At 38.8% G+C, this 144179-nt stretch overlaps 1 protein-coding gene across 2 annotated transcripts; it reads right to left on the minus strand.

The window, feature by feature from the left end:
* Positions 1-3385: 3385 nt before the first annotated feature.
* On the minus strand, positions 3386-119565 carry ADCY8 (adenylate cyclase 8). 2 transcript variants are annotated; one of them, XM_054632042.2, is made up of 18 exons: positions 118573-119565; positions 89357-89506; positions 71319-71449; positions 68745-68856; positions 57896-58023; positions 49197-49355; positions 45003-45273; positions 39095-39292; positions 32893-32993; positions 28717-28918; positions 26216-26305; positions 24701-24873; positions 21790-21871; positions 17178-17336; positions 13349-13495; positions 7718-7810; positions 5443-5557; positions 3386-3959 (listed from the first exon to the last, which is right to left on the minus strand). In XM_054632042.2, the coding sequence occupies exons 1-18, from the start codon at positions 119491-119493 to the stop codon at positions 3472-3474; spliced, it is 3720 nt and encodes a 1239-aa protein (XP_054488017.1). In that variant the 5' UTR covers positions 119494-119565; the 3' UTR covers positions 3386-3471. The 2 variants fall into 2 exon arrangements, with proteins under 2 accessions (XP_054488017.1, XP_077045158.1); XM_077189043.1 differs by lacking the exon at positions 39095-39292.
* Between the last annotated feature and the right edge of the window lie 24614 nt (positions 119566-144179).

The following is a 144179-nucleotide window of genomic DNA, read 5'->3' on the forward strand; positions in this document are numbered from 1 at the left end:
TATTGCTGTGCTTTTCCAAATGTGAAAACAACTGTGAAATAATCAGGAATGTACTAAAGCTGAGGACAGTGAGTGATGATTTTCCCCCCCCTGTGTTTAAAAGCTATTTTTTGAATTGTTTTTTTTTTGTTAGCACACAGTTCTAAATGACACCACACCTATCACATTGTTCTCAGTAGAGTTAAACTCATTGAATCTTAATGTGAGCCAAGAGTAGATACCTTGACTGGTATTGGTACCTAACTGTGAGTTTCTAAATATACATTATAAAAATTGGTCAATGGCATAAATTAATTAACACAAAAACTCCTTCACTGCCCTTCAAACAAACACTCTAGCTACAGGTATAACTTTTTTCTAGAATATAGGCGTGATGGTTACAAAAATACCCTTGGAGCACTACAAAGTAATGATTTTGGTACAGAACTGTTGTCCAGATTGTCAATATTCCATCTGCTTTAATGATTGAGGACTTCAAAGCATAAGCTGCCCTTGATGCAGTTGATTGGATGTTGCTTTTCAGAGAAGAAAGCTGTGGTTTTCAGCCTGTTTAGAAATCATTTAAGAGCTCCTGACATGGAGCTTGTGAGAGGAACTGAGGTACAAATTTCTGAGGAAGCAGCCTGCTACTGTTTGTTTCTGTGTAGACCACATTTGTACAAAGGAATAAGGTGGCATCAAAGAGTATAGGCAAATTTTGCCAAGGTTTTCTTCTCCTAATGGGGAAAATCTATGAAAGCCCTCAATATTTATAAGCCTCTTTGGCTGAAGTGTTATGATCTCAAGGCAATTTGCTTTTATTAAAAGGTATCCCTGTTTCAAGGGATAATTACTAGGTGTTTGGTTTATAGGTCCTTGTATGAGCAATTCTATCCTGAAGATGGTGAGGGAAAGCTGAATAACAGTTCCATAAAGTCCTGGAGTACAACAAGCAGGCTGAGACCATAAATAATAGCTGTGCTCCACAGAAAACAGATGCTAAAATGAGAAATAACATTGCTGCACCTATAAGGTCACCACATTTGAAAAGGAACAAACAGTGCAATTGCTGGGGTGACAAATAGCCAGCAAGTGTAGAAAAATAGTCTCATGCAGAGATCTACCTGCTACAATAACAAGTGAAATTCCTCACTAAATAATTGCTCATGGCAATCAGCTGATTTAACAGCAATGAGCTGATTTAGCAAACTTTTTCATCTGGCCAAGATGGACTCAGGCTTCACTAGCCAGTGATTTTTCTTGGGAACACAGTTATGCTAATGGGGATTTTGAGAGGGATAACAGAGAAATCTGTATCTCTGATAAGAAGCAGAAAATTTGGGGCTGTGCTAAGGAGCAGTGAAGTTGCCCTCAGAACTCCAGTCTAAAACCCTGTTATCCAGTTAGCACCTTCCACTCACTGTGAATTGTCATTGCAGAGGTGGTGAGAATTAGAAATGAGTTCAGCTGGGCTATTAACGAGAATTAAATATGTAGAGGACCAGGAGAAGTGAACCCATCCAGCACAGCAAAAAAAAGCTGTTAAGGAGAGGACAGCTGTAAATGAACTGTTTAAAACACCCAAAACTTCCTTATTTAGTGCCTGAAATACCACTGGAAATATGAAATTAATTTAAATGCTTCAGATGTCATCAATTCCATGTCTTCATGTCCTGCAGTATCAGCACGTGCCTAGGTGAGCTGAAGGGTTTGAAATTCCATGCATGGCATAAAAGTGATATTTGTGGGGACTAAAAGGAGTAATACATCTGGAATGAGAGCTCAGTTACTGGTAGAAACATCACTGGGTGTAAAATTTCAGATCACTCATTGCTTCAGACCCACTATTCAGTGATACAACTTTCTGTGGAATTTACTTGTCTTTCTTATTTTCTATTTCAGAATATGCCACTTTACTGATGCAACATTGCCCTAAAACCCATTCATTGGGTCACTTTACAATGAAACACATTGTTTTTTGTCTCATTACAATGAAATGCTCTCATGTTTTTGTACTTTTTTGTTATTAAACAGTTGTGTCTTCTAAAATGTATCAGTCAAGATGTTCTAGCCAAAATGGCCATCTTCTAAAACTGAGTTTAATCCACCAGCAGTGGTCCTAAGAATCCCCAGTTTTTATTAAGGGCCATGTAACAGCAGCTTGCACAAAGAATCTGTATGTTGCCCTGCACTGTTTGTGGTTCATCTGGGGATTGCTGTGTGATTACAGGTTCTGCTCTTCCATCTGAGATTTACTTTAAGGATAATATTTACTGAAACAAACCCAGCTCCTTTGAAAACAGACTTGATGAGAGGTTTTATGCACTTTACAGCCTGGTGTGAATCATGGCATGAGTGCATAAACCTGGGCTATATATTTACTCTGTCTAAGGTGAAATTGGTTAGCCAGTCCCTGAAAAATTAACCTCCTTTTGATGCAGGGCTTGTAGCATTGAGGTGTGCCCTTGTAGGACTGTCTGTGCTGGCACACAAATAATTTAGGGTATTCTCAGTCTTGGTTTCCCCTCATCTTGGAGCAGCTGAGTGAGAGCTTAGCAGTGAATTTTGTCTCCTACTGTACTTCAACATGAATTCATTTTACAGCCTCAGAAAACCCTTGTTTTGGTGACAGTTCAGACTAGCAACAGGGTTAAGAGCTAAGCTCTGGAAAACAACACCAGAGAATCTGATTTGTTTCTTGGCTGTACAACTGATTCAGCAGAATGATCAGACATGTCACTCAAGGTGTAACTCTGTTGTCTGTTTGTCTGGTGTGCCACATTAAAGTGTGTTTGAGCCCTCCAAACAGGACTGATGGATGTGACAGTGCCCACAGAGAGCCTTGGGTGCCAGAGGTCAGAGATAAGAGTTTATCTACAGTGCAGTCACCCAACTGTGAGGAGGATGCCTTAGTCCATTTTAAGAGTGAAATCAGTGGAATCACTGAGTTTAGGAAAAGATTCATCCCTTCTGTCTTCCAGACCCTTATACCTGGGAGGATGACACACCTTGAAACCCTTTGGCTGTATTGTCAATACTTTTCCTGTAGTTATGGGGACAAGGCAATGACCTTAGATTGTATAAATCTACTTGAAGGCTATTAAAGGTGAGAAGAGCCTACTCACTTTTGTTTTACTTTCATCTGAAAAATGTAGACAGTTTCCTCCTTTTGCCATTGTTAACTCCCTGCACAATTCATGTTTTATATCTCTCCAGTCAGGGGTTTATTTTTTGCCCCTTTCTGAAGGTAGATCATACAGCTGAGTGGTAGCCTACACCTACTGTGTCTGGATGTTCAGAGATTAACCACAGCTGGTTGGGGAGAGATGCTGGCACCATTTGTTAAAATATAGGAATTTGAATCTCATCAAAATATCACACCAGTAAAAAAAAAAAATCACACTCCTTCTAAAAAAAATTAAACCCTTTTTATTTGTATATTTATTTTTATATATAAAAGAAATACAAAAACAACCCCACAAACAATGCTGATTATGGCAATTCAGTTTTGTCAGCCCCCTCTGCTTGGGCTGCTGCCTCAGATCCACCGGGAGTGAGCAAAGTCCTCCGGTTGTAATGTCCTTTTATGATTCCAGAGTTATTGTTCTCATTAAGAATTTGTTTCTGTTTTTGCCTGTTAAGAGACTGTACAAGTCCTAATACAACAGCTGCTAATGAATACTGTCCAGTCAGTTTTCTTGGTTGTAAGATTAGAGGATTTGGTTGAACTCTTCCTAGAAGAAAATATGTTTTGATTTTTCCTTCCTGTTCACTGATACCTTTTACATAAATTTCTCCGCGGTAGTCGAAGGCAAATCCCCGGTCCTTCAGGATCAGATACGTTTCTTCAGGCACTTGAATTCTGTCACTAACACCGGTGCTGTCCATTCGACTTGCCAAATTCACTGTCTTGCCCCAGATATCGTACTGGGGCTTCTTAGCACCGATAACTCCTGCTACAACAGAGCCATGGCTAATCCCTAATTAAAAAAAAAACAACAAAAAAAGAAAGAAAAAAAAAAAAGAGAAGATAAACTGTATACAATAATGACTAAAACTCATATTTGCACTTATGAACCAGGTAAAGCCTGGTTCAGATACGCTTATCTCCTCTCTTAAGAAAGAGGGGCATATTTAAAGAAATTAAACAAAAAAAAATCTGGAAAAGCTATAAAACTTGAAAAGTGATATCAACAGGTTTATTTTATGGAACATCCTTGTCAGTGGAATAACACTTTTGTGTCATCTGTGTTCTGCCCATTGTTGCCAAAGCTCCTGAAAACTTATTCTCAGACAATAGGAAAAACTTCTGGAACTACACTTGTTGAGGGTGACCTTGTTGGGTTATACAGTCAAGAAATTGCATTCTTATGTTCCATGAAGTGAAAATATTAAAGCATTCTCTGAAGCTATTGAAAGACTGTGTTTTGTAAGATTGTTGCATAAAAAGACAAGCAATATCTGTTGTTTTTTTTTTTTTTTCTAAAAGAGTGATTTAAGAATAATTTTAGTAGAGTGCAAGATATCTTTTGGAAAAGAATTTTAGTTTCTTAGGGTTTTTTTAAAGTTTTTTTTTAATGGTGATAGAAATATTATCAAATGCTCTTCCATTCAGGCTCTATGAAATCTATACATGTGATCTACACTTACTAAATGTGGAGGCCTATTCCTTGAGAAATCTTTGGAACTATGATTTTTCCATTCAAAACTGTTAGGAAGTGCGGATCAGATAGTGATGCTCTGACCCTCTATGCAGTGACTGATGAATACACTTCAGTTTTTTAAGGTTGGGTTATATATAAAAGACCTGTCCCTTCCAGGTGATTTTTTTTTTGTTTTGGCCAGTGATCAGATCAGCGTGAGAAGTCATCAAATTTACTCCTGCTATGTGCCATATATTCAGGCCTCTTTTTTATGTCCCATCCCACTACCCATGTAGGATATTCCATCAAGAACAATTGCTTACTCATCCTAGCAATTTAGAGCTGCTGCCATTGGTCAAGTCAGAGATGGTATTCAGTTTTTGTGCAAAACAGAAGTACTACTCCCAGGGTCTGGGAGAAACTAGTCTTTTTAATGAAGAACAATATTATGTGGGGAGATTAATTAGAGACTGTGTGAGTACCAGTCTTGGGGCTAGATCTAGGTTGCCCTGTTCACTTTCTGTGTTATATCTATGGGTTCTTAGTACCAGACTTACTAAAGACAGTAAATTAATTATGTTCCCCATTCATAATTCACTGAGATGTTGGACTCCTGCAATCTCCAAACCAGGGCTTATATTCTGCAAGTGGAGTATTTCATATTTCTGACTTTGCCTGGGATGAAATCAATTTGAAAACAGAGGATACAGTATTTGAAAACAGAGGATACAGGATACAGACTCTTCTAAATTGTCCTCAATGGAGTCACAGCCTTGCAGACAAAAGCTCATTTTAACTCTGGCGTTTGAACCATGCTTACCAATCCGGAGTTCAAAGTTGTTGAAGGAATGCTTGTTGATCTCCTGTATGCTTTCATTCAGAGCTATGGAGAAGTCAGCCAGAGCACACAAATGTCCCCATTTGTCTTCACATTGCTGAGGAAAAAGTTATACATCAAAATATTAGTAAAGTTTTTCATTTGCCCAGCTGCTACCCACTCCTACAAGTACCAAGGGCTTGCACTTGGAATCTAGCCTCAACATTGTAGATGAAAGAGAGACACACTGCTGTTAATGGTAATGCTTCCCATTATGTTATACTTGTATAACTGGATAGAGAACAGCTTAAAGGGCCAGAGAAAGTAACTTTCTGTCAACAATCAGGCAATGATGAGAATTAACAAAGCATGTGAAACATGTCTAAGGTGAGAAAGAAAGTATAGAGAGGACTGAGATTGCTCAGACTAAAGGGTCAAAATCTAGTGAGAACAAGGGATGACCCACATAAGGATGAAGTAGGGTGAAAGAAGTGAGGGATGTGTAATTCTCCATTGCTGACACTGTCACCCAGGAAAAGCATAAACTCAAGGGCTCTCAGAGATGTAATGATGACAGGAACAACAGGGCAAACCAGGCAATCTGGGATTGCTTAAGGGAGAGGGAAAAGGCTCTTCTGTAGCTCATTAATTGCATTAGGGCAGGCAAGTCACTCCCCGCTCCTTCCCTTCCATTCCTACAAAGCAGTCAATATACAGATGGAGACCAGCAGTAGGTTTTAGTCTTCCCAGAACACCAACAGAACAGATGACTGTGGGTTTGGCCCAATGTTTGTATGATGTCTTCTCATCTGTTCTGAAGCAAGGCAATTCCTTCTTCAAATTTCCAGTTCATAGTACAAAGGATTGTAAGTCTCTCCCTGGGTGATGCAGTCCAGCCCTTTGCAGTCTGCATCATCCTGTGTGTTTAATACTGAACATGAACCTCTCCTTGGCATCACCCTGCTCTGTTCACACCATGCTTGGTCCTCATCCTGAACTGGCTCTGTTCTCAGCATGCCAACCTCCCTCAGCAGCCTGCACCTCTTAGGTGCTGACAAGGTGGCAGACATGTACGTATGACAAGTATATTTAAAACACCCATTAAAATTCCATTAAGCTATTATAGTTCAAGAAAAGAGATGAGTTAATCAGTCTTGGAAAGGCAATAAAGCTTTTCTCCCTTTGAATTTTTATCCCCATCCAGAGTTAAAGGAAGTGATTAGGAGCTGTGTAGCTAAAACCAACTATCTCCCTGGTGCTCTATCCTTCTTTGCTCATGTCTACACAGAAGCATTTTGACAATCAAAAATCCCATGCATATCTAGTTTTATGGATTTCTAGCTGTCAGCATCACTTGTTACTCTGTAGGTGGGAGATGCTCAGCTAGTTACACTCCACGAATTTTATAATGTATTCTTAACAAACAGTGGAAATTTTCTGGTTTATGAAGCTCATGATAATCTGGCTCCTGCTTTTCAGAAGTTGTGATCAATGTGGGCAAATCTGATTCCCAGTCTGTGACCAACTAGGGGCATCACACCGCTTTTGTGCTGCTCTTCCTGGGGACTGGCACCAGTTGCCAAAAAAACAGATTTCAGCAACAGATGACTTCTCACTGGATGTATTTTAGAGCCTTATCTAATTTGTTTCCAGGCAAATTTCTGGGTTGAATTATGAATGGATTTCTCTCATCTGACTTATGTGAGGTTTATGGCTGTGACTGTGCATGTGTCTTCTGTGACTGTTTATCCCCTCAGCTTGGTTTGCTTCTTCTTCAATTGAACCAATGACCTGCTTTCTTTTTGATGTGTTGTTATCATACTGACTGTAGACATGTTGTATCAAAAATAAAGTATAAATGCAGCATGAGTATGTTTACCCTTGCATAAGTATGCTGTCAGTTAATAGATCCTCTCTCTTCATCAGTTATTGGAGGTTGTCAGTCAGGTTCCTGTCTGAGTTACTGAGGTGGCTTTAGAGTATGTTTGAAGATATAGATAGACCTGATCTAGATTCACATTGGTGTGACTGAAAGAAATGTTTTTTTCTCCTATAAACCTAAATTTGAAGAAAGAATCCATATGGTTCTTGTTCCAAGCACAAGATGGCATTTCAATTCATCAAGAAGTGCAACTTCTGTCTGCCAGAAGCCCCAAATGTCTATTTTATTTTAGCAAAACAAGTTTTATGAACAACATAGAGATAACACTTATATTTTTGAATATGAATGGTCAGAATAATCACAAGCTTTGCTTCTTAAAGAAAATTATCCTCTTACCTGTTTTTCAGGTGACAATCCTGACACGGCCATGTATGTGCTGCCAATTGTTTTAATTTTTTCAATATCTTGAAATCTCTCTTCACCTAGTAACTAATACATATGTAAAAAGAAAAATACTGTTACTTCTGTAATTCCTAGCACAAAATACATCTAAAGATGTGAGAATGTATCTTTACACTTTCCAGTCTGTCATGGCACACAATTTATTCTGGGTCCTGGGGAACATGACCTGGAACTCTGGAACATCATCTACTCACTGGGTGCGTGCAAGCTAAATTGTGCTGTTTGGTAAGTTCCACAATGGATAATATAAGACATGCATACTCCAGCCTAAGAGAAATGCATCCAAGTCCTGCATTTCCTGATGTATGATCTCTGAATCCTAGTGAAGACAAACTCTCTGTCTATGTATGTGTGAATAGAAGACTTGATGACCTAAAATTGTTCCTAAAACTCTACTAGAGGAACTGTTTGCAAAGTAAGTGCTGCTACAGAAACAATTATGGTGATGAGACCAATATTCAAGACCCGGCTGGTTGGGGCTCTGAGCAACCTGGCTCAGTGGAAGGTGTCCCTGACCATAGCAGGGGGTTTGGAATGAGATGATCTTCCAAGACAGACCATTCTATACGTAATCAGTGGATGGAGGTAGATGCCTCCAAAGAAATCCTGTAAGACATCAAGTCCTCTTATAACCCCTGCTTCCCCCTACTTAGGGTCAGACTGGACACCAGTGTGTCCATTGGATCATTCAATCTATACATTTATGCATTTTCCCCTTCTAACAAAAATTCCAAGAACCAATGGGAACTGGTAAATCCCTGTATGTATTTGGGATTTGCTATAGCTATGAGTGTTAAAAAGAACTTGTCAGATTGAGAAACTGGAAGAGAAAGAAAAAATTTAGCTGAGTGACTAAAGCACTGAATGAAGTGGGAGTGAAAGTTTGGTCCCTATTCCAAGTCCATATTTATGGTTTAACTTAATACTTTCCATGAAATAGAAGCCAGAGGTTTATATTCCTTGAAAGACCTTAGCAGAGTTCAGGATGTGGATTCTATCAGTGACAACAGAGTATGGGATATGGGCATTAATCACCTCATCACAGGAAACTGTTTGTTGCTGGTGTGAATGCCAAATACCCTGTCAAACTTTGTGATAAACTGTGTGGTGTCTAATACATTTAGGGATCAATATGGTTATGAAGTCATGGGAGGAAAAAAAATAACTTCACCAAGAAAAGGAATTTCAAACTTTCAATTCTAAGGGCTCAATTTAGTTAGAGTTTAAATGGAAAAAAAAAGTAGTTTTGTGGCCAGGCAAAATAACAAAAATAACAAAATATTTTTCTCCTCTCTATTTCTACACTCTGCATTCTTTTTTCCTTCTTGAGGGTTGGAATTTCCTGTCCACTAAAGGCATTATTTCATTCAAAGGGAGAAACATACCAACATGAAATATCCCCTGCCACTGAAGTAACCCCAGCTGGAGCTCCGGGGCCTCGGGAGCTTTGCTGTTGGTGTGCAGATATGGCACCATCTGTCTCCAAGGGAGGCTGCACAGCATTCCACGTAGGGAATACAAAGCCATATGCTTAATGGCTCCTGTCCAAGCCAGGAAAGTCCAAAGACTTGACCTGCTTCTCATTTTTCTTCAAACTGCCAGAACAGCCCATTGTGTACCTTTCCCTCTTACAAGGGCAGCTCTTCCAACTGCTCTCTTGAAGAAAAAGATTGTTTCTCTGCCTCTGTGAGCAGTCTGAGAGCACCATGTGTTTGAGCAAGGGGAGAAAATGGTCTTGCTTCAAAACAGTCCATGTTTTCATTTCCAGATGGTTGCTGGAAGCAACAGAAAATAGCACACTAATTTAAAATTTATAATAAATATCTAAAATTACCTTTTTTAGGAAAGAAAATAACATTGGCTGTGATGCAATTTAGAAAAAATTATCCCAAGTTATGGGTTTTTTCCTCATTTGTTATTGTTTCCAAATCTTCTTTCTGCTTCTTTTTTCCCCTGCTTTATATGGTCTGCTCACTAGATTCTTTCCTTCTTCAAATAATGGTCTATTTACTAATTACTTTCTTCATGGTATGACAGGATGATGGATTTTGATATTGGAGAAAGATATTCCAACTCAGTCCTAAATCAGCTGCCATTTGCAAAAACGTTTTAAATAGGCTTCTAATTTAACATGATAGTCCAGGGACACATTTTCAAACACTAGAATGTAGTTTGTATCTAAAAAGAAACTAATTGCTTGATGCTGCAATTCATGTACAGCCAAGATTGTGTGGAGGTCAGACCCTGGGATCACAAAATTGTACAAAAAAAGAATATTGCAGGACATAGCACACAACTGCAAAGTAATCAAAGAATCTGAAAGCAGGATCCAGTGTTCTATTGAAACCTCTGCTTGTGGCAACATAATATATTAATATCTGTTGTGATATACACAATGTAAATTACTGCAGGATAAATAAAATGCAAGAAAATAAAAGAATCTGTGAACAAGAAAGCTCTTCTGAAAACACAAAGCCCAACTGTAACATTAACATACATAAATGACATATTAAATAGCCTAGAAAGAATATTAAAACGTTAAAAAAATTCCTTCAAGACTCATAATATCTGCAGAAATGTTATAATGTTAATTTTTTTGGTCTAACATATCTAAGAAAGGGATTTTAGCCCTGTGAGTGTCTTAGAACTACAGTCATATAAAAAGCAAGTAATTATAAAAGGTAGGTTTTCAATGTTCATATTTGTTTCTTTTTGCCAGTCCAGAAATTAACACCTCCTGTTCTGCCTCAGCTGGCAGGAAGATGGATAATTTGGAAGTCAAAAAATTTGTGAACCATGAGGGAAAAAGAAAACTGAGTGAAGGCCGTATTTTGACAATAGTCAACCACCTATTCTGCAAAACTCTCTTCTGGAGCACATTCTCCCACTCCCTAAGAAAGACCCAGTCACAATCTGACTCCTCAGTGGGTACCTACTCCTGCAGTTGTCAGTGACAGCTTCTGTTCCAACATTCATTATATATTTACTATGTTTTTGTAACTGGCTTTGTCTCCCTGACATAGATCTACTAGGTGGAAAGCAAAGTGACAGATCCAGATTGTAACCTTGCTGTGTTGCATTAACAAGGAAAACCCTCTAAAAAGAAGAAATATCCCAGATTTCTTTCTCACATACCTATCACATTTTCCAAACCAGGTAAATTTGTATTTTTACCATGACTTCCATTCAGAAGATCATTTTGGCCTCTAATATTATTATCTCTGTAAGGAAAAAAGGCAATTCATAGTGTAGAATGTGATCTGACCTTAGGAACTCAACTCAGCTGTCTAAACATATATGTCCAGTGTGATCTTGATTCTTGCCTTGAACACCCCCAGTGACCTGCTCCAGAGCATGAGTTTTCTGGCCATGCAGAGTGGGAGCTGACAATCCCCTGTGAGTGTCCCAAATCACCTAGGATATATCAAATGGCATCAGGTGCCCATGTCTCACACTCCTTGCTAAGATTTATACATCAGGGTGTCTCTGCAGAGGTGTTCACTTGCAGAGTTTCCCCATGGATATCAGAGCTGTTCTGCTCTCAAGCTGCACATCTGCATTTTCCTCCCAGGGCTGGACTGGAACAGCAGGCAATCTTGGCAAGGAGCAAGGGGGGAAAAAAGAAGGAATTGTGACATTGTAGAGTGTCAGTCAGCAGTTACATGGAAACCTTGCTAGCCCTGTAACATTGCACCTGGAATGATTTGTGGTTCCTTTTCCATGGCTAAGGTTACTCCTTTCAGTGGTTCTGTCTGGCATATCACCTTTCAGATTGTTTAGACAGAGTAAACTAATGACACCACCCTGCTGCAAGTAGGTTAGCAGTCAGCAGGGGATCCCATAATTTCATTTGCTACCTGTACCGAAAACATATCTATTCTTCAACTAAACATGTCTGGGACATAATACAGTCTCTAATTAGGTCCTTTATTAATTACAGAGCAGGTGTTAGGGGCCTGAAAGTAATATTGTGTTAGGGGTTTGATTAAAACCTTGTCTTCAGTAATTGCCACAGCAGCAAAGGAATTTTTTTGTGAAGATTACGTGAATGTGCATGACAAAATATCTTAATGTGAAGACTATTGCTATGAATTAATTTGAGTGGTAATCATTTTAATCAGATCTGGAAATAAAAACAAAACTATTAATCAAGAAGCATGCTGACAGCTGTGCTAGATCCTGGAGGTAAGAAGCAGGCATTTATACCCATGGGGAATGCAGTGCAGGAGCTTAGCAGGTGACAGAGTTCTTCTTGTGAGGGAGAGATTTTGTTCTCAGCCAAAATACACAGGGAAGTACTCCTGGTGAATTCTTCTATTTCCCACTCACAGTTTTAGTATCTCACAAATGATATGGATAAACTCTCAATTTCAGTGTCAGTAATCTTAGCTTTGGTACAACCTTTATGAGCAGCCACTCATTCCCCATGCAGGTGCCCAGGATGGAAGTCACAGACCAATGGTACCATATTTTCTCCTTTCCTTTTCTCTCTGGACCATTGCAGTCTGGAGCACAGGTCCTATCTTGTTGCTAGGTAGAGGTGGTTCCAATTCTATTTTTACCACTCAGGGATCTCAGGAGGGCAACACACTCCTGAAAACTGCCTGCAGTATAGAGGTTAAAATTCCCTCTGCTAGGTAATTTTGGCAGAATTTATTCATCCTTCCTGGTTTTGAATATTTTTAAAGCTCTTTGTTGGCCTATTCTTTGTCTCCTTTCTTAATTGCTCTTGGGCTCATTGCAGGACATGATACCACCCGTCTAAACTTCCTTACAAACTACTTTGCAGAGTATACAAATTTATCCTGACTTCCTCCTCAGTTACCAGGTTTTCTTTGCTGTCACCTGGCAATAGCTACACTGGGGATTTGACTTATCTCCTCCTTTTTATCTTGTCCCCTCCTCAGCTCCTTCTCTGAAATTATCTGGACAGAATACCTAAATTTATTATTTTTCCTTTCTGTGTCTTTTCTATTAAAAAAAAAATCCTTTCACCACTGAATTCTTCAGTGAAACAAGCAGCTGAACTTCATTTATCTCTCTATAAAAATCCTAACCAGACAAGTCTTCTCAATTAATATGTCACAACCACCTTCCATTCTCTACCCAATATTTGCTTCTGAGCTCTGTGCTTCACATTTAACTGGACACTGTTTTACCCTTTAATGTTCATCGAGTCCATTCAACCAACAACTTTAAAGCAACACCTTTACCTGTTTGTATTTAGACCACTATTTTTCAGAACAGTTGCAGATATGTTCATACTTCTTTCTTCTACAGAACTGAAGTATTTTCTACTTTCAGATACTTTGGTGCAGATTTGTGCTTTTATGGATATTTATACCTGAGGATTGCTTTCAGTCTCTTTCTCATTAGATCATTCAGAACAAAGTGTGGCAGGATGAAGGGCAAAAAAGCAAACCAGACAATTGTAATATGAGCAAAAAAATCAGAGAACTATTGGAAGCAAAATAATTACCAAATCTGATAATTTAGGATGACATATTTGCCATTTTAAACTCATAGTTTAAACACTATCAGGTTTCCTCTAGTAGCTGGCATTACCTCATCAAAGTCTGCAATGATTTCATTCAGTAAGCGCAGACATTCTACTCCTTGGTTATTCATCTCAGTCTGGGAATAAAAGTCAGCAAATCCAGGTATAGAAGCAAACATCACACCAACAGCATCATAGGACTGAGAGTATAATTCCTGAAAAAACCATGAGGACAAATGAAGTGTTAACATAATGGAGAAAATGTAATTGGCAGCAATTAAAATAGCTTTCTTAATTTTTCCATGCATAACACCTTAACATCTGATGTTGACATGAGTATTTTAAGGGCTAGCCAGGTTCAACAGGAGGAGGCTCACAGCTCTTAATGTTTTTACTGCAGATTATATGCAGAGTTTTCCCTTTCTTTGAATGCCTGCTCTTTCTGCTTCTCAGGTCAAGGAGCTATACCAGCAAAAGTGAAGTAGAAATTTTGCTTTTGATTTACATGAGGAATGACTTGAATACATGAAGGATTCGTTGTCAAGTACAAATACACGTTATCACATTTTCTGGTGGATAATTTGTACTTCACACTACTACAGCTCTTTACAAGTTTGTTTATTCACAAGTTTTCAGAAAAACCTTACTCTGGTAAACTCTGGTTCTCCTAAGATGGCTGTGGAGCTCTTTGGTTGCCTGGCTCTGGGAGATGTTCCTACTCTTAGGGTTCAAAAGGAGAGAGAAACAGAAGTGGAAGTGGTAATAGAGATACTGGGGAGGACAGAAAGCAGCTTATAAGGGATCAGTCACAGAAGGCTATTAGGATAAATTATGCCTTGGAATAAACTTCCACTTACATTATTCATATAATTCACTCTGGTACTGAATGACAGATTTATTTATGAAGGGGCTTGTGTCATTACATATGTGAAAATGTAGACAGTTCTTGTCTGAACTAAAGCTAATTTTTAGGAAAAACCCCAAATTTCAACTTTAAAGATTCCAGGGATTGCTACCACAACTCCTGGTATGCTTTTCTTGCAGCTAATATACCACCATCATATGTATTCTCCTTTGATTTTTTTTCCTGGCTTCAACTTTCGTACTTTTAGGTAATGGTGGACATTTCCATTTCTGTTTATGAACATTTCTTTTGTTGTTATGACCTGAAGTACTTTTTTCTCAAAGTTCTTGTTAGTGGCTTTAAGAAATGCTGATGCTTTGGTTTCATGATAAAAAAGATTTACTGCTGATTGCCATACACTTGATGTGACCAATTCAGGCCCTTCTTTCTTTATCCTGCTTCTCCCTAGAAGCATCCTGAACCTCTGCTCTGCTCTTTGATGTGCTGCTAATGCTTCTGTTTATCCAGGCTCCTTTACAATGTGTCTTAGGGTAAACGTGGGGAAATTCTCGTTTCCAAAGCCATGGCAAAGCCTTGACTGAGAAAACCTGATTGATTCCCTTCCTGCCCTTACCCTTTCTTTCACTGAAGAGCATCTTCAGGGTCGTGGAAGCCATACTCTAAGAACACTCTTATTCCCTTTTGTGGGTATAGAAAGAGGTAATACACACATTAATTCGTGGATGCTTATGAAAGATCTGACAATGTGTGCTAGGAGAAGCATGAATACACTCAGCCATACACTCATGCCTTGGATCATGAAGATAGAAAACTGCCTGAGCCTTCAGTTGCTCCATTTTTCTATTTTTGGTGAGAAGCATAAGGACAGAAATAAAACATCCATAAGAAATCACTACAATACATATTTGGGAATTCATTTTTTTGAGAGCAGAGAAATTAACTTAATGGCCAGACATGAACTGCAGGATTGATTGCACTGAAATCTGGTAGATTTTTCTGTCTGCCAGCTCATGCATAAATCATCCCCAAGTATAGTTACTCTGGAAATTGCCTTACAAAAAGCAGGGGTGGTGGAATTTAATTCAGTGGCAAATTATTGAAGCATCAGCAGTGATCCATGGGGCATCTGCTTGCTTCTGAAGATTATTATGCACGTGACTGTACGTGAATGAAAGTGTAAGATGGGAAACTTATTCCCTGAAAATCCATAATGCAGATATGCCAGAACACACTGCTGGCTGGTATCAAGGTCTGCTCCATTTGCAATAAAACATTTGAACCTGGTTGCTTTCACACTTACTTTTTCTCATGTGCATAGCAGGGTTTCTATGGCACTTTCATACCCACAGAGTTTAAAATTTCTCAAGAGTGATTTCTAAAGTGCTTTTCCTTGTAGCTTCTCACTGTGCCATCCTTCCCTAGGTGATACTTGAAATCAGCACACAATGATTCCTCATTGTGCAGTCTAATTAGGCTGCCTACATCCATTTCCAAAATGTACAACAGAAAATGGTGTCCTTAATTCCTTTTTGCTGCACCATCAGTAGATATGTCAGTGCTGGCAAGGTGAATCTTGCAACATTCCTTCCCATTAAAAAAGAGAATTCCAACATTGAAAAAATCCAATTTCATCATACAGTACCTTAATATGCATGCAATGTTATAACATGCATTTACTTTGTTTCAAATGAGGAGCAACTGACTTACTGCTACTTTCAGAAACAAATTCTGGAATTTCTTTTATCCATCTTCAAACTTCATGTTAGGAATATTCAGAGACTCCATTATCATGCTTTTCTTTGTGTACTGCAAACACTTTTTCAGGACATAGCCACAAACTCTGTTGCTGAAATGGGTGTTTTGTTATCTGCCACAAACAGGCAATTCAGGGGCAATACGAAATGGCAAAAATGTTCTTTTGTGTCTGCAGTTGTGAGAGCCTCAGGTCTGTTGCAGCTTGTTCCTTCCATAGTCACTATCAGGGCTCTAATAATACTTCTGCAACAATACTTCTATCATAAACTTGCACAGACATTCTGTTTAACTCCCCTATCTTTTTTATGAATAGTAGATTTTCATGGACTCAAGTACTAGATTTTCATAGACTCATAGATTGGAACAGACTTCTGAATCTCGTTTAATACAGTTTGCTTTCAAAGCAGGACTAAGATCAAGTCTTTCACAGCCCTTTTGATTTGAGGGCTGAGCCCTGCTCTGCCTTCACAGACTGACAAAACCACAGAATCACAGAATTGCTGGGGCTGGAAGGGACCACTGGAGGTCATCCAGGCCAACCCCCTGCCCAGGCAGGGTCACCTGGAGCAGGTTACACAGGAATGCATCCAGGTGGGGCTGGAATGTCTCCAGAGAGGGTGGCTCTGTGACCTCTGTGAGCAGCCTCTTCCAGGGGCCTGCACCCTCTATGTAAAGCAATTCTTCCTCATGTTGAGGTGGAACATCTTGTGTTTTAATTTATTGCCATTGATCTTGTCCTGTCCCTGGGCACCACTGAAAAGAGCCTGGCACCATCCTCTTGCTACCTGCCTTGGAGACATTTAAATGCATTAATGAGATCCCTTCTCAGTCTTCTCCTCCCAAGTCTCTCCTCATAAGAGAGATGTTCCAGGCCCCTAATAATGTCTTCTTTATAAACACTCATTAGGTACTTAAAGGCAACAATGAGATGCTCTTTCAGTCTTTCCTTCTTAAAGTTGCATGATCTCAGCTGTCTCAGCCTCTCCTCATGTGTTATATCCCCCAAACCCATAACCATCTTGGTGAATTATTGCTAGAATTTCTCTATGTGTGGTCCACATGTTCCTACTGGTAGGTTCAGAACATTGGAACATAACTCCAGGTGTGGTCCTAGAACCTTTACTTCAAAACATGATTATTTTTCAGTGTTGATCAGATATCAAATATTGGCAGTGTTTGTGCAATGAATCCTATAGAGAAATAAGTTTCAGCAATTTCCTACCAGATCTACTTTTCTTTTACTAATTAAACAAAAACACCAGAAAATCGACACGTACTTCATTATCCCGATCCTTCTCCAGGAAATGACGGGCAACGTGACTGGGTAAAATATTCCTTAGCATGTTCTCATTGTGCTCCCTCAGCTCCTTCATTTCATTGATTTCTTCTTTTGCTTGAACACGCCACAGAAAATCCAGCCTTGCTGTGTATTCAAGCTGTAGTTTCAGAAAGAAACAGAGGCAAAAATAAAACCTGACAAGAGAAGAGTAGAGATTGTATTGCTGTCCTGGCAGGCTGCTCCTGCCATGTAACCACCTTCAGTGCTGCTGGAGATCTCTGAAACAATTTGATTTCCTTGCCAGAAAAAGAGATTATTTCTTTTTTTTATGTACAGTGAGACTCTCAGAGTAATGTTGAGCAAAATAATATTTGGCATAATTCTGCTATGGTCAGTGGATTCAAACTGTCACCAAATTATTTTCCCTTTAAGCATATCTTTATTATTTTGATAACGGAGTCTGACAGGAGATAAGGTGTTGGCAGGTATTGATATGGAATAAATATATTCCCCTTTCATGTGTTTTCAATTTAAATGAGAAAATTAGCACAAGGCTAGCTCTAAACTCTTGGCAAGGATTTCCTTCTGAAGAATGAGCATCTTTCAGCAAAATTCTGTATACCAGTCCAAAGTGCTCCCAAAGAGAACGTCTAAATCTGTGGCACAAAAATTATATAGCTATACTGTTGGGACATGCAGTTATTTGCAACTTTAATCTTATAAAAATAACAGAAAATATGCTATTTGCCATTCCCTCCAATACTCTGTGCCTGTATTGTGGGATCAGAGTCTACAATCACAGGTTATCCATGCAAAGTCTCACTGCCTGATACCCACAGCTAAAAACTGAAGTGAAATGATTTCCAGTGCAGTGGGTGTGCAGAACAAAAGCTGTCCACAGCAGAGCTTATGAGCTTATACATGCATGCATATATATGCATTGTTGAGATATATATATATATATATATATAAATTCTTATTCATTTAAGTATGAATGGCAGCTGTCTGCTGGCTGAGGCAGGGAACATGTTGAAGTCTTGTGTCACTTGCCTGAGAGGCACACGTGTGTCAGCACATGGACAAGCCCAACACTGACAGAGATTTTGTGTGCATCACACTGAAGCAGAGTTTTAAGCAGATTTCAAGGCAGCTGATACTGTAGCTTGCACAAGGGGTGACTTATTAAGCTACAGCATTACTGAAAATGATGGAAATATATATATATATAGTTAGTAAACTGAAAGAGAACATTTATTTGTGAGGTCTGAGATGCTCCAACCAGAGACAATAACACTCAGCAAAGAAGACCCATCTATTTGCTGGTATTGTGCCAGCAAATAGATGAATTTTACAATTTTGAAAGACATCAGAAGGTGCTGGGATAGAGGAATTTTTTGAAATATAATTCATATACCAAACTAAAATAAAGGAGCAGCCTGCAGTGGGTGGGAATGACTAAGAGGGGGCTCAGGCATTGTTTGGTGACTCATCTTGGTCACAGTTTTAGTCAGCAGCAGTCATGAATGGCAAACTCTTCAGGAGAAAAAAGCAAAGCACTTTGCAAGGGACCTTATTTGTTGGCTGTACTCTAGGGAGCTTTCCTTCCTAAAAGCTAAAAGTGACTGTGGCTTGATATAAACTTCCAAAGCCTGTATGCAACTTGGCAGTGATTTACTTGCCCTCTGGCTGCTGTAACCAGCTTTATAAACAAACTTTTTTCTAGAGATATGTTGATCTTCTGTCTTGTGACCATTAATCCCCTGAATTAATGGCAACAAAAACAGACTGTCAGGAAAGAGTATTTTAAACATATATTTCAACCTTTTTCAGTTTCCTTTGCCTTTCTTTTATGCTAGAAGACAGAGCCCATACCAGATAACAGACTTTTATCTCTACCAACTAACTGAGAATAAAAAATTATCTGTAAGTTTTCAAGGAGTTCAAAAGGTATTTCAAAGTTTGACTTCAAATAGGAGCTGCTGCTGGATTTTGGGTTCTTTGATGCTTCAAGATATTTAATGCTACTACAATAAGAGCTTGGCAAAAAAGTGTGGTAGTTTTTCAGAGTTGATTTTTTATGCTGCTCTACAGGGAAATGTCACATCTCTAAGCCTAGCTCAGAATAGCAGCAGCTAATCTTTACATTTTAGATAGCATCATTCTGGTTATTTGTGATCACATTTAAACATGATCTTTCATCATCAGTGGACTACCAAGATGGCATTATCAGCTCAGAAAGAAAGGAGTGATATGTATGAGATTTGAAAATAGAAAATATTAAGAACATGTTTTGCTAAGTTCTTATATTTGCTAAAACTAAAAGAATCGTAGGGTTGACTTTAAGGTTAGTGGCTTGATTTTCTGAAGAAATATTCCTGGATTTAAATCCCAAAGTGTCCATGGTTTCCTGCCCTGATATGTACCTTTAAGAAACACCTCTAATTACAATAGCTGGTGAAGAAAAGAGAGATGTATTACACAGAAAGCCTAGCATTTTGTCCTCAGCATGCTGCACAACCCAAGCACTCTGCAGACAATTGTCACATAAAATTAAATTAAATCTAATAAGATGGTACCACACACCTTTTTCTCAAATTTAGTTTTAAATTTTGGGTTCTAAATATGGCATTAATTTTAAATCACAACAGATAAAAAAAATGTTAATTATTCAGAAATTGATCATCGATAAATATTATCTTACAAAAATAATCTTTTTCAGTAAATTCACCTAGAATAAGACAAGTTTTAAGCTATTCTACTTCAGATAACTTTTGCAGCTTGTGGGGTGGGAAGACTTGCTGGAGGACAGCTTTATTGGACTTAATGTGCTCCCCATTTCACACTTCAGAAGAGTTTTGGTTTTTGTTATTTTTTTTAATGTGGTTTGAATGGAACTTTTATATATATATTTATATATTTATTTAATAACTATAAATAAATCTTTATGTTAACTCTATAATAAAAAATTAAACAATTCAATGAAATCTTCCTGGACTCTGCCTTTGGATGCTGTTAAATTGATAGACTGGCCTTATGAACCATTTGGGAGAACATGCAGAACTTAGCACATCTCAGGGACCATTTCCAAGGGCAGTTCTAGTGCAGCCATCCTGTTTTATGGAACCAGAAAGGTTAATAAAATGGAAAATAACTTGTGCTCTGCTTACAGGCCTCTGGGCTGGAAAACACTCTTAAACACCCCAGATCAGGCTTTTGTAGAAGACAGACATTTGCACTAAGGATGGGGATCCTGAAGAGCATTGCCTGGCTTCAGCCTAATTCTTACAGCACCTAAACTTGTCCAGTGTTGTTTTTCTCACTACCCTGGTTAATTCCCAAGCCTGACATTTTTTATCCTGACATATGTTAATAATAATTGGGAATACTATAAGGCTTATCTGAAATTTGAGTGGTTCAGTTCTTATTTGTTCCATATTACTCCTAAGTGGACTTTATGTCATGATAAAGCCATGTCACAGTTCATTGATTTCCATCCAATTTAAATCTGTGCCTTGTGCAAAATGCATTTCATGCCTTGCTTCCCCTACTCACTCATTCCTCATTCCCACAAAAAGAAGATAAACAGTAGGAAAATGAATTGAATATTTAGGTGTTGGCTTCTTTTTGCTCTCATGTGGAAGGAATGGAGGCTCTGACTTCTGGGACAGCTTAGAAAGTTATTGTAATAAAGTCCCTAAGTCTTATTAATCACAGCATCATTTCTGTCTTTCTACCTCATTCCAGGAGGATTGAGAAATGCTGGAGTTTATCAGCCTAATGGTCTTGAGGGGAAAATCTTTAGGCAAGTCAGCAATGTCTAAAGACAACTGTGCTTGGGGCTTTCTTTAGAGCAGTGTGCCCCTTGCTTTTTGTGATTAGAAACTGTCTCAACTCAGCATGTTTGACATCCAGAGCTTGAGAGCCAGAAACACTGTGGAGAAAACATCCTGCTTATGCTGGTTTTTATTCAACCTATTTGTTATTTTAAATCTAAATTTACCATAGTTCTCTCTCCCTGTGCATCGTGTACTGTAATCCTGAAATACCCAGTTTCTCAATTCATCCTCAAGGATGTCAGTCCTAAAGCTCTGAGGCCCCTAAATCCCATTTAAGATCTAGATCCATGTGAAAGGATTCTTGTAAGTGGTCCATGACACAGATGAGTAAGTACTGGTGCTTAAGCCAAATTTTCCTCATTTCCTTGAGTCTGTTGCTTTTTTTTCAGACAGAATAAGCTATTTCACAGTGGTTTCATTATTTATTGGTTTTTATTCCCTTTATTTTGGGTTTATGCCTACTCAAGTGCACTGAAGCTGTCAGGTGCCTCCAGAACTGCACACATGTCTAAAATAATAGTGTCCTGTTTGTTCCTTCAAATAGAAAATGCAATTTGAGTATTGCTGAATAGAATATTGCACATGTTCTTTAAGAATGCTAGACAGTGTCAGATATGGGCTTTCTTTAATCAGATTCTGTATATGGTTTATTAAATTGCAAAAGGTCATATGCTCAAGAGCGTGAAAAGGCAGGTGGTATTTTAAAAGTAATTGTTGTCACATCTTGTAATTGCAAGGGACAAAGGGAAAGGTTGAAGAAAATGTTTGCATTACCTGTTGGCCATGATAAAATACAGCTAAAAGAAACATTGCCATCAGTAGTAAAGAGGCCTCCTTTGTACCCAGGAAGTCTGTGCTGGAGAAAAACAAACAAACAACAAAGTAAAATACAGTTATTTATTTGCCAGTGCTGTAATTGTTCAGAAGTTTCATTTCATAAGTGGCAATTTTTGTTGTTCATTAAAAAGAAATCCACTGTATTTGAAAATTTAATTTAGCAGTAATTAGTTCAAGAGAACAGGAGTGTAATTGGAGAGCTCCCTGTTTGGAGACACAACTTAAGTAACTAAATTGTAGCCTACAGGAGGTACACAGGAGGTGAGGAGCTTTCACTTTCAAATGTGATATGCAAGCTGTGTGTCAGTCAGTCCCCTCCTGGGAGCCTGTGCCAGCCCCTGTGGGGAGCAGGAGGTGACATCAGGGGGGAAAGGTTGAGATGGAGCTGACAAAGGGAAACTTCCAGGCTGTGAAAGTAAAAGCCCAGTGAATAAAGCTAGAGATAAAGGATGATCTCCAAGGCAGGAGCTGAAATTAAACATATTGTGAGAAGGGTTTGGAGATGACAGGGATATAGCATGGATTAAAAGAGGACCAAAAGTATGGCAAACAGTAGCTAGGACTGATTTTACTGAGCTACAAAGACGAGACCAGAGAAGCCTGTGACAAGGGAGGTAAAGGAAACCCTTGCAGACCACAGGGAAGCAGAGAAGATGGGCAAAGCAGGTATTGGCTATATGAAATCTGCTGTGTGAAATCACTGAGGTGCTGTGTATGGAAAAAAAACAATGTTTAAAATAAAATTAAAGGGGTTAAAAGCAGTAACAGGGGGTTTCAAATACTGAGATAAATTACAGTTATGTGGAAAGATGAACAAAAGCTGAAGAAAGTATCTCTGTATGCCAGGTTTTTTTTTTTTAAAGCATGTTTCCCAGGTAACAGACAAAAGAGGTTGGGGAAATGGTAGAGCCAAACTTATAGTAAAGCAAATGGGAGAAAAAATAAATTTGGAGTTAAATTGAACAGAGATACTTTTCAATTATATTGTTAAAGGGAGATGAGAAAAGGAAATTGTTATGTGGTGATAAAACCCTGAACTTTTGAAAAAAATAATAAATGAGTAAATGAGGACCAGAACTTGAAAGAGATTTTGGGACAATCTTTAGTCTGCCTTGAGATCTAAGAACAAAGCAAAGTCCAGATACTGGATCTGTTTTCCATAGTAATTTCTAAAGAAGTATGGGATGCTATTTGTCAGAGGACTCCTATGACAGAGAAATTAGAGAAAGAAAGAGCAGAACTTGAGACTAAACCAAAAGAAAACTTTCTAGTTAGAGATATAACTGAGCTGTCTTTGTGGTCCTAATGAATTTACTGTGCTGGAAATGTGCTGCTGTGGGATGAGTCATCAACACAGAGCAAGAGCAAGCAGGAAGTAACCTTGTCATCTGCAAATATGCTGGAATTCAAATGTTTCCTATTTTGAAAGTTGCCCAAAATACAACCTCCACTCCAAATGAACACATTCCAAAACGACCCCTTGTCTAAAGGCAAGAGTCTTAAAAGTCTTAGTCATAAACCCACCAGCTATTGCACATTGTGGTGTTGCAGCTATACCCACCACAGCTGCATGAGTTTTTTAAGGAGCTGCAAACCCTTTTATTCAAATGATTTATATAGTTAAAAAGCCAAATAATTTTCAGAGCACACACTCTTGAACTTCATTCTCACTAATATCAGAGCTTAAGTTCCTATCCTTGTTGTGAGAGTGGAGCATCTCAACTGATTTCCCCATGTCTTGGGCTATTGGCTACTCAGGGAATACTCTTGCCTCTTTCTCACTCTTCTGTGATAAAAGTCTCTAGAGAGTTTTATTGACAGGAATAGAGGCTACTCTGAATTCTTCAAGTTTTTCTCACAGGAATCTCACAAAAGAGATTCATTGCCATTCCTGGTTAGTGACAATTATCATGATTTCTACTTCTAGTTACTTAGCCAAAGTATTCCTTACTGCCATTTGTCAGATTTTCTGGGGTCTGTTCTGGCTATATGATATGTCTGTACAATGATAACTAGCATTAGAAAAAGGAATTTCAGCCCAAATCTCTGGTACTTTGGTACTGTAGGGAGCAAGCAAGGAAAGCTGTGCATGCAGAGCCTTGCTATGTGTAAGGATGTGGCTGTTGGGAGAATTAATTGTACTGCAAATCCCTGCTTTTCCCTTACTCTGAGAATCTTCACCTGCACTAACAAGCACAAACAACTGCAATACTACCCTGGTCAAGTATCAAAGGCTGAAGAAATGTTTTTCTGAATGATTTAAATTACTGCTGCTCTAGATTCAGTTGTTGCAACACTAATTGCATCTCTGACTCTTCAAATCATTGTGGTTCTTCTTCAGTTTCCCTTCCTGGGAAAGAAACCTGGGAGGAGGAGAAGGAGGAGGAGAATGTCCTTCAAGAACTCTCCTTCAAAACAGGATCATGCCGATGTTCCTTATATCTTTCACAAGTGCACACTATTTGTTTGGATTTTATTATAAAAAATCAATGATTCAATCCTGTTGTCTGAAACAGGGGGATTTTTCACTTGGTATCCCTGGGGCTTTCAAGAATAGAAATGACCAAGGTATGTGCATTGCAATGCATATTTTTAGTCCTCATTGATAGACTAGAGGAGACATAAAAGACAGGTCCTGATCAATATTTAAATGCCCTGATGAAATGAACATTTTAATAAAAAGTGTTGAGAAAAAAACAGGTTATGAATCATTTTGAATTAGTCATTGCCTGTTGCAACCATCACTCCACATTTAACTTTGGTGCTATCCAATACACTCATACTCTGGCAAGACTTGAACCATCACCTTAAGAAAAAGCAGTTCCTGAAGGGGGCTGTGAACACTTACTCTCCATTGTGGTGAAAGTTGTCATATTGCAGAAAAAGGGAAGCATAAATGGTCTCAGTCAGCAGAGAGTAGATGGCAATCATGATGAGAAGCACTGCCAGCTTCAGGACAGAGTTGAGACGAAGAAAGACTGCACAAGTCACCATTGCCAGCACACCAGTGAAGACAAAATACTGCATAGAAAACAGCACTGGTTAATTCTGGTGATCAGAGATAAGCATCTATGTAAACAATTGAGTAACCAGAAGTATGGGAAGATTATTTTGGATTTCAGTGCTCAGCTAAGTCCTTTTAGGGCCCAGGGCACTTTGAAAATAAGTGTTTTGCTAAAATAGAAGTGAAATTACAAATTCTATATTTTTCATGGTACCTCCATGTCAGCAGAGATCGTTTTCTGTGCCTTTAGAGCATTTTCATTGCATTGTAAGTGAAACAGCATCCTCTATAATTAAAAGAGGAAAGGGAGAGATGCTGCATGCAGTAGTTTGCTACTGAAAAGTCTACTGGGAGAAAACAATTTATATTCCTTTGGAGTCTAAATGTCCACAAGACCCACAAAATACTCAGGATGGGAGAATCATATTTCTGCTTTAATTCTTCCCATGCTGCTGGAGAGAGGATAAAGGCACAGATTTGGACTTTTTTTCTTTTTTTTTTTCTTTTTTTTTTTTCTTTTTAATATTGTAGGTCTAGCTTGGTTACATTACTATCTTAAAATGTGATGCCTGGAAGTTTTATTCATATCTTATTTTCTAATCTTTTCATTGTCTCATTTTTCTCAATGATTAGTCATCTGCCAAATGCAATCCATGCAGCTGATACTGGATAGAGAGAGACAATCATGGCGATGAGCTGTTCAGGCTTAAAATAGCAACATCAACACCCACAGTCCAAAAGTAGTTTAAACTAACTCAAAATCACACAGCTTTAGGAGCGATTGTATTCATTTTTCTGGGTACAGCTTTTCTCTAGTACAGTTTCTCTGTAGGAGAGTCTGCATCCCTGCTGCTTAGAGCTTACTGCTGGCAGTATCATGACACTGCCATATGACTTTCTAAGCAACATACTTCTCTTATCTACACATGACCAACACATTGATTTTGTTGCCTGCTTGCTCATCTTAGAGAGGGTTTCTTTTTTTTTTTTTTCCTCCAAAACCAATCTTAAAATAACCATAGCAGTCTAACTACTCTCTTTGTCATGTAAGAAGTTTTGCTCTCCATTACATTCATGTGAATTAGGTAGTGTGTTTTATTGCACTAGGTTCATTAAATCATTGCTGGGTGTGTTCCCAGCATAAAGGTTCTGTATAATGTTCAAAGGTTAAATTTTATTTGTAATGCCCCATTAGATATTAAGGTTAATTCCTTCTGTAACCAGCCTCTGCTTTTTTCTATCAACAAATGGAAATGTTCCCTCCTTCACAGTCTTGAGCCCCTGACCCCACCACAAGGTAGTGGTTGCCATATGACCTTTTTGGATTCACCTCAGATTCAAAAGTACCCTCAGAAATACCTCAGGACAGGAACAGATGTCTGTAAAAGAGGCAGAGGAGTTGAAGGTCTGGTTCTTCAGGGCTATTGGTTTGTCAAAATCACACCAGAGCTGTGAAGAAATAAAACAAAATCAGGGCTATTGTGCACTGGTGACTAATTGCTTGTGTGGCTGTCTGGATTCAGGGCTGGGACTGGGTGGCCTGCTGCCCTCCATGCCAGATCCCACCTGGCACCAAGGGCTGAATAGATGGACAGTAAGAAGACATGGTGTGGAGATGAAATGGAAAAGGGGGAGCCATCTGTGTGCAGATATTCAGCATCTGAATAGCTTCCCTATGCTCTCTTTCCAGAGTGGTAAGATGAGCTCCTCTGGGACTTCCAGAGGACTCATGTGGGACTCTTCAGAATGACCTCTCAAAGTGCTTAGACTTTACTACAAACTATAGAGAAAATTATTTAATTGGGAGCATAAAATCGGATTGAATGTGTACCCTTTCTGCAAACTGTTTTCATCTGCTATGGATTGTGTTATCCTTTTGGATATGGGACACCCAACCTTCACTTTCATGGTATCACACAGACCTGGCTGTACCAAAACATGATGTGGTCCCAGAACAGCAACTGTGATACTTAGAATGGAAAGGAATAAAAATTCACTCATGAAACTGTGGTTATGATAATGTAATATTGCTTTTTGTTGTTATGACCTGCATTGATTTTAATGGTATTTCCAGCCAAGAGCATTAGATACAAAGAAACCAGCATTGTAAAGCTGGAATACATTATGATTTAAAATAAAGGAAAAAATCATTAATTGCTTCATGCTTTGACACTTAAAGCAGATGGAGTCTCCTGTCATGTATATTTATTCACTTTGGATGATTATAATAGGTCATGTCACCAACCTGGTTTGTACAAGCTATTTAGAGGTCTTTTTAACCAATAGTTAAAGAATTCATTTAATGAGGCCCAATTTCTTATCATTAAATTCCAATTAATTTTGAACTTGGCACTCTTTTGTTTGTTCTTTCAGCCATTCAGCCATCTCTGCAGTGCAGGAATATTACCTGCTTGGCTGTGCATTCTTCCATGACACCAGACAATCAATGGTACTTACTGAAAATTTATGAGGTATAGAACACCTCTCTGTAGGGCAGAATGTCACAAGAACAAGTACAGGTGTTTTTTTAAGGGACTTTCAGGATCAGAAACTTAATTTCATAAAAATAAGAATGTACTTAAGACTCACAAGACTCATTTGCCCCCCTGGTGAAACCAAAGCTTGATGGCTCAGAAAGCATCTGGGTCTTAGACCCCTCCAGTTGGCTGCATTTGAACCCAGTGAACACATAAAGCTGCAAGGCTGAGATGCATTACCTGTTCCTAAATGCATGCAGGTCCCTCCTGAACAAACCATTATTATGAAAGAACTTTGACATATGAAATAATGAGAGTATATTAATATTGTCATTTCCTATAGAGATCAGGACTCAGTGACTCAAGTCATTGTCCAGCTAAATATATGACAATACATATGGCTGTTTCCTGCTTTATAGAGAACCACTGGTGTGAGAGTAAAATGTAATTTTATTTTGACAGTCTTTGGATTAACCAACCCAGAAAATTGCAGAGGACAAATCTTAAAAAATAATGCACAAGAAATTAGGGGAAGTAACAAATTGGGCATAGATACTGTGTTAGAGATCTTTTTTTAAAGATCAAGACCAATTGTACCAAAATCTTTCCTGAAAGGTATTTGTTATACATGATTTAAAAACTTCTAAATTCTAAAACACTGCTTAGTGATTTGTATTGTAATGCACCACTGTCCTTTTCTTCAGGAAGTTTTCAGCCCAATTGAACTTCCTGACATTTACTGTATTTACATTTTTTCAGTAATGATAGAAATGCACTTTTCTTTCTCTGACTTACTCTCCTATCAGTGGTACTTTTAATCTATCTGTGAGATATTTACCACGTTCTTGGCTCAGACCTGTCAGGTTGTCTGACATTATAATCTGCCTAAATTATGCAAAGCTCTCTCCTGTTGCTGAATACATCAGGATAATCAGGGCTCTATTGGAATTTTTAAAATTATTATTCCAGCAATTGTTTTATTTTTCTAAATAATGTAAATAATAGTAGAACTGTAAGATGAGCTGAGAATTTATGAGAGGAAGAATTTAATATCCATAAGCATTTTTTGGATTGACAGTCTCTAAGAAAGTATTTCAGCATGTCAGAAAATTACAAATGGTCCTCAGAGTAGATATGTTGGACAGAAACTTGACAAAAGGTTTTAAAAATAGATGACACTCATAAGGCAGAAATAATTAGATATTTCAGAAATACATAGATCAAGCAATGGATTGAATTTCCTGAAGCTGTAATGCTTTGCCTTTTTTATGTTATCTAAATCACAGACAGCTTATAGACATAGTTAGCAAGTCCTGTAGCAAGCTTAATAATTCATAAATCATCTTTTACTGTATAATATTCCTTGGTTCCCTATAAGCTTACAATATTGATGATGGCTCCAAGAAAATTAATCAGAATGGATGCAAAGATAATGACATTCCTTGCCAAGTAGGTCTCATTAATCCAGCAGCAAGTTTTCCGGAGCATTAAGGGTAAACATTTGTAATCCTCTGCCGTAGTGATCAGCACGAGAGCGGAGTGCAGCATAATCAGGATAGAAAACTGAATGACCATTGGGATCACTCTGGGGGGAAAAAAATTAAAAAAAAAAAGAGAATCCAGCATTAAATCTCAGCACAATCAGTCAATAAATCAAGGGAAAAGCTGGACTACATGTCCATGTAAATCTAGTTAAGGGAGTCAGGAGGGCTGACACCTGTGTGGCTTTGGATCCAATTCATCTCACTGCATAGCAGTCTCTTAGGTTTAAGCAGGTAGAAGCCAACTTGAGATTCACATTAACTCATTCTCCAGTGGCTATACTTTGATGTGGGTTATGGACACTGACAGAGGGTCATGCAAGATTAATTCCTTCAGTTTGCCACTGTACAGCAGGGTTCTGCAACAGCTTTCTTACTTTGCAAAGCCAAGCGCCTGCAATCCGATTTGGAACTGATAGTTTCTAACTATACCCCATATATATATAGACAGTCTATATTTACTGGTGTAGCCTACCAGTTCTGCTAGCCTGATGCAGCTCTGAACAAAACCAAATTCAGCCCTTCAGAAAGATTAGGATCAAGCCTCAAGAGGTGCAGCTCGAGGACACTAAACATTAGTACTTATTTGGGACTGCCATACTCTACTTGTAAGACCCATGTTTTTGAATTAATACTATAATAGGAGCATACTATAATGGAATACTTTAAAGGGACCATCTACACACCTAAGTATGGGATATAAACCCAAAATTGCAGAATAACCTGCTTATGTGCCTGAGAAACTTAGACCTTGTGTTTGTTCACAATAAATTTATAAGCAACAAATTTTTTCCACTGTAGCTGTTCAATTGATGTGCTTGTCTCTTGCCTAAGCCTGCTTGATTTAAAAACAAAACTGAAGGTGGCATAGTGTGACCTCTGAGAAGAACAATCCAGTATCTGTGCTGAGATTTTGATGGGAGCACGCTGATAAGATCAAATACAATAAAATACATTGACAAGGTTAGAGGAATCCAAACAAAAAAACTGTAATAATTTTCTGTCCATGAACTTCTCCCAGAACTAGGACACCAGGCTTGGATCGCCCCTTCATTCAAGAAGAGGTTCAAGACCAATAGATTTTCTTTTCAGGGATTCTCTTACTGCCAAGATCAAGTGAAGTTTAAAAAGAGCTTTTGTCTTCCCTCTTCTGATGTACAAATCAACTGATTTGAGCCAAAAGGAAAACTTATGTAAAACAGAAGATGCAAGTTTTTAAATTAATAACAATTTGAAATATGCTTTTTTTTCCTTCACAAGAATAACCCAGTCAAAAATGGACAGAAATAAGAGTATTTCAGCAGTCTACTCTAGTAAGACCTATTGTCCATGTGAGCACATAAGCAGTTCATTGCAGGAAATTGATGAAACTCCCAGGCCTCTTAGAAGGAGAAGATGAATCACTGCAAAGTTGGCAATGTAATATAATGGTTTCATAAAGGGCAATTATGGTAAAAAATATGACATTAATTTATCTCACTTAGATTAATTTCCCCAACTCCATATTTCAAAGAATGAAAACTATTGTAAAGATTTTTAAATTCACATGCATCTGCCCTGTCAGGGAAAAATGCATGAATGGATCAAATATTTATTCTTAGGGAGACAGATATAAACAGAGAAAATTCTGAAACTTCCATACCTATTAAATTTGAGATATGATTCCCTTCTTTAACACACAGACTAAGGTAAACTCTCTGGGAAACTCCCCAGAGAACCTTAGTAATATATGTTCCATGACAATTTAAATAGCATTTTCACCAAATTTTCAGAAACAAAAAAACTCAACTGAAAAAATATTTATCTACTTAAGCAAATACAAAATTTTATCCTTGTTCAACAGAAATCTGAAGCATTCAATGAAAAACTCTTATATGTGTTTTTAGGAAATGGGTAAGTTACCATGAGGACTGAATTATAGTTTGCTAGTGGTTTCATGGAAACTATTTCCATGGTTTTCCACTCTAGTATTTGATTTCTCTGATATTTACCAGAGGCGTAACAAATGAATATGAAGTTATTTCAAGGATTCTCTGCATCCAAATCCTGTCTAACTTTGTGATAGTTTGTTCAATTGCTCATGCCTTGAACTGCTTTTAGAACTGGAACTTAGGAAATTTGAACTTCCAGATTATTTTCTCATCCAATATGTTTAAGCATATTGAAACCTTCTCACTCAAAACCCCTATCCTGTTATTTTAGGCTTGCTCATCTGTTGACAGGCATGCTTTTTAAAAAAATTGAAACACACTTTTTGAATCAGAGTATCAGAACATTAAAAAAACGAGACCAAAATTTGTCTCCTTAAGCCTTGACAGTGATCTCCAGCTCCTGACAGAACATAGGAAGTGCCAATAAATACCCATGTGTCTCCAAAGCTTTTCTCACAAAAGGGGTAGTGGTAAATACCCTTTCCCTAAATATCTTCCCAGGTTCTAGCAATCAGCCTTCCAGGGCATTCTTGAAGACAAACTCACATTTTTTTAAAAAAACCTCTGCTGATCTTTTCTTGTAGGAATTTATTTAACCTTAATTTTGACCCATTTGTATTTGCAGCCTCTTTAACATTCAGTGACAAAAAGGTCCTCAGGGAAAAACACAAGACTACTGGCAAGATGAGAAACTAGGAGGTGAGACAGCTGCAGGCAATGTGTTTGTGTGACTCCTTCCCCCTCACTCCAATGGCACCAGACACCCTCACAGGAGTTAACTGAGATGAATCTGTGCAGATAGAAAAAAATGTCTTTTTTTTTTTTTAATCTGGTATGGCAGTGATTGATATAGCAGCAGAAATCTTTTTGGAAAACAAGTTCTGTTAATAAGATCCATAAATCTTCTTGTACATACTGAGGAAAAAAATAACAAACAGAAAAAACCATCTACCAGAAGTGAAGAACTTTAAATGTGTACTGGGAGAAGAGCTTTTAAAAAGCAAGCCAACTTACTGGGAGCAATATAGCACATAAGGAACAACAGAAGGTCACATGCTACTCCAGGTACTTTGTCAGCTGAGAATTACAAAACATATGAGACAACACTGTACAGAATGTATTTGCCTGCCTGCACCTAACCCCCACTTTGGTGTTCTCAGACATCAACCTGGTAACTCACATCTTCCAGAAATGATCCAAGAAATCTTGCTGCACTGCTGTAACACAATAAATGTCTTATTTGTTGTACAAATAATGTATTTTCAAAGTTACTCTGCTGTCAGCCATAAATTAAGGTTCATCTGAGTGCTAGAAACTACCCAAGAAATGTTTTATTCTGGGAATACTCTTTTAACACTTGCTCTGTCAAAGACCAAATGGGACCAGGGGGTTGTTACAGTGGCAGTCCTGTCCTGGAAAACTGACCTCAGTCCTTGCATATACTCTTGTGATCTCATTATTAAACTGTAGACAAAAATGCCAAATAATATGTTTGAGTCTGTGAAATGTGGACACCAAGGTCTCATCTATGTCAGATTTTCATCACCTTGATAGGAATATATTGCTTGGTCAGCCCCAGAGGAGAGCAAAGTGAAAACAGATCTACCAGATCACCTCCATGCTTATTAATGGCCTGAGACTTCTTTTCCCAGCTGGCCAAATCACACTGTCAGCAGCAAAGCAAGCAGTGTAATTCTCTTACAAAGCATTTATTAAACAAAACCGAGAGAGTCACTGACACCCAGGGTGTTTAGCAAAGAGGCACAGCTATTGTTCTGGATCATGTTTCACCAGGACACACTGGAGCAAATTTTTGGAACTCAAAATTTCCACTTAACTTGGTGGTAGTTCTACTTGAAAACATAACAATATAGCATCAGCACATGCTGCTGTCTCACTTGAAAACATGTAGCTGTAGATATTGTGGTAAAAAAATAGTATTGCAAAAAAAAGTGACCAAATATTTCCAAACACTTTTGGGGAACGAGCAGATTTTATTGGTTCATTGCACATCAATCCTAAAAATGTTGTTCCACTGTGTCCCTAAGAGTGCCTTCAGATATATAGAGATATATTTCTGTATTTACCTGGAAGAAGGGAGCAAGCTTTGGATAGTGGTGATAAATACAAGAACAATAAATGCACACACCAAGTTTGATTTGAATACTTCATCCCGCATTTGAGAATACTAGAATAAAAAAAGAAAACACACAGAGAAAAGTAAATTAGCTGTTAACACATGAAGTAATTTCATTAAGCCTGATATATATAGGAGACATGGGGAAAATTAGCACAATGCACCAATAAATCAATAAACTTGAATTTTGTTTGAAAATAAAACCCATCGAATAAATTATTAATAATCTGGTAAAATATTCTAACCAAAAGAGCAAAAATCTGTAATTTGCAATACAAAATTGTTCTTCTTTGTTCAAAATTATTTGCTTAAAAAACCCTGAGATAGATACCAGGAGCTTGTGCTGCTGTGTAGAATACTAAACATTGAATAAGTTAATAAAATACTTAATAACCAGAGAAACCATGAATTTTCTCACATGAAAACAAGCACTGGAGTCATCTGTGACTCTGCCTGCATGATGGCACAGAGATGTCTCTATGATGGCCAAGTTGAGGCTGCTCTGCTATTTTTCTATTATGCAGTTAGAACATTCTGGGACTATTTGGGATGCTGGGGTGCTGAAACTCTGTATCCTAACAAAGTCAGAGGCTGTGTGGAAACTTGGCAATGTGGGTGTTCTCCAAATGTAAAAGACTATTTGAGGTCCATTATTATAAAGATTTATTGAAAAAATATTTTTCTCCAGCATATCAAACACCTGAGAATGCTGTTAGGTTCCTTTTTTAATGGAAAGTACCAAGAAATGGAGTGACAGACACATTGATAGACCACAGTGGATCAGTTAAAGTGGAAATATTCACCAAGTCCTTGGCTGTTATTTATCATTGTTAATTCAATTAAACTGCAGCTGTTTACAGCAGATGAAGATTAGTCCATAGGAATATGTTTTGTAATTCTCTATACCCTTTATGGATGCCACCAAAGTTTCTTTGTATTATAAGAAATCCTGCAAAGGCTTGCCCCATTCATTTTTCTTTCTCTGAAAAATAACTTCATTTTGTTTAAATCTTTGCTGTTTTAAAGGGGCTGAAAAAAAGGTTGTAAGAGTCAAAGCAATATCAGATACCAGAATCTCTCTTCAGATATTTGGAAATAGAGAAAACTGTTGTTATTAATGCCTAGAAAGCATTATAACATAAAAAAATAAATTAAGAAATGTGTCAAGAACATATACTGAGAGAGTCCAGCTTTGAACTGGATTTCATAGCTAATTTGCTCTTGAAGGGAGATCCTAGTTTAGACTTAGACTTAAACTTTCCCTACATGGATCTTTGGTTGGGACATCATCTCAGCATAAACATCTGATCAAAACAGTCTCAAGCTTCCAGATGGATAAAAGGTTTCACTTCCCTGCTCCCATTTGTCATGAGTAAGAGAGGAGGTTCATGTTTTGGTGTCCCTCATTTTGACTCCTCCTCTCTTGTGATTCCACCTTGTGTCTGCTGTTGGCAGTATCACTTTGGCATGATTTTTGGCCACAGGTAATTCTACTTCATTTTGCTGCTGGAGCCCCAGAGGCACTGACCCTGATTTCATGTGCAAGGAAACAGAACTGCATCAGTCTGCATAAATAATGGACCAGGGTTTTTTTCAAATAGGGAAAAAGAAAGGTACATGCCTTAAAATATAACATGAAATCCCAACTGTTCCATAGGGAAATTAAGGCAAACTAGATGAATGAAGCACAAACATAGAATGGCCTGCTGTGTTGAGCATTATGTCAAAAGGATGGATGCTGTGTTCTAATCAGTAACAACATTGTGATGAGGAATTGTTGGCATCCCTAGGCAGCACTGACATAAATGATAAATGTAGAAGCTCTGTAACAGTCTACCCCTTAATGACTTGGAGAAGTAATTGAAGGATTCACTAAGCCTCAAGGCCCTTCAAAAATCATGGGGAGGCATGTAGCCAACCAGAGCTGTGTAGAGTGGTAGGAAGAGTTGTGATGTGACCTTGTCTGCAGTGAAAACCTTCCCTGCACACCTCACAGAGCCACCTGGTGTGACTTGGTCATGGCCCAGTGAAGGCTCCCATGGGGCTGGGGCCATTTACCTGCACTGCTGGGAGGGAACTGGTTATCCAAGCCTGCTGGCTGAAACTAAGAAAGGCCAGGATTCTCCTGTTGAGAATGCTGCATATTCCTCGCCTCTCTCCTCCAAAGCCTCTTTGAAAGGGGAGCACCAGTAATATGGCAGGCTTCACATGTTCCCCTAAAGAAAATGTTTGTGCACTGGGGAGGAAGGTGTTTGGTTTTATCCTCACTGCTGCTCTTTGACTCAGACAGGACCTTATAGATGAAAAGGGAGACCAGGTTTGTTCTTCATCAGAGAAGCTGGAAAAGTTTCAGGAGAAAAGTTTCAAATACAGGAGAGGAATGGAAGAATATGTTTCAAGAAGTCTAAGACAGGAGAGAAAATGAACTTCTGAGAAGACCAAAGAGTAGACAGAGATCCAGTTGCTGACCAACAATAGAAAAGTTGCTGACAGGCACAGAGTTTGCCCAGTGTCTCTTGCAGACCTCCTTGCAAGTGGAAGTTTCTGAGTTGAAGGAAGGAGGTGATGCTTGTGGTTGCTGAGATATAGCAAGGAGGAGGAGCAAAATAGTTTTTCTACTCATGTAATTTCTATTTATCTTACCAGTCAGAAATTGTGAAGCAGAGAAATTCAGATATTTATGTCTAATATTTGAACTAAGAAAATGTGTACTTTGAAATTCAAAGCTCTTTTGATATTTCCAGCGTGCTCACCTCACAGAAAATACGTAAATGTTTCATGTCTAAGACCAGGCTGTTTTCTAATCCTAGCACAAATATGCAGGAAGACTTTGAATATCTTTATACAAACATTTACATTGGAAACTTTCTTTAATAAATCCCTACCAGCATGTAAAATTCCCTGTCCTGTGCCTCTGCTTTACCCTGTATGAAAGTACATGGTATGGATATTTTAAAATTGCTGATATTTAGGGAAATCATCATGATGATATCTTTTAATTATTGGAATAATCTGAAGTAGGATCAGATTTTCCTATGAGCTATTATATAATTGGAAATTTTAGCATCTTTTCATGCCACCATCAAAAGTACCTTCCTTTAATGATCTGCCTACATGCTATTTGTGAAAAAAACCTCTAGCAAAATTGAGGCCACATTGTCTCTAAATGACATATCAAGCATTAATGAGTGAAATACAGGTTAGTAATGATGAGTCAATTTCAGTAAAGAATCTATAAAATATACCAGGTGGGGTCCTGCACAAATCCTATGAAAAATGAAGTATTGCAGAATTCATATAGAAAATAATGCCTGAGAGAGGTAACTCATTCTCTAATGTAACTGCTACTGCCTGCTGTGGAATAGACACTTATCCTGTTACCACAGAAGGACAAAGAGAGAGGAGTGGCAAGATGTTCCAGTGGCTTAAACTGCAATGACATAGCAGCTATCTAAACCAGTGAAAACCAGGATCTGTGCTAGCTCCATGGTAGTTTTGTGCATGTTGATTCCAGAATTATTCTGGGTTTTTTTTCCTAACCTTTTGAAATCTTAAAGGGAGAAATCTGTACATTTCATGGCTAGTGTAAACCTGATATCTGGAATTGTTTTATAGTGAAAAAAATTCAAACCAACCCAGACTGTTTAAACAGAGGTCCAGTATAGCATTTCAGATCCACTCATGTCACCCCACGATCCCACATCAGGGTAGTCCTTTTACTAATGCTGGAGGAAGAAATGTAGTTTATTGTTCATGTGGTTACTCACTTTTCTGTCATTTGAGGTACAGAACATGAACACAATTCTCACTGAATGAGGTAAAGGTAACACTTGGCCAGGATCTCAGCTATTTAAACCTGAATTTGCTGTTTCCTAAATGGACTGGAAGAAGGGAGAAAGTGGTAGTAACAAGATGGGATGGAGGAAATAGCTGCTTTCTGCAGGAAAATAGTTCAAATATTACTTTTTCCATGGCTTCCTGAAACCCATGGTTAAAGACTAAGGTTACAAGGACAAACCTGTAATTACTGTACAGGCAGGCAGGAGAAAAGGGACATTTCCCATGCTGTCCCATAAGACAATTGCTCCTGTCCACAGCAAGGAGGACACTATGATTCTTCTTCCCTTACTCCACATCATTTCTTTGTATCCTAGTACATTCCCCATCACTATCTGAGCACCCTGAGCCCTGAGCAGATGCAAGGAGGAGCTGACCAGAGGCTGCCCAGCTGATGGTGGTGGATGTGCCAGAACAAATAAAGCAGTGGTGATATTTTTTTAAAACTTTACTCCTTCCTAATATGAGAAACCAGAATAATTTATGGAACAGAGAGTTGACTCAGTCACCTTTGCTGAATGGATTTTTTATTTCTATTGCTTGTGCTACTAGTTGGGACTAACACCTAAGGAAATATTGAATTAAAGCATAATTCTCCAAACACTGCAGCCCAATTCTCCATTGGAAATATCTTATTGGGAAGAAAATGTACCAAATCTGCTAAAAATTTTAACTTTTAAATAGACTTTTTTCATTCAGATGCAATTAAAAACTGTTTTAATATTTTAAATCTGACCTATGTAATGTGATGGATTAGGGCATGGATCTTTTTTGTTTCTTAAATTTCATTTAAATTGAATTCTACACTACCCTTAGAGTTTTTCTTTGTGGCTGATAATTGTGAAATATAAAATAATAAGTGAGTTTATTTTCTGGATGTGGGATCTGATTCTGGGCTGTGCCCTTTTACACCAGCTCATGTTCAGTCCTTGTGTGATAAAATATCACAGTAAGGCGAGGTGAGCCCCTGACAAGTTTGCCCATCCATCAAGTTGTTTGTGATCAGGCTATTTCCTCTTTTAACCAAAAAATTTCAGATTCTTTCACCATATTTTTTTATCCTGTGTGTTTAAAAGATTAAAGATCATTCATGACTTCTGGGACTTGGTGTAGAAATTAATTTGATACCAGAGATCTTGAATTCCGCTTGCTCTGGGTTTGTGTCAGCTTTGCACGATGACTGCACTGAAAGAAGCATCTTCATATCTCCCTTTTCAGAAGATAATTATTTGTGGAAAATTTGATTTTGGGGGTTCTACCTTGTGTCTCAGTGTAAATATCTTCATGAGGAAATGCAATCTTGTATTTCTGTTTTAGCAAACATTTGTTGTTTCTTCTACAAGATTACTAGTGCAATAAGGGCTTAGGTATTCAAGCAGAATTTTTCTTTTCCAGTTGTGATAAAGCTCTCACTAATCAGCCTTCCTGAGGACTAGTCTCTCATAAATCAAGTAAAAATGTCTGTTTTCCAGTGAAAATAAGAGTGTTGATGGAGAAGTAAGCCTCTGTGCTTTCATTTCCCTGCTATTTTTATTTTCTTTCAAGTGCACATAGTATTGTAGACCTGCTGTTGCTGCACTGTCATTGCAAGTGAGATTGTCAAAGAAAGTCAATGAAATTATTTGAGACCTGTGCAACTTCACCCCGTGCCATCAGCTTTCGAGGAGTGCTCTCCCATTACCTTATCTTTTAAAACTTATAACTTACATCTGGATGTAGACTGAAAGAGAAGTTAATGAGATCATATTGCTGTTGAGGAGCAGCAAAGACACAAACCATATCTAGCTCTTAGAAACAGGTTTTTTAAGAAGGATGTTTAAAACAGAGAGTTGAAAAATTACTCTTGACTTGAAATAAATATATTGCAGCTGCATAGAAGACATCAGAGGGATTCTATGACTAAATGGAAGGAACATATCTTTATAAATATAGACATGTATTTTTTTAATAGAAATGTAAGTTTATTAATATGCTCAATCACCATTAGTGCCAAAGTAACCTGTCTGACAGTAAACTGCTTGTACTCAATACGAACTTCAACCCAGCCAGTGGCTGCTGTTTTCAGAAACTGAGTTTGTTCAGTGTACATATTTTCCAACAAGGAAATGCAATAATTTCAGCATTATAGCACCTGCATCATGTCACTGTGTATTTTGAACTCTAGCTCAGCCCCGCCTTATGAAAACTGAAACAAAATTAAAAAGAAAAACAAATCAAGAAAAAACAACACAGGCCAGAACCTACAGCTTTTCTACTTCAGTGAACATTTATTACAATTTGAGTTGTGAATATTGCAGCTACCAAGCCCCAGCTACCTTATGCTCCAGGCTGGAGTCTTTAAACATCAGTGAAAAAGGCTTGATATGCTCTCTTCTCAATTTATCGCCACTCCGTAAGTCGATGGTGTGCTCTATTCGCTTGTTAATTTCCTCAGGCCCAGACTGGACATGCAAAGCTTGTGCAAGATGGTTTGGAAGCAGATTTATTGAATTTCTTGTTAGGGCAGCCAGAGTCTAGGGGAAAGCACATGCAAACAGAATAAACCTGCTGGTCCCCTTGGGTTAAAAATGCAATGTTTTAGTTCATGTTGCATTGCAAACCATTACAGCATTCCATGCAATTCATTCAATGAAATCTATAGAAATGTAAAATAATAACTCTGTTCCACTAGACACATACAGCACATTAAGGTGGGCATTTTAATGCCTTCTTTTTTACAGGCTAGGAGGTTTGTTGCTGCACTGAGCATTAGGACTATATCCCACTTTTCAAATCTGATATTTAATCATTAAAGCATGCATGAGGGGAGTACACACCAAAATCACAGCAGAATATCTGACTCAATGGTGTGTTTTAATAAATAAGAATGGAAGCCATATAAAACAAAATCCACAACAAAGGAGTAATGAAGTTTTTTTAATCTCAAAGTTACTGGATGTGTGTAGTTAAGGAACAGATCACTTAGTCAGGAGTGAAGAAGGTGACATTTCTGATTACTTCAGCATGAGTTTTCAGATAATATGTTCTTCTTCACTACTGGTATATTTCAGCCAATCTAACATTACAGTTAGGCTATATGATTTAATTTAACTGTAATTCATATTAGTATTTAAAATATCATCTCAAATGCATTATTCCTTTGGTATTTCAATGACTAATCAAAGGAAAAAATGAAAATACTTTTGCTTCACAAAGGAATTCTAGCAGATATAGTATGAAGGGTGTTTCAACTTCAGCAAAGAGTTAGAGTTTGCTTTCATAAAAAGAATAACTCATTCCCATTTCATGGTGCCATTACATGACACAAACCACAGTGAAGCAGCTCTTTCCCACTTGAATGGGAAAAGAAACTCTACTACTGTAATATTCCCAAGGGTTAAGAAATGTTAATGAATGGAAAGGATGTGAAACTTCATACATCATAGCATAAGACATTTCAGCATTATTATGGGTGGGAAATAAAATTCTGCCTGAGAAAATTTATTCCACAGGTCCTTCCTGAAAAGACCTTCAGCTCTATCTCCTATTGGGCATTGTTGAAACAGGAGCTTAGGATGTTTTGTTACCAGATGCCCCTGGAAAGCCAGGGGTGATACAAATTTTGTGATAGAAATTCTTTTGCATCACAGGATTACATTGGGCAAATGCTGTAGGGAGGTTTCCCTTGTTGATATTCAAACTATAGAAAACAAACATATTCTAATGAATCTTGGGCAGCACATTAAAACACAGAAGGGTCTCAGGTACCAACTGCCAAAGCCCAGGTGACAACTTTACAATCCTAAAATCAAATCCATGGACTGTGTAGTCACAGATAGTATTTCATATTCCATCTTATTAACAGTAATTCAAGATCTCAAAATACAGGCAGAAAATCTTCTCTCTGTTTCAAAGTGAAAAGCAGTTTTCCTGTTTGTTTAGTAGAAAAAGGGCTTCAGTAGAGAAGGTTTGGGATGACACTCAACTCGAATCCTCCCTTCTTCTGTCTAGCAAATCACTATTATCAACATTAGGAGAAAAAAACAGTATCAAAGAAACTTTTCTCATGCTTAGGTTTTATATATGTCTGAACTCATATCTTGACCTGAGAGGAAACAATCAAGGCAAGTGGATAAATGCTATATTATTACACACTGTGACACTACTTTAGTTTAAGTACTCCTATCTCTTTTAAACTGAGCTAGGAAGAAAAGCTTTTATCAATTTGTGGTGTCTGAAAGGGCATGAGTGTGACTGAAGTCCCTGCTAAAGGATAAGATCACATCAGATGGTGGTGTGTAAATTGATTCCTCAGAATTACAGTTTATTTCTGTTTCTGCGCTGGAAACAAGGGTGGAGAACGTCCCTAATGTTTTTGATGAGCATTTTGTTTTATTTATACAAGGAAAATAATCTCAGTTCATTCTGTTAAGCAACTATATTTTGGTTAAATTCTATTTTAGGCTGTGATTGATATGAAGGCTTGTCTCCTTGCTGAATGTATGAAATGTTTTACATCTCATGGTAGGTGAATATGACATAACATCACCACTATGGCCATGGTGCCTGTAGTATTTTGCAAAAATAGACTCTGAATTTGCATTTATATTCACAATATAACAAGGAAATTCATATTTTTATTTCATCATTTTCTCTCCCTCATATACATGCACATACTTAAAAAAACTGCTTCCCTGTGTTTAGATATAAAAGCAATGAAAAAACATCATGCAAATTATTGTCTCAAGAATAAGTTCTAACCACATTTTGTATATTATCCCCCTCTTTGCTCTGCATCTTTTAAGACTTTATGAAACACAAAGAAATATTGATTCTTCCTATTATCTCTCCTTCACTTTTGTGAGCAGCTCTGTGGAAGACACAGTTGTGAATTCTACAGTGGGCTTTTGGAGTTTTCTGATGCTGACAATAACCATTGATCATACAGGAACAAACACAAAATTCTTTTAAAAAAACCCCAAAACAAGAAACCCTAGCCAAACTTGCATCTGAAACTAAAAGAAGATTAATTAAAACAATCAAATAATAAACTTCCTACTTTAGACAAATTTTATAGAGACTTTAAAAGATTAGATTTTACTTTCTTTCTGGGAAGTTTTCCTGCAAAAAAAAGTCCAAGCACACAGCTCTCAAAACGAATGGAAATTTTTAATCTGTAATCTGTAATTTAGAAAATCTTAGGAAGGTTTCGAATTACTTTTTTCATACTGTGAGCATCATGTTTTGGAAGGAAATAGGAAAATAAAAAGTCACATGCTTAAAAAGACAGATAGGATTTAGCTCAAGAGGAAGACACCTAAATAAGGGTGTGTACAAGTTTGGTGTCTACATGCTCAGTGTCTAAACTTCTATTTCTTTCAATACACACTGCAGATACTTTCAGTTGCCCAATCACATGTAGCTGTGGTCAGCAGAGATGCTCTGGGGACTGGACAATAGTCAGGAGCCAGAAGGTGTGGGACAAGACACAGGGACACCATGGTACCACTGGTCAGTGGTGAGCACAGCTGGGCAGGGCTGGGGCATCTCAGCACAGAAATAAACAATAATAACAATGGGGCAGCTGTAACACACAGGTACCTTGGCTTTGAACTGATTTCCATCCTTTTCTTTAGACTTGTCTGTCATCTTGGCAGTCTTTTAGTATAATTTCTATGTTCACTGTTAAGCTTTACTACAACCACTACTAAGGTACACCTAAAGGAGACAGACATTTTAAAATGTTGTTTTTCCTAATTCACATCCTGACAGGACCATCAGGTGCCTCCACCAGCACATCCAGTGACCATGTTATGCTTTCAGTTACTCCTTTTCTAAGGTACATGGAAGAAATCCAACTTAAACTGCCATTAATTCATTCTAGAGGAGGAAGCCTTTTCTCTCTTGAAATAAAATAACTTCTGTTCAATTTTCTTTGCTTTAAGAAAGAACTCCAGACACTTGTTTCAATAACAGAAACCCCCATTTACATTGGGCACGTCTGAATTTCAGACAAGAACTTGCACCCTTGGCTTAACTCACGATCAGAGCAAGGGCACATAGTGATACTTGGGCTGTAGATGGGTGTAGTTTTTGCTAATATCTGTGACTGCCTACATAAAAAGTGGTTATTTGTTTCTTACTCACATAAACACATCTACAATTCATGATTCAGGCTGCTCATAGAACACAAGTTCAAGGTAATGAGTGTGTGTTGGGATAAATTTGAGTTTGGCTTAAGAACACCCCAGAGATTTCTTTTCACATGCTTCCTAACATAACTGGAGTTAAAAGACACATGTGATCAATTGCTCAAATTTTGTTGTAATTTATATTGGGTAAAGAAATCATTTAAATTCAATTGGCAAATATTCAAACATACAGAGTGATTCACTGCTGGGTTGCTGCTTCTACAATTCTCAAAGCCTGCTGCTGACAGTGACCTTTAAGCTGCTTAATTAGTGTTTTTAAATGCTTATTCTGTCCAAGACTGACACACCTCTGGAAAATGCTACTACATCCTAGTATAATTTAAATCTATCATCTGAATTTTTTAGCTAAAATACATTATTTATGAGCAATACTGCCCATTGTCTCAACTGTAAATTAAAAATTACATAATAATTGAATCATACATAGAACAGCAGATTTTTAAAATCTTGTCTCCACCAAAAGGCTTATTGTTAAACTGTGTTATATAAAATTACAGCTTTTCCCAACACCACTTCAAATTCTTTAAAAAAACCTGTGAGAAACTGTTCTAAATGTAGATTGTTTATTGCCATAAGAAAAAAAAGTTTTAAAGAAGCTGTTAAGCTATGACTATTTCAATTACTTTCAAGTCCTTTTTAATAGTACTAGGAGTTGATCAATAATTGGATAAACCCACTAATCCTTCAATTTTTTTCTTTGTCTTTCTTAGCATCAAGGTCAGGTTTAGCCGAGAAAATGACCAAAAAAAAATGAAAGCCTTCTCTACACAGATTTTTTTGGACTACAGAAATTGGAATATCTTAAAGGGAAAGAAATAGAGACAGATCACAAGATATTGACAGCAGCATGCGCCCATATCTCTACTCCTAATGAAATGACAATATAGAGACAAGTCAACAAAATACAGAGAATACTGTAAGGCAGTGTACATGCAGATGCACAGATGTACAGAACATATATAAAACAGGTGTTTTACATAACAGCAAACTGTGCCATGCTCCAATTCAGTTTGAGGAGATGAAGACACTGCTGTGGTCTGACTGATTGTGAGATTTTATCACTGCTGAGCACATTTGTAAGAAGCAGAAGACAGTTGACAAAAGTAAGACCTCCACACAACAATGCTTAAGGTTCAACAGACAGTTCAGACAAGTAGGAATTAGGGTGTGCAGCAGAAGAGAGGATCTATCATGTCATTACAGATCCCTCAAAGAAAATGAAAGAAAACTTCAGCTGACCTTGTGTCATAAAGACTCATCAATCCTCCAAGTGCAGTGAGAAGAGTGGAGTCTGAGGGTATTTTAACCTTTCCATCTTTAATTCTCTAAACAATAATGATTTTTTTTTTTTTACCGTACAAGAATTGTTGGTTCCCAGGTTGCTGGCAATCAGCCATGCAGTGCTTTTGGAAAATATCTGATCAGGAGAAGTTGCTATTATCTCATATTTCTATTGAGCTACAGATGTCCTTAGAGTCTAAATCATCTGCTAGTGAATTTTAATTGTATCTTAGAGTATGAGTTTTTAATTTTTTTTGTTAAAAAAGTAAGAAATTAAGAACCTGATTTCACTAGGTGGTTTTTTTTCCTTCCCTCATGTATCAATAAACTACTTTATGTGTTTTCCTCTGGGAAAATGCCCTTTCCTTCATCCCTTTAATTTGATGGCCCTACATTGAAGCTATGCAATGAGATAAACACTCTCACTAGAATGTTCCAGTAGTTTAGTAACATTAGATTTATTTTTAATTACTTTGTGGAGTGGTTCAATTAAAACTAAGCCATGCAGCATTTAATTTCAGTTGGGAAAAAGAAAAAAAAAAACAATGAACCCAAAATCTCTGCTTCACTGGCATTTTCCCAGTTTAAATACATGATTTTTCTGCCTTGAAACAATTTGTTCAATCCTCTGCTGTTACAGTACGTGTTAGAATAAAGGTTAAAGATGAAGTTTCCTCCTCTGAGGCCTCCATTGTTGAAGTGCACTCCATCATGCATTCATCTCAGTGACATTAAAGGAAGTTTGACTTACGTTTTGTTTTCCCACTATGTTATCAAATGGAAGTTCAGGGCTCCAGGATCCCTCTGTAAATGTAGCTCCACTGTTTCTCCTGTCAGAGGAGCTGACAGCCTCTTTCACAATATCTTCAGGTAAAGTCAACAGACTCTCCTCAGGTTGTTTAATTAAATAAGTCTCAATGTTATGTTTCCTCAGGAATTCATTGCGCTCTTTGCCATGCCCTTCTTCAACTTTATAATCCCCATTCAGGCAGTCCAGAGTGGCTTTGGAGATGTGAATCCTCCTGCATAAGTGAAATAAGTAGTAGCAAATACTGATTGTGCTCTACTATACATAGGTTAGAAGGAGGTTTTGAACTCTATATTGTTTAACATCATGGATAAATACAAGGTTTTCTATTGCAAACAATGAATATAAGCGCATTTAAAAACATGAGCTTTATTTGTCATCAAATAATCTCAAAATATGTTTACATCAATAAAATGTCATTAATGCACAAAGTCCTGTCACAGGAAAAACATTTTGACATTCACACTTGATATATTTGCTCATAGTTAATAGTTTAATGGGAGGCCTTCCTAAGTAAAATGCTATTCTGAGTGAAAGAAAATTGTACTTCAGGGAAGTATGTTGAGAGAAAAATAAATGGTAGGCATTGGAGCAGTTTATGTGAAGGTCTTTAATTTCCTTCAGTTTCCTGAGGTAGCTTAAACATTTGAAATTATGATCTGACTGCACCTGAAGTGAATTAGGGAAATGTGAGAACTATGCAAAGGCAAACAACATAATTATTTCTATTAAGACCAGGCAATGAATTCAATAAGCTTTGGCCAAAGTGAAGCTGAATTTAAGAGACTACATGCAAAAGAGCTCAAATTTTGCAATGGTATGATAGGAATTTGGATGTGTTCCAGCCAAACTATTTTTAAGGAATCTTCATGTTCCTGCATGTAGGAGAATTGCAGACACCTCTAGAGCCCATCAACATGGTCAGCTATGCTATAATCTACAATGCAGCATCATGAATGAAGTGAGAGTTGTTCATTAGGCATTTATCTGGCCCAAAGAAAATAGTTGTAGTGACTTTGAACCAGCTGATTTTTTAAACTTTGGGTGTATGTCACTTTCTGAAAGACAGACTTGCATACAGATCCTTAATAGTCAGAGTGAGCTGAAATTCTTGATCCTTTCTTGATGACACACTCTACGTTGCTTTTCTCAGGCACCACAATTTGGCTTCCTCCTGTGAATGAAATGGTCCTAGCAAGTCCCTTGGGAACTTTCTTCTATTACTCAAAGGATGCCAATACAGAATTAAACTGCAGAATACTTTGATGCAATAAAAGACTATAAGGTCATATATGATGTGTATACATTGCTAGAAAATAAAGTCCTGGTTGTATTTAAGCAGTGTGAAGTGCCCAGGAGTATCACAACTTGGCACAAACTGTCCATGTGGAGCATTCAATATCAACATCTAATTAAAAGATCAAAAATTTGTATCCCAGTCATTTTTAGGCTGTCTCAAATTCCCTAGTTCTTCCCAGGTTTTGTACAACTTTCTCTTTCTAAAGTCATGCTGTTATTAAAACTCATTATAAAACCAGTAAAAATGTTTCTCAAATATAAGCAACTTTTGGCCTGGACTGAAACAGCAAAGCATGTGACCTCTCAGAAAGATGATGAATTTCCTAGTCCTACGAAATCCAAAAAGGCTAAATTGATTTAAGTAGAGTACTAACCTAAAACTAAAGAAAAAAAGAAAAAAGAAAGAGAAAGTGATACACTAGTTGCCAAGGTGACTGTGTCTCTCTTTAGATTCAACTAATATAATTTAGGAAATAAGGCCTTGAAATTTGGATTTTATGATGGATATGATAACAGCTTTACCAGAGTATGGAGATAGCTATTAATGTGATGTGCTTAAATGGGCCAAATATTAATAAATAGTTGGCAGATTATAAGTATTTGCTGGCTTCACGTTTTGTACTGCTTAAAAAAACTTAAAATGTCGAGAGATATCGTTTAATTTTCTACAAATACAGTACACTGGAAACCTGAGTATTGAAGTAAAAAAATATTGCCTGACCTACTCTTGAAAGCATATCAGGCCTACAGTGTTAGATGACACCTGTCATTGGGACAACATTGAAAATTAATTATTACCTAGGATTTATGCAATTCACTACTGCAGAGTAATAACCACATACACTAAGTAAAAACTATTAGAAAATAGAACCCTGGCAGAAGAATGTCACTGATTACCAGATCACAAGATTTCCTTCTCAGGTGCTGTGGACACATCTTTGACTCTCAGAAAACTGGAAATTACCATTTTTTTCTCAGTGCTCGTGAGTGCCTTCCCCACAGCAGCTGGTCTCTGCTGGTTCATGCTCCTTCTGTCAGGTGCAGTCTCTCCCTGCATCACCCGAGGTGGATGGGGCTCAGGAGGACATGCAAGCATTGAGGGGAAGAGCTGAGCCCCTTCTTTCCTGTTTCCCATCCTCAGCTCCTCTCTCCACTATGCCTCAGGAAAATGCTGCAGTTCATTTTTGCTCTTGTTTCACACCCTGAGAGCAGCACTGCTCATAACCCCAGGGCAGCTTTCCTGGTGAAGCTGCTCTAGGAAAGGGAATGACCTCAGTATTGCAATAAATAGGGGGATTTGGATGCTGGTGGCAGGGAGAAGTAAGGAGAGGCTGAAATGAATTTAACTGATCTATTAAATCTGCTCTGCACACTAGGAAACTCTGATGTAAATCACTATTCTGAGGACTTGGTTCATTGCTGTCACATACAGGCTTTGTTCTGCTGGCACACTGGTATCCAGGAAATCACTCTGCTCTGACAGACTGAAAACCTGCCAGGCATTTTATCTGCAGCATTTTATCTGTGCATTTTCTGGGTTATTCATTAATAGCCAAACAGCTTGCACACATTAACAGCAATAGACTCTGCTTTTTGCAGGTGTGAATGGGGAGACTTAGATGATCAATTTGCTCATGTGAACAAAGCATCCTCTTAGTCATCTGGGCTATCATGTGGGATAAGTAGCAGACAATGAAATTTTTTTCTGAAATTTTATACATGAGTGACATATGCAGAGTACAGAAGTTGTTCTCAAAGCATGCAGAATTTCATTTTCTGCTAATTCCAAGAATATATATTAGAATAAAGGTTTACTATGTAGAAATGTGGAAGGGGCCTGCATTTGCAATATATGGAGCAAATTTCCTTCCAATTTCCTGGGAACATGACAGCTCTGACAGATCCTGATGTGTGTGGAGGGAGGACAGCACATGACTCAGTTTTGATGACTTAAAATCTCTGTCATTCAAGGTGACAGCACCATTTAGATTTTTTTCCCACATAAAGATGTCTGCTGCTATTGCTTCCAAACTCTATGGCTAAAATTGGAATTGTCTAGGTGATCTTTTCTACATCTTTCATCAGTGGCAGGTGGGACTGAAAGTGAACAGAAGATTCCTGCAATCACAACTGTTCAAATCTAGGATTTGTAGCTTCCAAACTAGCAGGATATATATCAAGCAGAAATAACATTCAACTTTCAGGTGAATCAGCCACATCAGACACTCAGATACAGAAAGAAACTAGGCTTTTTTTAGTTGAAAAGCATACATTTTCACATATAGACAGGTTAAGATAAATATCTCAAAACATCTACTAAAGCATTAAATTATTTTGACAAATTATATTAACAGAGATCCTGCTGTTCATAACAACTTGCTATTAGACTATTGACCCATGAACATGTAATTCTTCCCACAGTTTGTGCATTATAAAATAGAACAAATTATAGCTTTGTACCTCATAGCATTGTTTGAATGAAAAAGGTGAGAGAATGAAGCCTGGAAAATCTCATGAATGGTCAACATCTAACTGGGAAATCTGAGCTACCTCTGAGGACTATGAAGGCTGAAAACAAAAGATGGATCATTTTGAGAAAATCAGGGGTAACAAAGAAAAATTAATAATTTTGTCTTGTCTTTTCAAATGGCTCTACAAGCAGACCATTTCTACCTTTTTTGGCTATATCCTCACTAATCCTTGCCAACTGCAAAATAGCAAAAAAAAAAAAAAAGTCATAGTTGATGAAATGATGTAAAACAGTTAATCTCTTGGCAAGGTTAACAGTGTAATGTGCTGGCAATGTTTTCTATCTGTGGGAAATACACTTTGCCTTACCCAGGAATTCCACCTGACTCGAGTTTGTTTGCAATATCCACGTCCCATGACCAGACATCAAACTGCCACTTTCTCAGGCCCAACACTCCACACAGAACTGATCCAGAATGAATCCCTATTCTCATGTCAATGTCATGCTTTGTTCTTGATCTGACATATCTGTTAAACAAAACACACAAAGAAAGAAGACCAGACTTATGAAAATATATGCCACAATTTTCCATATCATTTTGAAAAGGGTATGATGTAAAATATGATGTCAATTAGCTGCAAAGTGCAGTCTAGCCTGTAAAATGAAGAGAGAACTTTCTAAATAGCAAAGGTAGAAGTAGTGATAAAATTACTCTAAAAGCCAGGTTATCATTAAACACTCAATTGCATGCATGGCTCAGTGCACTCTTCTTATTTCAATCAGACAGACAGGGAAAAATAGAGAGAGAATAAGATGACTGAGTGAAAATATTTTGTTGGACTTATTGAATGCTTTAGCTTGGTACCTTATAAAAGGTTCAGGAACAGTACAGAACTGTTGGAACAGTATGGAACAGTCAGGAACAATGTGGACAGTTCAGGAACAGCAACTATTTTCATCAAACCTGTCTATTCTTTTATATTCTTGTGTATTTTTTACTTATTTTCAATTTTTAAAAAAATGTTATTGTATTGACTGGGATTTTCCAGAGTTACTTTTTGTCAAATTATTATTTTCATTAGATTTGGTCAGAACACCATTTGCTCTGTCATGACAACCATGTGAGTTTAAAATCTCTGGGGTGGTGGTGACCATTTCACCTCTCAAAAATAAACAACATATGAGCATATTTGTTAAGAGACTGCTTTTCTAGTTCTGTTTGTGTGACAATAACTGTTTGCACCAGAAATAGTCTTAGAGCTAGTGTTCATTAATCTTTAAATTGTGTGTTCAGGATAGGAAAAGCACATTGCTACTGCTGGTCTACAAACCTGCTGTGTGTCTGTAAAGAGCCTCATCTCTACAGTCACTGAAGTCAATAGAAGCACAGCAAGATCACACTACAGAGCAGGGAAAGAATAAACAGCTCTATTTCACTGCTCTGAAGTTAACTGCCCTTGCTTCAGATGCATCAGTAATGACCTTGACAGTTCCTCTGTAAAGGAGAAAAGGGTAAATTGCTTTCTGCATTCAATACTTGAGCTTTCATTGTTGCAATGGAGCACCAGCTCAGTTTGTAAGGGAAAAAAAACAACCAAGAGTTCTAAAATGGAAACTAGTTGCACAAAAATGTGAACAATTGAAAATAAGGAATTCATCATTTCCCTTCCCTTCAGATTAGGAAAAGTTGGAGAAGGGCAGGCATATGATAAGTCTCAGTGCAGTAGTTTGCCTACAAGACCTGTTCATCACGTCAGGACGCCAACATATTTCAGCTAAGAGAAAAAGGTTTAAAATAATAAATCATAAAATAATAAACAAAGAAACTTTGCGAAGGTATTGATCTGTGTCCTTATAATTAAAGCTTATAGTTTTCATTTACAAATTTCTTCATTTCATGCAAGCAAGAGGGCTTGAAATATCATAATTATACAAAAATTACCTGTCCCTGGAAGATGGGATATGCTTCCTCCACATTGAAGCACTTTAAGTGTTGTGAGAGCAACTAATAGAAGTGAGACCACTGAGATTTTAATCTGTTTTGAATAATTTTTATATGCTACAGAAATATCTAAACTGATACTTGTAACTGTCAGAGGAATTATCACACAACCTCTCTCATGACTGTTTCCCCAGTCTGCCTTTTCCTTTTGTTCAGACTAAGATAATTATTTTTAATTTTACATTTGATTTCCTTATCTTGAAATAAAAGATAATTGTATTTAGAGGAATAATTGAGCAAAAAGCTTTTGATTGAAAAATGCTATCAATAAGAAGGGCTTAATTTTAATAAAATGTTTTAATAGACTATATTTATGTAACCTTTTTCTATACATGTATAGACACATGTGCTATTTTACCAATTTAATTTCTATTTTACCAACTGTCATGTCCTGTGATGAGCAGCTGAAGGCTCTAGGTTTGTCTAGTTTAGAGAAGAAGAGGCTGGGTGTGACCTCATTGCTCTCTGACAGCTTCCTGAGGAGGGGAAGGGGAGAGGGAGATACTGAGCTCTTCTCCCTGGGATCCAGTGACTGAAAGTATGGGAATAACTCAAACTCCGTCAGTGAATGTTCAGCTTGGACATTAGGGAACATTTCTTCACCATGACTGTGGCCAAACAGTGAAACAGGCTCTCTGCTGAGCTGATTGATGCCCCAAGCCCATGATCAAGGTGGATTTGGACAATGCCCTTAACATGCTTTAACTTTGGTGACCTTTGAATTGGCAGGCAGCTGGACTAGATGGTCACTGTAGCCCCCTTCCAACTAAAATAGCTTATTATTCTATTCTATTCTATTCTATTCTATTCTATTCTATTCTATTCTATTCTATTCTATTCTATTCATTTTAAATACTGTAAATTGTGGTCTGGTTCTTGTATCTTATATGAGAACTCACACATGCAGATATCACTGGAGAGACCAGGTACAAACAATGGTGCAACTGAGCAATGTGCCCCTCTATTTCCAGAGTGGCCACTAAGTATTCCTGGATTTAACTTGTCCTTTGTCATAAAAATATGGGGATGGCCTGAGAAGGCTTTGGCATCCTCCATCAGCAGCACAGGACTTCAGAATTTGTCCTAAACCTCACACAGCTCCTACTGCAGACACTAATCAAGGTCCTCTCCCCCTCACCTTATCTGTCTCTCACAGTCTCCCTCCCACATAAAGCAACTCTTTATGTGCTGCTCAGGTGATATTTGATCTCAGCTCTTCCCCAGCAGCCCGAGTGGATTTGGCCTCCTGCCTGCACCCTCTGGCTGAGGACATTCTGTTTCTCTGTCTGCTGCAGTGCTGGGGCACATGCAGGGCTCTGTCTTTGCATCCTCCTCTTGGCATGCACAGCTCCTGGGTGGATAGGTGGGAAAATAATTGCAGGAAGGGACCTGATCGCATGAAGTAACAGGCATAGTCTGAAATGTATTTTAACAGCCCTGTCCAGGACATGAATCAAAGCACAAGGGTGATCTAGTCTCATTCAATTTACTTTATTGTTTGCAACACAAGACTGAAAGGAGAACTGTTGATAACCTGTCATGGAAACAATAGTCTTCATATAAAAGTTTTTGTTGTAAGATATTAAATTGAACAAAGAATAAATGGTTTGCTTTATTTCAAAATTTCTCTGCAAACACTAAAAAAGTTTAAAAGTGAGATGATTTTTTACTATGTAAGAAGTCATGGAGTTATTCTTTTTTATTTAAAATTGGGAGTGATGTGGGGTGAAAAAGATTTCTGAATTATGTAAAGAAGGGGACTTAATCATGGTCAAATCTAACTCTCTAGCAGCCAGACTAGCCCATACTTTAGGAGGTTTTGTTTGCATACAGGTATAGGAAAAACAAAGCCTGAAATAACAAAGCCTGGATCACCTTCATCAATAGTGGTAGCTCTAACTTATTCAGAAAAAAAATTCTCAGAAATAATTGCATGTACTAGATAAAAAATGTAGAGAAAAAAATTAAGAAAGTCCATTTTGCAAAATCTCAGATATTCCACATCTAGTTCTTCTCTCTATTAAATTTATTCAACTGTCAATGAAGCTTCTAATTAAAAAAATGTATTTTCTTCAACTACTTTACAAGCTTTTTGCAGATACATTGACAAAGTGTATGCACAAAGATGCATTATTGATGATCTATACAGCAGCCCTCTTTGCCTCACAAGTGCTTTGATATCTTATCCAGGATGAGGTAACTGTGACTGGTGTTATTTTTGTCATTCATCTCATTTCAGTCTAGCCAGAGATAAAAAAATGCAATGATTTTAATTGGATCTTGGCATTTCCTCCTGGTCAGCATTCTTTGATGGGTATTTGATTTTTATGGTGTTAATTGAAACCTTTCTTATTTGCATGAAGAAGGTGAGCCAAAAGTCAGAAATTTGCTTTTCAGCCTTTTCTGTAGCTGTCAAAAATCTGACTGCCCTGGAATTCAGGCCCTGAAGATTGAGAGTGACACACAGGCTGCTTCTGTGCTGGCCAGTTCAATTGTGCAAGGTTATCACTATGCTTTGAGATTCTTAAAACAATCCAGAGTGCTTTTTCATTCTCAACAAGCCCTTTCACATCCTGTTCCAGACCATTTCTAGTAGGAATTTGCATTCAGCTGTCTCGTTTTGGAAGCAAAATGACTTCAGAAGAGTGGAGTTGGCCAGTCCGTTTCACTTTTTCTCAGTGATGGTAAAAATTCTCTGGGGTTGTTCAATTTACCCATCAAGACATGGTTATTATCATCCTCATGCAGGTGAAATATGAAAGTCCATGTATTCTGGTTGAAGTAAATAAAGGTTTTAGCTGACTCTGCTGAGAGCAGAAGGATGGACAGGTGATCTCCTGTGTCTCCTGCTAACTGAAATGTCCTTTCATCATAAGGTTCAGTTATATAGGGAACATTTTGGTTGGACTCAACAGAATTACGGAATTTTCCTAAAGGAATTCAAATGCTTTTTGGTGTTGACATTACAGGATAGTAGGTGAAGTAAGGTAAGTGATCTTTTCAGTGTGACTCTGGGAACTGTGTCATGCCTGTGAAGGAATTATCCATTATTTTAGAAAAGCTTGGTAACAGTATACACTAAACTACTGAACTCTTTGAATGGTACAGTGCAGGCAATGTGACCTGTGGGATGTAACATTTCATAGGTGAACTTTACACAAGTTGAATTTACAATTTAATGTAGATATTTTCCCAAGGAGCCAATTTAAAATAGCACCAGGATGAGTTTACCTTGGATTGAGAACTGTAATCTAATGTAGGCAGAAACTATTACCTGGAGAATCTTCATGTTGTCACTAATATAACTGACTTGCTCTGAGTTCAGACAGAAACTGTAGCTACATGGGCAGAGTTAATACTGCTGCATTCCTCTTATGTGAATCTGCTCTGAGAAGCAGGAAAATAATATAGTACAAGGGACCACACACAATAGAAGTTTGTTTTTTGATTTGAAAAGTATGTTATAAAAATATATATAATCATATACATATATATGTATATATATAGACACAGTCCTCTGTCATTTTTTCCAACGTGGCCTCGACTGTGTTTCATGGTGCACTCAAATGAAAGAGGTCACAGAAGTGCATGAACTCATTCATCTCTACCTGTTTCTGTTCATATCATCATCCAACAGCAAAAACAGGGAAGGAAAATCTATTCTGGTGTTCTCTCCATTCAGAGTCAGTGGCTGAAATGGACATTGGAGGTGACAATATGATAAAGTGTCAGTGAGAAACCTATATTCAATCTTAGAACTGTCTGAAAAGTGCTGGTTGAACTTGTGAGTATGTCACAATATCCCTTTCCACCACCACACAGAAATGACGTTAAGCCTTCGTTTTTGGGTTTGTGAATACATCCTGTCTTCTGTGAATCAGAGATTATTGCATCATAGGAAGAGCCTTGTAGATCATAGGAGAAATAATCTATTATAATATGACCATATATTCTGTCATAATAGTTACTCTTTCAGATGGCTTTTAGTGGGAAATGATCCAACAAATGAAACGGCTCAGGACTCCTTGATTCACCAAACAAGTATACCAGCACAAGGGTTTGTTTGAATTTCCAGTGTTATATAAAATGTGCCATTTCCATCATTACAGTGTGAAAGTGAGTCCTTGAGGAGCTGAGTCTCACACAATCTCCCTTCCCCTCTACTCCCAGTCACAGAGGTTTTAGGAATAAGGACATTTGAGAAGGTGGTGCTATTCCTGACAGCCACTTGCTTGGGTGATAATTGTTAAAATGAATTATCATGAAATAATAACTGTTAAAATGAATTATCATCTCATGACTAAAAGTTCCACTGGAATCCTGTTTCCATCAACAGTTAGTACAGACAGTCATTGGTACCATAAAATTAAACAAAATGAGAGTTATTGCTGCCCATGAAAAGATGTGAAAACCAGCTGAACAAAAGAACTCCCTGTGAAAATCTTGTCCTTTTTACTTTAATTCACATTTCTAGCTGCAGAGAAACAGAATTTTACAGGTCTTTGGGTTTTGCAGCACAGATGGAATATGGCTTTTTTCTCCTGCCGAAATGTGGTGGAGCAAAACTGCCTTACTTTGGAGTAAATATCAGATTCCATGCCATCTTCCTGTGGTTAAAAGTCACTCATCAATTGTTCTCAACAGTTAAGGGAGCAAAGAACAAGAAGACAGATTGGAATAACAATAATAGTGCTTCTTTTATGGGATTTTTAACAAAGCATGGTGTTGCAAAAAAAAAAAAAAAATTACAGGGAAAGATAAGGATCTTGAATTATTTTGTTGAGTTCTAACCAGTTCCTTTCATCTGCAAAAAGAGCAGTGGAGCTGCAAGATTCAAGCTTAAAATCAAATTGTAGACTCTCAATTAACAATATATTAACAATTTAGCTGTATGGATTCAAGCTGTATGAAAACTCAAAAGTCCCTTGTGAGACAGTCTGTCCATGTAGATTTATTTTACATGTTGTGTAATGAATGGACCTGACATTCTTGTTCTGTTCCCTTTGGCCATGGAGACATCAAGGACAATAGAAGGAGTATTCAGCCATGGTATCCATGGTATCTTGAGATCACAGGGGTTTTTTGGGTGCTGCCTCACCAGAAGGGCTGTACAGGTGAGTACAACATTGCCCATCTCAAAGGAGAGAAATGTTTATCTGTATAACTTCAATGCAGTTCTCCAATCTGAATGATGGTTTTGCATATCTTGGTCATCTCCCTATTATTTTTAACTTAAAAAGTATTTATTTTATGCAATCTTCTGATGAAGATAAAAAATTTTCTAATCATCAAAATGTCATTTCTGTCATGTTTTAAATATAGTAAAATTCTGTGGGGACGAACATGATAAAAAACTCACTTTTATAAAGAGTATTTTTTTAAATCTTAACTGTGAGACATATATCTACTTCTTTAATTTTAATTAATAGAATGTAGATAACTCCAAATTTTCTCAGAAATGTGGGCAGAAATAATTCTAATATTCCATGGCAGGATTGGTCCTCCCTGTGAACTGTGTGAACACACATTAAGATAAGCAACATAAGACTCTGAACAGAAAAGCCTGGGGGAAGAACCATCCTCATTGCATAGACAGAAAATCAGATACTGGGATTATCAAACAAATTGGGGGTAATCGGAACTGAAGTAGTCTGTGATGGATGACCCAAGTCCTGATGGACTTTGTGTCATGGCTCTGACTTACTGTAGCTGTCATTTAGGATACTAAAAATAGAGCAATATTTCTATTGGATTGCTGCCTTCAAGACCCTGTTCATTGAAGGGCACAGGATGTTACAGACTTCCACATGTGTAAGGAGATGGAGAGAGATTTACTGTCTGAAGAAAAAGAGATAACAATGGGTAGTCTGCTGGTGGTGTTACCAAGGAAATGCAAAAATTTGATGTGTGTATCCAAAAAATGTTGACAGTGCTGGTAGAGTTTTTCATCTCTGTTTTCTCTAATTCATGTTTCACTTTCACTGTGGGGATTCCAGAAGCAAAGTATTGATTACTTTATTCAACATTTAGCCTGTGATAATTGAATCCAGCCTTCTTAGATATCACTGTTGCATAATCATTATTCAGTTACATTTTCCATTAATTAATTTTAGTCAAATTCTGTCTCTATTAAGAGCTCAGTAATGCAGCTGCAGTGTGCATTAAGTGTCTGATGTATGTCATGAGACAGACCCAGATAAAAGGGGCAAAGAGGTCTGGACAAGAAGCAGACAAAGAGATTGGACAGCAAAATATCCAGGGAAAGCGGAGAATGCTCATGTTAGGCAACACTATTTTAGGGAAGACAACAACAGAAAAGTATTTGAATATGATTAGCACAGCAAATTTTTTTTGATACGTCGTATCAGTAAAAACCCATAAATTTCTAAAAGATGGACAAAACCCCTCTCGGAGTACTAGATGTCGACCAATGTCATGGTAACTCATTGGACAAGCTCTACCCACAGGCTGCTGAAATATGATTATTATTAATTGTAATTGCATCAAAATACAATAATCTAACAGCAGCATAATTATATTTACATGATGGGAACACATTCCTTCATTAAAATACTTCCAGTGCTTGTGAATTTAAGCAAGAACCTAATTTAGCAGGTAAAATTTGTTCATCTGGAAAATCTCAGTACTTATGAGTTTGTCTATGAGCTAGTTTCCAAGCTAAAGGATAGCCAAAGCTGTCTATTTTGTGTTTATATTGTGGTTTAATTTTGTTAAAGGGATTATAGGAAGTAATTCAGACTCCTCCTCTTCTGTCTTCTCTTGAAATTGACAACAGTACAAAGTGAGAACTGCCAAGAACTGCGAAGCCTCTCAGTTGCACACACAGCTATTGTGTTACATCTCTGAAGTAGCACAGGTTAGTAAAATCATTTTAGCAACTTTTCCCACCCATTACATGGATCAAAAAAGTCCTGTCCTTTTCACAGTGATAATGCTGAGATTTTTGAACCACCAGAATAATTACTTGTCTAGTGATAACATTCTCAGGTAGGAAGTTGAGAACACTGCCAGAAACAATGAATCAGGGGGAGAAAAAGGCATTACCTGATAGTTTTGATCATGCTGAGCCCCATTTCAACACAGCAGTGTGCATGGTCCTGGCGAGGTTCTGGGAGGCCCGAGACGCAGTAGTAACAATCCCCCAGAATCTTTATTCTGAGACAATGGTGTTCCTACACACAAATGTAGCAAAGAGAAAGAAAATATTTGCAGATTTTTTCATCATGTTAAGGTGAAAGTAAAAGTGGTTAAAAAATTACTCTTAAAAACCAACGTACACCCCACTCTCTTTCTGGATGTTTCCTGCTTGTCATTAATATAATTATGATTTATATCACTTTTGAAATTAAGTACCTTTACATTTGCAAAAAAAGGCTATAGTGATTTTTATTTTATTCTAATCAGAGACATTCTTGTTGATGGGGAGAAAGGTTTTATCACAGCTCGGTGGAACATAAGCCAAGGATTCAGAAATGCCAGCTGAGATAATGAATAACCCAATTTAAGCTATGCTCCTCCAGGGCATGTTTTCCTGCCCATTTTTTACACTGGAAATAAATGAAAAATCTCTTTCCTCCCACTGAAATCCCTTCCCACCTAAAGTTTCTGCACTGACACTCAAGTATTCCCAACAGCTATAGGAGCTGATCAAGTATCTGCATGGCAAGGTTCTCAAAGAAGCTGTCCTGCATCAAGCTCATGCTATGGAGGAATGATGTTTCTTTGGCATCCAGCTAGAGACATCCTTTACCCTAAGAGCAAATAGTGAATTTAATTTCTAAAATACATATTAACACTATCATTAGAAACTGAAGCAGAATATTATTGTGTAACTTGATCAGTATTTTAGAAGATCCTTTTCTAGTGAGCAGAAATATCTGAGTTGCTGCATTTTTGCAGTTCCCAGACCAGCATGTGATTCCAAGATTACCTGGAAATTTGTCCAATGTATTCTGCTGATTGGGCCCTCACAGGAGGCCATCAATGCACAGGAGCAGAGAACATTACAAGTTGTGGCAAGGAAGTGTTTTTATGATTGAGAGTCATTGAAATATTGAGTGTAGTATTAATAATCAATCAGTAAAGGCTGCAATAACAGACCTTTAAAAAGAAAAATTTAAGTAAGATATGGGAGCAAATGTGAATGCTGGTTCTCCCAGGAATCAAGTATGGGTTCCCTTCAAAGTTTTGCTCAGGAAGAATGAAGGTTTGTAGTCAACCTCAGACAAGCCTTGCACAATCCTGGAGTGGCACACAGAATTCACACACTTTTACCCAAAGCTTTTTGAGAAGACAGCTGAAGTCTTAAGCATGCCAGCAAGGGTAAAAGCTGCTCTGGGCAAGTGGCCAAAGTAAGCTGATTCACCCCAAAATCTCCTTAAACCATCAGTAGGAACTGACTGTGTTTGAAGCTTTGGTTAAGTCTCCAGCTAAAACCAGTGCTTGCCTTTGAAGTGCAATGCTTTGGTATCCAAATTTCACACAAAATTCCAGACTGAACTCAGGCTTCTAAAATGTCAAAATTCATATGTAACTCTCCTCTCTCCTCAACCCCTTATTTTCAGCCCCTCTGCGGACCCACAGAAGAACACTAGGAATTTTTCATAATGCTTCAAATGAAATTGTACATCCTAAACCCCTCCAAAACAACTTTTTTTAACTGTTCCTCCTCAATGGAAAGAATTAGAGTTCTGATGTTACCACATTTGCCATCTAATTTTTTAACTATAGAGTGAAACTATGAAACATAAAAGTTAATTGACAAGTAGGTAGGACTCAATGGCATAAATCAGTGCATGTCAAACATTAAGTGGGTTTCCTTAAGCTTCTCTCTGTGTTCCTCATTTAGACAAAATGCAAAGAGATGAAGATATAAACCACAGATTCTAGAGTTCTTGGGCTTTTCTAAAGGTCCCATTCAATTGATTCTTACTATAAGTGATGTTTGCTTTCACATCTAGAAAGTAAAAGTATTCTGTATAATGACATATTGGCTTGACCAAGGTGGAATAAATCAAAAGGCAATACTTGGTTCAGAGCCACTACAAATACTTTACAAATAATAACCTTATAGTAGGATAGAGCGGGAAAAAAAGGAAAAGTAGTCAATGTTTAGGAAAGAAAGACTGGAATAAAAGAAAGAAGAAAGATATATCTCTAGTATTATTATATTTTAATTTTTTAATTACATTTTTAATTTCAACATTTATTATACCTATGTGATGACATGGGTAATCCCTATTAAGTGAGAATTTATTTTAGCACAGTTAATGACCTCGGTCTTCAATAGGCTAAGACTGTTGTTTGATTCTTAATACCTCACTTAAACTGGCTACAGTGCTGATTCCAGTAAATTCAGATGAGACTTATATCACCTTCCTGCATGTCTGAAATACAGAATAAAGCAGACAACTTCAGAGGCATGTGCTTTTTGTAAGAATAAGAATCTTCATGCATGTCAATATCTGCTAACGAGGGTCTGATATATGCAAATGTGAGTGCATGTGTGTGACACAGGAAATCCATTCAAGTCCTCATGAATGCTTTCTATCCCTTGTCATGTGATGCCACCTGACTCATTTGCCAAAGCTCAGGAAGTCATCCATGGAGTGCAATATCCAAGCGGAGATGACTGTGTCAGGTGTCCCTACGCCAGGGCGCAGTGGAGCCCAAGGAGAGCCAGGCAAGGCAGTCAGGGAAGCCTGGGGACAAATTCAGCTCACAGCTAAAGCTGTTGGCTGGGCTTCAGTTCAGCTGTCTGTACCCAAACTCACCATGTGTCTGTAAAACCCTGGGTATGTGAAACACCCACACAGGACTAACAAATATGACATAAGATTTATGTCCTGTTGAACATTGTAGGGGTCAGGCAAGGTGTCTCTACTGGCACAAGAAACCACAGGGAGCTTTTAAATGACTCCTTGTCTTCCTATTTTTTTTTCCCTGTTAATCATATTATTATGACTGCTAAATGTGATCTGTGTTACAGCCTGACTACATTGTTTTTTCATTTTTTATTCTTCCCTACTTATTCCCATCATACTCATTTCAAAAGTAAACTATGGGCTTTTTATCCCTGGAAATATTTCATCTAGAGGAAGATAATTCAACGACTCTCAAGAAGGACAGGAGGCTAATGGTATCTGCCTTTGGCAGAGGCAAACTGCCTGCTCTCCTGAGATTCCCTCCAATGACTCGGTAGCTTAATCACATCCACAGTTTCGACTCAAAGCTTTGTCAAAATGGTTGTACAAGAGCATTAAGGTTAGACTCATGGATAATGCAGGCAGCCATGCTCCAGTTTTATATCAGAGACTGAGTTTTGTCAGGGCCTGCCCACTTTTCAGTGGTATAAAAGGATATAAGTATCAATCAAGATTTTAGTATCAATCATTAGATATTAGTATCAATCATGATATTAGTATCAATCAATCAATCAATCAAGAGGAAAGAGCTCAAGCCCACTTCCTAAAATCATTTCACTGCAATGGTATCTAAGAGTGGCAAGTTGATATTAAATGAAAATGAATGAAAAGTCTAAATATGTATGAAGAAACTGTAAAATGAGTAAATTATTTAAATCAGAGAAAATTTTCATGCAAGAACTTTGGTACAGGAAATATTTTTCACAACAGTGCTAAATTCTTACACCATTCTGAGGCCATTATCATCTCCTCTTTAATTTATTCTATCCATCTTCCCTTTTTCATATGCAATTCTAGAAGTTGTCCTTAGGCATGTAAATGACAGCTGATATTAAACAGACATTCACATCAGTATCTATCAGTCTCACACCCCTTTCAATACTCATTCATTAATAGCATTTATTGAGGGGATCAATTAAAATCTCAGCATGTCACAATTAGGGGCTCTTTTCTCCCCTTATTTGCAGCTTTTCATTTGCTGCAAGTGGAAGATTAAGGGGCCTGATTCTGCCAAGATCAATTTAAATCAGAATTTTTGCCTGGGGAAATTGAACAGACTCAAACACCCAACTATTTTTAATAATAATTCTAGATTAATTCAGTGGCAATTGATAAGAAACCTTTTTTCAATTCACCTGAATCCAGAGAAAAAGAAAATATGCAGATTTTTCATAAATAATTGCCTTGTATGTGGTGAATGATTTATGTTTGAGCTTATTAAATATACCCCTAGTGACTGGAAAGGAAGCAAAGCAAATTGGCATAAGGTGGGGCTGCAGAAATGAGTTGCTCAAATAACAAGTTACTGAAAGACACAGTCAGAGACTTCATTAATATTTCTTGTTTCCTTGGGCTGAATTTCTGACAAGGGAAAAAAAGTGATTTTGTTTTATAAGCTATGCCACTTTTTCAATTCTGCCAGTGCTGAATTAATCATTTCACCTAGTTTTGAAGGGAACCCCATAGGATAGCGAACAGACCATAGAAAATGCAAAATTTTTTGCAATTTTCATAATTTCAAGCTCAAAGTTTAGAACATTGAGGATGAAAAATTACTGCAACTGAACTGCAGAACAAAGAGAAGTCATACACATAAGTCTTCTTTTAAAAGGCAGCCAGAGTGGGAGGAGGAAGGGACTTGGCCTTTGAGCACAATAGCTCAGTTCCTGAAACATGTGCCAAAGGTAGAGGAAACCTGGACAAACCTCATTTCTCAGCATGAATGGGGGCTAGGCCAAAGCTCTTAATCAGCAGTCTGTTTTAGGGTGGGTTGGTGAGAGAGCTCCATCCAAATTCCTTCTACTGCAGCTCTGTCATGTTGGAAAACAGAACTGGGACCTTGGGAGAGCCAGATGGACAGGGGTTCTCAAGCCTGGCCGTGCAGGCAAAAAAAGGACTAGATATGGTACACAGTTACAAAGATTGTTTCTAATTTTTATACACATAAAGGGAAAAATATGGCAGTCTTTCATTTGCCTGAATACATGACACTATATTAAACAGTATCTGCATATTTTAACATACTGTATAAAGAATGGTTTGGGTTTTTTTTTAGAATAACCTACAATGGGGCAGTTAGGATTTCTCTGTGCTGCCAAAAAAATAGGTTTGAGGTCTCTCATGCTGCAGAAGGAATTGAGGCATGATGGTGAATGAGTTTTGTAATTTATTATATCAACAGCTTTGTTCCTTTACATGTTGTAGAAGAAAACTGTTATGACTGTTATGTCTGGTGAGCAATTTGCCTTGGCAGTTCGTGTTAATTAGAAGACTATGCTTTAAGTGATTTCAGGGACAGAAATCCCCATGAGAAAGATTCAAGGTGTTTCTTTCCAGCTAAAACAGCAACAATTCTGAATGGAAATTCTGCCCCTTAGGAGTTTCTAGAACTGAATTGCTTCAGGTACGTGGGACACTGGTCAGCAACATTAGAACATGAGCCAGGTTTGCCCAGGTGGCCAAGAAAGGGGCTGTAGCCAGGTGAGGGTCAATCTTTTCTCCCAAGTAATAAGAGACAGGAAAAGAAGAAATGGCCTCCAGTTGCACCAGAGGAGTTTTAGATTGGATATTAGGTAAAATTTCTTCATCTAAAGGGTTGCCAAGCATTGGAACAGGCTGCTTGGGAAAGAGGTTGAGTTGTCAGTCCTGAAGATATTTAAAAGATATGTGGATGTGCTGCTTAGGGACATGGTTTAGTAGTGGCCCTAGAAGTGTTAGGTACATGGCTAATCTTGGAAGTCTTTTCCAGCCTTAATTATTCTATTATTCTCTTAAGAATGAGTTGGAGAATTCCCAAGAATATACTTGTGAAGCCTAATTTAATTCAAATCCCAAATTAGTCAAAAAGTGGGGCTTCTTTTTGGGGGAGGTTGAATTTGAGTAATTCTTAGTTTATAAATAACTGGAGAATTTGAAACAAGTTTTATTTAATCTGTCATTTCCATCTGAATTTTTTCATAAAAAAACTGCATACTATCACTTTTAAAAGTGTTTTGTGGCCTGGGGTTTATATAACTCTTTAGTAATTTTGATGGGCTCTTTACCATCTGAAAAACTGTAAATGTAGGGAGAACATGGTAAACAAGGTTGTTTATTCATTAGTATGAGCCAATTAATTATTGACACTGCTTGGGAGGAAAAACACCTCAGAATTAAGCACTGCAAAAAGAGGATTCACTCCATCCTTTTACTATAAATTCATACAATGTCTTTATAATGAGCTAAATATTATATATTCATATTCATAATCCAGAAACTCTGCTTCTTGCTGCAGCACCTCAAATATATACACATGAAAAAATTCACACCTGGCATATATGCTCATACAAGGTTTTTTAGGAAGTCTCTGGAATCCTGTGGGTTACATGCTTGAAGATAATTTCACCATGGAGCAAAGCACTGCCAGCTCAGAGCTGAAAGGTGGCCTGGGACTGTAAAGAACTGCAGAGGAAGTGTCTTTAGCAAGAAACAGAAAAGCAGCCAAAACTCTCCAGTCTTCCCTTCCTGATACCAACAGGTGCAGGTGTTTTACTGGGGTTATGGGTGATGTGTTCTTGTGGAGCCTGGTAGTCAGGGTGGTTTCCACCTCTGGAAACAGCAGTCACAAGATTGGTAATACACTGTTGAAGGAATTTTTGACAGCTTGTCTGCAGCACCACAGGAGACAATTTAATCAAGGTTACAGGAGAAGATTGCCTCCTTAGAAACAAAATAAACAAAACTCCCATCAGTCCCTTAATAAGCTCCTTTTCCTCTTTGTTGTATCTGAAACTGAATCTACAAAGAGTGTAGATGAATTTAGAAAGATGATAATTTAAATCATGGTATTGGCTGACATCTAGCACTGCAGAGAAGGCAGAGGAAAAACAAACATCAAAAATAACTTTTACTTCACCAAGGCAGGACTTTTTTTAGGCTTAAGTATCTTCTTGAATGTCATGTTGTTTCCCTTCTCAAAATTTCTGCCTAAGGAAAATATTAATATTAATTGAGTTTCCATTTAGGCCTTTCAATAGATGAAGGATAAATAAGGGAATGCTTTCTCCAGTTCTGTTTTATGTCAACTTAGTTTTCTTCTTTGTAAATGTTACTTTTCTCTTTAATAACTATAAATTTTTTACAAATATCACAGAGTGATTAGAAATGGGAAGTAGCTGTACGTAACATATCATTACATTTTTTCTTAGAGGAAATATTGAACTGAATTCTAATTTTTGTTTGGAGTGTTCTGTGGTAATGATACAGATATTATGGATTTTTTTTGTTATTAATTATAGGCATCAATGTATAATAATTGCATCAATAAAACTTGATGTAACTTAGGGAAGATTAAAAAAAATCAGAGACTTTTCATTAGTTCTGTATTGCTTAATAAAGCTTAATAAGAGAAAAAAGAAGCTTAGCTAAATTACATTTTTCAGTATGCTATGAAAATGTCTTCTTTAATATTATATGATTTATATAAGATGTTCAAGCAGATCCAACAAACCTTTATATGAGATTATAATTTAATACTTTTATTTAGAAGTAAATAAGGATTTATACATTTTTTTCCTTAAAATCTAAAAAACTGCCTCAAGCTTTCTGCAACTTATCTCTTTGCTTTGATGGTAATTCTTAGCAAACTCCAAGAGTCTGAGTAACATTTTAAAGGGTTATGATAACTCTAGTTAAGCTGATTAAGAACCAGTTAAGTGATAGATCTGAAATCTAGATGTGATTGTGTAATCCTCCTTAGTGGAAGATCCTTCTAGGGAAGCCTTGAAGGAACCACTTCCCAAAAGTCCTGTGGAGGATTTACAGGCAAGTAGAAAACTATTGCTAATAATATTTACAAAAGGAATAAGACCAGTAAAATAAACAATTACCATGCAGACATGGTGATCACAATGTGACAGCAAGACCAGAAAACACAAAAATAATATTTTTCAGTATGATAGTGTTATCACAGTATGTTCAGAAACATGGCATTTGGACAGTGATTGAGGAAAGAGAGATTAGAAGGAATTGTGATGATCTGCCTTCACACTTCTGGAGGTTAGTCCAGGAGCACTGTTTTCAGTGCTTTAAAAGGGATTCTCAAAAGCAGGAGGTGTTCCAGAAAAGTAGCCCCTAAAACTATTTGAAGGAATAAATCTCACAGAGTAAAAACCTTGCTGTGAGTTTGGTCTGTTTCTTTTATCAAAAGGAAACCCAAGAAGCCCCTCGATCAAAGCATCCAGATGCATTCCCAGAGGAAGTCAGTGGCTACAAGATGGTCCTTTTGTCTGGGAGTGATTTGCCATAGCAAGAATCAATGGATGTAATTCAAAGTCAGTAAAAAATCAAAGGAGAAAAAACCTATACAGAATAAAACAGTGAGAGTGTTAAGGCACTGCAAGATACTACCAAGATGGACCAGTACTAAAGCAAGATCATCTCGCGGTGCATTCAGATGAAGACCAGGAATTTTTCCAAAAGATACACCTTTTTTACCAGGTGTGAAAGCTTTATGCAATATCAAATGTGTAGGTTGATAGATCTATGTAATTCACAAGTCCTTAAAATGCAGGGACACTCAGTGTCCATTTCCAAAATTTTCCCGAGGAAAAGGTGAAGTTCAATATACGATTGAAACCCTTTTATTTTATGCAGCTCCTCCCCTCCATAAGAGTCCAGTGTGGAGTCTTGGTTTCCTGCAAAGTGCAGAGGGAGAATTTGTCTCCCTGAATTGGACAGAAACACCAAACCCTTTCTAAGGAAGCAAGAGAGGTTCCTCTGTATTAGACATCTCTATTGTCAGGGTATCATGATATCCAGGTCACAGAACTCACAAATAAGGAACATAATTAAAATGGCTTTCTTTTTACTAAATTTTAATTTTTCATGATCATATAACTTTAATCTTTGCAGGCAAAATCTGTTCAATTTCTGCAGTGGTTCTTCCCTGTGCCTTCCACCTTTCAGAGGATTGTTCTACACCAGTGGCTTAGTCTAATGATGTGTTAAAAAGAGAAGTAAATTCCCAGACTAGGAAAGGAAATGCATCAAGGAGCCTAGAGTCTTGAATTTAGTGACTGGGACACTCACTTGAGAGGTGATCATCCTGATAATGATGTTTTGCAGCACAGATGTTCTTTCATCCCAAATCAGAGATTTCTGGATAAGAAATTCTTGGCTATGTAAAACAGACTGATATATTTAATACCATTTCTTTAAAATAAACTCACCTACACTTATGGGATACCTATTATTGCGTGGCATATTCAGTGTTCTCCATTAAGATTTATGAATTTAGAACTGCAACAGAAAGGTTTCTAGAAGTTTTAAGTGGAGATGTGTGACAAGCCACAGAGAGGGGAAAATGTCTAGGCATTAAAAGAAGCAAAATTTTCAGTTCCCATAAAACAAAAATGAAAAAACAAAAACAAAACAAGCAGGAAGTTGACTTCAGGGTTAAGTGGCAAGTGGAGGAGGATTCACTGGATTAGACTTTTAAATGTAAATGCCTTCTTTGTTCCCAACTCCTTTACTGAATATAGTCATTCTATACAAAATCACTATTGGTTAAATATAGCTTATAGAATGGTTACAAAATATGGTTAATGATCATGAATGCTAGCCAAAATTGAAATGTGAAGCAAGGCAATAAAGAATTTTTTATACATAGTCTTCCTAAAATATTTCTGTGACATACATACATACATTCTATTTGGTGTAAAATATGTTTCTTCAATTAAAAAAGCTATTTTTGTCAAGCCATACAAAAGCAGACATTACTCCTCTAAGCTTTCTAAAAGACAAGACTGAGGTAATTCTTTCACCTGGCTTTACAGTGTAGACCAGAGCTGACAAGGGGTTTTTGTTTGCAAAGCAGATGTTTTGGGTTGCATTTACTAATTTGCCACTGCCCAGGCAATAGGTTATGGCATCACTCTGTACAAGAGAAAACACACTGCTATTTGAGGTAAAAATAGCTGAATCAAAAGAAATTTCAATAACTATGGAAGACTTGCTTTTCTTGACCTTAATGTGTAAGATGAGAGAAAACCACAAGGATCTTACTCTGATACCATGCAATATGTGTACAAATACCCCATCACCCTAATTTAGAAATGTATAGAAGCCAGTGAGGGATGCAAATCTCTACATCAGACAAGCCATTTTAGGTTTCCTTTACAGTAAATAGATAGCATGGTCTATGATATTCAGTGCAATTAGCATTTCCCATAGTATGTAGATACGTTTGGCTGGATAAATTATAAGATAAACTCCATGAAATGTATTTCATTGCCTCCACTTAGAAGAATTATTAGTCAGCTCAGATATTGACACTAAAGATATCCATATTAAATTACATTTTGACCAAAGAAAAATGAAAAAAATAAAATACACAAGCTAGCAAAACTGAGCATGTTCCGCTTGTATTTTTGTGCTTCACTTTTTTTCTGATTAGTGCTAATTAAGGAGAAATTCATTTTCTTGATGCAATAATTTCCTCTGCTGTGTTTAATTAATTTCATTGTTGAGTTAGATAGAATCCAGCCTAAAGACTGTAAACCCTGCTATTAACTAACCACTGCAATGACTGTGAGAACTGATTAGATGACCTTAAATGAATGCGTCTTTTAACCTTCCTCATTTTGCAAAAGAAAAGACAAATAAAGCTAGGGTCTTAAAAAACAAATTTCCAGCAAAAATACAAAATATGAAGCTTCCTTAGAAACTGTGGTAGCTGATCTCCCTTCATACCATTCTCTATCCAGCACTACAGAAACCTAATTTTCTGATGACAACCTCTGCTTTCACTTGCTATCAGAACTCATCATTTTTCATATAATTTTGTCAGTATCTTCCCATCTCAATTGCTGTATAAAATCCCTTTCAGGAGAATCTGGATATATATTATTCAAATTGATTAGAGGGTATTTCCCAAACCTCCCAAACATGGAATTGATTTTGTCTTTTTGGAAATCAATTGTTTAACTCACATGTGCTAGTCGATCAAATCTGGCAAAGAGTTCATTCAGCATTCGGACCAGCTCCTGGGCTGACAGAGTTGTGGAAAGGTTGGTGAAGCCTTTAACATCTGCAAAAAGAATGCTAAAAAAAAGAAAACATATTAATATTTCACTCTATTTCCTTTAATTATTGAATGTTTTAAGTTACTTTCTAGCATTTTACTAGTGGAAGGATAATTTTATTACCCTTGAAGTAACATTACCTCTGTTCTATAGTTTTTTACATACTGGAGTACTGAATATAAATATTGAAGGAACTAAAAAAATACTACTAAGAGTGAGAAAATGTTTTGCCAAAAATAGGAGTCATGCTAGTCTAGATTTTCAAACCATACAAGTCTTAAATTCTAAGAGTACAGACAAATCTGTGATAGTCTTGATACACACCAGGCTAAGGCCAGTTTTATTTAGTGTCATTTTAGGCATGTGACAGAAGTACCTGAGTTAGAACTATAGTGTTCTCTTTTTAAGGTATGAATCTTTAATTGGATATTTTTTTTTCATTCTACTGACTTTACAAGGAGCCCAGTGTGATTGTACTTTGAATTTAGGTGTATCAACTTTTGTGCCTGAAATTGTGGTAGGATGTCCATTAACAAACTACTTGCAAACAGACTTCTAACCTGTGTTTGAACATCCAGTTATTTTTCTTGCCTTTTGGCTGCTCACTGTGCCTAGAATGCCGACATGTGAATATAGAGAAACATAAACAGACACAAAGTCTGTGGTGTGCAAGATACTGCCCAGAACAAAGCATGTAATAGCTCAGTAATTATTAGACAAAGAAAGTACTGGCTACCTTATAAAGCAGTAATGTTCAAAAAGACACACATCATTCTGGCATAAACCTGGTTAGCCCTTGAAAGTCAACCAATAACTGGTGTTACAATCTGAGTAGCAGAAGATTTTGTTTCACTTTAGCTGATGACTTGTGGTGAACAAGATCGCAATTTGGAAGTGTCTGAGAATTGCTAATGTAACCAATAAGAAATACAGTAATAATCAGGTTGACTGATAGCACATCTTCAAATGTATGGACTGGTGAAGGTTTGGGTGAGGTTTAAACAAGATACTTACAAACTTGGTAAGACTTTTACCAGTGAGAAGTAATAAAATTAAAAGGTAAAGTACCAAGCTACTCAAAGAGTAATGAATAGTAATAATAGACTAAATTTATAAAAATAAGATTTTCAAACTACTAGTTTCTACACTTTTAATTTTCAAACCACCAAAAATTTCTACCTGGATACTTTTAAGGATTTATATACCATTGGTTTAGGTAGTATTCAGTACTGAACATTTAGGAAACAAAATAAGGTGTATGAAACCTTGTTTTGAAAAGATCTAGTTTCTGGCAGTATGTATAGAAGCCAACCAGTATCTCTATTTTAAAGCACGCAGAATTTCAATTTCAAATCTCTTTCAGGCATAAAATATGTTTAGACTTCTCACCCTGTCTACAACCCTTTTCCATTAAAGCAAAAGGGCCATTTCTCCATATTTTTATTCTTCTACAGCAACACTTACTCTGAGTATGAAAAAGGTTAATGGAAGACATTTTAATTTAGTGCAACTCAAACCTTTATGAGGGTCCTTGATACTTTCAATCAGATTTAATAAAATAACATATCCAAGCTACTGCATGGGCACAGAAGCAGCAGATAATCAATTTATTCTTCTGTAGAAGTGCAAATTATATTTTATTGAACTTCTCCTGACAAAGTTATGTTTTGGTTTCTTTGAAAGGCAAAGTACATGCTTCCCATGCAAATATCTGCCACCATATCCATGCTTATTTTTCACTTCCTTCAATGATGATTTCAAAGATGGTCCCTCAATGATTTTCCCTTGTGTTTTGGGAAAGGCTTATGGAAAATGCTATTGGCTTAATAAAATATTCTGATTTACTGGAAATACAATAAAATCAAGATTATGTAATGTCATGGAGTGGAAGTTGATCATTCTGGTGTAAATGTACAATTAGGACTAATTACATTGAGTAGCAGCTCATAGGATAATTATTACCCTTCTGATAACATTTCAGGAAAGAAAAGAATTAGAGAGGAATAAAGATTAAGAAAATAATAATAAAACTGATTAAATGAAAATGGCTATAAAGCAGAGGAACCATATAACTGATTACCATCTTTGAAAACATCTTACAAGTCTCCATCTCATTTTTCAGTGTGTGGCGTGAGCCAGCTTGTGGCAGAATATGTGTCCAAATCTAGGCAGGGTTCCCCTTCCTGTTCAATCCTGACCACTTAAGTGAATTGAGGGTGAAAAAGTGAAAAAAAGTGAAAAAAAGACACAAATGGTCCAGATTCAGTGTTTAGTTCAAATGGGTCTTGCCATTGCCATGGCATCCAGCCATCCTGATGAGTAGAAGAAGGCATCAAAATGCTTCTCTGCTCAAATACTAAGCAAGGGTACATTAATTTTCTGATTTATGAATGAAAAAAGCAACAGAAGGGAAACTTCCAGACAAGAGTAATTTAGCAACATCTGAGACCTTAAAAATTACAGAAAGGCTACTTCACCCACCTGACATTCTCATAACGATGAATGTAGATCTTATGGAACTGGTGCTGCAAATGTTCATCTTCCACATTGGTCATGTCATTGATCATTTCCAGGACTACAAACCGTGGCAACACAGAGAGCACCAGTCGTTCCTAAACAAAGAGGAAACCAGTCTCAGTCTGAACTGGTATTTCACAATGCCCAGTTTAAGGATCTGGATAACTGGTTATTTAAGATGTGGCCCTCCTCTCTAAAAATTCTAGCTCAGGCCATTTGTGATAATTCACTTTATCAGCCTGAGTCCATAGTCCAAGACACCTTTGGTGTAGGTAAGGAAGAATAAAATGAGCTCACATGCAGCCATTCAAACCGGTCCTCTTAACTAAGAGGACTGGAGAACATATTCAACATTTCTAATTAGTTTTGTCTGTGTTTCAAGAACACTCAGGAAGAATAAACATTTGATACATATGTTTATATATATACACATGTTTCTACTAATATACTAATGTATATTAGTAGAATATCCATGTATATTAGTTTATTATTAGCATGCAAACACAGTGTATCAGTGCATATTAGTGTGCATATACTTCTAGTATTTGTGTATAAGAAGATATATCCACGGAAGTCCTGTTTCCAGCCCTGTCATAATATAATTAACCCCAGAATTTTCACAGAATTTCACCAAATATCCTGAGTGGGAAGGGACCACAAGGATCTTAAGTGACTGGCCTATATGGGGATTGAATCTGCACTCATGGTTATTAGCACCATGCTCTAACTAACCACATCTCAGTACAGCCAGGCAAGCCCTCAAAAAGTAATCAAGTTTTTTAATGAAAGCCCTAGATCATCCCCTGAGAGATTTTAGACTGGCTTCAGTGGCTCATCAGTTTAACAGCTTTGACAGATTTTTGCAAGTATCCAATCCAAATCTGTTTCTCTGCAAATTAAACCCTCTTTTTATCCTTTCAAATTGGGCATGGATAATTATTGATTGCTGCTTTCTCTGTAATAATCTTTCTGTACTAAAATACCGTTATTGTGTCCTCTTGCCATGTGTCTCTCTTTTTTTTTTTTAGATTAGAAAGCTTTGTCCAGTATTGGAATTTATCACTCCCAATCACTCTGAATCAAAGCTACAATTTTTCACTTTTCTTTTGCTTTAGAGGATTGCAAATACTGAAATTCTATTGAACTAAAGAAGAGAATGTTACTAGCATGTATGTAAGCTATTTATAACCAAATTTCAAACAATATTTTGAGGACTAGGATATGTCTAGTGTTAACCAGATACGAACTCCCAATTCAGGCACACATGTAGATTACAGAACACACAGGTGAATAAAGTCCTCTCCTCTCCTCTCCTCTCCTCTCCTCTCCTCTCCTCTCCTCTCCTCTCCTCTCCTCTCCTCTCCTCTCCTCTCCTCTCCTCTCCTCTCCTCTCCTCTCCTCTCCTCTCCTCTCCTCTCCTCTCCTCTCCTCCACCTTTTTCTGTCAAAGAAACTGATGTTGAATTTGTTTTGAGGCAACTTGATATCAGAAGGATATAAAATAATCTCATAGTATACAGGCTGTGTGTTATGTCCCTTCTCAGGGGTGAAATTCTTTTCAGAGAAAACAAGAAAAAACAAAGAGGAATGATGGGTGAAATGAGAGAGACAAGCAAACCAATCATGAAAATAATGATTTTTATGCCAGCAGGATTCAATGTCATGTGGATGAAATGTTGCCATAGATGAAACATCTGAATAAATGAAGGAATCTCTTCCTGGCTTTCATAGGAAGTGATATCACTACTAACTTACAGCTTTCTCAGTGTAGATCATGAAGAATTCTCACTCTGAGCAGTCTTAGTCAGCAGTTAGTAAACACTCTTTAGCTCTGATGGGAACACATTGTGGATAAACACCTCCATTTGTCTAGATGGCAGCACCAGCTGAGGTGAGCTGTATGTTTGTTTAAGAGGGGAGAACACAGGCTGCCACAAGCTCCACTGGAGCACTGGAGTGTTTCACCACTGCAGCACTGGAGTGTTACACCCCTGTCCAAGAAGGCACTCCTTCCTGCACAACATGCTGACAGAATATGAGAGAACTGAGAATCTCCTAATATTTAATTTATCCACCTATTCTACAAACTTTTGCTAAATAAAGACCTGCTTTTGTGAGGAAGAGACAAAAAATTATGTGAGTAATGTCTGCTATAGAGCAGGCTGTGAATTATAATGCAGCAAGATCACCCTTTATTTTGGGAAATAGCCAAGCTCAGACTTTCTGTTTTCATACTGGGTGGTTCTAATTTTAGCACATCTGCTTTGTCTTGGCTTTGTTCCACCCTTTCCACCTGGGAATTCTGCTATCCTTCATTCTTCTGATGTGTAAACACTGGATGTGATGCTTGTGATAGCAAGAATGAAACTAATCCCTTAGGAGGTCCTTCATACTCCTGCAAACCCAGGTTTCACAGGAACACCTACACCTCAGGTAGCTTCACTCACAAGTAAATGCAAAGAGCTGCTGATTGTTAGGCTGGGAGCTAGAAATGTTTTAAAAATTTTGTGTTCTTAGGCTGCCTATCATAGAAGGCAATTAGATTTTCTTATTCCTTCACTATTAAGATATATAGCTCACTATAACCAAAAAATAAAAAAGACTTCTGGACATATCAGATCAGTATTTCAGGGAGTTGTATGAATAAAGTGTCCAATGACTTCTTGTGAAGATACATTCAGAATAATACTAATTTTTTTCACTGTTAAAAGAAATATGTTATTTCCCAGCTTACCCATGAAGGATGGCAAAGTGGAAGACCATTTTTTTAAGGAGATATGAAGAAAGAAAGCAAACAGAAATACTGGTTTTTATTGAACTGTTTATGAAATCTATGATAAGTGAACATTTAAAAAAAGATCAGTTCCTTCGTACATTTATGGCTTAAATAGAGAATGTATTTTTTTTCCCCAAAAGGAAAATCTTACATTCCTCATTTGCATTCACCTAAGGGAGTATCGAGCAATGCCTCTAGAAAGTTTATCTAAAATAAAACATAGTTGGCTTGACACATGTTCACTAAGCCAAGAAAAATGTGCCTAGGACATTTGATATCTTAACCTTCATGCTACTCATTAAGGTAAGTTAAATGTTCTTGTCTGCACATAAGATCTGGCAATGACCCATAAAACTGAGGTTAATTACTTTGCCTCTGTAGCAGCCCTCCTCCATTAATAGTGAAGCGTGTGATGAGCCTTTGTTGAAATCACAACTGAAGGTTGATGAACAGCTCATGTCACTGCTCTGTGTGGTGGATGTTGTGCTAAGGAAGAGCACTGCAAGAAAAACAGCATTCAAGTGTGTATGTGTGTTTCTATGTATACTTTTTGAGGCACTTCAGTTACCATCAATTATCTGGTACTGAAGCATTCAAATGACAGAAATTTTTTTGCTCTGTGGGTGTCAGCTGTCCCTTGCTATGCCCAGCTACTCCTACATCACAGCACACTGACAAGATGGTGGGGATGCTGAACCAGGCTTCTTCTCCAAGCTGGGAACTGAGGTGGGCTCTAGTGTGGATCCTTTCCATTCTCTCTTCTCCTACAGCTGATTCTAGTGTCCTCTGGACCAAGTCCTTTTTCAGAGGTCTTTCACATCACTTTTCTTCAATCCAACAGTTAAGAAAGATTTTCGGTTATTTAAGAATGAGCGTCAGGTCACTCTTTCCTTGATGTAAAGATCCTTGCCACATAACTCCCCTTCAAGCTACTTAAATACTATTGCTCCTATTTCACAGATTTAGATACTGTGGCACAGAAGAACAGCACAAATGTGTGGAGGTCATGTACAAAAAAGCAGTAGCTAATCCCGGGGAAAAGAAAAATGTCATTTTTTATTATCTTCTGTACCTTACTATTTACATGATCAAAGATTCCTCACTTTTTTAGTCAGTCTCTCTTGGAAGGTATTTTCAGAGCTGGAGGGTAACACATGAGAAAAATTTCCTTTTCTTACAGAGAAAACCCTAATAAAATGTTATGAAATCTAGGGTGAAGAAAACTCCATCACCCAGATCTTTTGAAAGCTTACTAGTTCAGCATGGGCAAAGTGGAAGCAATTCAAAGCAACAGTGGAAGTGGTTTGAAAAGGAGCTGAGATATATTTGTTCAAGAGAAAAGACATAGAAGAAAGAAAATAGCAACAAAGGAATACTAGAAAAGAGCTGGTGAACTATTCTTCTAATAACAATTCATGACATGAATCAACCCCAGTGTTTAAGATGGAGCAGTCAGAGTTTAGAGTAAATAAATTTAAAAAGTACCTTTAACATGAAGAATTACTTTGGTAAAGAAAAAGAAAAAAACCAGTAGAAAACACTAAATGTAACAAATTGATGGTAGAATTCAGGTCTGCATTCGAGCACCTGAGTTTTGTGATTCCAAGGTAGTTATGCCCAAACTTTCCTTTCATCCAAGGAATCTGGGGAGATAATCAACTGAGTAAATTACTCCTTTGGTGTTACTATGGGTCCCTTTCGGTTGTGTTGCCTGTTTTGACTAGAACTCAGTCCATGGTAGTAGGAGCTCACAGATGTAAAGAGTGTGTAGTCACTTAGTTTAGGAGGTGACAAATATGGAGCTGACTCCTACCCAATCTACTCCTTCAGGAAAAGTTAGCAGCAGTGAAACAAATCCTGCAATGATAAGTAAATTAACTTCATGAGTCACCCACATCTACTTAAAATCCCAAGACTGCAATTTAACATTTATACTGCCTCTAAGGCCCATTTATTGTTTTATGCATCTGCAATAGTCATTCTTTGTTTCACAGCTTTGCTGTGGTCTGCATGCACTGATCCCTTGGGTCACTTGTACTGAAATCAGGGGGTACCAGTGCTTACAACTGCACAAACATAGGTAGGCACATTTATGGAGAAGTGGGGCATGTCCCTGATGAATAAATAATGACCTTTGCAGCAGTTTTTGAGAAGAGTCAATTAACCAGTGCACAAGACCTCAGTCTTGTGAATAAAAACCAGAGACCTTTACACTTGGGCTGATCAAAGAGACCAAAACTCCAACAAGAACAAAACATCTACAAGAGATTTGGGATCTGGAGGAGATTGCTAAGAGGAAGGTCAAACTCCCTGAGGTTTCTCTGCAGGTCATGTGAGGGAATCACCCTTGCAGGGTCTGCTGTCTGCAAAGGCTCCATGCACCAGCTCCATTTAGATGGCATAGTCTTTTCTTTGTTCCACATAATTTTTACTGGGGATGGCTTTGCCAAGGCACAAAAACCCCTCTTGACTGACGGGTGAATTCAGGTTTTGCTCTTCTTCCTCTGCATGTACCATCAAAAGGGGGAACCTACAGAGAAGATGTGGGAGTAAGTCTGGGTTTGGAATCATGCTGCTGATGGCTGTTCCCAAGTCACTTGTGTAAAACTGGAGTGGGTGTAGCCCAGAAGTGTTTAACTATAGATGCTCTAGAGAAACTGTTTCATATTTTTCATCTTGATTTTTAAGAATAATTTTTCCAGAACCATCAAGATTATCTTTAACAACAGTTACAATTTATATCAGAGGTGTTTTATTGTCTTAAACACTGAATTTAATAGGATGTGAAAAGGGCCATTCAGAGCAGTAGTTTTAGTCTTTCTGGAGTACATGAGCTTTTATTACATTTAAGGGAAGTCAATAAAAATTGCATTGTTTTGTACTGAAAATCTGACCATGATGAGAATAAATGCAATTATTGTAGATGTCACTCTAGAAAACGGAAATTAGCACCTCTCATTATGATGAACTGCTCTGAAGAGAAATTCCTTTGTGCTTACTAAGTGCACAATGGACAGTCTATTTGCAGCTGCTCTTTCTTGTGTTCATCAAGACAATAGGAGTTAATTAAAAAATACTGAAGGAACTGCAGTACCTAATTCATTCAGACTTGTGGGGTTATGAGGTTGCCTTTTAGCTTTTACTACTTCTGCAATGTTTGATATGAGCAATATCAACTTAGTTTTATTTTAATTCCAGTAATTAATATCCCAAATTATCCCATCCTTGGCTATATGTTCCATTTAGCTGTTTTCAAAGAACAAACAAGGCCAGGTCACACAGAAGGTCTTGGAGTCTCCTTTTGTTTAGCTTTTGTCTATGAAACGTATCTAGAATCTCAATCAAACTGATAATCCAGTATTTATGAGAGTGAATGAAAGTGAACACTTCATGAAAGTGCCTAATGAGACATGTTGCAAAGTTTGTGGCAATGAAAGTAGGAAAAAAGCTTTTTCCACACAATTCTTGTAGGAAGATGTTATTCAATTGTTTCCTCTATGCTGTTGTCCAAATCAGCATAAAACAATATACATAGCACATGCTGAAGGGAGGAACTGCAAGTCCTGCTGGTCCTTTGTTTTGGCTGGGTGGGGAGTGGTTTGATAATTCAACACCTGAAACCACATTACAAAATCTTGGCAGGGTGTGATGACTAACAGTCTACTGCCATGTGTAAGAGGAGGTGTTTTTTATTATCCAGTTGGCTGTGTGAGGAGATCACAATCTTAGTGCCTGCTTACCCTGCAGTTTCTGAGATGTAGAAGAATGCCTCCAGGGCTGCCAGTTTGGGTTTTTATGCCTTCCCAGTATAATTTTTGTTTCATAAATATTTATCTCATCCTGTAACATACTGGTAATTGGTAGAATAAGACTCCATGTCTTTTTTTTTCTTTTTTTTTGCATTATACTTGTTATTGCTGGTGCAGGTATATTTAATAAAAAATAATTATTCCTCTTCAAAATATTTACAAAAATACTTCAAAACATTTTTAGAAGCAATACAATTGATCATGAAGCTAACTGCTAACTGCAGGCAGTAATTACACTATGACACAGGTATAATGAACCAAATTGTCACAAGGCCACATGAACACCACTATCTTGCACAAGAGTGGGTGGGAGCACATCATGAAACAATCCCCTGATAGTGCTTTGTTTATCTTTTAGCTTAGGCAGTAGGATCTACAGGTCTCAGGTTAAGTGCTCTCAAATTAAGGGTCTATATTGAATACATACAATTGTTAACAATTCCAGGTCCTCTGAACCCTTACATATGATTTTTTATCTCCTGAATGAAGAGCATGTTAGATTTACATTTCACTGTGAAACCCAGACATGTTAGAAAGATGAGTGCTGAAAAGCAGGAGTTACAAAACAATTTGTATTACTGCCCTACCTTGTAGACATGAACATTTATCATAGAATCATGCAGTGGGTTGGGTTGGAAGGGCTGTTCAGGATCAGTCAGTTACCACCTGGCCATGGGCAGGAGAACCTTCCTCTAGATCAAGTTGCTCAAAGTTCCATTCAGCTTCCAGTCAAGGGGCAGACACAACTTCCCTGGGCAACCTGTTCCTGTGTCTCACCACCCTCACAGTCAAGGATTTCTTCCTAATAGCAATACCAACCTACTCTCTTTCAGTTTGAAGCCATTCCCTTGTCCTACCACTATATGCCCTGGTCTAAAGTCCTTCTCCAATTCTCTTGTAGCCCTTTTAGGCACTGGGATGTTCTATAAGTTTTCCCTGTGGGCTTCTTTTCCCCAGACTGAAAAATTTCTAATTTCTCTTCCTGTCTTCATAGGAGAAGTGCCCCAGCTCTCTGATCATCTTCATGACTCTCCTCTAGATTTTCTCCAATAGGTCAATGTCCTACTTATTGCTGGGGATCCCTGAGCTGAACAAGTGATACTCTCCAGCCCCACAGTAACCCATTAGACTCATCTAATAATGGAAAGTTATATTTTATATTCTTAATGTTGTTTCTTCCAAATATCATGATGATTTTTTAAATTTATTCTTTATTAAACAATAGTGGAGAAGACAAATATTCAGAAGAAAAATATTTATATGGAAATAAGACCCATATTATGACAAAAAGCTTTGTACTATCTTCTGGTGTATTGGCTTCCATAAATTTCAGTTAGTTTGCAAGGAAGGCCAGAGTCAGAGCTAAAGAGCAGGAGAGAGGCAGACACAACACTGATTTCATAATAACATAATATTAAGCTTTCCTTGTTTTACTAGGATAGAAAATGATCACAAAACAGCTCCTACAATTCAAATTTGTTCTAAAATATCAGAATGGCACCATCTGACTTTAATGCTTATTGTGCTGTGTTTCTCTGGAACAGCTTTGACTTATCTGCTATTAAATCTTCATTAAATTCTTCTGTACTGTTTTTTTTTCCTATTGATTTAGATGTCTCTTTTTCCATTTTGTTCCTTGTTTTGAGCTGTTTTGAAAATCTCTAGACAAATTCAGTAAAATACATATCTGTGAGGAGTACTCATGGCAGCTAATGGCACAGAAAATATCAGAAAGAAGGCTTTTGTGCCTTTTATTGTTCAGCTTTCTATGACTAAATCACTGCAGACACCAAGATGAATAAGAGCCACAAGGTCATATTTTCTGGTCAAAACAAGGGATGCACCTTGTCATAGGATTACAAGACTCCAGTACTAAACAGAACAAGCAGGATAAAACTTCCTTTCAGTAGGTGGGAGAAATAGTCACCTCCTGAAAATCAAACCCCTTGGAATAGGCTTGTAGATGGGAAGTTGAATACTGGTGATATTGTTGCATTTTGTCCAACCTGGCAATGAAACTAGAGAAAATTTTAGTAAAGAGGTAATATAAAAGGGGATCTTTAGTGAAGACCTTCAGGGACAATTATGGAAAGATGTTCACAAAAGCCCTCTCCTGCAGGGATAAGTACACATTTATAGGTTTTAGGAAATTAGCATAATTGATAAAAAGCATCAATTAGGAGGACAAAGGGTGATGCCATTCCCCCCCAGGTCAAACCCCTTCTCTGGAGCCCTCCCTTCAGCACTGGCTGTACTTTGTCCATGAGAATGGATCTCGACGAGTTGTTCTTGGCCTTGGTTCCCAGGAAGATCCAAGAGAGCACAGAACCTTCTACCTCCTGGGGCTTGGAGATCTGGAATTTGTTTTGTCTTTCTGCTCATGGAGAAGTACTGGGAAAACTAGCTACTTATACAATAGGTGACAGAGTTACAAATATATGTGTGAAGAATACAGAGAACATATAAAAGAAAAAGAAGGCAAAACCCAAATGGCATCAATATGAAAAACCATTAGCCTATTTAAAAATGTTAATCCAAATATTCTATTTTACCTTAAATTACCTCAGTAATGGCATCAGTAACTTATCTCTGTTTATCTTGGAAGTGGTACTGCGTGGTACTGCTTATGGTAATATGATTTAAAACCATTACCTGGACTACAGAGTCCCTCTATTAATTAAGCATCTTGTAAGGACATTAATTTTAGAGTCTTCCTACAGTCCTTTTAGGGCACTAAGGGAAGTTTCTTAGTACATTAAAAGTTCTGATCCTGAATGAGAAACTCAGAGCAGAGGCACTAACTTGAAGAATTTGGAGCTTGGAGTTCTTTATTAAGCCAAGAGGAATGTGTGACAGCCCAGCTGGTAGAAGTCTCATTACTATAGGAAGCTGAAACTATTTCATTCCCCTTACTCATTCCATCTCTGTCCACTTCCCTGATGCATCAGCGAGGGTCACTAGTTGGTGGCAGCTCTGAAAAAAGCTTTTTTTCTTTTTAGACACCTCTCTTTAGCAAAGAGCTGAGAGCACAGGAGACACAGGCCACCAAAATCCTGTCAGTTTCATTCACTATTGACCAGCACAACGTTTGAACAACCTGGTTTGGAGATCAAAGTACCTCACAGGAGTTTTATCCTCAGTGAATCCAAAATCCATCTACTAGGAAGGAGGTTTCCTTCTCACTAAATTCTTCCAAGGAAAGCTCCCATGCCTGAAGATCTGATACTGGGATTTCTCCCCTATATGAATTGCCCTTCGGGGTCTGACTCCTATCTCTCTGTTATTGACTATAAATCTCATTATTCTGTTTGAGCCCATGTGACAAATCTGGATTTGCAAGGAATAGAAGAGAAGGAAGCAGATAATTTTTGTCTTGATTTTACCTTAGATTTCTACTTGACAGAAAAATATGGAAGTTAGGATTTGATGACAAAAAACAAACACCAGCAGTGAATGTGAAGGCACTACATATAAACTCTGACTTTACAATCTTTGGATTTCTACTGCAAATGGGTTCAGTAATGGGGGGTTTTGAGAGAAGGTGTAGTAAATATACATCCTGGTATCTACAGAATCATAAATGCATGTAAATATTTCTTCCCCCCAACAATAAGGAAGAAAAGTCTTCTATTTGATTTAGAAAACAGGTCACCTACTAAATCAAAATATGGAAATGGATTATGAAGAACAGTATAAACATTTCATATTCCTTTATTTTTTGGATTAACCAGTATGTTATACTTAGAGCTTGATCATCTAAGTGCTGATGGAACAACATGAAGAAAAAATTTCAGTGGCAACCATGGTTCTTTAGAGAAAGGTACTAAGATGAAAAAGGTCTGGACAAATGTGAAGCTTTACTTAGAATCTCACAGTTAACAAATTGGTTTCTATCAAGAGGAAAAAAAAGCCTAAAATGTAGTATTTAACCAGAGGTTTACATAGTTGTTTTTTTGTTTTTTTGTTTTTTTTTTAATTGTTAGTTTATTGTTTGCCCTTTAAAAAAAAGGCTCAGTTATTGTGATCATAATTTTAAAATATGAAGCACATTAAGCTATTTTTATAAAGACCATGTGCTCTCTAAAATTAAGATTATTCTTTTATTTTTTAAACTAAATCTAAGCTTTATCCTCATACCAATTCACAGAGATTTTAATATTCTTACCACCACCATATATACACAAATGCACACACACACATATATCTACATATGTACATACATATATATATATACACACACAAGACTTCATGGTGCTTAACCCTCTTAAAGTGTCCTTTCCAATCCCAGTCCAATCTGCTTTTATTTTAGAGGTTGCAAAGTACTGACAGTTGATTAAATTCTAGCTTTGTGAGAGCTTGATAAAACCTACATACCATGTAAGCTGCTTTAAAAAATTAAAAAATGAAAGCCGAAAAACAAACTAGAGTTCATCAATCTGCAGAGAGCTTCTTAAAGCTATGGGAAACAGAGATTCTTGCAGGGGAAAGTGTGAAAAAAAATCCTCTGGAAGTAGAGGTAGAAGGAAACAAATGGTCAGAGAGAACAGGTTTTTTAATGGAAAAAGAGATTAAGCCAGGATTACAGTTTTTCCAAAGATCTCAGGCAGAAGAGACTAAATATGCCAACAGCAGATTTTCTGAAGACTAAGGACTGTCTTCTTATTTTCTAGCTCTGATACCCATACTAGAAAGACAGAATGTGTGATCATACCTAGAAAACAAAACTATCCTCTTCTCACCTGGACAAATGGTCCTTTCAGGTGGTAAGATCATCCTTTATGCCAATCAAATGAAACATTATCCAAACTGTTTTGACTTTCCAAATGAGCTTTAATTGGATTTGTGGAATCCCCTATGAGAAACAGCTTACCTGGAATGCTGGTGCTCAGTAAGCCAGTGGCAGGACTTGCAGGGAGGAATTGTCTGTAGGGCACTGTCACAGGGGACTCTTCTCATTACACCATTTAATGTAGAAAAGTTTTTCTTCTTTCTCCCCACTGATCTGACTCAACCCATAATTAAAATTTGCAGACAGCCATCTTTGTCCCACCTTGATGGGAAGCATCCCTGGAAGCCCAGTGGATAAGGTTTGATACCAGCCTGGGTCCTCTGGCCTGAATACTCCTTGAAGACTGGGAGCAGGCAGTGCTTGCTCCCCACCTTCCCTCCTGCCTCCAGCCTTCACCTCCATTTCCTCTGCCAGTGTGTTAGATGCCCAAGAACATTTCCATAAGAATTAAGGAAGATGTTAAGAAGGACCTTTATTTTCACATAAGAGGACCTTCTCCCCATGGAATCAGAAATTGTTTCTGCAGAGAAATGGGCGTGCTTGCTGAGGGCTGTCTTGGAAAGGGATTTAAACAATACAACTAAAAAGATTAATGTGTTGTGGCTTTAGTAACTTCTTGAACTATCTGCACTGAAACAACACAAATGTAGTGCTAAAATTAGAATAATTTTCTCCATTTGGCTTGTCAAGACTTAGAACCTGGAGGATTTGTTTCTGATTTAAGTTCACACCCTCCCAATAGTTTAACACAGCAAGAGCTGAGCAACCTTGCTGGCGAGCTCTGTGCAAGAGGTAAAACCTGCTACTCTGAGAACAAGAATGAGAACCTCTCCTGAGGATGAATGCAAAAGTCAAACATATATGGACTGTTTTCCCCTCTGATCTCAAACAACTTCTATATCAAATGTTATTAGGTACTCTAAATCTACTAGAAATAATGCAAACAAAATGTTTCAGAGAGGATATATATTGGGTTTTCTGATCATCTGTCCAAATCCCAGGTTATTCATGTTAGTAAGATACAGTTTAACAAATTTCCTTAGCTTGAAAGCAGCCTCCCATCCCTGTTTTTCTATTGCTTTGTCCAGGCTTCATTAGTGTCTTTGGTCTAGAGCAGTCTTGGATAGGGAGTTGATGTGTGGTCATGACACCAGAGAAATTTCTAATTACTACTAAATGCCTTTTCTGTGAATTGCTGTCCTGCAATGTTGTGATCTTATAACAAGAGATGGGGCAAAGGCTGGACTGATTTTTATAGTCTTGTAGCTATAATAACTTTAGCTATTTAACTTTTGTGATTTTCCTTGTATAGTCCTTTTAAGGCTTCATTTGCAGCTTCAGTTAGTCAAATATTCCTGCACAATTTTTATTGCACAACAATATTCCTGATTTCACTACACAATAATTGTTTTCAGATATGTATAACTTGACATACGTATGTGGGGTGCACAAAAAGTCAGCATGACAAAGTTATCTGAGGGACTCTTTATAACTAAATTACAGTATTTCAGGGTTTAAAATATTATGCAAATTTCAAGTAAAGACTGGAGAAAGAGCAGGTCAGGACATCTGATATATATTGAAAGCAATTCTACATAAAGTCATCATTTCAATATGTGTCTGGACTTAATATGTCATTCATTTAAAACTTGGGGATTTTTTATCCTGAGAAATAGAAATGAAAAAGAAATTTAATGCAGGTTTCTGCTCTTCATTAAGGAATTTTCACAGCATTTTCACAATGAGGGAAATTATATAGTCATTGGTTTTGAAAGGTTTTCAGCTGCTAATTAAGAAAGTGAGTTAGACTATCTATTTTCATTGCCCAGATATGATGAAAGCAGAATTACCTGCTGTGTACTTGCAACAAAATCAAGCAAAAACAGTGTCTTTGAAGTGTTCACTAACAAAGTATAGCACTGGTTGTCAACATTTTTGATATCAAATAAAAGTATTAAATCAAAATTTCAAACAGGTGGTAGCAAGTTATGATATTGTTGGAATAAAATGGATTTGTGAAAACTGAGAGCCTCATGTTTTTTTATATTCATAATTGCAATGTTTTGAAAATGAAATCAGAGGACATTTTTGGCGGCCATATTTGGCTGCTTGGTATAAATACATCCCTTAAGAACATGCTGCTAACCACAATTCATTAGAAAATATTTAAATTCATTATTTTATCAATAATGGCTAAACAGAGGCTATTTTTACCACACATTTGTCTGTGCTGCCTCCTGCAGCTTGCTTCCCTGATACTTTCATCTTTTGATGATAAAGTCTTTCTGGTACTCATCAACTCCTTTAACTATGTCAAGCTCTGAAATGTTTTAGATTTTCACAAAAATTTTAATTTTTTAATGAAAATTAGGAAATAATTAGACACAGATGTTCCCTCAGTTTTACAAGGTGCTGGGATTTCCAAATGGTGTCACACAGATAATACCATACAGGTAAGTGCATAAACATCATTAGCAATGACTGCTGGAGTAATTCTCCTTTGTAGCCACACTGCTGCTCATTTTCATAATAGAGTAATTAGTTAGGAAATTCATTGCAATTGAAAATGCTAATATGTACTTCTAACTACCCCAGGTGTTTAAAAACAAAGGGTAACAATAGAAAATCAGATCCTTGACGATCTGAAAATACAACTGAAAATCCTGACTTTCTGAAACACTTCAGAAAATTTTGTCTACAAGTCTTGTGGAGAGTAAATGGGGATGGGGGAGGAAGAATGAAAAAAGATATAGGAGCTTTATTGTATGTAGACCTTTGGAAATAAACACTGGAAACTGAGTCACTTCAAAACTGGTGTCAGGTTGTTCTGGATCAGCCAAATTCCATAATGTCTTTTGCATCATCCAGGTCTGCACTGCATTCTCCTCCTTCCTGTACAGTCACTGAATGAACTGCAATTGCTGTAAAAACTGAACTTGCACCTGAAGATATTTTCAGTGGAAAATGAGCCAATGGAGCTAATTCAGATTTACAGAGGCCATAGGCCCAGACATTTCTGAACAACACAATGGCTGTGACTGTCAAACTGAAAACTTCACAGAAAAAATGAAATAGCTCAAGGAATTATTGAACCCTGAAAACCCACAAAGGGAGACACTGCTGGAAGATAATGGCATCTGGGAAACACATGACATCCAAATTTCAGGTTAGAGTAAGTTGAAGAACAACAAAAATGTTTATTCATCCCTAGTGGGATTTTGGTGATTTCACCTCCTATTTTCATCACTCCTAATGTAATGGTTGCAAGTGAATAAATGAAGCTGTTTTCACTGAAAAAAAAATCAGCTCATATACATGAAATGTATCTGGAAATAGAGAAAAATCTCTTGTTTTTCACCAGCAGCAGAAGCTGACACAGTAGAAAGTTTATATTTGTATTCCAGAAAATCTACATATATTCATTAGAGGATCCTTAAAACCCTCTGACAATGAGAGATCCTTCCTTGTCACTATTATTGTTTCCTTGTAAACCTCCACATTTCTAGTGGCACCTCTTACTTTTCTCTAAAACAGATTATAAAATGTTTGTCTCACAGTTGGGTGACTTTCCATGACTGGTTCTTTCAGGCATTGCGCAATAATGCATAATGTAAGCAGTAGCATTTATCATTATTAGAACGACAGAAGATTAGAGATTATGAATCCAAGGGATATTAAGAAAGTGGAAGGGTCATTTTGGGAGAGCAGAAACCTAATTTCTTGGTTTTAACAATACACAATAATGAATAGAAGTATATCTGAATCATTTCTATAACTTCCACAATTACATAAAATTGGAGCCTTGTTCTGTAATTGTTTATGGACAACCACACCACTCCTTGTTGTAGTTTAAAACTTATGTTGTTTTGTTCTTACTTTAATTTTACTGGTTTTATAATTTAAAAAGTAAAGAAAAAAACAAAAAAAACAGACCTTACAGGATCTTTCTGGCGAGCTGTCCCACTTCACATGACATGCCATACATACAACATGTCAATAAATTTAAATTTTCTATTGCTTTCAGTTGAAGAAGAAGAAGATGTGTGAAGACGAAAGAAGCTTCAAGAGATTTAAATTAAGTCATCCACTACTATAAAAAGTAGCAGGACCACCACTGAAAGCAGCAAAACATTGTCCTTGCTGTAAGTACCCTTTATTTTAAACAGTTTATGGCAAGTGAAAGGAAAATAAAATTAAGCAGAATAAACTTGGAATTCCTGGAAGAATTACACAAATAATTATTCCTCAATTTTCCCTGCAAATTATTGTTCATCAACAATATTTCTAGAAATTTTTAGAAGACACATCACAACTATCACCCTGCACACTCTTTTTCCACCTTTTTCCCCCCTTCAAAGGAAATTAAAGAAATGGAAATAATTTAGTAAACTTTAATCCTTACTTTTTAAAAGTTAATGTGCATTAACAGGAAATAGGTTTTTTTACATAAATCTGAAGTACAGATACCATTTGTCATGCAATATTTTTCCTCAAGAGAGAAAAGTGCTAGCAGTCACTTAATTACTGCCTACATACTAAGTGAGCATGAACAAGCTGCTACAAAAAATGGTCACCTAAGATGTGACTTTGTCCGTCTTCTTAAAACAGAAAGGTTTAAAAATTGCTTAAATGAGATGCTACTCCAGAAACAAATGGAAAAATAGAATGCTGAGGGAAACAGTCTCTCAACTCTTCAAGATGTTCCAGTATTGGAATATTTGTTTAATGTTGCTGTTCCAAATACAAATGAAAAGCTGAAATGTTTATTAAATATTTTCATATATAGTGGCATCCATAATAACAAATTTACAAAGTTGCAAGAAAATGAATCAGAAATATTTCAAAATGTTTTCTTTTTATATAGTAACTTAATATTTAAAAAATTTGAGCTAGTTTATTATAAATTAAGTTTCAGAAGAGATCATTAATTTGGTGTCCTTTTGTCTGTATTTTTCTCCTGTGGGCATTTTCCTTGGCCCAAGGACACTTCCCCTTATGCATTTGCAGTCATGTGATGCCTGTGACACACCACTTTGTTTGGTTATAGGTGAATCTCAGCTGCATTGAGGTAACACTCCAGGAAGTTCTGCCCTCAGGGAACAACACAGCCCTGAAACCTTGCAAAGCACAGGGCCAAGACAAAATTCACAGTTCAACCTGACTTAACAAAAACAAATATTTCTGATCCAACCACTACTTCCCCCTTCTCAAAAAAAAAAAAAAAAAAATCTGCCCACCCAAATGGAAACTCTGTTTTCATTTTCCTGTAGATAATAAAAGTTCAGCAAAATTGGATTTCTCAAAATATTTTTCTTTGTACTACCTTCATTTTACATGACAGGATAAAATAATTCTAATGGGAAAACCTCAGAATAATATGGAACAAGGAACCATTTTGTTAGTGATACATAGTTTTTTACAATGAACTCTAGAAAACTATGGTCAAAGTAAAGCTTACAAACTGATGGTTTATGAAAAATAAGGCAAGAAGGAACAGGAAAAAAACCCAAATACCCCAAAATCCACAAAAGGCATGAAAATATGATCCTGCAGTCAAAAAAAGAACAGAGCATCCCAGATAATATCCCTCAAAGTCTTTTCAGTCAGCAATGGCTGCAGAGATGTTCTGGCAGAGATACCTGGCATTACTCAACACAGTCATGTGTTTTGAGTCATTAAAGTCCAGAATGGGACATCTTCCTAGAACTCTGTATAAGAGCATGACTTTCAGGGGGCAAATTAAATAAATTTAAGAAGCCATATACATATTTATACAGCAGGGCAAAATGAAAGGCTAAATTCATCTTAGAAGGATACAGCAATGCAACATATGTGATATGGGTGCTGCTCCCTTGGTGCAAAATAATAAGCAGCAGATTTCTTTTTCTTCAATACTTATTTTGGATCACAAAAGATGATTACCTAAGATCAACCATACCAGTTCAGATCAAAAGTGCACCTGACCCAGTTTGCTATTGCACACAGTGGCCAAAGGTTGATTTTTCAAGAAGAGTTTAAGAGCAGAGAAACAGAACAGTGATACTTTGCTGCAGCTGAAAAAACCCATCTATGAGCCTGAAGGGATGCTTTAGTATTTTTTCTGCCTAGATGGACTTCACTTCTATGAACTTGCTTAGTTTTGAAAGATTCACAGAAGTAGTTGGATTGGAAGGGACCACAGTGTGTCATCTGGTCTAGCCTCCCTGCTCAGGAAGAGCAATCCCAGAGCCCATGGCACAGGATTGCATCCAGATAGTTCTGGAGTATCTTTCATTTGGCTAATGCAATTTTTAATATCTACAACACTCTGAAACATGACATTCCCCAGCTTAACCCCTCTTGCGTAAAGAAGAATTTTTAAACACCTGCCAGGTGCTCTTTCATTTGATGGCCTCTTCTGTGGGAAAGGATGATGAGCAGCCACTCTATTCATCCTGTTTCCTAGGGGAAATCTTTTAGATGCCACATCAACTCGATTCACACCAGCACAGCAACAGCATAAAACTCACTTAACATGCACAAATCAGGTGCTATCACACTGGAGCCAATAAGGCCACAAAAGCCTGGTCTTGTCCAACTATCAACACCAGTTAATAGAAAACCAGGAATGTTTTTCCTGGTGACCATACCTGTCGCTGGTTTTCTGTCTCTAGTCTCAGCCTGGCTTCCACGCATCTCCGGGTCTCCAGGAAGGCTTGGCGCTGTGCTCTGTCTGATAGGTAGCTAATGAAGATTCCTGCAGTGTTCATACACATAAATAACACTGCCTGAGCTGCAATCTGCAATGAACAACAAACCTTCATTAGACAGCAGAAGCAAAAATATCTGTTCAAAAAAATGAAAAAGATAAAGGCAGCTTTGTATGCTGCAAAAATAGCAGTTAGGAAAGTTTGCATAAAAGAATGTCTCAGATCTTAAGTAGGGACATCAACTTTGTAAATTGTCTCTGCCTTGAGGATGAGATATGCAGTATTTGGGGGCATTAAACTCTGGTTGAACCACATATTATGTTTCCAAAAATTGACTCACAGAGCTCTAGCCAGGACTGATTACAAATGTAATTAACAATTTGTTTTTGCACTGCCTTTTCTGCAAGAGAAACTTTGTGATTTGCTCCATGGCTTTAGTTTGGGAAGCAAGCCATAATAAGGAAAACAAAGAATATCAGTTAGCTATGAATTAACATCAGTGATAATAGTTATTGTATTATTAATATCAGTGACATTATTTATTGTATTATTATCAACCAAATAAAATACATTCATTTTCAGCTGATGCTGGAGCACAAATTTACACAATCTGAATTCTGAACCATTCAACAGGGGAAGCTGAAAGGATAAGCAAATTCTTGCACAGCCAGTGCCTGTGTACACAGACTTTTTCTTTGCTGAAGTCTACGCAAGAGCTGAACTGGTTTTCCTTGTAGAAGCTGCGTCACAGCTTCTTCCTTTTCCATATGAACTCAAGAGAGCCAAATGGGAGTGGATCCTTGGGCAGTGTAAATTTCAGGGGATTACTTATCTGTCATTGACCTTTCTTTGTGCTCTGCATGTTTGTAAGGAAGGGCACATCAACACCATTGAAGTGAGGATTGGTTGGGAAAGTGAGTAAGAAACTGGCAGCATTTGACTGCAGCAGAGAGAGGAAAAACTTCTGCAGCCTCAGTACCTTTGTCCTTCTTCAGCCTCAGTACCTTTATCAAATATCTCATCCTTGTAATTAGTTGAGATTTCAAAGGCTTTGATAGCTATGGGTGATACATACAGGATCACAACAACACCAGAACAACCTCAGCAAGGCACATCAAGTGTTCATAGTTCAAGATACTCTCTCTGGTGGTGGAAAATGTGATGCTTTGTCAACAGTCTTGAACACTCCAGCAATCTGTGATTGTAGAACATTTTGGGATAGACATTGTATTTTCTTACTGTCCTCTAATAATCAGTTTTCCTAAAATTCAAGTGTTGTTTGTCCTATTAGAGGCCTCCCTGATCTCATTGTGATGCTTTGACTCAGATCTGCAGGTTTCATTCTCCACAGTCATGTGGGTTTGAAAGTGAGATCTGATATCAGACCAAAAGCATCTGGGAAAAACTTCACCTTTTTATATTCCCGTATTTCTGAATCTGGAATATTGTTCTACTATAGTACAGGGAATTAATTTGCAATTTATGTGCCATGATTGAATAATAATGCATATCCTGGCTCCAGAAGAAGTTTTGTTTAACCTTTTCCAGTGGTAGATGTCTAGACAAGGCTTGTGAGAAGTAGGGCATGATTAGCATGATCTGTGCATCTCCCTGTCTTCCAGGATTCTCTAAGCTGGAGGTGGCATACTCAGTGCACCTGCACAACTTTTCCTGATGCCTTTATTAAGTTAATAGTACATTTGGCTCCTATGTCACTCAATAATAAAGATTTTTAACAATTTAATTAGGTCTTTTGTGATAAAACTGTTTCCTTTTGTTTCCTCTAATTCACAGTTTTATAATTTCTTTGAGTGCTGCATCATGTTTATGAACAGTGAGTAACCATTTCAAATTAATTAGCTGGTCACTGTTCCTGATTTTTGACTTAAAACATAACCCCTTACTTTTACTTTTTAAAAGGGGGGAATTTGAGGCTCTTTAGTCACTCTGCATGTATCACTATTCTCTCTTTGCACTTTCTGCCTTTTTCCTGTTATCTACCATATCCTGTTTTACTGGAGACATGTTGCTCTGGACCAGCCAGCTTCCCCCAGACACTCTCTGCCTTTGCTCCAAGATAAATCAGGGAAGGCAGTAATTTACCTATAAAATAACTCCTGGTGCAAGCTACTAAGAGGAGTATGATGAGACTCTCAATCAGAACTAATTCAGAACTGAATTGTTCAGCAGGACAACTGAAATCAGCTGTGGGAGGTTGAGGAGTCAACTTTTCAAACCTTTTTGACTGACTTTTAACTTTGACCTGGACTGTATTTTCACATATACTAGGAAGGTTAGAGTAGAGGGTGAAAAAAAAGAAAATCTCTCCAGAACATTTGAAAAGTGAATTTCATCAGTGAAATCAGTGAATAGGTGGCCTTCTTCGCTCGCAAATTCATTTGCAATTTCCTCATGAGCCCAGTTCAGTCACCCATCTCTGCTAGTGCTCAGGACTTGTTCCACTCCCTTCAGCAGATCTCCTTAGAGAAAATGCACTAGAACTTGTCTTTCAATTAGATTTCATGGGTACATAATTTCATTTGGACAAAGGGAATAATGGAAAACATGTTACAGGTAAAACAACAGCTTATGCAGGGGCAGAATTGGCTTTCCTGACACATGGTAGTCTGATTGAAATCACTCCACGGAGTAAAGCACTATGACTTGCCAGGCATACTAATCTGGGGCTCTTGTTAATAAAAGAACTAAATGACATATAAGACTTGAGTCTTTCACTGCTGTTCCTTTTTTCTAGAGCTTACTGGGGCCAATTTCAGAAGTCTTGGAGGATTTTCTACAGCCTATCAAGGCTACAAGCCAGGACAGACTCTGTTTTAGACTCTGTTTTTGAAGATGAACAGAGTTTCATATCTTTTTGACTGACCTGAAAATAATCAATGCTCACACAGTAGGGAAGCTGAGGTATAATGTGAAAAAACAAAATACTTTCACAACATTTATAAGTTTATTTGTACCTTTCACAGCACTTAAATAACGAAGAGTAGCAGCACAGCAAGTGATCTTAAAAAGCCATAAGTGATGTATTTTGATTTTTAATGGGGCTCTGAGGAGGTGTGCTTCTTGAATATTTAAAAAATGCAAAGGTACCCTTCACCACACTGTTTGGGGATATGTCTGTAACAGACACAGTGTAACACCACTGTCCCTGCTGAACCTGCAGTTACACATAATCACATAATCGGATAAACAGAGCTAAAGGAAGTTACTTGAAAAGATCACTGAGGCAGTAGAATCACAGAATCACAGAGTCATCAAGGTTGGAAGAGACCTTCAGGGTAAGCCATTCCAAGCATCAACCCAGCAGCACCATAATCACCCTTAAATAACATCCAAGGTTCCACATCTAGACGCCTCTTGATTCATTTCAGACTCCACTGCCTCCTAGGTCAACTTATTCCAATGCCTTACTACTCTCTCAGAGAGAATTTTGTTTCTAACATCTAATCCTGGCACAATCTAATTTAAGACCATTTCCCCTTGTCCTTTCACTTGAGACATGGCAGAAGAGACTGACACCCACCTCACTAAAATCTCCTCTCATGCAGTTGTAGAGATCAATGAGGTCTCCCTGAGTGTCCTCTTCTACAGATGAAGCAACCCCTGTTCTCTCAGCCACAGGACACGTTTTCCAGACCCTTCACCAGTTTTATTGCTGTCCTTTGGACATGCCCCAGCACTTCAATGTCCCTTTGGAAGTGAGGTGCCCAAGAAGAAGCAGCCATTAAAATTCTTACTCCAAAACTCTGCTCTTCATTTCTCATAGGAGGTGATTAGAAGCTTAGCTCACATAGAAATCACTTGTCAAATAAATGGTCACTTATGAAGTGTCCTCTATAAAGGCACCTCAGAACCCTTTGAAAATCATTATGAAAACTAGCAAAAATGAAAAGATATGAAAGATGATGCAAGTCAGACAAGTAAGCCTAGTTTAAATTTGACAGAATTGAAATAACATCATTTTTGAAATGATTGAAATAACATCATTTTTATCTGCCACTCATATAAAAAAAGTCTTTGCCAAGACAGGTGAAACCAAGGAAACTTTTTGAGTTGATTTGGGAAACACCAGGTTTCAAAGAAACAACTGAAAACACCGGACATGGCTCATCAGGAAGAAGTGATAATCAAAGCAGATACAATGTAGTAATGCAAGAGAACAGGAGAGGGAAAATTCATTGAAAATATGGTAAAGTAACTCCTGTGTCTGTTGTGAAGTGGTAGGTAATCAGCTACAGACAGTTTTCAAGGCAGAGTTGAATCTAGGTCAGGAAGCAGGAAGGTCAGAAGGGTAAAGGTGAGATACTGGGATAAACACAACAATTCTTAGGCATTTCTGCTATTAAGAGCACCTAATTGAGTTGGCCTTCCTTAGGAGTTTACACAGAATCCTGTGAGCTTATGAATAACTGGAAGCAAGTTAAAGAAGGTTTGGAAAATGTCAGAAGTTTCAAGACTTCAAAATCATAACTGAACTGTGTTTTAGGTTTACCACGATTTCCCTTTTGAAATATGAAGTTAATTTAGAGCCATAGGGCCAGCCATTAACAGATGTCTATGGAGTGTGTAGTGATTGACTGAGTTCAGCACCTCTAAAGAACACATAACCTGAGGAAAAGTGAATATTTATGAACATTCAACAAACCAAATGGATTGGAAATATGTTGATTGATAGACAGCCCTAAAAGATTGTAACTGATGTAACTTCATCATGAAGTTGAGACAACAACAGCACATATCCACATGGAAAGCACAGTAGAGACAGAAGAGAGAAAGCTGAAATTACTCTGAAAACCAGGACAGCAAACTTGTGTGTTACAACCTCAAGTGCAGAAATACACTCCAGAATGTTTAGCAGAAATAAACCTATTATTAACCTCTTCAGCAAGCAATTCTTTTCTGCTGCGTAGAAACAGAGCAGTGTCGGGGCTGATGTCACCCAAACACATGTGAGAAGTAAACAAGTGGCTTTCAATGTAATCTCCAGCTAGTCATTCTCAGGGTTTTAGAAACAGATTAGAGTATTTCTTGTCTGTTTTGGAAAAACAGGGAAAGTAAACCTGTGCTCCTTAGAGAGTGTTTTCAGCATGTGCCACATAAAGAATTGGTTGCTATGGTAATTATTATTGGATAATTAAGTTTGGAGAAGCATTTTGATTCTTCATTAGTTTTTTTAACTAAAAATAGAAGTTCACCACAAGGTTGTTTTTTGTAATTAAAATGTCTCAGAAAATGCTCTCTCCCTTCTTGATCACTGTCTTTTTTGGGTGATTTGAGGGAAAATAAATGCTTTCATAAGAACTTATCACCAGGAAAGGACTGAGAGCTGCACAAGAAGACCAAAATGCTCTACTTTCTCTAAAATAGGAACATCTGGCATCACAGACTCTACGGCTCTCTCACTGCTGGGCTGCAGCAAGCCTCTCTCTCCCACTGAGAGTATGATTTTATGAATCAAAGCTCTTGGCGGAGAAACTAGTAAGTACCTGTTTCTCTGTACTGCCTTATGCCCACCTTGATCCCTCAGTACAGCTTCCCCTTTGCCGTGCCAGATCAATTATTTGTGGGACCACACTGTGAACTATATCAGGGAATTTAGCCAACTTAAAAAACAAACATTTGGTGTTGGCCATATCTAGAGCAATCATCTGATTAAGTTCACAGCACAGCCTCCACAGGAAGAGGAAGCATGTGAACATTCATAGCTGGCACTGCTGCCAACTCATTAAATGGAAATCATTGCTGCCTTATTGTTAAATCACCTTGTGAAGAGTGTTCTTATTCCTAAGGTTCACTCATTCTGACTTCTCCTGGGTCTAACTGCTAAATTCCCCTGGCTGTGATAAGAGGCAGTTTTGTTTGGTTTCGTTTGTGGGTGCATCTTCAGTAACTTTTATTGGAAATCAATCTGGCACACAAAGGTGCCTAAACTGCTGCCTCGACTTTCTGGAAAACTCAGCTGTGCCTGATCCTCTCTACTTTCCAGTGCATAAGTACAGCAGATGTTTAACTCCTACTCGCAGCTGGAGTGAGTGCTACTCTTTAATCTGATCTACATACACGTACTTTACTGAAAGACAGAAATACACCACACCCCTGGGAAGACAGGGATGGAGAATAGCATAATGATTATTTATGGTAAAGTTAGACAAGCACAGACTATGATGGCTAAGAACAGCTTTACCCCACCCACCCTAGATTTGCTACATGTGAAAGAAGCCATTTGTACCAGTGTCACCATCTGATTTCATGTTCAGAACTGAATTTTGTGGTTCAGCTGTGCACAGCTCCCATGGGAACATTGGCTGATTCTTCAAAAACTCTGATCTTATTTATGCCTCTAGGAGAGCTGAGACCTTTTAAGATGCCTGATCTTGCTACTACTAGAGCTGTCATTAGAGAACTTCACTGTGTGCTTAGGAACTGTCTGGCCTTTAAGGTGCATAAAATGTGCAGCCTGCAAGCAGGTTGGCTCTATCAAATCATAGAGTCTACCACAAGAAATTATTATATAACCTTCAATGAAAACAACTGATTTTCAGACAAAGTTTTCTCTACCCTTTTGCAGAATATTCTAACATGAATTTTTGTCCTATTAGTAATTTAGAAAACAAAAACCATTTTCCCTCTGAACAATGACAAGTTTGCATATAATCAATTGTTCCAGTTCAAGATAGTATTTAAAAATATGTATCTTTAATATTCAGGAGTTTGATTTGTTATTGGAAAAAATAGATGCATCCTCTTTTGCTCTTCCTGCCATTGAATTCATTATTGATTGTCTGATTAAGTTGCCTATAAATATCTAAAGCCACACAAATTTACTAAGTCAGCTACCAACTATGGCAAAACTTTTGCAACATGGTGTGGTACAAGAGATCTTCCAAGAAAATAATATCAATCATAAAATATCAAAATTATATCATATATCATTTCAGACACATAAGGACTGACATAACTGAGGGATGCAGAGGCAGCCAAGCAAATACATAACCCTGCTAGTGCCATTGAGCAGCCCCAAAGTTTCAACATATCTCCTCCTAGTCCCCTTGAGTTTGTCTAAAATTTAGAGTTCAGGAATAATTTTAATAATAAAATAAATCTATTCTGGGACTTTGGATCTTTTTTTGGTACTTTTCTTTTTATAGATGTTAAAGAGACTAGACATGACTGGGACAATGTCAGTGGTAGGGTCATAGCCCATGCATACAGGGGAATGAACAAAGATAGGAAAATTACTTTCACTTTTTAGAAACTCTTTTCCATGGCTAAAAGGTATTTAGCTGAACACTCTGACACTTACCTAGGAACTGATCCTGAACTATGCAAGGAAATCTGGTGATCACATCTCCAGTTCACTGAGCAGCAGAGCATGCTTTTGTCATCATTTTGTATACAGAATGCTGTCACCTCCAGATATCTAAAATGTTCCCATTTAGAAAAAATAGTCTTGTCTTTTTGATGTGAATAACTTTCTCCATTCAGTGTTTTCTGTGTGTTTGTTAGGTACCTTTTTCCTCTGCTTTGAGACAGTTGTATTGCAGGGCAATTACAAGGAGAAATCTAAAGGCAAATCTTCCAGACATAAATATTTCATTGCCAAAAAACATCACTTTGTTTGGTGTGTTTTATAAGGTAACATAAAGGGCTCAGACAGGAATCTCTTCTCCTCTCTAAATATATGTGACCTTGAAACCAGAGCACATGTACTACAGAAATACTTAAATTACCTGTGCTGTCTAACCAGGAGATCCTGCAACAACACATAAAAAAACCCAGCAAAAAACAAGGCACAGCACAACATCCTGTGCAGTAGAGAACACTGGAAGCAGCCTGTGGCAGTCAGGGAAAAATTAGGAAACAGAGAGATAGTATTTCCCAGTTCATTGCTCAGAGGGGAGTGCAAAGCAGCTGTTTCTCTTCCTGCTCTTCCATATTTCAGATTCATGAAGCTCCATCTAACTCTCAAATCTTCCCTATACTTTTCTATTGCCAGTGACAATAAATTGGGAGGAGCTGTTGTTCCCTCGAAGGCAGAGAGACCCTTCAGATCAACCTGGACATATTAAACATCTGGGCAATCATCAACTGTGTGAAGTTTAACAAAAACAAGTACTGGATTCTGCACCTGGGACAGGGCTGTGGAAAGAGACCTGGGGGTCCTGGTTGATGGCAAGTTGAACATGAGTCAGAGGTGCCCTGGTAGCCAAGAGTGTCCTGAGGGGCATCAGGCCCAGCATTGTCAGCTGGCAAGGGAGGGGATTGTCCCGCTCTGCTCTGCACTGGGGCAGCCTCACCTCAAGTCCTGTGCTTTGGGCATCAAAGATATTAGAAAGATATAAAGCTATTAGAATATGTTCAAAGGGAGGTCATGAAGATGGTGAAGGACCTAGAGAGGAAGACATACGAGGAGCAGCTGAAGTTACTTGAGGAGACTGAAGGGAGATGTCATCACAGTCTGCAGTTTCCTCATGAGGGGAGGCAGAGTTTCAGGCACTGACCTCATTGCTCTCCTGACCAGTGACAACACTCAAGGGAATGGCTTGAAGTTATGTCAGGGGAGGTTCTGGTTGGATATTAGGAAAAGGTTCTTCATCCAGAGGGCTTTTGGACCCTGGGACAGCCTCTCCAGAGAAGTGGTCACTGTGGTCAGCCTCAAACCTGACAGAGCTGAATGAGAATTTGGACAATGTTCTCAGGCACAGAATGTGATTGTTGGAATTGTCCTGTGCAGGGCAAGGAGCTGAACTTCAATCATCCTTGAGGATCCCTTCCAACTCAATATTCTAGGCAGAAGCTGTCCACCCTTACAAACTGCATATTTACTGTTCAAAACAAATATCAAAGTAATTATGTTCAAAAAGTAGCCACATCCCATTTAAAGCTGCTTGAGAAATAAATTACTCTAGCTGAAAGTTACAACATCTAAACAAAGATTTAAAACAAATTAATCTGAAATGGGGAAGTATACCCATGACTTCCTGGATATTGAGAATTAGAAATAATGCCTCTGGGTTTTTTTTGAAGCAACCCTTACAAAATATTACATTTTCCCCTTGCATTGCATGCAAGGATATCTGAGTTGTAAATAACTGTCTCCCAGTAGAATTGTACTGTACATTTGAGGACCAAGCATTAAACATCATCTCACTGACAAAAATTCCAGCTGACACTTGGTCTGGAAAAGTCTGAGAGCATCACTGAGTTTAGGATGAGCTTGGAGAACCTAAAAGTAGGATGCCTAAAGTGAAAGTCACTTCTGGAAATTTTCTTCAAATTATTACAATAGTTTTACCTAAGTCCATGTCAGATAGCCAAAGAAGAAAATTCTTAGTGGATCCCTTATCAGATGGTGCAACCACTTAGGAGTATTGGAGGAAAAACCCCAAACATATCAAAGATGTTTTACAGCAGTGGAAAGAGTTTCACTACATTTTAAGGAGATGTGAATTATGTAGTGTGTGTTTCTGCTAGGTATTTTTGTGGTGTTGTTCTGCACAGCTGTTTTCATTGCTCTGGATAATGGCTCTTATCCAAAGTAAGATGTCAAAGGGTGACCAATAATTATGTTTGTGGGGCTGACAGCTGTTCCTCTTTTCTGGCATATGTCATTTCCCTTTCCATCGAATAAATTATGTTCATGTCCCAGAAATTACCTGCAGGACATACTCCATGGTTCTTCCCACTGGAACCGGCAATTGTCATAATTTGTGTGCAGGTGACCCTGCCTTGGTGCATTCCACAGAGCTCTAACAACAAGAGAAGCTTTTTGTTATTCTTCCTAGTTATGGTAGGCCAGGTTGCATGTATTTTCCTCTGGATTACCAAGGTATGTCCATAGGACAAAGAAAGAAGCAAGATTCTGCAAATTGTTTTTCCCTTTTGATATTACAATGGAAAAAAAGTAATAGCAAAATGTAATGATCTGAAATTACTCTTGAACTCTTTATCAAGAAATAGATAACCTTATGAAATCCACTCTAGTCTGTGTCAGAATGAGACTAATACCTATTAAAAAGTGATTTAGTTTAACTGAAATAGTACAGAGAATACTGCTAATGAAAAATACATGAGGGATATCACAGTGTCGAGTGTACTTTTCCAAAACCTGCTTGTATTCTGCTGGGAAGCTCTAATAATTACCTGTGTGTGTTAATCAGTGATACCTGCTGGCAAACAAATTATCCCTTCCAGCTGTTCTTTTTTAAAACTATTGACCTAAAATAATAATTAAAAAAAGAGGCCAAAACAGTGATGGAAACAAGTCTTTACACTTTATTATTAGCATTTTTTACAGCAGGCCAATCTCAAGGCTAGGTTTTCCCCAGTTTTGACCTGTTGCCGTTTTGCATGGGTGTCACTGGTGATGGAGTTTGCCCATTGAATTTACAGCTGATTGATGTGTGAGACAGCAAGAATCAACTTAGACTCCCCAAATCAGGTTTTAGCTTTGCTAGACCAGAAATACTATGGAAAATATCTTCTGCCTCCAAATTTCTCATCATGGCTGTTCTGCTTCCACTTAAAATTATTTTTTGAAAAGTGACCAGAAAGCTCCAATAAAAGAAATCTATATTCCTGTCTTATTTTTTCCCTCGGTATCTCCTTTTGTTGCTGACTGTGATGACCTGAAAACCAGGAAAAGACAGAACTCGGCAATTCCATTTTTAGAGTCCTTTCCTAGCAAAACTTTGAAAAACCCCAAAATAAAAAAACCCCAAACACCTATTTTCTTAGATGTCCCTGTTGAGCTGTAAACATGAGACTAGCACTTCAGAGAAATCTTGGGCATATTAAAAGAAGTAGTTGTAGTCTGACTTCAGTGTACACAGAATTTCAGGCACCCTTATCCACACTGAGAACCATGCTGAGGCCTTGGGAGACTTAAGGAAATGGAGAGCCCAGGAAGATTTGGATGAACTTGTGAGGAAAACTTTAGAATGGCTGGGGATTTGTAATAGGGCCCAGGAGACTTTGTCCTCCAGGGCTGAACTGAACATGTCTTAGGCACAGCAGATGACATGAGTCATTCAATGTTAAACAGGGATTTTATTGATATCTAATGTTATTTGATATTTCCTTTAAAGTCTGCTTTATCAAGATTTTTTAAGCTATCATTTAGGGATACCCTAATATAAAATATTAGGAAAATACAGAAAGGACATGGGAGCAAATGGAAATGTACCAGACAAAAGCCATGAGAGGTTACAACATTCCAGACCTGCTGGATTAAAACTTTATCTCAGAGAGTTAGGCGAGGACAAACATTTTCCTTTGTGAAACCTGTGGGTGTTGTTCTGCTATTAGTCATGGTGAACGCTTCAGTGTGGTGAGCTAGAAGAAGTCAAACTGACATCAAAAGTACAGAGAGTGCTGTGGAAAAGAGTTTATTCAGTCCTTGGCTGACAGAATATACCAGAGACAAATAATGAAGGATTAGGCTTCTCCTGACACTTTGCTAGCAGAGGAGACATATAGTGCAGGATTCATTTTGCACTGACAGTGGTGTGATTTAGGACTAATTCCTTTGAAGGCAGTGGCTTATTCTGGTTTAAAACAAGGATGGGATTAACTTCAAACCCTGATATTTACCGTGAGCCAAATTCTCCTTGCCTGATAATACAAGCCATGCCTTTGTTTTCCCTGCTTGTATAAGCAGGAGAAACAGAAACTGGACTGTTCATGGAATATTAAATAAATGACGCAAAGCAAAACAACCTCTGTCTCTGATGTTGAATAATGAATCCTGCTGATACAAGGAATGCTGCTGGAGACTGTTAAAACTTGGTGGACATAAAATAACAAGAGAAGCCCCTCAGATTATTTACATAAGGATGGCTGGGTACAGGATTTGATACAATGCACAGCCATGAATGATGTGGACATTTTTGCAGTTTGGGTTGTGTAAAGGAACCAACTCAGTAGCAAGGTCAGTGTTTACCTGCTCACACAGAAGCTGATTGTCTTCAAAGGGAAATTTTCTTGAGCAAAACAGTGTTTGGTCTTAGTGAGTATTTAGCTCACAGATTTAATATTTAAGTCAATATCACTGTAGTCAGGATACATAAATATTGTGCTCCTAGGAGCACTCAAGCAAACCAGTGCTTGAAAAGAAATTGAGTGTGGTTTTGGACATGCTGGCATATGAATACCAAGCCTGATGACACTGTGTTTTGTGGCACAAAAACCACCCCATCATTTCAGCCAGGAATTAGCTGATAAAGTTGATTTCTTGCTGGAATTTCAGGCAAGGGAGAGAACATTACTTCTGAGCTTTAAAAAAGAAAACCAAAGACAAGCAGTTTCATAAATTGGTCTTCCAACTGGTTAATATTTTTTGAAAGCCAGACAGCTCTAGTAGTTAAATTATGAAAGGGTTGAAGGAGAAAGGTCACAGGTAATGACAGAGTTCAATGACACTTCATTGAGTTTAAGGCTTGATCCGGATTCCATCTGTTTGATGGAGATATTCTCCTGACCCTGATGGTTTTTTAAGCATTCTCTTCCAACATTCTTGATCTGTTGGATATCAAAACATGAGTGAAATAAAGCATTTCAGAAATCCTAAGGAATTGCTTATGGCTCCTTCCTGATAACAATTTGAATATTTTGGTATCCCTGCAAGGATGAAATCAGTTCTTACTGCACAAGTTTTGCCACTCAGCCAGTTAGCATTGATCAGATTGTTTCAAATAGAAAAAAAAAAAAAGAAGAGAAATTTTCTGTCCTTAAATTAAAATAAGGCTCCAGCATGTCTGTAGACAGCACCATGAACTCACTAGTTGCTGATATAAAGCTGATATCTCACAGCTGACACTGTACAGTAGCTACGTGTGTAATCTATATCAAATTCTAGATAGAAACAGGAACAAGTTCAAATGACTTCTCTATGTTGTCATCCTCATGAATATTCACATCCATTTGTCAGCATGATTAATCATTATATGAGTACAAGCCTTACATATTTTTCCAATAAATACACCATGTAGTAGATCATAAATTACTTTTTCCAGGCATTTTGGTCTTCTTTCTTACCTTCTGATATGCTCCTATATAGTATTTTACAGAGTTTACAAAAAGGACTCTAAATCATGCCAGTTATTGCTTTTAAGGAGAAAAATGTTGATTATAGAAGTAGAACTATGTGACTAAGTGCCCCACAAGATGATATTAAAAATACAAGTATTGGGGAACAACACCTGGAGACAAGCAAGATAAATATGGAGAACCAGAACAGTTTTATGAAGTGCTAATTTTAAAAAAGTGTGTGTGTTTCTATGTTAAAATTTTCAGTTCTTGGAAGAATTTGGAAAAACCCCAAACTCCACCCTCACATCTTTTATATTTCCCTAGTAAGCAGTAAAGCAGTGCAATTGCTGCATTTCTGAAAACCTCAGACTTTTAGGTGTGGAAATGCCTTTCTTAGGCTGATAAGTGTCTGGTGGCCTCCAGAAGGGAAAATGTGGCAACACAGAAATATTTAAGTTTCAGAACACACCTGCAGCTTGTGGGAAGCATGTGGCACTCCTCAGCTCCCAGTTCAACTGGAAAACTGAAATGGAAGAGTGATTGCCACTCAGAGCTGCAAAATCTCTCCTCTGGGGGGTTTCAGCTCATGCTGACTCAGTATTCAATAAAAACTCTTTGCTGGATGACAAGACATCTAGAAAAATGCATACACTGTCAATCAGCTTTAAAATTATTATTATGATGAATAACCCAGGATGTCCTACCTTTACCTACCACCTGACTTCCACTAAGAACAAGAGTAACTGTATTTTGCCTGTGTGTTTAATACCATCATCCCTCTTGAACAAAAAATCCAGCATAATTTGCAAAGTACTCATTTTTCAAAGAGAGTCCCGTGTCTAGCAGGAGTAGAAATGGTTGTCTGAGAATCTTTCATTAAAGTTGTCTGAATAATTACTCTGAATGACTACTAATGATTTTGTAGTCTGTGAATGAAAGCATTTTGCTGAAAGAGTGAATTGCCCTTCACGACATGAAAACTGGATTAAAATATCCTGCCAAGGTCAGAGTTTATTGCCCTTGAAGAGAACATTAGCCAACAGGTTCCTCAAGTTAAAATTGTCTGCTACGAAGGCATTTCTCTTTATTGGAGAAGGAAGGAAATATTTTGTGTCTGTTCCACAGTAAAACCCCAATTCCCTGTTGGTGTCAGAGCAGGATGCTCAGCCCTATGGAGGGAGCTCTGGTACTGCAGTGACAGAAAGTATCCTCAGGTCAAATCAACCTGTTGGGGGTGTCACACATGGAGAAACTTGGCAAGAGACAAGATGTTCCATGAGCATTCCCAGAGTTTAGATGGATTTTTAGATGCAAAGTTAGAGACAGGACTCTTCCACCTCTTAATGATGCTCCAGGTACACAGGTAATCAATCTCTGTATTTACTTATGTATTCCTATATTGTTTCCTTTATTTTCATGTGCACCACATATCTAGGAAGAGTCCTAAAGTCAGCTGTAGTCCCAAAGATTTCTGAGATGTATCTTTTAATGTACACAATGAGTGCAATATTTGCTTAGAGCAGGAACATCCAAGAAAATTCTTATTCTTTATAATTAAGTGGTATATGCACATTTATACAATAGAAAGAATCTAAAATAACACTGCTCCTCTGAATATATTTATGTGTGTGTATATATATATATATATATATATATATATATGCACACATAAATATATATTTATTTTCATGGAGATAGATAGATAGATAGATGATAGATAGATAGATAGATAGATAGATAGATAGATAGATAGATAGATAGATATCCATGAAAATAAATAAATCTGACTAGGATAATGATATAAGATGAGGAAGATTAAAGGTGAAGTGAAATGAGCTGATGATGATCTGAAAATTTCAATGGGCAAAAATAGCTCCTATTCAATCAATAAATTCACTCTTTGGTTTTTTGGCTTTGTAGTTTACATGACTTTATTAGCAACACAGCCTTTCCACCAGTTGTTACTCTCTTGGAAGAGACAATCAGATTCTGTCATTTTCTTGCACCATATTATTGGCTATTATTTGATCAAAAAATTCTGTAGCAAACCACAAATATAAATACCCAAAGCTGTGGCATTTCAGGCGACATAAATTAAAATAATTCAGAGTAATCCATCAGCCTCAGGGCAGCAATCATTATATATATGAAATTGTTTACTTCTTTTGAAACTGGGGGTGAGAACACTTTGCATCATAGTCAAAATTAGGAGCAAGTTTCATTTAATTATAGAAAGTAGGGCACGAGAGGACCTTGATAAGTCACTTAACCCATGCTCCTAGGTCCTGGTTATTACCTAAATCACTCCTAAAAATTGTCTCACTAAACTGTTTAATTATACCTCAAGGTAAAACCTTCCAAGCAAAATGAGGTTATTGAAGATACTGTTATTAGATTGTTTTTCCAAAATTTCTTGTTCTATCTAATGTAACTATTCCATGGAATAACTTAACCCATCATGTCACAATCGCTCATAGATGAAACAAAGAGCAATTTATTTCTTCCTCTCTGTAGCAACCCCTTCCATATTTGAAAGTTGTCACAGCTGTCTCTTCATTTTAGAGTGATCCTCTATCCTGAGAAGAAATGAAAATAAGCAGGATCCACAGCAACTGAAAACAGTATTTTTAAAAATCATCAGTGCTTTTTTGGCAGAAGGTTAGTTTCTACTTTTCTTTTTTTTAAGGGAGAGTTGTTGGATAGATGGATCTGTTGCTCAAAACATTGTTCTAACTTTGGTAGACTGACTGCCTGAGGGTAAAGCTGCCTCCAGCTTTCTTTGGCACTTAAGACTGCTGAGAAAGCCCTAGGGAGACCACAGTACACACACACACACACACACACACACACTCTCACATTTATATCAAATTAACATTAACATAGCAATCGCACCATGTGAAACTGAGGGATTGGTACTGGTTGAAGAATTTATTTTTTTTTGCTGGTAGAAAGAAAGACATGTCTTACTAATATTTTTCAAACTCTTCCACCTTATTTTTCAAACTTTTCCACCTGTAATATTGCACAGACCACAGAGATCTAGGAAGTGGAGACAGAATTGTTACCCAAAAGAAGCATGGAGGAGCATGTATCTGATGTTTGCTGTAAGCTTGTGCTCTGGCAGTGCTTGATGTCCATAGATGGGGATGGGGAAGACAAGGTTGCTGCTTTGAACTTTGAACCATGCGATGGTGATAAGCCCATAAAACAAATCCCATGAAGAAATGAGAACTGATGACATGTGGTAGACTCTGTAGTCTTAGGTTTATGGTTAGATTTGATGATCCAAAGTGTCTTTGTCAGCCCAAATGATTGCATGATTCTATGACACAGACCTGCAGGCAAGGCCCTCCCATGACTTGGGGCTAGAATGGACTGAAGTCTGTGCAGAAGGCACAGCATGTAAACCAGGTGTCACCCTGTGATCACAGGAAATGTGCTTTGCACATGACCATGTAACCTTGTTCAGTCTGGGTTCCCATGTTAGGTCTGCCCTCCAGATCCTCAGTAGATCTTTGTATCTGCATTCTTGAAACAATACCTGTACTGCTACCACAGAATGGAAAGGGCTTCTGGAGATCATATTGTCAGATCTCCCTCAAAGCAGGATCACCTGCAAGCTGCTTAGGATCTTGTCCAGTCAGATTTTGAAAATTCCCTAGAATGAAGACTTCACAACATCTCTAGGCAACCTGTCATAGCACTCATTCACATTAAGAGTAAAAAAGGATTTTTTTTATGTAGAAGTGGAATTTATTGAATTTCAGTTCATGCACATTGACTATCATCCTGTCTCTGGGCACTGCTGAGAAAAGTTTGTCTCCTTACTTTAGAGTAATCTATTCATACATAATTATCAGATTACCACCCCTCACACACCCCTGTTCCTTCTCATTCCAGCCTGAACAGTCCCAGCTCTCTCAGCCTTTCCTCATTTGGCAGCTCCTCATAGCCCTTCTCTGGACTAACTCGGTAGCTAACCATCTACCCTTCCATGTTTTGGAGACCACAAGTTTTGTACAAAGTCTGCAAGAAAATCTGGGGGTTTTCTGTGTATTTATGTGTTTATGATTTGGATATTTAATGATTTCCTTATTTGTAGGATACTCTAGCATTTTCTTTTTTCCTTGTACTAAGCTTTGACTAAACACCTTTCAAGCTCTCTTAAAATCTGCAGCTTCTGAATCCATATTGCTGTTAGCCAGAATATGACAGTTTGATTTCCAGATTATAGTTTAATGATAGTAATTAGAAAAAACATCTCTTAATTAATGGTGTGCATATTTTCCATTTTTAAATTGCACCTATAAACCATCTTCAGATATACACAAACTTTAGGGACATAGTAAATATTATTTTGACTTGCAAATGTAATTACTGAGCCTGAAAGCAAGTTACAAAAAAAGGAATAAAAGCATGAAATTTCACAGCATTACTTTTGCTGAGTATTTGCATCATATAATAAAAAAATATGTAAATCTATGAATTGGTCTGAACCTTTAGAAATTTAAATATTAAATCTTACTAGATGTATACATTGCTTTTAGATTAAGAAAAACAACTAGGTCAAGTCAAAGTAAAGAAGCTTTGCATTGCAAAAGAAAACTAGAAGTGATCTCAAATCCTCTTCCTTCTTGTACACCACCAGAAGTGTTCTTTAATAAATTCACTTGGATAGACCATTTTTAAACTCAGTGTGGAAGTTAGCATGTTCTGGTGTCATGGAAAGCAATCTGGCCAGCAAAGTTCTGTTAACTGCTTGAAGAGGAATGGAGCAACTACCTTACAATCGTTGTACAAAACCTAGGGGACATTGAACAACTTAAACTTATACCAATCTTTATGCATATGAGAGTTTTTCTTACACTCGTTCTCCAAAGTCACATTGCCTTGGAGAGTTCTGTACTTAAAGCTTTGATTGTTGATGAGATTTGAAGTAACTGAATGCTTGTGTTACATAATATACCAAGCAGTGTTATCAAAGAGGAGTGGTTGTCATCAGAAAATGTACCTTAAGAATAACCAGACACAAGTACTTTTACAGGGAAGAAAGTAATAAGCCATTGAAAAAAATAATTTCTAAGAAAGAAGAGCTATTGAGATTATAAGATTAATGGGGGCCTACCATCCTGTACCATCACATAGAAAATAGGAGCACTTCATGTGCACTTCTGGCATTTCTTACAGCCTCTAAGGTGGCTAATGGAACACAGCAGACAAAAGCAATTCTATTAGCACAAATTAAGTACATGTAATAAATTCTTCTTTTCCTATTGTTGTCAGCAAACTGCTATTACTCTCAGGATTGCAGAGAACATGTAAATTGTCCTAGCATCAGTCAGAGTGGCATTTGCCTACATTTGGAATGTAAAAATGGTTTTACAGCAATTTGTTGAACTTGTAAAGCCCTTTAGGCAAGTTTCATATGACTTAAGTTCTGCTTAAGTCTCAAAAAAGAATTTTCACTGGCTTCTCTCAAGGAACTTCAGATCCTTGAGGAATCTCCTGTAAATCTCCCTGATCATTTTGAGGTATAGTACACCCTAAATGTTTCAAGAATAAGTTACTATAAAGAATCATAGAATCAGTTAGGCTGGAAAAGACCTCTAAGATCATTAAGCCCAGCTGTTAACCCAGCACTGCTAAGTCCATCACTAAACCATGTCCCTAAGTGTCACACCTACATGACTTTTAAGTCCCTCCAGGGATGGTGACACCACCACTCCCATGCACAGCCTGTTCCAGTGCTTGGCAATTCTTTTGATGAAGAAATTTATCCCATTATGTAATCTAAACCTCTCCTGGGGAAATCTGAGGCCACATTCTCTAGTCCTGTCTCTCATTACTTGGGAAAAGAGATCAACCCCCACCTGGCTACAGCCACCTGTCAGGCAGTTGTAGAGAGTGATAAGGGGTCCCCCGATTCTCCTTTTCTCCAGGCTGAACACCCCCAGACTCCTCCTCAGACTTGTGCTCCAGACCCTTCCCCAGTTCTGTTGTTCTCTGGACACATTCCAACCCCTCAATGTCTTTCTTGCAGTGAGGGGCCCAGAACTGGGCACAGGGATTTGAGGTGTGGCCTCACCAGTGCCAAGTACAAGAGGATAATCTGTGCCCTGGTCCTGCTGGCCACACTATTGCTGATCCAGGCCAGCTGCCATTGGCCTTCTTGACCACCTGGGCACACCCTGGCTCATGTTCAGGCAGCTGTTGACCAGCAACCCAGGTCCTTTTCCACCTATATGACATCTCCTTTTACTGGTGGCTGTTAGAGTCACTGATGATCAGGATAGAATAGAATAGAATAGAATAGAATAGAATAGAATAGAATAGAATATTTCAGTTTCATGGTACTTATAAAAGCCAGCTGCCTGACCACTTCAGGGGCCATCAAAAGTTAAAGCACATTATTAAGGATATTGTCCAAATGCCTCTTAGATCCTGACAACCTTGGGGCATTGATCACCTCTCTAGGGAGCCTGTTCCAATATTTGAACACCCTCTGCGTAGAGAAATGCATCCTAGTGTCTATTCTCTGACTTCCCTGGTCCAGCTTTGGACCATTCCCACATGTCCTGTCAATGGATCTCAGGAAGAAGAGTTCAACATCTCTCTCTCTCCCCCTCCCTTCCTCAGGAAGCTGTTAGAGAGCAATGAGGTCACACCTCAGCCTCCTCTTCTCCATACTAGAGAGTTCTTAACTTCTCCTTATAGGACATACCTTCCAATTCTGAAGAGAATGATGTGGAACAAGGTCTTTAAAGAAAGAATAAAGTTAAATGCATGCATTCCCACTATATTCAATGGATTCATATTTCAACAAAAATATGCATGGCTGAAAGAAGTCAATGCAGTATTCCTCTTTTGATGCATCGTAGAAGATGTTGAGATGTTTTACACAAAACTCTCAAAGAAATTGAATATTAGTCACTTATAACAGCAGCTGAGGAAGGAAAATTTTCAAATCAAATGAAGCTCTGAAATGCATAAAAATATCTGTGGGTCACCACAGACCAATGATTGATTTAGTGATGGAATGGGTATGATCCTCATTCCCAATCCCTAGCTCAAATCTGTGGTGAATATTACTCCTTCCTCTAAAAGAACAAGCATATCTGCATAATAAATCATACTGAGCACATGTGGGATGATTTCCATGTCAATTATAACCCTGTCTAGTATGCTTATGAAGCTTATTAATATTAATGAGCATTGGAGGTACTTTCCCATATGAAAAGAGGATCATAGGATAAAAGAATGTATATCTAGATCTTATGCCATTATTTGAATAACTTCCTTGAGATCTAAGTAATTTATTTACCTTAAATTCTATCTCCAGAATTATATAACATCTGCTACATGCAATATCATGTCATATCATGTAATATCATGTAATATAATTTAGTTTTTCTGTGCTCATTCATTTTCCTGCTTTTTTACTATTTCTTCTTTTCACTGTGGTGATATTTACAGATGTATGAATGAGCCTTCTATGATGGCAGACCTAATGCAAGGAACACAGAATAGATAGCTCCCTCCCTGAATAGTTCTAAGGTAAATGAAGCAGGAGAGTTTGAACAAAGGAGAAATATAGTATAAGTATATAATATAGTATAAGTATAGTGCCTAAAGATTAGATCAGCCCAAAGACATAAACTGATTCTCAAAATGAAGATTCTGACAATATTGAAAGCTTCCATTAATTTAATTAAAGAAGAATTTCTGGGGTTTTTTTAAGGGAAAGGAAAGCAAATATAGAGGAAAATACAAAATTGTAAAGTGATGACTAAATCAAAATTGAAAAATAAAATTGAAGTAAAAAATTATATTATTGAACTCAGACATTTCATTTATACTCAGGGCTACTGCTATCTAAATTTAAGCTAATGCATAATATAAAATCATAACACTAACATCAGACTATTTGGAAGAAGTACAATTATTTGTTGTGATTGTGGAAAAAAATGGCTTGTGTTAGTTTTGATTTTTTTTTACACTGATATACTTCAGCTGCTTCACAGACTGCAGCAATGGTTAATTAATGAACTTTCTCTCTCCTCTAGAGCTAACTGCATGAAACCTTGCAGCAGGAGAAGCTGGCAAATGAAATAGCAGCATTTCTTTAAATAGTTGCTAATAAATACAACTCGTATGACAAGACATTCCTCTGTCAGGCAATGGCTGCCTGCCTTGCACTTCATCCTGTGTACAGTTCCTGATATTTTTGTTCTAGGTTAAGCAGCACCACACTGGTATCTCTGTCAGCAGACCTAGCTGTTTGGAGAGATAAGCATGACACAGCTTATTCAGAGAGATTCCTGGAGGAGCTGGATGTCTACATTTGAGTTCTTTTTCAGAAGAACTGTGGATTCACGGCAAAACTTTCCCTAAAGAGAATCCTGACAAGTCATCTTCATGATTCACCTAAAAATCCTAATATCTATGGGATTCTTTCTACTCATTATGTGGGCTTTAAATCAAGGATCTAAATGAAGCCTGTGAGTAAGTCAGGTCTTAACATCTTAATATCACTTAGAAAAATCTTTAGTTTCAAGAAATGCCAGATCCTCAGGATTTTTGTACTTGATCACTTTTGATGGTCTCTTCCATCCCTGGTTTGAATGACTGAGACTGCTAACAAAATGCTCAAGATTCACTGCAGCACTAACCCAGTCATTTGCATTCATCTCCCTCCTCGGGTCAGATTGAAACTTTACAGTCCTTTCTGCACTCCTGATAGGTACAAGCTGCACTGCACCAAGAAGACAGCAAGTGACAGAACTTGTCATTGTAAGAAAGGCAAGATAAAGAAAAAATGGCTCATAAGCCACAAAGCAAGCTCAAGGTCCTTGAGCAACTCATTTGCAGACACACAACTACTAGAGTTTAATTCAGAAGCCTATGTTGAATGCCACCATAGTCTTACAGATCCTTGCACAGTATGCAAAAAGACTCTGCAACTATGGAAGGCAGGGAGTATGTCTAAAACCTCAATTTTTTCTAATTCCTCTTGGTTTCCCTGATTTACACAATCACTGTGATGTTTTCCACTACGTACTTGGGCTTTTCAGCACTCTGAAAAAGAGGTTCAAAATTCACCAGGTCAGAGTGGAGATCCAACTGTACAGTCTGCTGTTTGGGACCTGTGTTCAAGAGAATGATTTAACAACATTATATAAAACACTAAAATATTGAGTAAGGACACCTCTAGTGATGAATTCCATAAACAGTTGGTTACAGAGTCAGTATTATTGTTTTTTAAATTTTTCTTTTTTCACATTGAATCTTAAACTTTTATCTTCACAGAACGACAGCTGTGCTAGGAATGAGTTTGCTTTGGAAACTCTCTGGTGAGGTAAGACACAGACTTCAATCTCCTCTAGGGAAAAAGGGATTCAAACCTTGGTCTACCAAATCCCTGGAATATTTTCATTACCACATTTGTTACACAGAGGAAGAGCACAATAACCTTCTCTACTGACTTTGACATTGGGCAGGTGCTGTGTGTGTAGTAGAACTGCAAAATGTGTTGCAAGTAGAACAGTGTTTGGATGCTGGGTAGGGTAGGAAACTTAAAGTTATTGAGACATTTCATGGGGTGCACAGAAACAGAGGCACAATTAAGGGCAAGAAGGCTATACTTAGAGAAATGTGATCTTATAGTCACAGACACATTGAATGCAAGTTTGGAAGGGAGCTCAAGGATCAGCTGGTCCAGCCTTTCTTGTCAAAAGCACAGTCTAGACAAGATAGCCCAGCATCTTGTCCAGATGAATCCTAAAATTGTCCAATGTCATTCAATCAACCACTTCCTTGGAGAGATTATTCTCATTGCAAATATTTTTCATCTTGTGTCCAATCATAATCTCCCCAAGAGTTAATTTTACACATTACCCCTCAACTTTTCTATAAGACTCCTTGTAAGAAAGGTCTGATCTTTGTTGCCATCCTTTAAATACTAAAAGGGTGAAAATGTCTCCCCTAAGCTTCCTTTTTTCAAGGCTGAAAAAACCAAGTTCTCTCAGCCTTTTCCCATACATCTGTCTGACTTCCCCCTTCTTTGCTCATCTTTGTGGCCTCTTTTTGGAGTTTGTCCAGCCAGTCCACATCTTTTTTGTATAGCTGGGACCAAACCTGAACACAGTATTCCAGGCCAGGCAAATGCTGAATCAAGTGAGATAATGACTTCTTGATCTCTGCTGGGGATGTCAGCAGCCCAGCCTCCTGCTGGCCTCCTCTGCCCAGCTGCACACGGGTCACTCATTCGGAATTTGTTGTCCACCAGGACTCCAAAATCCCTTTCTATAAAGCTGCTTCCCATCCAGGCAGATTCCCAGCCTGTGCTGCAATCCCGGGTTATGTTTTTTAGATCCAACATCTTACACTTGTTCTTGTTGACAAGGACATAGGGTACTTGCTAGCCCACTCTTCCAGACAATCCAGATCTTCCTACAGGGGGGCTTCTCCTTTCCTTACTCAGTTTGAGACCATGGACAAACTTTATAAGGGTACTCTTGATCCCATCTTCCAGATCACTTATAAAGACATTAAGCAGCATTGAGCCCAATATTGATTCCCTGAGGACTCCACTTGTGACAGGTTGCCACTTTGAAAAGGACCCACTTGCCACCACCCAGTGGGTGCTTCCTTTCAGCCCATTGCCCACCACAGCACTGACCACTGGCCCAGACCATTATACATGTGTGCCTACAGGAATGGAGTGCCAGGCAGGAGCTGAGTAAGGATTTTCAGGTTTGGAGTTTCCATCAACCCAAGCATTCATTTAAAAGTGTAATTTCTTTTCTGTTTACTAAATTTCACCTTTTATGTGAAACACTGTAGTTTATCTCCTGCATAGCCAGATATTCTGGAAATATGAAAAGGTAAGGAGAAGTTGTCCTACCCTCAACCTTCCCCGCCTTCTGGAAAAAGACTAATCCCTTGAACAGCTCCAGTTTTGCCTTCTCTTTCCTATTCCCATGACATCATTGAACTGTTGAGAAGTGCAGTAAGAAGCTGAACTAGAGATGTTTATCCCCTTCAGACTTCTGTACAGGCTAATAAGGATCATTCAAACATGATCTGCTGTTAACTGTGAGCTGTAAGTGCACTGCTCTGGTATGTGATTATTTCACATTAGATGTTGCTGTTTTGGAGCACATGCCTCTTTCTAGGCCATGAAAAACAACGAACAAGCAATAAACAAACCCTTGACAGCAACCCAGAAGTGCCTTGACAGCAGAAAAAAAAGTCATATCAAATCTAGGGAGGTAAGTTTTAGTGAGAGCAAGCATATTGACTGTTGTAAGCTGAAATTCACTGATGAAAGCAGGTTTCATTCATGGTTTTGCCTGAGTTCCTATATATTGGAGGCAATTAATCATCAAATTGTAAATATACTTAGTGCATTTGCCCTACTTAGCACAACAATGATGCAGCTACTCCAAAGAAAAGTGTATCCAATGCTAATCTAATTAAGCTGTGACCCACTGATACTGGTCAGGTGATATTACAGGATATAAAAGGAAAGCAGTTCGTAATCCAGTCTAAAATCACACACTCAGTTTATAAGTAGCCCACAAAAGACTATGGCAGAAAAATGCATAGCAAATAATGCTACAAAAGCAAACATGAGGAGAAAGGTTGAGTGCTTTGATTCTGCTTCTCAAATGGTAGTTAACTTTGAAATGTCCTTATATTTTAAAGATTGGATAGATTTTCCACAAGCATTTAGCAGAAATTTTGAAGAGATGAGGATGTTTTTGCATATACTCATATACTGATATCTATGATCAGATTTTGGAAAACATGCAACTGAAATTCGCATGCAAAAGCTGTCAGTTTCCATTGTACAATTACACAGATTTATCTCTGTAGGGCTCCTTGTGACTTCATAAATTCTGCCTTTCCCTCTATTAATAACACACAGAGAGGATCTGGGAAAAAAATAGTTCACAGAACTGCCTAGGCTTGGAAAGATAGAGGGAAAAGAATGAGTTTACCCAGCCTTAGTATTATCCACTTTAAGGTTATTTCTAAATGTATTTTTAAAGTTTTATTTAATATACATAATTTAGGACTTGGTTCTGCAAGGTATCCCTTATAAATGTGATGTAGTAATGAGAGTATTCTTACTGACTCTGGTGGAATTTGCTTATGTGAATGAAGAGTGAAAAGGCAGAGGATTAAAATCCAGAGGATGTGTGTAGCTTACATAATTTCAAGCCTGTCAAAACTCATGTCTATATTATCATCTGCCTATGTTACATAATATGAAGGAGCTCTGAGTTGTTTGTTCTGCCCCATATGCCTGAAACACATGTGGTCTTTGAAATTTTGGGTTGCATACATTGTTACCCAGGAAAAAGTAAAAATAAATGGAATATAGATAAAACATTCATTTTGGGGAAGGTCAGAGACAAACACTATCCCATCATGGTATCTGGCCAGGCACACAAATCCATGCACTGCACTTGTTTACCAGTAAGATCTTTCATTCTCATTTGCTTCCTGAACCAATCTTTAATCGGTACCAGTGCAGTCTTAACCTAAGTCATGGTATCAGTCTCTTTTTCATGGTTCCCCTCAAGCAGAGCAGCAGCACATTCCTCAGCACTTCAGCCTGGAGTCAGATGGGTTTAAGAGTGATCATATCCCCCCAGAAATATTCAACACTTAGCAGGATTGAAATTAGTAAGTCTATTTTTGAGCTTTTGTTCTTGTTACTTTACAAAAATCTAATTTCAAGCCTTTCTCCTTCACCTTTTTCTAGGATGCTAGGGAAGAAAAATCAGGTGACATCTTAAGAATTACTGCAAGAAAAGAAAGGAAAACAAATAAATTATTTGTATTCATGATAATACATGAAAACTACAGCAGATAGTGAACCAGGCAGCAGTACTGCATGCTTGTATGAAGCATTAGCAATGGTTTGACCTGCTTCTAAACAAACTTTTCAGTGAAACCTAGCTAAGTCAGTAAACTTAACCAAGAGGTTAGGGGAAAACACATCAAGGCACTTGATTTTCCTTTTGTGTAAACTGTTGCAGCTTTATGAGTTTAGATAGATGTATGACTGACTTATACCTGTGTGACTAAGAGAGTCACAACCATTTTGCCCATGGAGGCTACTCTGGATACAGTACTAAATTGACTCAGGACTTTTTTTTTTTTGAAGTGAATTCAGTATTTTCCCTGTATGAAATCTAGATTTTTAAAAAATCAGTAGAAAACACATTGTTTGTAGCATGATCAGAGTTTTACCATCTGCTTTTTCTTTCATTGCATACTTTAATTCCTGGGTTTTGTCCAGTGTAAGTGTCTGTCTGCATCCTGAGGCAGAGCAAGATGCTCACAGATATTGCTACATAATCAAATAGTTCATTTAGTCTTGTAAAGCTTCTTTGAAGGGAAGATGCTGTCTTTTCCCGGAGAAAATAAGCCTTGTGATAAAAGAGAATGTTTTGCCTGCAGGAGGAAGAAATCTTTGTTGGCCCAAAGATTTCTACCTAACCTTGATGGCACAGTCATTTAAATTATCTGTTTTCACCTGTGAAGCAACAATGCTACATCCTTCACCAGCCGCAAAAACCCTCATCCTCTAACACTCGAGAGGGCTCAGCAATCCTCTGCCAAAAGTAAGAAAATGGTGCAAGGCTAGAAAACCGCCAAAGTAGGTCTGTGCCTCGCCCGGGCACCAGGTGCGGCTCTCCGGAGCCTCGGGGCCCAGCTCCATGCCTGCCCTGCGAGGGGTGGCCCGGGAGGGTGAGGGCCGTGGGGTCCGGGCCGCAAGGTCGCGGGCGGGCCCGGTCCCCGCGGGGCCTTTGGAGGGAGAGAGCCCCCGGTGCCCGCGGGGCCTTTGGAGGGAGAGAGCCCCCGGTGCCTGCGGGGCCTTTGGAGGGAGAGAGCCCCTGGTGCGCGCGGGGCCGCTGGAGGGAGAGAGCCCCCGGTGCCTGCGGGCCGCTGGAGAGAGCCCCCGGTGCCTGCGGGCCGCTGGAGGGAGAGAGCCCCCGGTGCGCGCGGGGCCTTTGGAGGGAGAGAGCCCCTGGTGCGCGCGGGGCCGCTGGAGGGAGCCCCCGATGCCCACAGGCCGCTGGAGGGAGCCCCCCGGTCCCCGGGGGCCGCTGGAGGGAGGCCCCGATCCCCTCGAGCCGCTGGAGGGAGCCCCCGGGCCGCGCCGCGCCGCCTTCAGCACCTTGAGGGCGGACAGCGCTCGAGGCCGCGCTCCGCGCCTCCCCGACCCCTCCGACCTCCTCTGGCATCGGGTGGGAGCCAGCCCCGGGCCGGGGAAGGGTCCGGCCTCTCCCGCAGGGGCTGGAGGCCAAGGGCCGAAGCGGCGGGCTGTGTTAAGTGGTCCCTGGACAGCCGGTGTAAATCAGCACCGACGTGTGGGAAGCTGCGTGGATCCTGTTAAGGAGATTTATATGTGTAGTTTATGAAGGCAATCATCTGGCTGGTAATCTCTCATTTTGCATCACTCCAGGGCAGTTTGCTCACACAACTGGCTGCAAAACACAGATACTAGTATCTCTCCTGGGAAATGTGTGTGTTGTGTGTGTATAGCAGCTAAACAGCTGTGATACTGGTGCGTAATGAGATAGCAGCACATTACTCACAGCTCCAGGAGAGGACGTGGAAGTAAATTAAGAAATCAGCATAACTCACACAGCTTTTGACCCGTCACTAGCAGCACCAGCAGTGCATGGGAGTAGTACACGGCGTGCGGCTGCAGTTCATTCATCAGCACATCACCAAGGGCTGGGCAACAACTCTGCCACAGCCTAATTGTCTCACAGGGCTCAGCCCCGCACAACACACTGGGGCAGTTTTTCCCAAAACAGGGTGAGCCCAATCCCTGGGACATGAGGTGAGGCAGCCCACAGCTAACAAGTGCATGTAGTAAGGGCATGGGCAGGGGTGGGCAGGGGTTTCAGGAGGACCAGGGTCTAAGGAAGGTAGATGTGTCCCAAGAATCATGGACACCAAACTTCCAGGTGCAAGATAGTCACTTCCCAGGTGCACATCACAACACTCATATAAATAACATGCCACCAGCAACAAATTCCTCTGTACCCTCCCTCCTTTTGGGATTATCTGACAGTATATCCACCCTTTCCTCCCCGATTCTGTGGAGCAAGCCAAATGGAGATGATAGTCTGCCATGAAATATTGACAGCACTGAGATGTGACAGTCTGAAAAGGGAGGGAAAAGGGAGCAGCAAGAATTTCCAGGATTAAGTTGTCCTAGTACACACTATTTCTTGCCTTGCAGGGATATGGGGAGTTTGATGCATTCTCACTTTACTGTGGAAGAAGTCATCTGTGTGTGAAGTCAGGTGAGACCTGGTTTTAACCCCTCAGACCTATCCTGACCAGTGCTTCTCAGCAGTCTGCACCACACAACACTCTACCACGTAACCAGCACTCTGTCCTAAACATCACTTGTAAGGATTCAGAACAACAGTGTTTGTCCTTTGACCACTGGAAGAAAAGGATTCTTAGTGTCCTCTAACACAGTCTAGGATCTCACATCAAATCTCCCAGGGAAGCTTTGCTCTGGCTTCACTGAGTTTTCACTGGTTTCTCTTTGCAGAAGAGCAGCATGCTTTGCTCCTGTTTTTCCATAGCTCAGATCAAGCTACCCTTCACATATAAAAGTACCAGTTTCCCCAGCAGATTCAGAGTTAAAAGGCATGAGCAGTTAAATGGGGTCACCGGGAGAGTTTGGCCAAGACAGTCATCTCACACCCCAAACCACTGCTGGAAGTCAGGGAAGGGAATAATAAATGACCCATCCTCCCCACTTGCCCCAGGAGCTTCTCACCCCAGTGCTATTTCAAAAGACAGAAATGTAGTGAACACAAGCAGAGGGGACAGGGTGCTTAGAAAGTCCCAACCCCCAGCTTGAGGTGAAACACTGGGATGGGCAATGGGAGACTGAAGAAGAAAAACAAGAAGGTTGATTTTTGTCTATGATCCCCCCTCCAGGTAATGAACTTCTGAGCACCTGATTAAAAGGGAAGGGATTTTTTGGGACATCCCCCCACAACTCCTCTCACTCAGGGTGATGGAAAAATAGGATTGTTCCCACCCTCTCCTCACCACAGTACCTGGTTAAGAGAAGTCACGGCAAACCTGGGGATAACCAGCTGCATAACGAGCTGCAGGACAGAGGTGACCAGTCCAGCCAGGATGGCCCAGGTGAGTGGCAGCGGGAGCATGCTGTAGGTCGCAAAAAGCGTGAAAAGCACATAGCCAATGCCGTCCCCAAGGAGGCCACAGCCCAGTCCTGCCGCCAGAATTTGCGTGGCCATGGCCACCCAAGTGACAACACCACTGTACTGCAGGTAGGTGTATGAGGTCGTGTCCTTCCTGACCACCACTAAGGCACAGATCACCACCTCAATGCCAGTGAAGAAGCCCAAGAGGATGCCCTTAATGGGGTCCATGGGGGCAGAGGCCAGGGTCAAGTGGAGGAACAGCAGGGTCAGCTTGGTCAGCACGTCCAGGATGTTCATGACCACCTCAGATTTGCGCCGCTGACCCAAGAAGTAGCGCTGGTAAAGGCGCTCTAAGTCCCGAGACTTAAAGGAGTTGCGGAGAGTGGGGAAGATCACCCCACGATATGTATAGCCCCAGTTGAGGAAGAAGTCGGAGTTGCTGGGGGCACAGTCCAGGGGCAGAAAGCCCAAGTCTCCGCTGCTGCTTGTGCCCTCCGGGAAGACTTTGGTGCCTCCGTTGTTGTGGCGCTCGCTGGCCAAACTCCGTCCGGCCGACTGCCGCCGGAGGTGGTGCGGCGGGTGCGGGTGGTGGTTGGGGCAGCAGGTCTCGTCGGAGCTGAAGCCCTTGCCCCCGCCGCTGCTGCTGCCGCCGCTGCTGCTGCTGTGCTCCTGGATGAAGCGCTGCTCGGTGATGTGGCGCACGGCCGTCTGCCACAGCAGGCGCTGGGGTCTGCCGCTGCCGGGGGGAGTCCTGTTGATGGTGTAAAGTTCATCGCTGTCGCTCAAGCACCGCACCTCCGAGAGCTCCATGGCGGTGACTGGCGGGGGGCAGAGCACCGGCTGGCGGGCGGGGGGGCACCCACCGTCTTTGGGAGGGGAGCAGGGGGAGGGATGGAACCGCAGGAGAGGAGGGAGGGGATGTCGAAGGGCGGGTGGCGGCGGCGGGGTGGCGGTGCGGGGATCACATTTATCGGCAGGTCCCCAGGTCTGGCGGTGCGGCTGGCGGCGGGGCTGGCTGGCCGCCGGGGTCCGGGGGGCGGCTGCGCCCGCTTAGCGCAGGCGGTCCGAGCCCCGTGCCCGCTCCCGCGGCGCCCCGCGGAGCCGCATCCCGCGGAGCCCGGCTGCGGCGCAGCCCCGGCGCCCCGGCGGGCTCGGTGCGCGCCCTCCTCGGAGCGGTGCGCGGGAGTGAAACCGAGCCGCGGGTTCCGAGAAGAGGTGGAGCAGGAAGGAGCGGAGCATCTACGGGCGCAGCCCCACTGCCCGGTGGGCGATCCTCGGCTCCATCCGGAGGCCGGAGGCACGGAGGGGTGGGGGCAGCCGCCTTGCAGAGCCGGTCACAGCGGGCAGCTCCTCTCTCCGGAGATCCCGGGGCTCCGCTCCGAGGTCTGGTGCCCGGGAGTTGCTGTAATTCCCGCGGCTGTGGTCAGCGGCAGCGCTGCGAGCTCGGGCAGGAGGGGAGAGGCAGCCAGGTCTCGGGCATCCTCGGTCACGGCGCCAGAGCCGCCGGCCGGGGGCTGCCCGCCCGCTTTCCCCCGGCGGCGGGGCATACCCCTGGCTCACGGGGCGCCTCTGCCCGAGGGGGACTCGGGGCTCCCATCCATCGCAGACACTCGGCTTGCTTGGCAACGGGAAAAAAAAAGGAGGGAAAAAAAGAAAGGAGGAGGAAAAAAAAAATCACATCATACGCCAAATCTAAAAAAAAGCGAGAGAGCGGGGAATGAAAATCCCGCCCTAAACTCAGAGCTCTGGGCAGGCAGATGGGAGTATCCCAACTTCTCCGCGGGCCGGGGCAGGGAGTGCTCCGGCTCAGGGGCTTCCCCGGTGGCAGGGAGGAGGAGGAGGAACAGCAGCGGGAAGGGTTGAGGGCAAAGCGCAGGGAGCGCGGTGCCTGCGGGGCTGCGGGGAGCCGGCGGCGGATGCTGTCCCGGGAGCCGCGGGACGAGCACGGCGGAGCCACCGCCGCCGCCGCCGCCGCCGGAGTGGAGCTGCGGGCGGGCAGCCCGGAGGAGGCAGAGCCCGGCGCGGTCAGCTGATGCCCGCCACGTCGGCGGGGCTGCCAGCACCCCCCCGGCCCGGTTAAAGCAGCCGCAGCCGCGGCTCTGGGCGGCGGAGAGCAGGCGGGGGCTGCCGCAGAGCAGGTCCCCTGCCCCCAGGAGGCTCCTTCAAGCGTCACTTAGGTTTCTCTGAGCTGCCCTTCTGTAGGTGCCCTGGACTGTCCCGCCTTGCCTGACAGGTGCATCCCTGCACAGTGCTCAGTGAGAGCTGATGCTGCAGCCCGGCATCCCTCTGCCCCGCCACAAGGAAGATGCTCAGGCCTTGCTCGGAGAGACCACACTTGTCCAGGGTGAGGGAGCCCTATGAGCCCCTCCACCTCTGCCTGAGTAAGTTCAAACCTTATCAGAAAGGTGATGTCACTGCCAAGACTGTGGGTCTGACCACCCTGTGTTAAGTGAATGTTTGATGAAGCTATCCTGACAGCTTTTACATTAAAAACGCTGGAGAAAGAACAGAATCTGTCCCATGCACAGAGCCTGGATATAAAGCCACTCCTCAGTCCCCATGCTGGCAGATGAAATTGTTCCTGCTCCTCTGCTTGTGGAGTCACTCTGTGCCAGCAAACCTGGATGTGTTGTGCATGGTGGCACAGCCTGGAGAGGAAGAGGTACCTGTTTTTATCTCTTCCATTCCTTCCCTGCCCAAAGTAAACCTCATTAAAGTGTCTGAACTCTGTCCTGAGGGAAAGGATGAAACCTTCAGTTTTGGAGCTGAAGCTATGCTGCTGGAAGCAGCTGAAACAGATATAGTCTGTGCATTAGCCTATGGCAAAATAAGGGAGAGGACTTTCCTTTGTGTTTCAAAAGACAAGAGTGATGCCTGCTGAACTCTTTGAGATAAACAGGCAGCTGCCTTCTAACAGCAGCAGTGCAGACAAAGGCCCTGCCTGGAAAGGAGCTGTGCTACCCCAGTAGGAGCTCTGGCTTGTTGGGAGCTGGGGTGCTTAAAAATGGCATGTGATGCTTGACTTCCAGTGGGTCTAAGCCTCCATGAACACCCTTCCAGCTGTCATGGCTTAATTCACCTATTATTATTATTATTATTATTATTATTATTATTATTATTATTATTATTATTAATATTATTCTATTGTCAGGAGGACATGGAGATTTAGGAAGGATTTCACTGATTGTTTCTGTATTTACACTACAATAAATTCGGGAACTCCAGACAAGTCTTGTGTCTCATGTGTGAAGCAGGTTTTGTACAGATATAAACAGGAAATTCTTGTTCTCCAGAGCCCAGACAAGGAAAGACTGGCATTTTGTGAACAGAGATGGGTCTTTACTGTGGTTCAGCATGACTCTGCTAACCTGGAGAGGGTTAATCCTGGTTTCACAATAGTAATAAAGACACATATCCTTGCTCCTAGATAAAGCCCTTACATGGAAATTATAGCATTACTTCAAGATGAAACTGATACTATAAGAGGAGAAATCTTACTCAAAAACATATATATTTCTTTAATGAAAGAAATCATAATTATTAATGCTATTACCCCAGAGCACAGAAAGAAAGCATCTTTCTCATTCAGATTGCTCAACACAAATCGTGATAAATAAAAGGAAAAGGAAAAAAAAATATAATGCAATTTCAGGAGACACCCATTCAAAAGAGATAAGATGAAACCAAGATAGGACATCGCAGTTCTCTAATGTTACTGTATGCACTGAATCACAGTGCTGGCAGTTTCCTTTGCCTCATGGCACAGTGAACTCTACTCTCATCATTTTTCCTGTGATAAAGGCTCTATACCTCCCCAGGCAGTCTATTTTTATGCTTCTCCATCCTTATCATTTTCATATCTAACCTGAACATTCCTTGCAGCATTCACTAAGCACATCACTTCTTGTCCTGTCCACCATGAACAGGGAGAACAGATTATCCTGGCAGTAGTCTATACATATTTAATGAATGTCTCTTCTATCCACTCCCTCTTCCCCTTCTCATTGCTTAGGCAAAATAACATAATTTCTGTCATTTTTCCTCCCCCCATGGGTCACGTTTTATAGATCTCTGATTTTTTTGTTTGGTTTCGATTATATACACTTGTTTCATGATTGTATTATCTTTCTTCCCTCTCTCTGAAATTCATGCAGCTCAACTTGTTTCTACACTGGAAAGTTGTCTTATATCTAGGACTATGTTTATGATCTGCACTCCTATTTATACATCCTGGGACATTCACAGGCTTATCCAGAACTGATGACCTACTGAAACTTTGCTGTCCTCAAGGCCTGGGCAGGTGTCTCTTGCTCCATATGTGCATAACAGCCTACATGAAGTATCTTGCCTTTGCCCTCACTGGAATGCATTGTTTTTTCCACCCTGCATGCCAAATTTGAAATAGAACATGTTGAAAACTAAACCTGTCCTCCTCCATGCCAGCAGCCCTCCCCAGCTCTGTGCCATCTGTGTGTTTGGTGAACCTACTCTCTGCTCAGTGGTGATGGCAAAGCAGTGCAGAGCCTTTAGGTAACAGTCGGTGTGCTCATTTCTGAGTCGGCCACAGGAGTACTGGGCACCTTTGTGGAGGGTCACCAAGAAGGGGAAAAGATCTCAGCATTGGCACCCACTGCAGCAATGCTCTTGGCTCTGCAGAGCAAGGAAGAAGCCTGACCATCCTGGGGAGCAGGAGAGGGGTGATCCTGCCAGGGCCCTGTTTGCCAGTGAAGGCTGGATGGGCTGGGGGTCCAACAAGGTAATTTCACACACAGGCACGAAGCCCTGTGAGTCCCAAACTCAGTTGGCACAAGATTAATACTGTGCATTATTCTGGTTTTGCTGCTGTTGGATTTCTTCTTCCTTTTTTTATTTTAATAGAGCTAAATGACTTGGCAGTGTCACAAAATCACTAAAAGCCATTTAAAAATAATACTGTCACTAGAAGGCTTTTGAAGGATGAAAAATCAGGCAGAATTCATTCCTCTTCTGTCACCTGAAAGTTTATGTCACACTCCTCTCCTCTTCCCCCTCTCTACCCACAGCAGTAGCATTTATGTACAGTTTAATGTTATGATATTTAATCATGCAAATAATGATCTCATTCATTTTAGTGGGACTATTTATGTCCTCAGGATTGCAAACCTGGCACCATGCTCTGCAAAGCTCTCTAGGGTTCTCCAATAAAGATGTCTTCATATCAAACACATTTTGAAAAAACACTTGTGTTATTATACATCTTTTTTACTTAAATAAATTTTTGACAAAGCAAGTTAAGAAAGGAAAAACAAACAATTGACAGAAAGCCATTGCATCTGAAAAGTGTGTCTTGAGTAATGATAGAAATGACAGAGTATGAGCAAATTAGCTTGGAACGATCTCTTTACCTGTTTGGTGGTTTGGGGTTTTGTTCCTATAACTCCCTCTTTCTTTTTTTCCTCTTCTCCTTGGCAACAATTCAACAATTTAGATGTTCTAATACTACAAAAAAAAACCAAACAAAGAACAAACAAAAAACCAACAAACCACAAAAAAAAAAAAAACACCAAAAAAAAAACCCCACAAAAAATCAAAAACCCCCAAAACAACAAAAAAACCCCACAAAAACTTCTGGGACTGACTGAGTCTTCTTTTAAAAACCCTGTCTATCACTTTCCTCAGATGAATGCATATCTCAATATGATGTCTATACAAAAGCAAGCACAGGGCAGGGATTGAAAATTTTAACATTGGTTAGTAAAAGCATTCAGACTAATTAATAAAAGCCATGGTAAAAGGAATGCAAGGCTTCATGGACTGAAATATCAGAGAGAAAGAGGATGAGGACACATATCTTAGCAGATGATGGAAACAATCAACATTTGCTGTGCTTTGCAGATAATTTTTTTCAGTATGAGAAAAGTATCAATGAAATATTTTAAAGTTTGTTAGCAATGAAGTTAAATTACTGCATACCCCAGTGATGCCATAAAGCAGGGGGAAATAAAAGGACCAAAAATAAAAGAAAAAAATTATGCCAGAGTATAAAGAGGCAGCAAGATAAGTCAATTTTTTGCTTCTCCATGTTGTGAAGCAGCAGTTCCCTGACATGCAAATAAATTTCTTATCTCTCCCTCCATTCACAGACACACATATCCACATAAAAAAGTCAGAAGATGGTCTAAACATGGGGATTTTATGAAGAGAAATAAGGGATTTGAGATAAACAATGCACCTTTTAACCAATGGTTGGAGCTGTGTTTTCCTCCTCTCTCTTCCAGGTCCACTCCTTCCTCACCCACCCAGCTCTGCTCTGGTTTTGAAAATGGATTAGCGGCTGTGACCACTGCAAATCTTTTTCCCAAGACTTTTTGGGCACTGCTGCTGACCAGGAATAGCTGTTTTGTACTAAAAATAAAAGAGGTCTGTATATACAACCAATTGTAAAAGCAATGGAAATTTTTAGGTCTTTGAAGAAATTCACATTTTTAAGACAGTGAATTTAAGTTTTTCATTTTCAAATGATTCTTTCAATTTTTTGCTGTGGATGACAGCATGGCTTGGCTGTTTCTGTTTTTTGATTGGTTGGTTTTCTTCCAGAGCCAGAGAAGAAACATGATGGACCGAAGGAAAAAAAAATGAAGACTAGAAAGTACTGTTCTTCCATGTTAGGAAAGGAGGGCCTTTATCCTAAATCAGAATCAAGTGCAGCTTAAAGAATTTGAAAAAAAAACCCTTCCCAAAACAAAACTGCTGTCCTTCCCATTGCCTCCTGGACTGTCCAGAAGTTCTGTCACCCTTTCCCAACCAGGTTTTAGAGAACCGCTCTTTCTTGGCTCATGGGTCTCTCCTGTGCACACCATCACTCTCCTGTAATGCTGTAAATCCCTGAAGCACCTGCACTGCTGAATGAATCATACTTTTTACAAAGCACTAGATGGTTCTTGATACTTCATGGGCCTCCTTTGAAGGAGGAATATTTATTTCCTTTTAATACAAAAGAATTTTGATTTACATGTTAAGTGCAACAAAAGTTAAAAGGAAATTAATATTAAATTCACCTCTAAAGTGAAATCTTTATAATCCACAGAGGATGGTCCATTTACAAACATCTTATTCTTTATTTTCTTGAAGCAGCAAGTTCTAGGAGTGATAGCCTGATTAGTGAAACTACAAGTGAAATTAATACTAGAAAGGAGACTTGAATTTGGGACATTCAAAAGAAACTAAAACCATAAAAAAGCATATAATAAGTCTATTCTGTATAACTTTTTCAATTGAAAAAAATAATTAGCTTGTTTTAGAGGGTTTAAGATTTAGATCTCTAAGTGTTTTTCTTGTTACAGGATGGAGATGTTTCCTGTGGATGTATACAATAAATCTAATTAAGCTTCAAATAGGGAAATGTTATATTGTATGAGATTTTGGATCCATCCAGATCAGTATCCTGCAGTTGCTGTAGTATAAGACATATCCTAAGAGGAAATCCCCCTGTCAGCCACTTCAAAGAGGGGAAAGTCTGTTAGGGTTGTGTATGCATGTGCTAATGTGCATGTATTAAATCTTGGAACAGGAACAAAACCTAGAAACCTTCATATTTCCAAGGGAAAGGAAATTCCTTTTGTTTCTTCTCCTCCTTCTTCTGTCTGGGGGAAAAGATTTCTGTTCAGTTTTTAAATAAAACACGAATACAATTATTAGGCTCTTGAGAACTCCTTTCTTTGTGTCCCTGTTTCATGAACCAGGGAAACTGGAAGCCCTGGGACTGTCACTTGGGTTTCTAGGTGTATTGGTGTTCAAGTATGGTAAAATTACAAAAATGCTGTGAGTCTGGGCCAAAAAAGACTTTCACTGTGTCATCTTAGAATCAGATTCCTGAGCTGAGTTCTCAAGCAGCTCTTGATGAGTTGACAGGGTGCCAGGCAGGTTTTTGAAAGACAATGTTTTTGAAACATTGCTTCATCAGATACTTTGCATATGTGAATGTGTAGGACTCTAGTTTGCTGGCCCATAGATAAACACAGGGTTTAATTCAGCTGGGTTCTTAGGCAGTTCTTTTCCCTATACAACTCTTGCCCCTCACTCTCTTATCTTCTTTTTGAAGGTTTCTTGCATTAGGAAATGGAGAGTATGCAAAATAACACTTTAAGTGACTGATTGTATGGCAGAGAGAGCACTGATGCCTGGTGTGCTGCTGTTAATAGTGATTTATTTCAAACTGAGCTGCCATCATAACTGAAGCATGCTAATCTGCTCGTTGCCAGTCAAGCTGGGATGGTAGGTGTACTTAGACAAAATGTTTAGGAGGAATCGTTGACTCATGGCAATCTTTAGTCATTCTCTGAAATGATACAATTAATGTGTATGGGCTCAGCAGAGTACTTGTTTCTCCATTCCATTATCTTGTTTTTACATTCACTAACATCTTCCTTGGCGTAGGGGGAGGATAATAGATTCATGATTGAGCTATCTATTTGATATTGAATTTCTCTAAATCACCAACACCTGTCATTTTCTAGTGTTGCAGGATTTACTGTAGAAGATTAAATCTGATTTCCTTTTGATAGCAATGGCAGGTTTTTGGTGGAGATGAAGATTTAAGAATGGTCTGTAGGTGGTCTACCCTACATGTGAGATTAATTTCATCTTCTCTTATATGACAAGAAAAGGCAATAGCAATCTTACAGCCTGCATCTACTCTGCATTCAACATTGCGAGGCTACTTAGAGCCAAGAACATAATCTCATTGCCAGGTAATACAGGGACCTACAAAACATCCAAATATATTTTCAAGGAAACAAGCACAGAGAATGCCTATGACATCTACAGGGCTTTAAATCCAAGTTAAACAGTTCCATATGAGAATCAAGTTATAGACAATGTTATTGTGATTAATATTATTTTCAATGGCAGCATCAATAACTTACACGGGGGATGGTTGTGGCTGCTCTCAGCTATATGAGGAATTACACAAAATTATTTCTTCTGTAGTCATAATGGGAGACAAAATATCTTAAATTCCAGTGCTTTGTAAGAAGGAAATTCCTCATTGCACTACATTCTGCTCTAAGTTTTTTTGGCATCTCTTTAACCAAGACATTTCCAGTGGGTGTTTCCAACATACAGCAGCTCAGACATTTTGTTTTGGCAGTAAAAGAAACTGGGGTACTGCTGCCTGTTGATCCCAAGAGTTACTCTAGTACAGTTCACATCGTAAAGTGAGAGATGCCTCTGAAATGAAAGCCCAGTGTGTTTGATTGCTCTAAGCTTTTGCACATTTTTTCTTTGAATTTAGCTTGTGAATACAACCTCATTGCATAATTCTCCTGATAAACGTGTATTAACAAAAAGTTTTCATTTCCAATGGTTTTGCAGCCCAGGATGGGTTGCACCACTTAGACATAGTGAAGAACTGGTGACCACTGTGTTAAGCAATGGCCTTTATATAGCACCTGACCTCTTCTGAGATCTCTTGAAGAATTATGGCGATGAAATATTTAAGTATTTAGGGGGAAAGACAGTATCTTTTGTCATTTTTACAGAAGCAGGAGGCTGTAAAAGTGGTGAAGCTTTAGTGCTACAAATTCAAAATAGAAAATGGAGGTCTTCTTCCAGATTTGAGCTGAGAGTTATCCAATACCACTCCAGCAGCAAATGTTCTCCTGGTCATTCAACTTCCATGTTTTAGACAGCTATATTCAGAAACTCTTAACAAACATCCTGGTGGACCATTTTATCTGTGTTCATAGATCGTTGACTCTTTTTAACTTCAGTGGCACTGCATTATTTATGCTTTAAAATGTATACCAGAGTTAAAAGCTTGTGTGATGGAATACATGCTGTACTTACTAAGAACCAGGACAAACAGTAGCACCTGCAGTTGAAGGGCATAACCAGATTTAAAAATAATACTGGCTAATTCAAGATATAGGCAAGAAAAACAAGGAAAAGAACAGAAGATGCAAGTCAATAGGGGCAAGTGGAAGGCACTGCATATAAGCAGAAATAATTGGTTACACGGGCACATGATGGGGAACAGCTGCTTAAATAGCAGTTCTGCAAGAAATGATCTGGGGGTTACTGAAATTGAGCCAACAATGTCATGTTGTTGCAGGGAAAACAAACCTTGTGGTGCATAAGCAGGAAGGTATTCTTGCAGAATAATCTTTTCCACTCTGTTCAATACCAGTAAGGTCGTACTGAGTACTGCAAGGGACAGAGACTCTCTGGGGGATGGGTACAGGTTACACTCCCCTATTGGAGCTGTGCAGCCCCATCCCAGGTCACCAGACACTTCTGTGGGGACAGAGATGTGCTGAGGTTGGGACATCAGCCTGTGGACCTGAGGACTGGCATCTTATGACCTTGTTGGGGAAGGGACTGATGATCCTGAGATGGGCTGGGATAGGATCCTGAGTCATGGACAGAGGTTAGAGAGGCCCTGGGAAAAGTGAACCAAAGCCAATAAAGAGCTGATGACCTTTGGTGGATGAGCACCAGTTTTGAGACGTGCATGTCAAGAAATACTGCATCTTCCAGAAACAGTTATGAGAGATGTTGATCTGAGATGCAGGAAAAGTAACCAGAAGGGAAGTTCAAAAAAACACTTGTTTGGCTGTTTTAAGGTGCTGCCTTCAAATATCATCTCCTAAAAAAAAATTAAAGAAAGCTATTATAAGAGTAGTAAAGAAGCAAAGCAACACAAAGCAAGTATTAATGTTTTATAACTGTAGAGGATATTGCTATTTAGGTATTTCTATCTGACTGATGTATACTTCACGAAAGAAAGAAGGCATTCAAACTGCATTAGTGATTTTCTGAAAAGTGTGGTGGATGTTACTTAGATGTGATGACACTTGTCATCACCATATGTAAACTTTATTTATAATGTATTCTTGACTCATTTTCACATTTGCATTTCAAAACTTCATTTATTCTGTGTTAATTTAAATTGTACATATAGTGCGTGGGGGGGACAAGTTAATTTCCTTTTAAAGAAACATCAGCTTCTAGAAGCTCAATTTCAAATATTTCTGCAGAACAGGGAGGAATAATTTTTTATCCTTGATGGGCTCTCAACAGCTGAAATGTAGCTATTCACCTTTTTTATTTCAATAGCTCAGAGTCATAGGTAGTGTACATTTGCTCTCATAATGCTTTGTATTTTTGCAAACCTCAGTATTTTGTATGAAGTGAACATACAAGGCCATGTTCTCATCTCATTGAGACTCTCTTGACTCAGCAAAGAGAGAAGCTGGCAGAAGTTCAACCACTTCTCTCCAGTTCTGCTTGGCATAAGGCCAGACCCAACATAGTCACCCATCCTTGCCTAGGAGGAATTTAATACCCAGCAAGCAGAATTCAGCCTTCAGGGTGCAGTGTGAGTCTCAATGTATTTTGTTGTTGTATCTTAGAGCGGAAAAAATGACCATTGAGCTGGACCTCTTTTCATTGCCTTTCATTTGCTGCAGTGGCTTCTTGAGAATCACAGAACAAAGGCTCCTGAATGGCAGTATTGAATCCTTTTGCTCTTGTGAACTCCCTTACTCCCAGGTGAGCTCCACTGACACCTATTCTGGTTTTCTCAGTAGAGAAAAGCTTGCAAGCATCTTCCTCTGCTGTACTCTCCTGGGAAGCACTATTTTCACCCAATGAGTTAATATATTCTACCTTATCACCCTGCCTCCCAATTTAATTTTATATAGCCATGGGGTATCATTGATATGCTGAACTCCAGGTGCCTGAAACTATAAAGTCCTGACATTGATATCCTTGAATGATTAACACCATTACTGTCACTCTGAAACTCATTTGCTTGGACACTGTGGAATAAGTTTCCCATGCAGGCAGTACCCATAACAAATGAAAAGGGCACTTCAAAGATAGAAGAGTTTTACTACCTCTTTGCAGAGTAAGAAGCAAAGTCAATTTTCCCTCATATTCTAAAGTCTGACATCAGAGAATGCCCGTGACTTTTGGCCTGGCTCCTCACTATACACTGGCTGAGAACACTCAGAAAATTACCTACTGGGGTAAATCTTAATCTAGGAAAGAACTTCTATTTTGCTTCCTGTTTTAATTTAGAATAGCATTTCCTGCAGAAGCGTATTAAGGAGGTGCATTCACTGCTAACTTCTAATTCACCCCAGGATCCTGTGGTAGGTGTTACCTTCTTTTCATGTCTTTTTCAGTAGCTGATGATGTGGTGGGACCAAGCACACAGGGAAATTCTCACTCCAAGGGGATCCTGAGTCATACACTGATCCTTGTTTGAGTCCAGAAAAGGAGAGAAAGAGAAGCAGTGATAGCACCTAGGAAGATGGAGGCACTGTCAGATTGGGAACATCTCTGTCCTTTGGGAAAGCCAGTGTTAAGAGCTTCCCAAGAGAAGGATATCAGAAATGGAGAAACAGGGATGACTGAGCTGGAGCAAAAGCCAATTTTGTTGAGAACACAAAGGGTTTATGCAGGGTATACTTGTATGACACTTATATTAGGATTCTATTTTTGGTAACAATTTCCCATTGGTAACACATTCTACATGACATCAGTTACCTGGTAATCATGACATAGTTTCACAACATGTTTCTTGGTCACTTCTACCCCAGAGATCAGTTATCTGTGTCTGTCTCTCCCACGGTTTCTGCTGGATCAGGCCTAAGATATCGGGCTGCTTTATCAGTTCCATTGTACTCCCTGTCTTATCTCCCATAGAAGGAAGCCAGCCATGTGTTCTTGTAGTGTACATCACATTACAAGAAGTGGAAAAAAAAACACCAAAGGAAAAACTCCAGAGTCAACTGTCCTTTTTCTAGGAGAGGAATTTGAGAAAGGTATGGTTCAAACCACTGAAAGAGGTAGATCATAGGTGAGGAAGTATCAGAAAAGTATGACAAATGTTGCCCAAGAAAGGAACTGGAGACAACACAAAAGAACAGTGGCAGTCACATTTGACAAAAGATTATTTTTCCCATAAAACTCTGCCAAAAAAAGGTTTATTGACGTTTCTTTTCAAAATGAGAAATCGTTTCAAAGATATTTCTAGCAGGGATTTAGTGGTTCAGTTACTCCTCTAAAATAAGGGAAATAAGGGAAATTCATCTCCTACTCTGTATTCTATGAGATAGAGTGGGATTTGAAGCAATGTATTCAGAAGTGCTGTGGGCCTCTTATCACATGGGTGCTGGAAAAAATCTTTGTCTGACCCACTAAGCATGGAACCATTTACACAAACCATTTATACAAATATCTGCTGTAATAAGAGCATGAAACGGACCCAGACAGAGAGATCCACTCTTTCCCTACTGCTGGTGACTGTGTCACAATGAAGTAGTGAATACCAGGAGCTGCAGGTGAATACCTCAGTGCCATTCACTCTAGCACTTAGAATGTAGGCTTCATTCACCTACACTCTTGATTCACATCATACAGATATTAAGGACTACCAAGGTGATTTTGATAATGCCTTATTGGAAACCACTTCTCTCTCTGAGTCCTTTAGATGTAGGAAAACCTGCTGTGCACCCTCACAAATTTTCCATTTATATTAGAGAAGCTGCCTCAGAAAAACAGATTGACCTTTATGTTTTTTTTCCCCTGAAAGTACAGTGCAGACAGAGGAATGCTGGATGGACTGGAAATAGAAGAATTTATATGGTTCATTCCATTAAGCTTAGTAAAAACAACAGAGATTATATATATTATACGCCTGCAGTATCTTTCCTAAAATATAGCTTTGACATCAGAGGTGTTTGCTGTCCCCACAACAATTGGAAAGGCTGGAGTTGCGTTGTATTGTATTAGGCCCTTGATTTCACTGCAATGACAAGGGTGAAATGTAAATGCATTATTCTAATGCAGGCTTATAATAGCTTTATAAGTTGGATGACCAGTAAATATGTAGAATGATCTAGTAGGTGGATTCATCAGAGCTGTGGAATCCTAAAAACACCAGGGGCAGATTTTCAAGACGGCAGATTAGAAAAGAGAGAATATCATTACCTATGTCACAGTTATATTCTCCCATTTATTTGAGGAGGGCTGATTCTTAGAATCTGAACTGCCAAGGCAGAGGAAACACTCAAGAGACCCTTTGGCTAAATGAGACCTGAACCTCCCTAGGAACTTGATGAGTTGCAGGTAAAAGCTACACTTAAGTACTGGGAAGTGGGCTGTGAGAATTAACTGAGTGTCCAGGGAGAATGAAGTAAATTTCTTGCATTTCTGCCTCATACTTTTAAGGAAGAAAATGGTGATGTTTCTCTATTCAGAGAAATGAGACTGCCAACAGGGAAAGAGACCATTTTGTGTTAAGAGGAGTGATTGTAGAAGGAAGGTTGTTGGCTCTCATAAAGTCCTGGGAGCACAGAAGAAGAGAAGAAGGTTTTGGGTGAAGAAGTGCTGCAAAAAGAAGGCAGAAGCAAGAAGATATTCTTGTTTGAATGTTTCATGGCATATAGGTAGAGTTAATTTGTTCTCAGAAATGATTCCTTGCTTTTTTCTCTCCTGGGTTCTGTCAGAGCTACTTGTAGCTGTGCTGGGGAATGGGCTGTTTGGTCAGAAACATCCTTTACTTGACTGTCTCTTTCCAGGTGTCTTGCTGATGGGCAGCTTATGTGTGATGACATGCTGGCATGTCACCCACCATGGTGGAGACATCATCAGCAACTCCCTCTGCACAGCTTCCCACTTGCTTTGCAGGGTGGGAGTTAACGAAGAAATTAGACTCTATGATGCTTGTAGGTTCTTTCCAAATCAGGATATTCTATGTTTCTCTGGTCTATGTCATCTACCTCAATCAGGCCACCCAGTGGGCAGAGAAGCTCAGACAAAACAAGGACCAGTTTAGCTACCAAAAATTTCAATACTGCATAGGATTCAGGACACCATGATTAAGCACAGCATGAATTTTAAATGACAGAAATACTAGCTCATCCCAAACTGTCCAAATATTTATCTGCAGTTGCTTGTTGAAAGGGTTTTTTTTCTTTATTCCATAATGATGTGCAGCCTGAGCTCACAGGGATAAGCTCTGCTATCAGTCTCCTTGCCTAAACTGGGAAACTGTCCTACAAGAATATCTGAGGCTGAACCTTAGACTGGCAGAGAGATGGGATGAATATGTCTCCAAGCTTATGGCACTCCCCTTTGGCATCAGCTCTTGCAGTGCCTCTAAGAGGTCTGTTTTGACTGAAATCTAGAAACTTTTCTGACTCAGCTGCAACCAAAAAATCATCCATGGTGTTTATTTCCTCTATGAATGAAAGTTTCTGTTTCCAGTTGTCAAATACAAATCTAATCCCACACGCATCCTCCTGAAGACAATGAAACTTAGCAGATATTGTTCTACATGTCAGATTTTCAAGTCAGAAGCAAGACTGAAAGGAAAGTTTTGTTATTGAGTAACTTCCTCTTCTCTCTGCCTATATATAATTGACTTCTTGTTCCATTTTGCCCTGTTCTTAATGACTAAAATGAAGCACTGCCTGCATGGGCATGTTTCTCTCCAGCTGACAGACATTATCATGAGTCTATTTCTAAGAGGCCAATCTACAGGTATTTTTGCTCTGTATCAGTCTATACCTTCTGTTTCTCTTCTCCTATATAAAATAACTCATATTCTATCTCCAGAACAAAATAACACATATTCCAATGTGTGTGTGTGTGTGTTAATAACTGCTTAACTTTCTGTTTGCCCTCCTTCCAGGTAGTCTTCTAAAGCCCTTAATTTTTTTCCATACCGGAATATTTATTGACATGCTGTTTTGTTATGGAAAAATTTTTTCTCCTCTCATGTCATGTGAACAGCAGAACATGATGTCAGCACTGAGTAGTTGCAAAGATATGCTGGCTCACAGGTGCTAAATCATTTTTTCCCTTCAGTTATGTTGTTCCTGGGTTTCTGTGGTCTCAGACAGATTGAGTATTTTCTGTTGAAAGACTTGGGTGTCATCCTTATGCAGACAGTGCCACCTCTAATAGGGCAGAACCCCACAGGATCTTGACAAGACAGATTTGGGCACTGCTAACAGGGTCTGCTTGCAGTACAAGACATGGCAAATAATAAACCATGGCCCAGGTCCCTGGAGGGGTTTTAGTTGTGGGCAGAAGATCATGGAGCAAGGAATGGGACTGGAGATTGGGCTACAAAAAGATTGGGCCCCTAAATGAATCCCCTAAATTCATCCAATAGAGAGTCCTAAAGCCCAGTTTAGGCACAAGTTCAGAATACATCTGAGGAGTTGGATCCATCCAGGATAGAACTTAGCTACAGTGAAGGTTAAAGGTCCATCCAGGAGTCAGACCCAGAGACTGGTGCTCCTTTGACAGAGCACAAGCAGGGGCTGAAGCTCCAGGACTAAGCTGAAAACCTGGGCCCATGGGCAGAGAACACTGGTGGAGTCCCCAGTGGATTCTGGTCAGTGACATTTATACCTAATAGTGCTCCCAGGGCTCTGACCCTCAGGCACTCAGGGTGCCTGAAAACTGATTGAATGTTACAGCACCTAAATCTTCTTTTCCCTTCTTTTCCATGTGATAGTTGATGAAAGTTTTTGTAGACCATGACTAGTTTTGGGTTCTCTTTGGTAAAGCTCATTTGAGACAGAGGGAGAAAGAACAAAGACTTGTTAAGAACTATAAGGAATGTAAGATAATAAGAACTATAAGATGCTTTGTTGATGAGACAACTGTATTAATGTAGCCTGTAATTTTAAAATCTCTTTATGATAAACCTTGAAAGATGACCATTGTGGGACTTGCTTTTGATGAAGTTCTTTCCCCAGTTTGCCATGTTTGATGCCACATGCTCAACTCACATAGGTGCATACAAGAAACTGCGTTTGCACTGGACAATTGTAGTGGGATGCCAGGCACCCACCAAAACCTCTCTCTCACTCCCCTCTGCAGGTGGGTAGGGGAGAGAAAATATAACAAAAGGTTCATGAGTTCAGATGAGGACCAGGAGGGATAACCCACCAAATACTGTCATTGGCAAAACAGACTTGAAATTAGAGATATTAATTGAACTTATTGCTAAGAAAATCAGATCAGGATAATGAGAAATAAAATAAAATCTTCAAAACACCTTTCCCTCCTTCCCAGCTCTACCTCCTTCCCCAGCAGTGCAAGGAGACAGGGAATGGGGGTTATGATGAGTTCATCACAAGTTGTTTCTCCCACTGCTCAGGGAGAGGCATTGTTCCCCTGCTGCCCTGTGGGGTCCCTCCCACAGGAGCCAGTTCTCCATGAACTTCTCCAACATGGCTCCATCTCACAAGCAACATCTCCCTGTGACCTGCTGCAGCATCTTGATGAGTCCATCCCATGGGCAGGAGTTCCCCTCAAACTCCTGGAGCATGGGTCACTCTTGCAGAGGGTACAGTCCTTCAAGGACAGGCTCCTCCAGCCTGGGCTCCTTTCTCCATGAGCCTCCCACAGGATTACAGCTTCCTTCCAGGCACCCACCTGCTTCTGTGTGGGTCTCCTCCATGGGCAATAGGTGGATCCCTGCATCCCCATGGATCTCCATGGGCTGCACACAGGGCTACAGAGAAATCCCAGCTCTGGCATCTGGACCTCCTCCACCCCCTCCTTCCTCACTGACCTTGGTGTCTGCAGAGTTGTTCCTCTCACTTGTTTTCATTCCACTCTTCTCTGGCCACAATCACAACTGTGCAATGACTTTTTGTTTCTCTTTCTCCCTCATTATGTTGTTAAAAAGGCATTACCACCCTTTCTAATTGTCCCAGCCTTGACCAACAGCACATCCATCTTTGGAGCCACCAGAGATTGGCTCTGCCAGACATGAAGGAAGCTTCTGGCAGCTTCTCACAGAAACCCCCCCCCAATGACTCCTCATTACCAAAGTTTGGTCATGCAGACCCCATATAGCTGTAACCTGTACATTGGCATAGTCAACAAGGTTTCACCCAAAAGGGCAGGGAAAACCCTTTGTAACTTCCACATTGAACATATAATAAGATACAGAAGCAGCTGCAGTCCATATTTTAGATCATTAGTTTTAATGGTCTGTTCAGTTCAGATCCTAAAAGATAAAAAGTCTTGAAGAACCTCAAGGTTCCTCTAGAACCTAGGAAATGCAAGGCACAGCAGACTAATTGGACTGAAACAGGTGCATGGCAGGACAAAGCTGCTTTGATGTGAGATAACCCCTTCCCATCATGGACCATCTCCTAACATTCACAGCTGCCCCTCAAAACTCCCTGCACCAGACCTGGCTGCTCGGATGCTCCTGCACAAGCAATATCTGCAGCAAAGCATGAAACCTGGGAGCTATTAGCATGGAAATGAGCTTATTTGGGTGTGGGGAGTTAGTGCTTTTCATTATTTCTCCTTCCCTCACTCTCCCTATTTGTGGCAGAATTGGTGGATTTTTCCTCTCCTTAGGAAAGGACAGTAAAACTTATTAGGTTTGTACATTATCTTTTTTCAGGATTTCTATTCTTAAACTCTTCAATTGTAGAATGACAAAATTGTCAGGCTCCTACTCACCTTTTTCCAGTCTGAAGCATATGTCAGGTTGTTTTGTATCATTAGTGTCTTAAAGCAGTCTGGAAGTTGGGAACATTGAAATAGAAGTTGTGACTTTTCTCTCAGAGGAGCTTAAAGGGAGTGCTAATGTATTTGAATCCTCCCAGTTGTACTGCCACCTGAGGCTGTAAAAGCCAGTGAAAAGATGAATCACAGAATCCTACACTATCCTGAACTGGAAGGACCCACAAAGATCATCGAGTCCAGCTCCTGACTCTTCACAGAATCGTCTCAAGTATCACACCATGTATGCTCCTGAGAACATTGTCCAAATCCTGAACTCTGCCAGGCTTGGTGCTGTGATCACTTCCTTGGAGCCTGATGCAGTCCTCAAACACTCTCTGGCTGAAAACTCTTTTTCTAGTATCCAACCTAAACCTCCCCTGACACAGCTTCAGGCCGTTTCCTTGGGTCCAGTCACGGCTCACCACAGAGAAGAGATCAGTGTCTGCCCATCCTCTTCGCCTCGTGAGGAAGTTGTGTCTGCAATGAACCTGTCTCTTTACAATCCTTCAGATTCTTCTAGTTGTTTTGAAGACAAAAACTCTTCCATATGGCACTCTAATTGCACAATAAAAGTGATTTAATTGGAAATAATTACTTTGTTTTCAAAGTATCACAATTATTTCAGCCCAGAGCCAGCTTTCGGAAGAGTGTTTTGTAAAAGAGTTCACAGATGATGGAGCTGTCTGGTTAATTTTTAACTATTGTCTATATCCTTTAATTTACCTACTTGGTATTGTTTATATAGCTGCAAGGAACAAAGACAAAGGGTTGTTGGTAAAAGCAGTCAGAAATGAAACGAGGGCAGATAAAAAATATCTTCAAAGAAAATATCAGAAGGCCTTGAAAGAACAAAGGCTTAGGGGAAGTGCCTATTTATCTGTCTGCAGCCAAGTACACAGACATGTTGGGTTTTTCTGCAGTTCGCAGGTCTAAGATCAAAAACTAAAAGAACACTTTACAAACCATTTCTATGGACAGTTTTGGGGAAAGTCAGAGCTGGCATAGGGGAGTAAGTGAGGCAGGAAAAGACCTATTTAAGGGAGACATTTCAGGAGTGAACCCAAGAGAAGTAAAGGAGGATGAGGAAGCTTCAGGCGATGAACCTGGCTCTTTGAGTCAACAAGGAGCATTTAAAACTGTGAGGAGATTGTGAACTTTAGTTAGACTTGATGATGCTTCACTCTTGGGCTAACTCTCTCCTCTGGCAGCTGTTTGAGTAAATAAGCCATCCTTCATTTTGACAAAGCTCCTTTTTCCTCAGCAGCTGGTCAAAAGCTTCCCAGAGGAATCTCTTGGAGGTGGAAATGTGGCTGAGACAGTGAGACCAAGCTACGAAGCAGCTGGACCTTGACAGAAATAAGAAAAAGAGTGCTGATTGCCTGACAGAGGTGTTTAAAAGGGACTTAAAGGGTGTCATACAGAGTATGGTTTACTTCATGATGGGGATTTTTATTTTGGGATAGCTTTGGCGTAAGAGCTTTTCCAAAAATACTCCTTTGAGAGCCAGTCATAAGACAGTCTAAAAGTAAGCAATTCTGCTGCTGAAATGCATACTCACACAGACATTGGCATTACTTTAATGATCCAGGTGTGACTTTACACTGGCAGCTCTACTGATGCAACTTCTACCTGAAAATCAATTTGTGGTGAAATGTCTACATTTCTGCTGTCACTCAGTACATCCAAGCTCTGCTTTAATACCCCTTCAGAGGCATGATCTCATGGAATCAATTATCTTACTGGGATGTGAATTGCTAAGGTCATTCTGTTGTTACTTAATTGGTCGTGCAACATTAAAATAATCTCCCTAAAGTTCTCTGCTTTACAGATTAAGGTGAGCTTCTCCATAGACCTAGCAGTTTGAAGTGTTTTACCAGTAATCTAAATGACACTGATGTGCTGGGTTGGTAGTTATTCTCTGTATTGCAGGAGGAAAAGATTTCAATAACATTTCAGCTGTGTTTGGATGTCTGTTGGAAATGCTCTCCCTCAAATACCAAATGAAATCCATTTGCCATAAAGAGAAAAAGCAGAAAAGTGAAGATCATTTGACTATGTTTGAAGCTCACGTGAGCCCATAGTGTGAGACAGTTGATGAGAAGCAATGAAATTGTTGCTTTTTAAAAACTTGGATGACAAGATTCAGGGGAGCCACCTGTAGGGAACCTCTAACTGCTTGACCCCACTAAACAACTGACCATATTGTTTTTAATAATCTTCAGATGTAAACTTGGGGAAGTTTATTCACAAACATCATTGCAATTTCCATGGGCAACTAATCATTGCTATTATAATCATGCCCAGCTGCAGCTGCCTGCAGTTAAAAATAGAATGCTGAATATTTTTTTTCCCTGTAGTTTGTTTTGGTAATTAAGATTCTGATAATTGGAGCATTATTGTGAGAATGAGAAGCATGAAACCTTTGCAAAGCTCACCTTGTGATCAAGCTTTTCATCTGAAGAGATTGGCTCAGAGGTTACTGAGAGGCAGGATTATTCCCTGAATCTTCACTGCTCTCATTCTTGTTTTGACATTTCTCTTAGCATCCCAGAGTGCTGATACAAATGGCTGTTTCCATTGTCAAGCAGCGCTTCAAGCCTTTTCTCTGCACTCAATTTATCTGATTTCTCTAATCAGCCCCTTCTCATGAACACCACTTGTCCTCCCAATCTTTGGAAACTCCTCGTTCTTCATTTAAGATGGTGGAAGCTCCAGCCTTGGGGATGTTTAGACCTTGACTGAACCCTAAATCAGAGTCTGAGCTGCCTCACCCAAATTGGAAGTTAGGTTTGACTTGAGCAGAGGAGTGGCACTAGATATTTCCAGGAGTCCTTTCTGACCTAAGGTTTTCTATGATTGTGTTCTTATCTCAGAGTAAAGAGTCATTCAATCATTTAATCTGAACCCTTATAGAGTTTTGGCTGTGGAAGATAGGAAGTCCTGAACTGAGTCCAAGAAGAAATTCAGGCCTCAAACAGCTCTTTGTACATTTAGATATAATCTTTTGAAATTTACATCCCTGTACATATATACAATATTTTTTCTAAAGCAAGTGGAAAATATTCCCAAACCAGATGGGGATGCATCTTAAACCCATACTGCCAAGAAGAGTAGGCAGCTCCTGAGCATGGACTGAGCTGGTGCTGCCTCAGCACAGCAGAACTTCGACTGAACGTCTCTGGGAAGGGGAGAGAATTTTCCTTTCCTCAGGAGACACCAAAGGCCAGTGCTGTGGGAAGTTTTGCACACATGCCCTTGCACCAACAGTGAGGCACTCAGTTGAACCAGACAAAACTGACAGATCAATAAAAGGATGTTTCTGTCTAAAAGTGCATGGTCCCAAGCACAGAAGCTGTTATATTCCCAGCATCTTTGGAAATGCCTAAGTGTGTTTTACAAGACAGTAAAGTAATGAAGGAATTTGAGGTTATGAAGTCCCTAAGCCCATAGAACAAAGCCTGCAGGTTCCTGAACTCTACAGACACCTTTCCAAGCAGCAAAACATCAACCCACCTGGGACTCACAGAAGAGATTTCTTCAGTTTTGTTTCCTATTGAACTGACTTTGGTGCCCATCATAGTCCTCTTTGTCTCCATTTATGTACCAGTGAAATGATTAGAGAGTTTGGCACAGAGCCAGGGAGGTTCAGATTCCATTTTCTCCTCCCCCCCTAAATGTTTTGAAGTTATTTCCAGTCAGCCTTGCATTCTGTCCATCCTTCCAAAGAGGGACCTCTGGTCCTAGGAAAAAAAAAAAAAGGAGAGGACATAATTGTGATGTTGCAGTTACAGCACAGAACTGGGGTGGGGAAAAAACGTTGTTCTGCTCCTTATTCTCAAATACTACTTCTATGTTATATAACTTTTCTATTGTAGCAACTGTTAGGAAAAATACAGGAAAATCTTACTACAGTAGTAAGAATACTGTGTAATTCAGAATGCAAAACAAGCACATGGTTGTATTTTGACTGGTTCATAGGCTGCTTGAAAGACATAAATTAAAAGGTATGTGAAGCCTAGAGATGAGACATTAAGATTCAGTTTCAGTTCTTTGCAGGGATTTTTATTAAAAAATTACTTGGAATAAATGAAGATCAGACAAATTAATTTACATAGGAAATGAGGGCTGCTTGGAATGCTCTGATATTTGAGCTGCTGCTGAGATAGTTCTTTACAAAACCAACAAAAAAGGAAGATTTACAGAAAAAAAAGTAGTCTATTTTTATTATTTCAACTGATACTCTTGAAAAAAAAAATAGTTCTAAAGAAAAAGCCTTCTGCAGAAAAGTAGACAGTTATGGCTACAAGAACATTATTCAAAATATAACAATAATTAAGTTTTAATTGTAATTGCTTGAAAAGGTCAACTGATAATTTTGGGGAAAAATAAATGAAAGAACCACAAAACTGGCTGAATTTGTCAATATCAAGACAGGAATTTTGATTATATTTTTCTTTTAAATGTCAGAGAAACTTGTGCTTCAGAAATTAGAGGAAACGGCCCATGTTTGTGTTTAAGTGATGATACTAGTGAATGTTACTGAATAATTTGAGAGAAAGAACAAAAAAATGCAACAATCTGAGTATTAGATAGAACTACTGAAGGCAATGTGGGCAAAGAGATGGGATCTACATATCTGAGTAACAGAGCACGAAGCTGCTTTCATCCTTATTTTACATGGGATAATTGAGCAAGGTAAAGCCATTATTTTCCAAAATAATCAATAGTTTTGGATGCATTTGTTTCAAGTTATTCTTAATTAATATAAAATTTTCAGAGGTAAAGATCTACCTGATGTGAAGGTTTGAGTGATCTTAGAATTTGATCTTCCATTTCTAAACTGTAGACCACCCACACTGTGGCATCAGATATAATTTAAAAAAAACAAAGTTTTTAATGCTTGACCCATGATCTTTCCTTGAGTTTTTAAACATCCCAAACATTCATAGCTATATTTCCACTGAGCTCATTAGCAATAGTCATTTTGACTTGCATTCATTGATTGACTTTCATATGGCTTGGAGGTGTGGTAGAAATTCATTGGTATTTTTACAGTAATTTAATAAAAAAGACTTCTTTCTCTAAATATGTTCAGTGGTGATGGATTGGTAATCCTATTCCTTGAAGAATAGTCCAGGGCATTATTTATTATTTTCCTTTCTAATTTAGACATTATATTAAGCATCAAGATATGTTTTCTAGTCCAGACTTCAAAACAACCAAACAATTCTCTAAGTCAGATTTGTCTGTTTGAGAGCAATTTCCTATGGCCATGCAAGCTGATCTGTGAAGCTGTGACCCTTCCTCTTCCCTGGCATGTTTACTTTGGCAAGGTCACAAAGAGAGACGTAAATTGTTTGGTTTAAATAAAAACAATCAGAACATTGGAATCACAAGCAGATCATAACCCGGTGACACGGCAATGGAAATCTCTCAAAGTGCTGCCCACATTTTTTAAACGAGATGCTGTTACTGCATTGATTTATCCACAGTTAGATTTCAACAAAAGAGAAGCTTGAAAATATTTGCATCTGGCATTGGTTAGGGGATATCTGGAGGCAGCTGGGGCTTAGCCAAGCCCCACTTACCTCAATTCTAGTAAAACACCTGTGCCTAAAATTGCCTTTTAGTTCTCTGGCTGACTGGCACAGAATAATCCATGTCCATACTGTTAACTTTGCCTGCTCTCTACAGGATGGCTGCACACAGGTTATTTACTGAGAGTTTCTGCCCTCTGCTAGGTTCTAGGGGAAGTTCTAGGGAATTTCTAGATGTTCCAGACCAAAATTATGCTGGTCTGCAGTACATACAGTCGGGGTCTGGTGGCCATTGATGTTCCCTCATCCTTATTAAGAAAGTAGTTTCTTGTTGTGTCCAGCTCCACTTTCCTTGGCCCAGATTCATTACATCCAGTAGGAACTTAGCTGAATGATTTAATGTAAGTCAGGAGCTGAGAGGACTCCATTTTCCCTCAAGGACTCAGGTGGAATCCACTGTGTATAAGGTGGATAGACAACACCTTCATGGAGATAACTGTCTCTTTCCAGAATACATTGGAGATTTAGGCTGACAGATGAATCTGGGGCTTTTTGTTTCCATTCTTTCTCAAGGGAGTTCGGAAATGTATAAACTTAGTAAAGTTTGAAGCTCAGGAAATTGTGGTCCAGTATATTTTAAGTGCTCAGAAATAGTTCTTCTATCAGAGTCAATTTTAAGTGGTACATTTTTAGTCTAATAATAAGACACAAACCCTGAAACCATCCAGGCTGGAAGGAAGATCTACAGTCTCATACAGACTAATAAAATTGAGAGTTCATAAAAATTGGTAATTGATATCTGGTGTTTACCATCAACATTGCAGGACATATATAAAAAGAAAGACAAGATTTACATTTACATGACTGTGTATGACACACACTTTCTAACAAGTCTCCAGATTTGTATTATTATCTCCCACTTTAAGGTGGAAAATGCAGTGGTTTAATGCAATCAGAAATGCTTAGATGTTTCTCTGTGTGTCATCAGCAACAGAGTGTTGAATACACTCACTGACCCACAAAGTTCAGGAATATCTTAATGCCACAGGACACATTTGGGCAATTAAATTGTCTCCTGTATTTCTAATGAACAAAAAGGAGCAGGAGTGTAATATCACAAAGCTGAGTCAAAGCCAGGAAGAACTCCTTGATTTTTTATTTACTTTTCTTTGTTTTAGCAATCATTTTGGTTTTTCTAATTTAAGTGGCCTATATGTTTCAGGACCAAAACTAATGGAAGAAGAGACATCTGCCTGATAGTCTGACAGTAAAATACTATTAATAGCAATACCAATACAATCACTGCTCACACTGGAGTCCACTGATTTATCTTCTAGATGGGTAAAGAGTCACAGTGCAAGGCCAAGTGCCTTTTCCAATGAGGAAACTGTCTGGACTGTCAGAGCTCACAGTTAGCTGCAGGGA

Source organism: Agelaius phoeniceus, chromosome 1 (genome assembly GCF_051311805.1).
Source record: "Agelaius phoeniceus isolate bAgePho1 chromosome 1, bAgePho1.hap1, whole genome shotgun sequence".
In the NCBI taxonomy this organism is placed as follows: Eukaryota; Metazoa; Chordata; class Aves; order Passeriformes; family Icteridae; genus Agelaius; species Agelaius phoeniceus.

Bases quoted from the DNA above. Each gene is read 5' to 3' on its own strand.
- ADCY8 (XM_054632042.2), bottom strand. From the start codon at position 119,493: ATGGAGCTCTCGGAGGTGCGGTGCTTGAGCGACAGCGATGAACTTTAC. The intron at 39,293-45,002 runs GTAAGTCAAACT...GCTTTCCCCTAG, and splicing joins ACATAGTGGGAAAACAAAAC to ACTCTGGCTGCCCTAACAAG. The intron at 32,994-39,094 runs GTAGCTGGGGCT...TTTTTATTCTAG, and splicing joins ACTCCAGCCTGGAGCATAAG to TATTCTCAAATGCGGGATGA.